This window comes from Aulonocara sp. 'chitande type north' Nkhata Bay, linkage group LG5 (assembly GCF_057382095.1).
Source record: "Aulonocara sp. 'chitande type north' Nkhata Bay isolate Kocher_YH1m ecotype deep benthic linkage group LG5, A_spYH_male_GT1.1, whole genome shotgun sequence".
In the NCBI taxonomy this organism is placed as follows: domain Eukaryota; kingdom Metazoa; phylum Chordata; class Actinopteri; order Cichliformes; family Cichlidae; genus Aulonocara; species Aulonocara sp. 'chitande type north' Nkhata Bay.
The window spans coordinates 8,109,273-8,231,168 of record NC_141348.1 but is presented as its reverse complement, the minus strand read 5'-3'; the positions used below and the strand labels follow the sequence as shown (position 1 = coordinate 8,231,168).

At 40.2% G+C, this 121,896-nt stretch overlaps 8 protein-coding genes, 1 non-coding gene and 1 pseudogene across 10 annotated transcripts; 8 read left to right on the top strand and 2 right to left on the bottom strand.

Moving 5' to 3' along the window:
• The first annotated feature begins 12,564 nt into the window (after positions 1–12,564).
• Positions 12,565–15,980, top strand: LOC147329812 (transcriptional repressor scratch 1-like). The gene is made up of 2 exons (XM_086294145.1): positions 12,565–13,091; positions 14,671–15,980. Exons 1-2 carry the CDS (start codon positions 12,920–12,922, stop codon positions 15,480–15,482), a joined length of 984 nt encoding a protein of 327 aa, XP_086150271.1. The 5' UTR covers positions 12,565–12,919; the 3' UTR covers positions 15,483–15,980.
• A 10,492-nt stretch (positions 15,981–26,472) lies between these two features.
• Positions 26,473–29,373, top strand: LOC147329811 (transcription factor 15-like). Its single transcript, XM_086294144.1, has 2 exons — positions 26,473–27,105; positions 27,870–29,373. Exons 1-2 carry the CDS (start codon positions 26,653–26,655, stop codon positions 27,933–27,935), a joined length of 519 nt encoding a protein of 172 aa, XP_086150270.1. The 5' UTR covers positions 26,473–26,652; the 3' UTR covers positions 27,936–29,373.
• Positions 29,374–40,045: 10,672 nt separating this feature from the next.
• On the top strand, positions 40,046–55,322 carry csnk2a4 (casein kinase 2, alpha 4 polypeptide). Of its 2 annotated transcripts, XM_086291149.1 has the most exons (14): positions 40,046–40,208; positions 46,885–47,180; positions 47,272–47,383; positions 47,464–47,565; positions 47,723–47,779; positions 48,485–48,535; positions 48,814–48,873; positions 49,132–49,215; positions 49,436–49,546; positions 49,881–49,982; positions 50,332–50,432; positions 52,227–52,375; positions 52,485–52,574; positions 54,962–55,322. In XM_086291149.1, exons 2-14 carry the CDS (start codon positions 47,080–47,082, stop codon positions 55,078–55,080), a joined length of 1,239 nt encoding a protein of 412 aa, XP_086147275.1. In that variant the 5' UTR covers positions 40,046–40,208; positions 46,885–47,079; the 3' UTR covers positions 55,081–55,322. The 2 variants fall into 2 exon arrangements, with proteins under 2 accessions (XP_086147275.1, XP_086147276.1); XM_086291150.1 differs by lacking the exon at positions 47,723–47,779 and having other exon boundaries at positions 40,048–40,208.
• LOC147329810 (small nucleolar RNA SNORA57) lies at positions 48,592–48,728 on the top strand. Its single transcript, XR_015129314.1, has one exon. It is a non-coding gene; the product is annotated as a small nucleolar RNA SNORA57 (small nucleolar RNA).
• A 2,412-nt stretch (positions 55,323–57,734) lies between the features above and the next one.
• Positions 57,735–64,275, bottom strand: slc2a10 (solute carrier family 2 member 10). The gene is made up of 6 exons (XM_086291148.1): positions 64,135–64,275; positions 62,780–62,935; positions 60,737–61,987; positions 60,469–60,591; positions 58,300–58,435; positions 57,735–58,219 (listed from the first exon to the last, which is right to left on the bottom strand). Exons 2-6 carry the CDS (start codon positions 62,820–62,822, stop codon positions 58,123–58,125), a joined length of 1,650 nt encoding a protein of 549 aa, XP_086147274.1. The 5' UTR covers positions 62,823–62,935; positions 64,135–64,275; the 3' UTR covers positions 57,735–58,122.
• LOC147329808 (U6 spliceosomal RNA) lies at positions 59,960–60,114 on the top strand (annotated as a pseudogene).
• Positions 64,276–66,285: 2,010 nt separating the features above from the next.
• tp53rk (TP53 regulating kinase) lies at positions 66,286–67,886 on the top strand. Its single transcript, XM_086294143.1, has 2 exons — positions 66,286–66,553; positions 67,254–67,886. The coding sequence occupies exons 1-2, from the start codon at positions 66,331–66,333 to the stop codon at positions 67,739–67,741; spliced, it is 711 nt and encodes a 236-aa protein (XP_086150269.1). The 5' UTR covers positions 66,286–66,330; the 3' UTR covers positions 67,742–67,886.
• Positions 67,887–68,809: 923 nt separating this feature from the next.
• On the top strand, positions 68,810–78,174 carry LOC147329805 (uncharacterized). Its single transcript, XM_086291145.1, has 7 exons — positions 68,810–68,894; positions 68,974–69,312; positions 70,204–70,536; positions 70,857–70,976; positions 71,536–71,880; positions 74,880–75,197; positions 76,912–78,174. Exons 1-7 carry the CDS (start codon positions 68,831–68,833, stop codon positions 77,244–77,246), a joined length of 1,854 nt encoding a protein of 617 aa, XP_086147271.1. The 5' UTR covers positions 68,810–68,830; the 3' UTR covers positions 77,247–78,174.
• A 1,877-nt stretch (positions 78,175–80,051) lies between these two features.
• serinc3 (serine incorporator 3) lies at positions 80,052–96,610 on the bottom strand. Its single transcript, XM_086291147.1, has 10 exons — positions 96,419–96,610; positions 91,723–91,884; positions 89,307–89,500; positions 87,035–87,114; positions 86,785–86,922; positions 86,434–86,603; positions 85,083–85,173; positions 84,648–84,864; positions 84,003–84,227; positions 80,052–81,306 (listed from the first exon to the last, which is right to left on the bottom strand). The coding sequence occupies exons 1-10, from the start codon at positions 96,455–96,457 to the stop codon at positions 81,171–81,173; spliced, it is 1,452 nt and encodes a 483-aa protein (XP_086147273.1). The 5' UTR covers positions 96,458–96,610; the 3' UTR covers positions 80,052–81,170.
• Positions 96,611–103,463: 6,853 nt separating this feature from the next.
• LOC147329803 (uncharacterized) lies at positions 103,464–106,019 on the top strand. Its single transcript, XM_086291144.1, has one exon. It carries the CDS (start codon positions 103,597–103,599, stop codon positions 104,983–104,985), a length of 1,389 nt encoding a protein of 462 aa, XP_086147270.1. The 5' UTR covers positions 103,464–103,596; the 3' UTR covers positions 104,986–106,019.
• Positions 106,020–121,896: the final 15,877 nt, after the last annotated feature.

The following is a 121,896-nucleotide window of genomic DNA, read 5'->3' as shown; positions in this document are numbered from 1 at the left end:
CTTTTCCCTTATTAGATGATTAAGATTGCAGAGAGACTGTGGAGAAATGCACCTTAAAGGAGCTAGCAGGGGCCCTTGCCCTCCAGTCAGGGGAGGTTTCCCCCTGTCTATGGGATATACGTGCCAGGGTCTGTTAGGACTGACCCCAACCTTGGAATCACATATTATTTTTGTTTTTTTGTCTTGTTTTGTTTTTTCTTTGTCCGATTCTGGACGATTGTGGTTGTTTATTATTTGGGTTGTTAAAGGGAGTTTACCAGTTGATAAATTAATTAAGTCTGGATATTTTATTTCGGATAAATGACTACTAGAGGAATTAAGGTTATATCTTTTAATGTGAATGGGCTCACGAATCCCATTAAACGAAGTCGAATCTTGAATAAAATGAAGAAAGATCGAGCGCAGATAGTATATTTACAAGAGACACACTTGAATAATAATGAACATGAAAAACTCAGGAGGATGGGTTTTACAAATATGTTCTCCTCAGCGTATGAATCAGGCCGCAGACGGGGCGTGGTAATCTTGATTTCCAGGGCACTGAACTTTGAAAAGTCATTTGAACTTAAAGATAAGGATGGGAGATTTATACTGGTACGGGGAACAGTTGATGGTAATCAGGTTACTCTAATGAATGTGTACGCCCCACCAGGAAGTGACCTAAGTTTTTTTAAGTACATTGTTAACATAATGGTGACAGAAACTCAAGGCCCTTTAATTTGCGGCGGTGATCTGAATATACGCCTACAACCGGACCTAGATAGCTCTAAAAGAAAGAAGTCGGGATCTAGTACATTATATAAAAGAATCTCAGCACTGTTCGATGAGGTGGGTTTAATTGATGTATGGAGAAATCGCTTTCCTACAAGGAGGGATTACTCTCATTTTTCAGCCCCACACTCACTTTACACGAGGATAGATTATTTTTTAATGTTTGGAAGAGATAGGGATAAAATCTTAACATGCGAGATGGGCTTGATAGATATAAGTGATCACGCACCGCTGTACCTAACGATTGATATGAATGTACACCCAAAAGTTTCAATTTGGAGATTGAATTCATCCCTGCTTAAAGATGTAGAATTTAGGAAAGTAATAAAGGCAGAGCTCAAAGATTACCTTGAAATTAATGATAATGGGGAGGTTTTACCCCCGATACTATGGGACGCATTAAAAGCTGTTATGAGGGGGAAGATTATAGCATTTGCCTCCTTCCAAAAAAAAGCAAGAGAGAAAAAAATGGAAGATTTACAAGCGATTCAAAAACAATTAGAAAGTGAGCACAAACATAAGCCTTCAGCGGGCACCTTGCAGAAACTAACAATGATTAGAAATGAAATAAATACGCAGAGTATACAGACGATAAAGAGAAAATTGTTATATTTGAAACAGAAACATTATGATGGAGGATCGCAATCAATGAAAATTTTAGCATGGAAACTTAAGAAGAAGATATACTGTAGAAGATATACTGTAACTAAAATCAAACACCCAGAGACGGGGAATATAATGACTCATCCTTGCAAGATACAAAACGCCTTTGAGTCATTTTATAAAACATTATATGCGGGAGTCCCAGGGGGGGCTGAACACGAAATGGACAACTTCCTGAACTCTTTATGCCTACCAAGCTTTAACGAGGAACAAAATAAAACGATGATAGCGGAGGTGACGGAAGCTGAACTTATGAATGCCATCAATAGGCTGAAATCAAATAAGTCACCAGGCTCCGATGGTTACACCGCGGAGTGGTATCGGGAATTCAAACAGGACTTGATCCCTACACTACTTACTACTTTTAACTGTGTGTTAAAAACAGCGCAAATTCCACCGAGTTGGAAGGAGGCAATTATTTCGGCTATTCCGAAAGAAGGGAAAGACAAAATGGAGTGTGGCTCATATAGACCTATTTCTGTCCTTAACATAGATTATAGATTGTTTACTTCGATAATGGCCAGGAGAATGGAAGAATTTTTACCTGACTTGATCAGCAATGATCAAACGGGGTTTATAAGACGACGACAGACTCAGGATAATATACGTAGAACTCTTCATGTAATACATCAGATACAGACATCTAAGAGTACAGCCATGCTTATGAGTATTGATGCAGAAAAAGCCTTTGATTCTGTAAATTGGGACTTTCTATATAAAGTCCTGGATAAATTCGGCTTACATAAGGGAATTGTTGATACGGTGAGGGCACTATACACTAACCCCACCGCAAGAATTAAAGTTAATGGTTCTCTCTCAAATAGCTTCGTTCTGCAGAGAGGAAATAAACAAGGCTGTGCTTGGTCCCCGCTCCTGTTTGCATTGTACTTAGAACCCTTGGCACAATCAATTAGACAAAATAAAGACATTAAGGGGATCACTATTGCAGGACAGGAACACAAGCTCGCTTGTTATGCGGATGACATATCGATCTATTTAGATCAGCCCACTAACTCCTTGCCTTCGCTGATGAATCTGTGTCAAAAATTTGGGAAACTCTCTGGATATAAAATTAATATGTCTAAAACTCAAATTCTCAGCTATAACTACAACCCCCCAGCTCACATGGTTGTTCAATATCCAATGAATTGGCAAGCACAATCATTGAAATATCTAGGAGTTGTTATTCCCAAGGATTTAACTAAACTATCTGAGGAGAATTTTGGTTCTCTACAAAGGAGAATAGTGGGTGATATTAGGCGATGGAACATGATCCCCTTTCTTTCTTTACACTCACGAGTTGAATCTATTAAAATGAACATCTTGCCAAGAATATTATATTTATTCCAAACACTACCAATATCTATTGATCCAAGTCGTTTCAATGAATGGGATAAAATAATATCGCGGTTTATATGGGGGGGGAAGCGGCCGAGGGTTTGTTTTAAAACTTTACAATTACATAAGAAGGTGGGAGGATGGGGGTTGCCATCACTAAAAAATTATTATCGGGCTGCTCAGTTGAAAACGGTGGTTAATTGGTGTGATACAAGCTACCAAGCACACTGGAAGACTATAGAGGAGAATATGTTTTCCTCCCCAATACAAGCTGTCCTGATGGACTCGAATATTCGAAAATATATTGACAAGATTCATAACCCCTGGGTGTCGTGCACACTTAATATATGGAGAAAAGTCGTGAAAGAATTCAAACTTGAACAGGATTTGGCTTTATTCAAATGGTATGCATATGATTCTGACTTTGCCCCGAATAAATTGGACTCACGTTTTAAAAGCTGGCCTGCTAAAGGGTTATCTACATATGATAGTTTGATAAAGGATGGGAACCTTATTAGTTTTGACACGCTGAAACAGAGACACAATCTAGAAAAACAGGATTTTTTTCGATACTTGCAAATAAGACACTATATAAAGACAACAATCGGTCAGATGTCAAATACTAACGTGGAATTGGTAACTTTATTTAGACAGGCGTACAGTGGGGATGTTGACACAAGACTCATTTTTTTTTGGTACAATTTTTTTATGAATAAGCTTCCACACTCAACTGTTTATGTGAAGATGTTATGGGAAAAGGAGGGAGGGATGTGTATTTCTAGGGAAGAATGGACTCAGATGTGGGAATGGCAATGGAGGAGTACTTCCTCCAAAAGCTGGAGGGAGTTCGGATGGAAAACTCTGATAAGGTTCTTTATCACTCCATGTCAAAAGGCTCACTATGATGGGAATCCTCCCGTGTGCTGGCGAAACTGTGGATACCAAGGAGCCCATCACACCCATATTATGTGGGACTGTCCTGTGCTACGGACTTACTGGAAAGACATTCATGGTATATTACAAGGCATTTTTAACTGTACATTCCCTCAGGATATGAAGACAATTTTTTTTGGCTGTATACCGCAGAACTGGTCCAAAAATGACATATGTCTGTTAAGAGCTTTATTGGTTGCAAGTAAGAAATGTATAACAAAGAAATGGTCCTCGCAAGACATACCGACTTTGTCATTATGGTGGGAAATTACGTTAGAGATATATAGGATGGAGGAAGTAACAGCTCATGTTAATGACAGGATGGCCTGGTTCCATCTGTGCTGGGATAAGTGGGTCCAATACGTTAATACCTATAAACCGAATTTTCTCTTTAAAGCTTGAAACCACCAATTTAGTTAATTGTTTACTCCCGACAGAGCTTTCTCCTTTTATTTTATATATATATAATTTTTTTTCCTTTTTTTTTTTCCTTTCTCTTTCTTTCTATCTGTCTTTCTTTCTTCTCGTTTTGTTTCGTTTTTCTCTTGTAAACTGTGTTAATTAATGCCTGTAATCATCTTTATGAGGTAATATTGTAGAAATAAAGAATATTAAAAAAAAAAATAGTTAAATGTTACTGTTGAGGGGCACAGACAGAACTTCACATGCACACACCCATTGAAACAAAATGTCTCAAGAAAAGGGCACTTGGAGCATCGATCAGGAAAAAAGCAGGTGCTCATTGAACTACCAAATAAACACATTGTACTGTCTTTCACTCCAGACATGTGGCAGCACTTCTGCTATCATTTTGTTCATATTTAACAAAATCAAAATGCAGACATGCACATTAATTTTTAACACAGCCAATCCCTCCACATGTTTGCACTCTGCTCATATTGCCTTCATAATAAATATCTTTTTGCTTTTTAAAGAACTTATTTTAACATTACACTCAACAACAAACAAACCCTCCCCAACAGAAACATTAACTTCAAGGCCAAATTGCATTATATTTCTTCACGTCAATATGCGGGTCCTAAGTAGGGGTGATGTGGGCCCCAAGTTTGAGACCCCTGGTCTAGATGTTATTTTGAAATTTATTATACATTTTAATTGCATTGCATTTTTTTAATGCTCAGAAAAAAAAGAAAGAAAAACGCCTGCTATGGAAAACTGAGGATTTCTGGTTTTGTGTAGTGTTTAAAATGTATTCACTTGAAAAAGTGCTGAGCAGTGCTGTCATTAATAACTTTCCCTAATAACCTTCCATTCTGAAAAAAGCAGTAAAGCAGAGTGAGTATGTGAGAAATGGGGAGTCATCTGAGTGGGGGTCACGGAAGCTGTAAATCTTTCTCTCTCAGTGTGATAAAGCACCTACAGCCTCCTGTCGCCTGGCCTTACTTGGCTCGGCTCAGCTCAGAGTGGATGATTGTAAGGTGACGGAATGTACTCCCCCACACACTTACCCTCCCCTAGTCCAGCTCAGTAACCCCTTAACCTCCCCTCCTCGCATACTCACCCTTCCCGTCATTATGAAGCCCTAGCAGATGGCCGGAAGACAAAGGGTGTGTGAGGGTGAGAGTACCCCACCTAGTGAGCCCATACACTGAATCTTGTCAAACAAAGAGCAGGCACCATGTTTCACTCCAACCCACCCCCAATGCTAAAACATGCACACACTTTTAACCACAAGCCTCTCAATTAAGACAAACATCGAGTGCTTGCACCTTCTCTTGTGATGCAGATGTGGTGATTTAACCTTAATTCCACATTTATAGGGCAAGAGCTCCTTTAATGCAAAGGCATTAGCCTAAATGGTTCCCGGTGTGTTTTATCAATTGAGAGATTCCATTTGGGAGCATGCGGCAGGTAATTCTCTGTCTCATAGTGCAATTGAACTGACCAATGCTGAAGGGCTATTTAAGGAAGAGCCATTTAGTGTAAGTGCTCTCCAGGCTACAAATGACACTTGTAGTAACAATGTCACCACCAATGACACCATCAGTTGATTGTGTATTTAACAGAATTGGCAGAACATGCAGAAATATGCAGCATTATTGCGAGGGCACTGATTCATTTAGACACCACACTCTCTGTCAGTACCAGGTACCAAGGACACCAAGGCATGGCCCGTGTGATGGTCAACTGGCTCATTTCACTGGGTGTGACTTTTTACTTTAGATGAGTACAGACACATTCTACTTATCTTCTCCACATGCCAAGACAATGCTCTTGACCTTCTCTCAATGGGCAACAGCTCCATCTGTATGCAGATAGATTTGGTATTATTAAGTTCTATCTCTGAAATGTCTGTCTTATGCACACTGAATTGAAGCATCTTGCTAATGTTTGTGCTATATAAAGGCCAGTCCGTTCTATTGCCAGGCATACTGTTATAGTCTGTTGGCCGACTGCAGGAAGCTACAGACAGCCCATCCAGAGGATCTGTTGACAGATGCAAAGGGTTCCAAACAATGAAAGTGTCCACTGTAGCCACTGTCTTTGCATATTCTGTTACTTGGTCTTTTATTGGGGTGGGTTTTGTGCTTTTTTCATTTCATGTGAACCCCCACTGTCACACTTGCCAATCAATCAGAATTTGACCCAAGAACAACTGAGCTGTTGGGTTTTTAGAGTACAGCACATTTAGTAATTGAATTGTGTCAGAAGCATTTCTTAAAAGCAGAATGAAGTGACTCAGTAACAAGATCAATACCAATCTCATGCAAGTTCAGAGATGAAGTCAGGATGTGGATCGCTTAGCTTTGCTTTCCTTTTCTTGAGTTTTGTTTTGATGTTTTGAGGCACACATCCAAAACTCTCAGAGGGAGAAGACAATGTCAGGCCCGAATGGTCCAACCGAGAGCCAGGACTTCACTAACTAGGCAGTTCAACAATGAATAAATGGACGAATGATGAATGAAAGCTCTGGAGCTCAGATAAAAACAAATGATAACAGAAAGGGAGAGAGAAGCCAGGTTGGAGAGACAGAAAGAAAACAAAGAGAGACAACATCAGTGAGCAGGCGACATGGTTTTTATAGTTATTATATTTCATCTAAGGACTTTGTTTGAAAGGGGTCATGAGAAGAACAAGAAGAGGTAGTGGTGCAGTAGTCTAGTGATGTGTTTGCCTGAAATCTTCAGCAACACACCTGCATGATGATCTGCAGGAGAAGCTACACAATCTTGGCTGATTAGCTTGTGTGTCGTCTGATGCAGACATGATGTCATAAAACACGTTATGAGTGGAAGCATGCCAAGAGAGTGAGATTCATGAGAATGTAAAAACAAAACAAAAGGTCAGGTTTCCAACTAATCATGCAATCCACTGGGGCCCTGTCTGAGCTTGAGACATCGTTTACTGTTTCTTTTTTCCACCTTTCCTTAAATGTAATTAACAAGAAGTCGGAATCATATAAAACACATCATATAAAGGCAAAAGAAAATCTTCTTCTCATTATGATTACATATATACATGAACGTGATCTTTTAAAAACATCTCTTATAGTAGCATCATGTATATCAGGCGCATCATCATATCTGTATTCACCATATTTCCCCGTTATCATGCTAGCTTTCCCATTTCACACAGCATCTGTAGCTCACGCTTGCCCTCTCCCTAGAGACTCTGATATCAGCCAGAGTAGAGGCCAGTGGCATATGTGATTGATGACCCAGAGAATCTAAAAGAGAGATGGACAGATTCCTTTTATCAGGTCTGAGATCTGACTAGATTAAAACGCAGTTCTACATCACCTCCTCCCCCTTTTTGGCATTCCCCTAGCATCCACAATCCCTTGTCAGTCACCTCACTTGATGACTGAAAGTTTGTCCCATCCCCTTCTCTGACCTCTCATCATGCCTCTCTGCTCAAAGGGAAGGGGTGTGCATATGGCAGATTGTGCAAGACTTTAAACAGTCACTTCTAATTGAGTTGAGGTCTGCAAGACAAGTCTCATAGGAGCATTCCTCACACCATTTGTACAAAGCCGCCTGGTTAAAGGGAAAAAAAGCATGAAATATGTTGAAACATGAATCACAAGCCAGCTTCTGCAACTCCCAATTTTTTCACAATCAACCTGTGAAAAAAATGTGCAGATTGAAGAAGGGAAAATCTTGTGTGCTGATTAAAAGAAAAGAGACAATCACCCTCATTCACGGGCATGCAGCTGCCTCATTGTCAGACGGCAGAGTGGGAGATTTTTGTAGAGGTGCTGAAAAGACGCCTCAGTGAAAAGGACCTGCGTTTGTTTTTCAGATGCCTTAATGACTATATGTGATTAACACAAATTATCTCACTTATCGCAGCTCAACAGGCTTTCATAGACAATCTCTGGGTGCATTCTCCACAGTGCTGCTTAACATGCATTTAATCAGACTCAGCAATGACCGGATCGCTCATTCTCAGTTTTAGATTATCATTTAAAAGAATACAGAATTATGGAGTCGCAGAATGTACACCTTAAAACATCAGAGAACATCTGTTCATGTGACCCACACAGCTAAAAATAGGTCCAACATAGACTGTAAAAAGAGACTGGACATTACCGTTTCCCATATTTTCCACTTTGTTGTTGATTCTTTTTTTAAATAGCTTGTAATTGTTCTGACTAATGAGACTGATGGTCCTCCAGTTTAAACCAGGAAAAAGAGAAAAAGGTTTAAAAAGCAGTGTACTTCCTGGAAAAATGTAATTTTTAGTGTGTTTTAGTAAAACTGAATGCTGAAACAAACAGCACCCAGCTGTCACACAAAGACGCTGTTATATAATTTGCACAGTCTTAGGTTTTGTTCTTCCATCTGGCAGACACAAGGTTGCAATCAAAAACATTACAAAAGGATAAATGCTATTTAACACGCCACAGTTAAATCCTCCTTTCGCGTAGCTTGATTTGACTCGGCATGGCCCTTAACATCAGCATTTTATATTAAAGAATCTCAAAATGCAGCAGCACAACTCTTGTCAGTCAAATAAATTAATAAATAAACAGAGAATATTCATACTTGTCATACTAACAAACCACCCTGCTCGATCACAGACTTGTCTCATCTTTTTACTCTTGACAGTCATATCATTACAGCAGTCATTATAACATTAAGATTATTGTAGCAGTGAAATATGCAATGATCTTTTTCATTTAGCTAGATGTATCGCTTTTCCATTGAAGGTGGCAAAGCTCACCATTGTCCGTCACTCGTGTGTTTTTAACAGTTTCTATACAACCCTGCAGTTCTTCAGCACAGAGGAGTGAGATGCACACACTTGTTGGTAGGGCACATTCATTTGTATCCTGGACTTTTCATTCAATTTGTTGGCAATAATATGAAAATATATAATATAAAATAATGTATTAGCACCACTGAGAGTCTGTTCTTTAGCCTGGACCACAGAGAATTTCTAAACATGCCATTATATGAGGTCCCAATTCCAAATCCTTTCCAATCAACATCTGTTAGTGAGTTTATAGATTTTGTTTTTAATCATCCAATCACACTGAACCTGCAGAGCCATCTGTGAGGTGAGCCAACCAGCTTACGTTTAAGCTGCTGCTGTCTCTCTGGACCAACCGCAATGTGACCCTGTGACCTCTGCAGGCACAGAGAGGTCAACAAGTCACAGACGACAGTCCGGAACTCACTGTGGGGGCCTTTTTTACCCTGATGAGGGTTGCATGGTTATAGAGTGCTTGTTGGTCTTCAGAGAAATGTAAAACTGCCCTAGAGAAAACAGAGGATGGAGATGAAAAAAATATGTTTTGTTCTGCAGCTGAAAGAAAAAGAAAACAGACGAACGCGCTCGGACAGGAGGTCAGTGAGTGCAAAATCTCTGTCAAACATGGGAAAATTTTTATCTGCTGAATGACTATGAAACTACATTAGATTAACTTCAAATGCTGTAATCTAATGTGGGGGTGAAGCACCATTTCTTTCCCTCTCTTCATATGTACTGGGGCATTATTGTGGAACGCTGGGACACATAAAGTGTCTATTGTGTTGTATATGGTATATATTGTAGTATATATATATATTATACCATGATGTAAACATTTGCACATGGTTCGAGCCAGCCTCAAGTGGACATTAGAGGAACTGATGTAGAGGACATAAGCCATAAATTACTCAGAGTGTAGCCCTGATAAATGGGGTTGCGCGAGGAACGGCATCCAAAATAAAATCTTTGCCAAATCAAGCATGTGGATCATAAAGATTGAGATTTTCATACCGTATCGGTTGGGGCCCACATTAGCAATGACCACCTTCAGTGCTGCTGACCAAAAGTCAGAAGAGTGGAGGTGAGAGCAGTGGCTTTAAATGTTGGGACTATGATGGGTTAAGGGAGAGAGCTGGCTGATATGGTGAAGAGAAGGAAGGTTTTTGTTGTGTGTGTGAGACACAAGAACAGAATGATCACAGCAAGAGTGAACAGGAAGATTTTCAAGATTTCAGTGAGAGCTGCTAGCATGTATGGTTTAAAGATGGTGGCACTGACACAAAGACATAAAGCGGAGCCGGAGGTGGTGGGGCTGAAGATGTTAAGGTGTTCCCTGGGAGTGACCAGGATGGACAAGATCAGAAATCGATACATATCAGAGGGACAGCTCAGATTGGGAGCATTAGAGACAAAATTAAGGTTGCGTTGCAGAAGCAAGATAAAGGACATTTTGGTCAAAAGTAGAATATGATGGAAGGCAACAGGGAGAATTCATGCATGTGGTGAAGGGGGCATGCAGAGGTGCAGGTGTGTGACCCTTAAAGGGAGCAGCTGAAAAAATAGTGCTTATAATGCTTAAGAGAAGATTTGACTTTAAACATATCTATCTATCTATCTATCTATCTATTTATCTATCTATCTATCTATCTATCTATCGATATAGATTAGGGCTGAACGATATATCGCATTTGCGATAATATCGCGACATGATCAAGTGCAATTTTCTAACCGCAAAGGCTGCGATTATACTCTGGACATGTCCAAATTCATGGGCTGCATCCTCCTGAGGCCGCATTTGTAGACCGATTACGTCACAGCGACGCGCCGAAGGCTGTCCAAATTACTACCATATCCCAGAATTCATAGCGCGGCCCAGCCAAACTCCAGTTTCCAACAATGGCGGCCGCTACTAAGTTTTAAAATTACTCATACTAATCTTTCAGGGTCACAAAATAAACTTTTAACATATTTTCAGGCGAGAAAGTAGTTGTGTAAACATCAAATATCTGCTCGGTTTATCAAGATATCCCATATTTGCAAAAGTGCTTCGACGTTTTCAGAGGCGTCTGCTACCCACCAGCTCGACAGCTAGCCGGGAGCTCGAGGGTTACTGATGCGGCCGAGAACGGCACAACTCCCGGCACATCATTTTCAGATCACCGCGGAGTTTCGCTCCTCGGGTTAAACGTGATATATAAGTCACTTAGACAACCTAAAAATGTTATTGTTGGGCTTTTTTCAGTGTTTTGTTTGTTCGTGAGTAAATCGGTTTGGCTGAGATTAAAGTTATTAGATTAGATAAAATAAAACTTTATTAATCCCCCGGGTGGGTTCCTCCTTGGTTTTCACACAGCTGACTAAACGTCAAACAGAAAACTTATTAAACAGAAGTATGAGACAGTCGAGAATTTACACCAGTGTCTGGTTATATTTTAGATAGCAAGAGGCAGACGGCCGAGTTTATTAAACTCCACCGAGACAGCGGTGACGCTAATCAGAACTAGCCTTCTGATTAGCTAATCAGAAGGCTAGACCGTCCAATTTCACGCCTTTAAATTTTAAAGGCGTGTTTGTGTGTGTGTTTATACAATTGCTATTATGTTTGCACTTTATGTGTAATGTTACTGACTGCAGAGATCAGTAAGATGTGTGTATTTTTTATTTATTAGTTTTATTTATTTAATATTATTTTTTAATTGAATGACTGTCTAGTAGTTCACAGATGTCGAAAAACTGAGTGTGGTAAAGCCACTGATTTTGTTTATGTATATTTCTGCAATCTGCACATTGTACTGACTTTCATTTTAATGTTTACACCAGGGTTCCTTGTCAGCACTTTATGCTCAGATGTTTGTAAGCTAAAAATAAACTATTGTGTATGTTCAAATATACTGTTGTGATTGAAGAAGTTAAATAACAATGTCAGTCATCAATTCATGCATCACCTCATGTCATCATAACAGAGGTCTGTCTTCCAGGAAAGAACAGTTTAAAATTAATGTAATATAGTATTGGCCATACTATATGATGTATTGCTTGTCTTTGTTTAATAATACAGAAGACAAAGACCTTAAAAAATAATCGCATATCGCATCGCAATCGCAATATTGGGGCAAAAAAATCGCAATTTGATTATTTTCCATAATCGTTCAGCCCTAATATAGATATAGATATAGATATCTATATATAGATATCTATATATAGATATCTATATATAGATATAGATAGATATATAAGAGCCATTTTGATGCTAGGAGCATGTCACTCCAGTTTGACATTTCAGTAACGAGCCGGATATGCGGATGCTGTTGTTGGTAGGTTGGGTGAAATATGTTTGAGGCAGTATGAATTGTGTTAGCTACTTCATTGAAAGACAATGGAGGACAAGATGTTGTGTGTAGTGTCACCCACGTGCTTCTGCATCACTATTGTCTGCCCTTCTTCAGACAGAGACAGAGGGGCGAAACGAGGGGGATGTGGGTGGGAAGACGAGGAGGTGGTGGTTGACTGCTGTGAGTGTGTATGTGCATGTGTGTGAGTGCGCTTGCAGGGAAAAGCACAGACGGCTCGTGGTAATTTGACGTGTGTCCCTTGGGATGTTTGATGGATTAATGCTAAGCAGCTCCCTCTTCCAAAGCACCACCTGATCTTTGGGGCTCGTGGGCCATGTATAAAAGACTGCAGAGTGCTGAGCTCAGCTAGTCCAGACATCTCTCTCTCTCTCTCTTTCTCTGTATGTGTGCCTCTGTCTCACCCTCACCACTTTCTGTCTTCCTCTCCATCCACTCTGTGCTATGCTCTGTCTTTGCTGCTCTTTTCTCTTTCTCTTTTGGCGTTGAATAATTTCCAAAAAGATTTTTTTCCAGCATCCTCAGCTGATTGGCCTTTCCAAGAAGGCCACCTGGAAGCGTAGTTTTTCTTATTTTTCCTGTTCAACTGCGTGTTTGCGTTTTATTCTAGGAGGTTTAGATCACTTTTTCATCAGGGGAAAATAAAAATGCCACGCTCCTTTTTGGTGAAACTGCCAAAGATTCACGATTTCTCCTCTTCCAACCACTACTATCATCATCAACATCAGCAGCAGGAGCAGCACTGGGATGACTCTTACACCGTGACACATGCCATCACTGAGTCATCCACCAACTTGGCCGTGCATCTGAGTGAAAACAGTGAGTAAATGTCTCTCTGAGTTGCGTTTTCTACTTTGCTGTGTAGGTTGTAGACTGATTTGTCTGCACAAAGTGTTTCACATGGTTTTCCTCACAAGGAGGAAGAGGCAAAAAATTATTCCTCAAACAAATAATAAACAGGGATTTATACACAAAGGGGCTACGTCGTGCTTCCTATATAATCACTTTTGGAAACCCCCAAAACCCTACAGCCAGTGCTCACCCACCTACTTCAAATGGCTCTGGACTTTTGTTTTCTAACTCGGCAGATGCTAAATAGTATTCAGGTCATGCTGGCTAAATCGGCTTAATACTCAGACCAGATCACACAGTAGCCTTTGGCTTTAATACTATTGTGTAAGTGAATGATGAGCCGTGCACGCGCGGAGACACTGATGCAGACATTTCTCAGGTCCAACAAGAAAATAAAGATAAAAACTCAGACGAAAGCAGATAGCCACGTGGGATTGTCGTGTCCTTAGATGGTGCCGTTGCCCTTGACTCTCCTCTTATCACCCCCCCCCCCCCACCTGCCCATTCATCTCTCCATCTCTCTCCATCTGATCCTGCAGGATGTTGGATAGCCAGAGGGAGTAGGATTGCAGCAACACAATCCATATGTGGAGCAGTGAGAGGTTATGGAACAGGGTTTTTAGAGGATGGGTATTGACTGGAAAATAGAGAGTGCTGCAGGTAATTCAATAAAGTGAAACTTGAGCTGTGCACTGGCAGAGGAGATTTTCACCTGTGGGATTTCTACAGAGGCTGGGTGTGAGAACAATATGTTGTGTGTTTAGATTTAAGAAATAAAAAAGTATTCTTTGAGTGGATTTACCCCCTCCCCCCTTTTCACCCACAACCAACATCACATGTCTTGTGTTAGAGTTGAATAATTTGTCCTCAGATTTAGGATGCCAGCTGTCTGCTTCCCTTTGTGTTCCATTTTGTGTGTGTTTGTGTGTGTTTGTGTGTGTGGCAATATACCACTGACTGCTGCTAAGATCAGAACCCCCACCAACCCCCACCATACCCACAAAACACTCTCCAACCCTCCCTTCCCTCTTTGCCAAATTGCAGACCCCCACCTGTCACTCAGTCTCCCCATTACCATACTCATGAACACTCTCACAAACATCACAGATGGGGAATGATCTGATTAAAACGATTTAGTGATTGAGGGGATTCACTGCATAGATGCTCTGTTTTGATCATCCCTCCCCACCCGTTCCTTCTTCCAAAACACATTTAGACAGATTGCTGCTGCTGCAGCTGCAGCACTCTGACAAGAAGGTCCAGGCTGGCTTGCACTATACGTGCCTGACTCTTGATTCAGAGTCAGCACATTGTGTTTTCATTTATTTAACTTTGTGATTGCTCTCAATGGAGCCACTGAGAATATCGACTGAATCAGAAAGGTGCATCACAGATTCATTAATATTTCAGTCTTAGAGCTTGCTAAAGCTGGCACTTACAAATAGTTTCCTGAATAGATTTCATATTGAGGTTGGGGTAAGAAGGCACTTTTCTTTTCCATGTAGTAATTCTAGAGTCTATATTAAATATGTATTTTCTTTCCCAGGGTACATCCAGGATTACATCATCCCGTCAGTGTTTAAGCGCACAAAGGAGTCAAGTCATGAGCAGACTGGGCTCACAGCAGGGCCCCTGTACTCCCCAGGGGGCAGCAGCGGGGAAGAGTTCTCTGACCACGACATGGAAGATCCGGACAGCCCCGTTTCTAGCACCACAGTTGAGTCGGACGGCAGTAGCCCTGAAACGGAGGCGTGCACAATCAGTGGCTTTCTCATCTCTGATGGTCGCTCGCGCCGGAGGCCTAAACAGAGATGTTCTCACATGGAAGGGAGCCATTTGGACAGCAGCGAGGGAAGCAGCTCAACAGATTGCAGCCCCGCCAAAGGGGAATCCAAAGGACGTCACGTGTGCAGCGAGTGTGGCAAGTCGTACGCCACATCCTCCAATCTGAGTAGGCACAAGCAGACTCACCGAAGTCTGGACAGCCAGCAGGCCAGGAAATGTCCTACCTGCCACAAAGTTTATGTGTCTATGCCGGCTCTGGCCATGCACATGCTGACCCATGACATGAAGCACGAGTGCAAGGTGTGTGGCAAAGCTTTCAGCCGGCCTTGGCTCCTGCAGGGTCACATGAGGTCTCACACTGGGGAGAAACCGTTTGCCTGCGCTCACTGTGGCAAAGCCTTTGCTGACCGCTCCAATCTGCGTGCCCACATGCAGACGCACTCAGCGTTCAAACACTACTCCTGCAAACGTTGTCGTAAAAGCTTCGCGCTCAAATCCTACCTGAACAAGCATTACGAGTCGGCCTGCTTCAAAGGGCAGTCAACAGAGGGTGACTGCAGCTCTGAGGACTGAAAGGAAAATCCTTTCTTCTTTATATGTTTTTTTTCTAGTTCAAATATCTAAGTCAGACGACGGCTCGCGACTTCTCAGACTTTTCAAATGCATGTATCAAAATCCTGCCTTTTGACATAAGCAATAACCTCACAGTAAATTCTTCAGGAAACATGTAGAAAATTTCATAAAAAATCTCAGTGTTGATTACAAATGCAAAATATTTTATATTCTTTTTATAAATTGCAATAATTTACACATCACTATCATTTGATATATCACCAAGCTCTTAATTTATCTCAGATGGCTTGGTTACTTGCATAATGTATTTGCATATTTATTAACTTATTTAACTATTTATTTGCCAATTTGAAGATTATTTATTTATTATGGGTTAATGTATTTGTCAATTTAACATGTTTAAGAAGCCAGGTGCTGGATTTGATGAGAACAAAAGCCAAAGTATACTCTGATATAGTATATTTGCCTGTCTGATCGATTTGGTGATGACAATAAAAACCAGTGAGTAACTTCCCTTTGCTCATGTCTGTGGGTATATGCAAATACAAAACATGTGTTATGGCGAATGGGATGAGCCGTGTGGAGAAATTAAATCCAAGCGCAGGCACTCATGGAGGTGTGAGGGAGAGTTACTGTAAAAATAAAACACAAGGTGAAAATGTGAAACAGAACTAAAGATAACCTGAACTGGGAAAAACTAAACTACTAAACATGAACATGGGTGAGCGGAGGAACATGAAGTTAGATAGCAGGGAGAACAAACAGATGAAACTGATTGACAGACAGACCAGCAACTAGCACGCGAGCAGACACGACTTAAATACACACAGAAGAACACAGGGAGATTACACACAGGTGGTGAACACAGCTGGAAGTAATTGACAAGATGAGACAGGGGAAGCAAACTGAATACACTCACATGAGACATGGACCTACACAATAAAACAGGAAACAAGAAGCACTTCACAAGGACGCTGACTTGACACTGAACTAAACCTACATTAAACACAAGAACACAACCTGAAAACAAAACCCTAAACCAGAATAAACTGAAACATAGATTATAATATTCAAAACAGGATAACTAAAGAATCAGAACATCGACCATTATACAGATAAATACCAAAATACAAGAAACCGACATGCTGTGTCAAATGACCCAGAACCGTGACAACATGTTCATTTGAACTCTGCAGGTCCAACATTGTGCCATCTAACAGTATACCTGCTTAAATGGCCTCACTTGTGTCAATAACTGTTACATCTACTCAGTTCAAATAGAGTGACAGTCAGGTCATAAAGTGCCAAAGAGTCTGTTGTCATATCAGTTAGTGAAGTAAGTTTACCCACAGGCTGGAGAACCTTGCAGTATGCAAGGTTCCAGGCACAGTACAGCAGTCAGTTCAATTCAATTCAATTTATACAGCACCCAATTTCAACAACAGTTGCCTCTGTGCACTTTATATTGCGTGGTAAAGACCCTACAATAATACAGAGTAAGATAACTCCCTAAGAGCAAGCACTTGGCATGAATGGGGAGGAAAAAACTCCCTTAGAGCCCAAGCCTATTGCTGAGTATTCAGGGTCACCTGATCTAGCCCTAACATAAAGTAAATAAAATAAAATGAAACACAAGCAAACTGGAAACAACTTCACACAGAGAAACAAAATGAAGCATGCTACTAAGAGTCAAACCCTACAAAAAGCTACAGCAAAGAGTATATTCTTTGTCAAAAAGGAAAGCTTTAAGCATAACTTAAGCAGAAGAGGGCCTGAAAGCTGAGGCTTTCTACCTTTAAAATACCCTAGTAAAACACAAGTAAGCCTGCAGTCTCAGAATGAAGTGCTCTATTGGGATGATATGGTACTATCACATCATTAAGATAAGATGGGGCCTGATTATTTAAGACCCTGTATGTGAGGAGAAGGATTTTAAATTAAATTCTGGATTTAACAGGAAGCCAATGAAGGGAAGTGAGTATGAGAGAAATCTGCTCTCTCTTTCTAGTCCCTCTGAGTACTCTTGTTGCAGCATTTTGGATCAACTGAAGGCCTTTCAGGTAATTCTTGGCACAGTGTTAATGGAGGCCAAGGTAATGCCATCCAAATTAAGTATAAAATTAAAAGTCATCCAGCTCTTTGTGTCTTTAAGACATTTCTACAGTTTAACTTATTGGTGTCTGACATCTGGCTTCACAGACAGATAAAGCTAGGTATCGGTTGTATAGCAGTGAAAAAAAAAGCATGCTATGCCTTCTGATATTAAGGGAAGCATGTATAATGTAAACAGAACTGGTCCTAGCACTGAACCCTGTGGAACTCCATAATTAATTTTAGTGTGTTAAGAAGACTCCCCATTTACATGAACAAATTGGAGTCTATTAGATAGATATGACTCAAACCACTGCTGCGCAGTACCTGCAATACCTGCAGCTGGATCAAGTGATGGCTTTTTTAAAAGTAATGTTTTAAAAATACTGCCACCTGTGGTAAGTAGCCCAGTAATAGAGATAGATTAATGATTAATTAAGTCTGATTAACTAATGATAGGACATCTTTGAGGAGACTTATAGGAATGGGGTCTAATGAACACGTTGAAGGCTCTTTCACTGAATTTAACTCTGAGACAAAGAGTTGAAAGAGATATCAGTGGTACAGAAAGTAGCTATATATTGATTGTTTGTGAGTATTTCTTTCTAATGGTTAAAAGTCATTACAGGTCAAAATTAAAGGAATGTTTTGTTCAACAGAGCCTCTACTCTTTGTCAGCCTTGCTACGGTGCTGAAAAGATCCCCCCCCCCCCCCCCCCCCGCCCCCCCAGAAAAAACAAATTAAAAGAAAAGAAAAGAAATAAATTTAGCTAAAATAAAAGCCATGTAAAACATAAATAAGCATGTTTAAGTGTAATAATAAATAATACTTACTCTTTACCTGGCACTGGTAAACAGATTTATTTGTTGACCATTAGAAATGGAACTGTAATCCTGACATTTATGTTTCCTAATTCTAATTCTAAACTTCCTGACAAACAGATCCAGTTATTTTTCATGTGGACCCTTTTGACACATTACATAAGGAATATCTCAGAGTTTCAGTTGAACTAAGAAGTGATTTTGCACTTTAAAAATTTGTTCATGTCACATTTTATAAAGAATACAGAAATAAGTAACAGAAATATGTCTTGTCTTCCAACCACTCGCATTTATTCTGCTGTCTCTGATCGACTCACACAGGTTGATAATTTCTTGGTCTGAACATCTGCTGCTGGTTTAGTCGGATCTTTGTGGCTTATGTCCTTAGATGATGTGATCCCTGAGAGACTGCATACATAAACCTAAAAAGAAAAGGACAATTTCAGAGTTGTTCTTCTTCTAATGACCAGCAGAGGGAGGAAAAACACATAAACACTACACAGCCACATGCTGGCCTCCACACTGATGGAAGTGTTAGGCCTGTATGGTTATCATGAGGATTAAGAGCTACATTCAGGAATGAACAATGTTTGTCAGAAGTGCCCATGATGATGTGTACTATTTACCCTTCCTTCATAGATCATACAGCAAAACACTGCAGTATGGTCACAGGATGTGCTCTGGGTCAGGTGTCGTGAGAACTGGGCTCTTGGTTTAGACGAGACAGAGCTGTCCTGGGGCCGCCAACTTCCCAAGGGAAATGCAAGTATGTATCTCAGTAGACCACAGACTCGAGATGGCTATTATGAGACCTGATGGCTACCATTTAAAACGCATATTCAAGTTATTTATGTATACATGTTTAAACACAGACCACATACCCATATAGACATCTATATCAACCGGTGAATTTATAAAGCAACAAAATTTCAAAATTCCAATTCCAAATTTAAAACTGAAAAAAAAAAGAAGAATTTTGCTCTATAATTTGTCATTTATAAGCCACGACCGGCAAAATAATGAATCTTACATGATGGCCACGGTAAAAACGCCCATGTGTGAAAAATATTTCCTTTCACACTGAAAGATTTCCCTTCTCGGCTTCATGACATTTTGAATGTTTGGATTTGGATGGCTTGCTGGCCTTATTTATATAGAAAGCAAAATGATTGACACAATGGAAAAACTCACTGCAAACAAATCTAGCAAAATAAAAATATTTCTCATTTAACTGTGAGTCATGGTGTACAGTGGTGAGCACTGTTTACTTGCAAAAAGAAAGCTCCTGGTTAAAACCCTGACCCCATTTGTGTATAGCTTGTCCCCCCACAGTTCAAAGATAAGCACTTTAGGTTAATTTGTGTGGTTTAAAAGTGGCTGATAAGAGCTAGATGAAGTGTACTGAGTGAAGTGTTGTGTGGTGAAAATCTAAAGCTTTTATATGGTCAGTAAGAAAAGTGCTCTATAAATGCAAGTACATTGCCCTGTAGTTTTGTTTTTTAGTCTCGGAACAAGACTATGTGCAGTACATGTTGGTAAACATAAGAATGCATTCCACTGCAGACAAAGGAGTAGAGCACCACTGCAGGTCAGAACTGCTTGCCAATCAACATGGAAGATATGACCACTGTGTCCTGAGCAGGTGACTGACCTCAAGGCCAAAACAGCTCTTTTTATAGCCCCCTTTGTCAGATCTGAAGCCATATCACTTACATCATGTACTGTAAGACAAGGTTTAATAGCCAACTTTTAGATCACTCTGGTGCGATAAACTCTGGTGACCCGTGCAAGCCTTTGCTCAGAGGTCCCAAGTGGCTTTGGAGGAAACCAGCTGGGCTGGAGCTCAGCATGGTATTGCAGCCAGCAGTGAGATTCTCCACAAGAATCACTGCGTGTGAGTCAAATTCCTGTATGGCAAGGGGTTGATTTGATGTTCTGCCTATTTAGGATCCTTGAGGGATCCCGTGGGAAATGATGACACTCCTAGTTCTTCTACTCTCAAGTTCAAGGAAAAACTACTTCTTTACGGTACTGGAACTCGGGACCAATTTCTAACAATGATGTCATCTTCAAAACAAGAGGTGAGCAAAATGCATCTGCTTATATTTGTTGAACTTTTACTGACTTCACCTCCACACCTGTCTTGCTTGCTTAAACTGTCATGAGGCATGTAAGATAATCAGAGAGAAAAGAGGGGAAATGTGAGTGTGAAAGTGGAGTCGTTGGAGGAGGATGGCCTGTGTCTTATCTGGAGGTCACACCAAAGGTCAAATGAAAGATAATCCTGTTGCTTCCATACTGGGAGAGAGGGTTTACAGTAGCCTTTGTTCGCATGAGAAGTGCTGACTATTTTATCCAAGGAGACAGCTGGATGATGAATGTATTACATAGTCACTGTCTGGATTAACTGATGGTTTCAACAGCTACATTAGTCAGTACTGTGGTGATAAAGAATACAGAATTCTTTAAGCTGTTAACATCCACATTCCCAGAGACCTGTTTGTTATTTGCAGGGGGTCAGTGTTATTATATAGCACACCAAAAACGGAGATCTCATAGCACTAGAAGAGAGTTGTTGCATTATTTGACTAAAAAGGTTTCTCCCTGTTTCTGACTGAACTGTAGACACTAGTAGTAAACCACAGAATTACCATAAGAGCAGAAGTAGTAGATCGTTCTTGTCTGCAGGATTGATCCCTTTTTAAACACTGTTTTGCTTTAAGTTCCAAATGTTACCAGTCAGGATCCAATTTGAGTTCTGCTGTAAGGAATTTTACATGTTGATCACCCAAATAGAAAATGGTGCTTGCCCAGGTGATGGTTTACAAAGCAGGGACCTTACAGTTCTGCCTAGATGCTCTGTGTGTTTGTAAGCCTGAAACTCTAAGCGAAACCACAACATCAGATCCAAGTGTTCAGAAATGAACTTTAGAATCTGTCAAAATGTACAGTGTTCATTTTTTTTAGGAGCGTGGCAATGATGTGAAGTCATTGCTTAGCCAAAACTTTATTTGTTCAATATGTCATCATTGAGTGTTGTAGATTTTGCTTGTGAACGAGCAGTTTATGCAAAAACTGGAAACTGAAAAGTGCATAAAGCAATCTGCAGCCAGTCTTAAATGGCAGCCATATTCTAAAAAGTCTAAAAATATTTAATTGCTTTTGCAACCTCGGTCTCCGTTTTAACACTCGTTTCAAATTTCAAATAGGAATTTAAAAACAGAGAAATCCTTTACATCAGTGGTTTGTATTGAGCGCTGGGTCTTTGGATGCAAGCAAAGTGACAGTACGGGAAGAACACTTAGTGTGGTGGAAAATCATATGTCTGTGAGCATGTTTGCCAAAAAATATTAAGGTTTCCTTTTCCATTTTGAACTCATAGCAGACAGTTCAAACTTTGTGGACTTGCAATTTATTTGAGGTTATTCTCAGGTTTAATTATCTGCATATATTTCAAAGTCAGCTATTTAAGGGAAATTTTGCACTTACATAATTATTCTGTACATACGACACAAAAGAAAATAAAGATAACAATTGAAATGTTAAGTTAAAGTACAATGATCAAAACTTGATATTTCTTTTGATTTATGACAAAATATTGATTTTAGTGTACTGCTACTCACATTGGTTCTATCATGTTAAAGATGAAATTTAGTTCAATATTGTGTGTTACAAGCAGCTGCTCTACGTTTTCACATCAAAAGAAGAAAAAAAAAAACCCAACACAATTTGGGCAGTTCTGATGATTGTTGATATGTGAGAGACAAGACAGACATTTGGTTTCTGTGCAAATGCAACATTATTAGAACAATGACTTCAGAAGATCACTGTTATTGCTTTGGAGCTCTTCCAGGTTCACAGTAGTTCTTTATAAAGACACTGGAGATGCTCTTTTCATGAACATTAAACTCCAGTAAAAGCTGTTGCTGCGGCTCCTCCATACTCTTAACCTTCTGCCACCCCTACCAGTCTCTGCTGTATTCCCTTTAATAAAGCACAAACACATGCATACAAAAGCACAAGCACACATAAATGTCCCTTTGCAGCAGGTTGCAGCTGGCTGAGCAGGCTCTTCTCCCTCCAGTGCAGCTGTTTCCGATGAGTCAAGGTATCTGACTGCAGTTTTTCCCAGCAGATTCCCTCACAGGAGACACCACAGCGTTAATGCCGACAGATCTTGTTCTCTCGTCACTCCACTTTATACACCAGGAGGTATAAAAGGGAATTTACTGCTTGGAAAACCTGAATTGCTTTTATTTTTATTTAAATGTGTAAACTATATTTAAAATGAAATAACACTTTCCTGTTGGTGTATATTTATGATGGGAACAGTCAAGGTATAATGCTTGCTTCCTTTGTTTGATAAAAACACAAGAAACTGACAAATAAGTGCTTAAGTATGTCTTTTTCATTCATCATGTCATACCATTTCAGAATGTTGACATCAATTCTTAAAGCATCACTGAATATTTCTTGTCTGGTATGGTGATGTTATTAATGTGGGAAAAAGCTCCATGACAGTAGAACTAAAGGAATCATAAGATATTTCTATTTAATTCCACTCTCTTAAAGTAGAGTGGAATTAAAGTGGTCAAAATACAACCTGAAGAACTGCAGAACGCTGTGATCGTGTGTAAAATGCAAATGAAAACAGAAATTTGATTTAAAGCTTAATTCAATTACACTTGACTCTGTTAGAGAAAACCCAGACCAAGTGTGATTTTCAGCTTTTATCATTTGTGTTTAGATCCACTTATTCACTCTACCTTTTTTTGCTCTGTTGCTGTTTGTACTGGGAAGATTTTTTGGTGGACATGTTTTGGATTTAGCAAGAGAGTTTTTTTTGCCTTCTCTAGCTAGCATGGAACAACAGTTTAAACTTGCTGCTAAACCAAGACTTTGAAAAAGGGCTAAAACCTTTCTGTAGACAAGTGCTAGCTGATGATGGGTTTATCAGCACAGACAAAAGCTTCATAATTAGGCTCTACATCCATATGCAGCAGGTTTTGTGTTGGAAATGCAGATGGAAGTGACATGTGTAACGTGCAGTATTTTTCCAAAAGTTGAACTATTTTCACCTGAAGGTGCTATGAGAATAGTAAAAAGGCTGTGTGCTGTGGGTGTTGAAAGCTGTCAATGCTGAGCTTCATAAGCTCTCTATTCTATACAAAATAAGTGCTGACAATGGAAAAACAGCTTATTCACACATACTTTTAGGGTAGGTAAGGTACCATGTGCAGGAATGTTCAGCAGGTGTCATTAATCAATAGACGGTAACACAACTGCAAAAATCAGACCTTCTGAGACTCTTCAGATTGCTTCTTAGGGCCTGCACAGTGATTTCCATGTAAAGAACACATGACTAACCCTAAACTATAAAAGCAACAACATGAATAGGTTATGATGCTTTTGGAGCAACTTGCATGAGTGCTTTCATCCAGTCCCCACTAGCTAAAAACTAGGTAGCAAACTAACTAAAGTTAGTTTTAAAACAGAGTCTACTAACAGCTCAAACAACCAGGTTCTAGCACAAAAACAACTCCATAAAAACTCAAAAGTTGTATCTACTGAAACCTGTCTGGACAAACAAAAATAGTAAATTGGGAAAGGTGGGGTGAGGACCATCAAGGTATTCAATTCATGATAGAACTTTTGTTTTCAGAGTGACATCCAGGTCGCTCACCCACTACCTAACTAACACACAGAACAGCAGAATGATGAATTCACTCTAATTAATGCCATTATTAAAAACTGAATATTAATAATCAGCCAGGAAAGCAGATCATTTATATAGATAATGTCACATCGGTCGGATTATCCTGTAATACCTGCATTACCTAAAAGAAGCTGTTACTAACTACACTTTTCGCATCTTTCCTGACACATATCCAACCTACTAGCTTTGCAACCTTAATCACCTCAACAGACATTTAATGGCATTCCTTTAAGTTGATGTAGGAGGTGAGGGGTTTGGGGGCAGGTGGGGTGAAGAATTTATGGTTCCAGACTGTGAAAGGAGAGAAAATGCAGTGGGGTCGTGTTGCCGGCTGGCAGAGCATGGTAAAACACTGTGGTGTCCCGCTTTATGAGTGGGACCAGGTTCCGTGTAGGTCGTGGTATTGTTGGTGCAGCTGAGCTGGGGGCCCCCGGGGGTCAGGACTTGCAGTGTCCAGGTTTGATGTCTTGGGGGATTGTGTTTGTAAAAACAGGCCCTTTGATGACACTCAGTCAACCCCTCCCTGCTTACTTAAATCCTAACAGCACCAGTCAATCTGGAAACCATTTGGGGAAAGGTTCAGGCTTGATCACCTCCAGCATCTGCTGAGTGTTTATTTACCCACAACACTTAACCCATTAGACAAACTTTAATAGGACAACTGTAGAGCCACTAATCACATTGGCGCTCTAAGGACATGAGCCAGCAATTGTGCTGACTGTGTTGTTTTTAAAATCTGAGAGAACACAGGTGATATGGATGCATGTTATACATCAGTTCTTATGAAGACAATGAGTTTCTGCCATTCTTGTAAAAATGTTTCAGTGGTTTCTTGCGCTGATCAGCTGATCAACAGTCAATCAAAATACATTAAAACACTTAAAAGTTGTCGTTATGTGAAAGCTTTGTTGTTTATTTCACATCCTCTTGTAATTGCTGGCCTCATGGGATTTCTACACCTAAACGAAATTAGACAAGCTGGAGCAACTTTGGCTGAAGAGACAAAGAACTTGAAAGGAAGTTCAAAATTTAAGAGGAAATTCCAAAGTGCTGAGCTGATGAGATGTTCGCTAGCTATATATAACTGCATTTACACCGTGTCACCAGTCACAGGTAATTTCAGACAGTTGTATTTCTAAAAGACAACCATTCTCATGGTGCCTTGGATGATAGTGGTGGAGAATACCTCTACAATGGTCCTCTAAAGTCTGTACAGACTGTTTACTGTCAACCATAAAACATAAATTCAGCTTCTTTATTTATATGAAGCAGCAATGTACTAACATTCAAATCCTTTGTTACAAGTTATAGATACATTTATTTAATTTGTCAATTAAATAAATGCATTTAAATGGTAAATTAAATGTTTCCGCCCCTGTATGATTGTAATAATGCAATATTATGACTGTTCAGCTGCTTAATTGTTGTTGCTCATTGAGTCTAATGATGAGAGAAGTCTGTTACTAGTGTATCCTCCCTTCATTTAACTTATAAAGCTCAAAGTTGTTCATTTTGTTTTATGGGCAATGTGGAAAGTGCAGTTTGTGCACTGCATTGATAGGTGTTTCAAACTGACATTGTGACTGCATTCGTTTTATCTGTTAATGATGCTATTGTGTTATTATTAATAACTTTCACTTAAATGTGACAAATATTGTGGACTTTATGTACGACACCTTTTTGGACTCTACTGCTACTAAAAAAGAACCTTTGTTTACAAGAAAACTGTTTAACTACCTGAGGTTTATAGAAACGACCATACAGTGAACATTATTTGAGGATCTCATATGTTCTAAAAATCATCAAAGAATCTTGAATATCATCAAAAATACTGAAAAAGCACAGCCCTGTCCTCATGTTTTTGAGTGGGGTGTATTTTCCCCCATTTAACCTTCAAATGGTTCGCAGATAATGATACATGTATTTATTTATTTAACTCGCAGACAGTGTCATGTCACATGACCTGTGTATAGCAGAAGGGAGACATTCAGAATGATACTTAAGGCTCAGGGCATTTGTGTAACCAGCTGTTTCATGTTGTGGCTTGCTGAGATATTGTTATATTGACTAATTTACATCTTTGCTCAGTGTTATTTCAAACAACGTACCATACGGTCTAAAACGACCCTAATCTCCAGTAGCAGACAGATAAAGACCAGATCAGATTTGTTTTTATTTTAACGATCGGCACAATCGAGATTTGTTATCTTCTTTTGTGCCTTTTTGCTCTACACTCTCCATGTGACGCGTCCATTTGTGTTACACATATCATCAAATGAACACCAGACTTTAAGAACGAACATTTGGGGAAATGGAAGTGTCTGCATCTGCTCCACCCCTCACGTAAAGCTGGCAGACTACTGTATACTGTATAAGAGCCCTGCCTGTCACGCTGACTATCACACAGGAGGAGGGTGTCAGAACGTATTGGGGAAGTCTGTTGGCTTGGAGCTACTGCAACTTTTACGCACGACTCTTGTCTCCATGCCGCTGTTTTCCACTTGAATATAAGGGATTGATTTCCCCGCCTGCCTTTGAGTAATGGCTTTCACTATGCTGAGACCCGTCTCCACGCACCCTTTCTCTTACCCCGCGGACCTAACCTTGATGTCGGACGACGAGGAAGGGAACCGCAGCGAGAGTGACGGCAGCACCGATCAGGGGTACGGGCGGGAGTCCGGTGGAGTTGTAGTCGGACAGCGGAACGTTGCCAACGCCAGAGAGAGACACCGGACCCAGAACGTCAACACAGCCTTCACGGCGCTGCGGACGCTCATCCCCACCGAGCCGGTGGACAGAAAACTCTCCAAAATCGAGACGCTGCGCCTGGCATCCAGCTATATTTCTCACCTGGCCAACGTGCTGGTGGTAGGAGACGGAAGAGAGGGCGAACAGCCGTGCCTGAGTGCTGTGTACAGAGAAGTGAAGGGGGGTGGGCAGGGCAAACAGCCCCGGACTATCTGCACATTCTGCCTCAGCAACCAGCGCAAAGGGGTAACATACTCAGAAGATTCTCAGCTCACCAGCATACACGACACTACATTTATTATGTTCTATACTTTCTGCCTCGACCGATGCGCACACGTATAGCTTATATTATTAAAACCAGTCTCACTAAATCCGCGTTCTGTGGAATACAGCTTCTATTCGGGGTGAAAATCTATTTACAATTCCTGCACCATTCCTGCAGCAGGACATAAGGAAGGATGCAATTATGGGCGTTGCTAATTCCAAAAGGTTCCAATATTTATGAGAAACATACACGATGGATACACACCGTGCTGGACTTTCTGATAAACAAACACTTCAGAAGACATGTGCACTTAGAACTTACGACGTGTCCGCTTTTATCGACAGATGAGGAAATACGAAAATGACAAATTCAGAAAAGAGCTTTGGTCAGATTGGTAAGCACAGCTTAAAAAATAGCTAGTAAAAAACCCCAGTATATTAATTGTTGAATATTGTTTTCAGGTAGTGTAGACCTGACAATGTGCTTTAATGAATTCTAATGAGTGATTTTTTTAAATTCTGTTATTTTGCAAATAATTTGAGAGATTAATTTAGAGACTTTAGTGTAAAGCATATAACGCATTTTTACACTGACAACCGTGTTTGTGAAAAATCTAATCATTTATAAGTGTCATATCACAACTGTGTAATTGCAACGATCCTGAGTGCAATGAGTTACTTTCCATGGGTGCGCAGAGATGATGACGGTACTGAAACTGAAGGTGATTATTCATCTTTGTTCACAGGTGAAGGACAGACGAGACTGTGTGAAAATGCATGGAAACAGTGTGAGACAGCTAAGTCGACGATGAAAGTGTCTAAACTGGAGCAGTGTGGGATTTTTTTTCTTCCTCCCAGCAGATATTCCTAGAGACTTGAAGCATCTCAGCACTACAGCAGTCCTCTTACTTTGTGAAGCTTTGTCTGGTTATTTAGTGAGACAGGAGGATTGCCAAGTGAACTACCTGTATGTCTCCAGCAGTTGCCAGAAATCCAGTACACAAATTGTTACTGTTTGGGGTATAGTGGATAAATAATCTGAAATTATAACATTGTGACATACAAAGTGAGCAGCACTAAGAAGGTTACTTACATACATACATTAGATGAACAGCTCTTACATGTTAGGGGAACAGAAATCCATACTAACCCTAGATCCATGATGGGGTTACACTTATGTACAGCACTTTGGATCACTCACCTAAAGTATGATTACTAATAGTTGGAAGCTATGAACCAAAACAAAACAAAAAATGGAGAATACTTTAAATCTGTAACATCCTAGAACTCTGTGTCCAAGAGTACTTTGTTTTGTACTTTAAACATTTTCAGTACAAGTACAATTCACTTTGCATACTCAGCATTTACAGTGACTCATATCAAATTGCACTTACAATGAAACTGTTGAGCCTTACCACACTGATGATAATAACCAGTGCTTTAACTATTGAGTAGAAAAAGATGCTGCTGATTCAAAGAGTAGTCCATCCAAAGTAGTCTTAAGTTCCTGGAAATATCATAAAGAACATAATAAAAATGTCAAGTAATCCATGAAAATGTTAGTATAATTGCACAGTTTTTAAATATAATTTGGGATAATTTAAAGATATATCAGAATACATGATTACATGTCATCTGTTATACCACTATTACCTGTCAAGCTAATTGACTGATTGATTATTGCACGGAGCAATAAAACATATCATCAGTGTTTTTTACTGGTTCCAATTTACAAATATGGGTTTTATCATGCACAAATGTTACTGATGTCATTCCTATTTGTGATTAAAAACAAAAGAAAACAAACAAACAAACAAAAACAATGGTTTGGTCTGGTCTAATGAACATTCACAAACACTTTGGTGCTGGTCCTCAAGATGTTTGTGTGAAGCTTTTCTCTCAAATAGATCTATGCACCTGAATAGTTTCTGGAGTGTCAGAGAAGATATCTGAGAGGCAATGATTTTATCTACATGTTTTTATCTACTTTGAGATTAAATTTATTTTTACATAGGCATGGCTCTCTTGCATTTTTCTGCCAACATAGCAATAAGCATGTGATGAGATCATTAAAGGTCCCCTTTGCATGGCCTGTTAAAGGTTTTTTTTTTATTGGTGATGCACAGAAACTGTTTTTGTGAGACAATATTTGCCATATTTTGAAATAGGTTGGTCTATAACAAAGCTGAACAAAGCTTACAATTTGTTTCCTGGGTAGGTTCACTCAATGTAAGTAAATAAACTGAGTTTAAGCAATAAATAAATAAACAATGTCAACATTTCTCTACTTGTTACAGACCTGTAGTGGTAACGTCTTTATAGTTTTGTTCATTCAGGCCCCCAGCCAATACAATAGAGCCCAAAGCAGAAAAAGGCTAACTGGTTATCATGCAAGAATCCATGATCAACTCATTTCATCAGAAGTGGTTTAATTGCATGTCACATTTACATTGTTGTCCTTTGTTTCTCTTTGGCAACTTTTTTTTTAATAAATAAAAATTGCATACAAACAGACCAGAAGAAGAAAAAAAAGCTTTTTAGATGCGCTCGTAGTGATAACCATGAAATTCCATTCAAGGCCCACCAAGGCAGTTCTTGATATTTCCATCAAGAAGTAATCACTTCTTGATGGAAATATCAAGAACTGCACAAGTTTATCCATGGACTAGAAGAAGAGACAAAGATTGAATTTTGGTGGTAGAGCTTCAAGTTTCTTCATAAACGTTTGTAGTCTCCTATGAGAAAAAAAGGCCTAATTTGTTTACATGACCTATGCTCCATTCACAGTTTTGCAAATTTGGAGGCAGGGTCTACACAAATAAAGAAATCTAAGGACTGATCTGTGCATAACTCCACTTTGGTAGTATATCATTTTAGTTGGGATTCACATGTGGTGTTTATCAGTCACGGCTAATATCACCTACCACCCTGTGTGCAGACAAACACAGCTGCTGCTGAATGTTAATGTTGTGGATTACATCAGAAGAGCAGCGCTCTGGCCACATGAAGAGGCTGATGGGAGTACACCTTTTTACAGGGTTGAAGGATAAATGCCTGCATATTGACTGGAAAAATCTGCATAGTATAACTGTGTAACCTCAGACAATGTCGTGAGAATAAAAGTGTCCACTGTGATGGATTATGGTACTCAATCTGCAAGTCTGCAAGCAGATTAGTTTGTATGTATGTTAAAAGATTAGATTGTTCTTTTTTTGTTTGGTAAATATTCTTACAGTTAGGTCCATAAATATTTAAACAGAGAGAACTTTTTTCTAATTGTTGTTCCCTACATCACCACAATGAATTTGAAATGAAAAAACTCAGATGGAGTTGAAATGCAGACCTGCAGCTTTTATTCAATGGGTTGAAAAAATTGCGTAAAAATGTGAGGAACCAAAGCAATCTGGAAACAATCCCTTAATTTCAGATGCTCAAAAGCAACAGGACAGATTGAATAACTGAAAATAAAATGTTCATTTCTAACACTTGTATGAAAACCCTTTGCTGGCAATGACAGCCTGAAGTCTTGAACTCATGTATGAACTCAGATGTTGGGCTTCCTCCTTTTTAATGCTTTAAGGCTGTTACTGCAGCGGCTTTCAGTTGCTGTCTGTTTGTGAGCCTTTGTGTCTGAAGTTTAGTCTTCAGCAAGTGAAATGCTCTGTTGGGCTAAGATCAGGTGACTTGGCCATTCAAGAATATTCCACTTCTTTGCTTTAATAAACTCCTGGGTTGATTTGGCTGTTTGTTTGGGTCATTGTCCATCTATATTATGAAACACCGTCATATGACACTGTCTTAGCAAATTCTTGAGGCTTATGAGTGGCTTGCAGTGAACTCTCTGTATTTACGTTTATGCAGTCTTTTCTTTACAGTACACTTGAATGTCGATACGCCTAACCCTCCTGGAGACTGTTGCTCACTTGGTTGGCTGTAGGGGTTTCTCATCACCGTGGAAACTGTTCTGTGATCATCTACCACTGTTCACCAGTGCTTTCTTTCTTTCTTTCTCAGGAAGTACCAAACTGCAGATTTTGCCACTCCTAATATTGTACCAATTTCTCAGATGTTTTTTTTTGCTGTTTTCACAACTTAAGGATGACTTGTTTCACCTGCATGGTGAGCTCCTTTGACCGCATGTTGTCTGTTCACAGCAAAACCTTCCAAATGCAAGCACCACAACTCAAACCAACTCCAAGCCTTTTAAATGCTTACCTGATAATGACATAACAAAGAAATTGCCCACACCTGTCCATGAAATAACTGTTTTGAGTCAAGCGTCCAATTACTTTTGCTCCCCTTAAAAAGAGGGAGCAAAACCCCTGGATGAAGGGTTTAGGAGCTGAAACTCCTAAACCCTTCATCCAGTTTGAATGTGGATACACATTATGTCCATTATATAACTATAACTGGAATATGTTTCAGTAAACAGGTACAAAAGCTAAACTTGTGTCAGTGTCCAGATATATATGGACCTAACTGTACTTGTGTTCTTGCTTAGAGCTACAGTAGAAGTTTAATAAACACAACAGTCTGTAAAAGAAGCATCTGACAGTGAAAAGGAAACAAATAGTCTGGCTCATTCCAAAAGTAATTTAAAGTCACCTCACTGTTAGATCCTTGTTGTTTTGTACAAAATCAGTATGTAAAAACAACAGTTTTGCTTTTGCAGTAGTTATATGATGAATCCTTCTAGGCTTTTGTGCCAAGCTAATATATCTTGTACAATTCGTACATCTTGATCGCCGCGGCTGTTCTATAATGATTGTGTTATATCAGTGCAGCCACAAAGAGTTCCTGTTTAATACGAGTCAGACTCGGGAACATTTTTAGAGCTTTTTAAAATGTCAGCTAGAATAACAATTAAGATTAGCTTAATAATAACCAAAAATGAAGATTGTAAGAATTTTTTAGGGTCTGAAACACATTTGTTGTGGTTTTTGTGTTGTTTGTTCTAGGTTCTAATTAAACAATAGTAAGATCTATACAAATCTATGTAGGCTTGTTTATTCCCATGATACTAAGGCCGAAACACTTTCAGCATAGAAAGACTGTGCTATACCAGAAATACCATTTACAGTATTTGGTTTGTTGCTAACTTATAGACTTGCAGTGTAGTGGATTTGGGATATTTGGAGAGTCTAAATTGCAATGCCATTTGCTTCTAATTACAAATCAAGGCTATATTTTTCAAATATAGCCTAAACTAAACGCTTTTTCACATTTTTAAGTTTTGAAAAATGAATTCCTAACAGTGCTGTGGTTTGTTTTGCTCCAACATTCCCTGAGTTCTTTATTTTGCGCTAAATAATCTAAAAACAATGTCTGTATGAGTAAACTGCAATTTGTCTCACAGTTGCATCTTGTGCAAGAATGCTAAATGTTGCCAGCAGATTGTTACTGTAGACAATTTTAACAATCCTAATCTGTGAAAACAGGAGATTTGTCTATAATCTGAATTTTTAACTAGTTTTCAAGTGGTTTTGTCTGGTTTATATTTCTGACCACATGCCCTTGGTCCCCTTATGACACCACATGTAGCATTCTTGCATGTAGACAGCATTTTTTTAAGTTTTCATTCCCACATATAGTAGTGCATATAGTAGAACTCAAAGTTAATCTTGATTTATTATATGACTAAACTGAATCCTCTAAGTCTCGAAGTGATGTTTGGAGGTACACCCCTCTGAAAGAAAGTTATTGCAGTCCTTGGGGGCAGCACAAATAACTGCACACTTGCATAAAGCATCCCAACCCTCCATTTCTCTCCACCAGTCAGTGCTAAAACCTAATTAGAAGCTGCTGTGTGAGCTTATCTGATAACTGTAGAGCTCTGTGGAGCTCGATAAATGGCTCCCAGCGGCCTTTGTTCCCCCTGACAGGAAGATGTCATAGAAGCACAGGAAGGGGAAAAAAAGCTCCAGTGCTCGACCTTACTGACACCCTCCCTGTGGGGCCCGAGGCCCTGGGTCACTGCCAGTTTTGACATCAGTCGGGGCCCAGATGGCCTGTTACACTCATCTGATGCTTATTTTAATTCCTGGATGGGCATGTCTCCAAAAAGACAGTGAAAATCAGTCAACAACTGTACAGTGAACTTACTGTAAACTGTCAGCTAGCATGATATTTATGGCACACACAATCAGTACTATATAACCAGTTACTTAATTGGTTTTGATAGCTGTGACAAATTTACTGACCCAAAACAAGCAACAATAACAGACTTGAATAGTTATGGTCACAGTTAAACAGAAAGGGAAACATTCACGTATATTTCTAAATGTATTTCTACACCTTACTAATAAATCAAGGAGTAAGGAAAGTGCTTACAAGTGCCCTGAAACAAGAAGCCAACTGACATGTCATATGTACCATCAGATGCAGGTCCTCTGTCACATCATTAGTTCTTAAAAATATGTGAACATATGCATGTCATCTTCCCCAGTATCCTATACCTGATGTCTATTTCACATCTATGACGGATAAATGCACCACAATGAAACTCAGAAACAGAACACAGAGCACAGATGAAGAAACAAGCAGAAACAACAACAGGAAGTCTGGTGATTTATGTTGGAATCACACCCCCACTTGGATCAAGGTTACCAGAGTCCAAACATCAGAACACAGAGCAGTGATGAAAATCCACATGTGACCAGAAACTCCCAGTGGCCACAACCAAGAGTGAAGACCAAACTGTAGTGAACACTGCTGAGTCACAAACATGCAGGTAGGTGACAACTAGTGATTTAGAGTCTAGACAGCACGTCCCAGGCAGCATGGTCAGCCCGGAAGAGGACCCATTAGCACCACAAGAGTCCAGGGACAGTGAACAGATCCAGAAAGCACACCAGCAGGAACAACCAGGGAACCAGGCACACCCCTGAAGCACAGAATGGCACCCACCCAAGCCCCATATTGTATTTACTTGGGTTGTCTTTGTCTAATATTAAAATGAGTTTGATGAAAACATTTCAGTCAGAGATATGTCACAGAATTAGGATTTTTCATTACTAAAACAAAAGCTGTAGAATTGTGACTGCGACCAACAGTAGTGTAAGCCTGCACACAAGAGCCTGTGCATTAGTCAGTTGATAACTTTTAGATACAGGACACATGATGGAAAGTATGAAGCAACCACCTCTGACTCGTGTGGTTTCTCATTAAAGTTAGTGATATCCCTGTACATGACTGTATAAAATTCCATCTGAACATAAATTATTCTGTCAGTCATCAGCAGCACTTTCCCCATCTTCAGCTCCATCTGGTAAGCATTAGTGGGAGATACCATGGGGCATATAGGAAGGGCTAAGATTGCGATACTGTTTCCCTCCACCACATTTAGCCCTAAACAGACCCTTATGGTGCTGTAGCTCAACTGTTTGACATTAGAGATACCTTCCGCCCCCTCACTAACCCTGAAGTTGGTTCCCTACCAGCCAGTCTGTCAGAGAAGATAACGACTGGACACGGACTGTGGGCCCTTTCAAGGGACAGCGGTCTTGGATCGGCTGCCTCTGATTTTGATGATTGTTTTCCATGGATGGGTGGAGTGGGAGAACAGGGAGCAACCTAATCCTTTGCAGCAGCCAAATAACAAGTGAATAGGCCAGACATAGCAATATACAGTGGGGCAAAAAAGTATTTAGTCAGCCACCGATTGTGCAAGTTCCCCCACTTAAAATGATGACAGAGGTCAGTAATTTGCACCAGAGGTACACTTCAACTGTGAGAGACAGAATGTGAAAAAAAAATCCATGAATTCACATGGTAGGATTTGTAAAGAATTTATTCGTAAATCAGGGTGGAAAATAAGTATTTGGTCACCTCAAACAAGGAAAATCTCTGGCTCTCACAGACCTGAAACGTCTTCTGTAAGAAGCTTTTCTGTCCCCCACTCGTTACCTGTATGAATGGCACCTGTTTGAACTCATCATCTGTATAAAAGACACCTGTCCACAGCCTCAAACAGTCAGACTCCAAACTCCGCCATGGCCAAGACCAAAGAGCTTTCGAAGGACACCAGGAAAAGTATTGTAGACCTGCACCAGACTGGGAAGAGTGAATCTACAATAGGCAAGCAGCTTGGTGTGAAAAAATCAACTGTGGGAGCAATCATCAGAAAATGGAAGACATACAAGACCACTGATAATCTCCCTCGATCTGGGGCTCCACGCAAGATCTCATCCCGTGGGGTCAAAATGATCATGAGAACGGTGAGCAAAGATCCCAGAACCACACGGGGGGACCTGGTGAATGACCTGCAGAGAGCTGGGACCAAAGTAACAAAGGTCACCATCAGTAACACACTACAACGACAGGGAATCAAATCCCGCAGTGCCAGACGTGTTCCGCTGCTGAAGCCAGTGCATGTCCAGGCCCGTCTGAAGTTTGCCAGAGAGCACATGGATGATACAGCAGAGGATTGGGAGAATGTCATGTGGTCAGATGAAACCAAAGTAGAACTTTTTGGTATAAACTCAACTCGTCGTGTTTGGAGGAAGAAGAATACTGAGTTGCATCCCAAGAACACCATACCTACTGTGAAGCATGGGGGTGGAAACATCATGCTATGGGGCTGTTTTTCTGCCAAGGGGACAGGACGACTGATCCGTGTTAAGGACAGAATGAATGGGGCCATGTATCGTGAGATTTTGAGCCAAAACCTCCTTCCATCAGTGAGAACTTTGAAGATGAAACGAGGCTGGGTCTTCCAACATGACAATGATCCAAAACACACCGCCCGGGCAACAAAGGAGTGGCTCCGTAAGAAGCATTTGAAAGTCCTGGAGTGGCCTAGCCAGTCTCCAGACCTCAACCCCATAGAAAATCTGTGGCGGGAGTTGAAAGTCCGTGTTGCTCGGCGACAGCCCCAAAACATCACTGCTCTCGAGAAGATCTGCATGGAGGAATGGGCCAAAATACCAGCTACTGTGTGTGCAAACCTGGTAAAGACCGATAGTAAACGTTTGACCTCTGTTATTGCCAACAAAGGTTATGTTACAAAGTATTGAGTTGTATTTTTGTTATTGACCAAATACTTATTTTCCACCCTTATTTACGAATAAATTCTTTACAAATCCTACCATGTGGATTCATGGATTTTTTTTTTCACATTCTGTCTCTCACAGTTGAAGTGTACCTCTGGTGCAAATTACTGACCTCTGTCGTCATTTTAGGTGGGGGAACTTGCACAATCGGTGGCTGACTAAATACTTTTTTGCCCCACTGTATCTGTGTGCCATAACATTAGACTATATGAACAGCTATACTAAGGTATCTTCTTATGCTCTAGTGTACTTATTAAAGATGTACTTTTATCATGTTAGTTTTAAAGAGCACAAAATAAAACATAGTTGGAACAAAAGCTACCGAATTTCTAGTTTTAGGGACTAGAATGTCTGAGCACTAATATGTTGCTTCATCTGATGCTGTGTTTCCACTGTCATCAAAATCCCTGAGATGATTAAGCAAATTGTCACAATTTATTATCCCGTGTTGGTATCCATTTGAATAGGCCTTTAGCTTTGCAGATAGTGAGCTTTTGTGAAATTACTCAATGCATTAATCAAGGCATAGGCAACATAAAATCCTCCAAAAAGGTAATAACACATAATCTACAGACCTAAAGAGCTTGGAAATCAAAAGGCATTCTGGGTTCTCGTCCCCATATTGTTGTTCATGTAAAACCAAAACAAAATCTGATGAAAACAGAGCTGTAAACAGATTTCACCTTATTCAGATATCTCTTGGGATTTTCTGTACTATGACGGTGCTTCACTTCTTACTGGGCTACATCGATATTGTAATTTATGCTGCAAACCTAACCTGTTCCAGATTAGAGATCAAAAGGTCTGAAATCTCAATCACTGGCCAATCAAATCTCTCGAAAATAATGTCACACTTCTGGAAGATGTCTCAGACCTCTGTGGGCAGAGGGCCACAGAGTTGAGAGTACATAGCATGAGTCACCCAGTTTGAGAGAGGAATAAAAGAGGCCATCTAAACAGTGAACGACGGTCATTGAACAGAGGTGTAATGTCTTTATGATACATTTAATTGGGAAGTGAGGGAAATCCATGATACACCAAAATTTGAGTGCTATATTAGTCTAAAAGAGTGTGTGGGTGTGTGTGTTTTATATGGGCAACGGTGTTGACACACTGTGCTCTCACAACGCACACTCTCTAGACTATTGTTTTCCTCCCAACATGCAAGTGGGAGGAAGTGGTGGAATGACCCAAGACATTAGTACAGACAATATCAGTCCAGCGGGGCAGGCCTCTGATTGCTCCGAGTTTGGCTGCTGCTCCTGGTGCTCTGTCTCAGCCTTAGGGCGGTGGTCCTTGATTTAGAGGTGAAAGGTGACTAATTTGTGGCCTGATTTCTCCCCTGTCAAAATAATGCAACAACATATCTGCACAGAAAGCTCTGAAGGAGGAAAGAGGCTGACTTCCGCAGTAACCTGATGCCTGTAATGGTCCCTAAAGATTTCATATGCTATTGTGTTTTCTCTTTTTTGGCTTTGTTTGATGACTCCTTTGCTTTTAAAAGAATCATGCTCCCTAAATATTTATATATCTAACCCTTACTAGATAAGTAAAACAGATTTTTCCTGGGTAAATAAATTCCCATTCTCTTTTGTGACATATAATCAAACTCTACTGTGCACTTCCCTTTGACCCTCTGTGTCACCACAGAGTAATTAAAGGTAGTGTGCTTGTGTAGATATTTTTAAGCGATAACTGTCCACTCGACACCGACAAATCCCCACACACAAAGCAACATATATTAAGTTGTGACATCACATAGGAAAATGTATCCTAGATGTAAGGAAGCATGCAAGTCTACATTTTAACTAGACATGAAGAATGAGCTTGGACCCAATAAATACAATTGTTCGCTGCTTGGAGCCTCCTGAATCTCGGAGATGGATGGGAGGAAGAATATACCTTGGAAAACTTTTGAACCAATTTCAACATCCACAGCAATTGTTTGGAGGATATCCTCAATCAGTTTCCCCAAAGAGCACAATGAATAGTCTCACTGACAGAAACCTACTGCCCCTAACAACCTCCATGACCTGCACGCTGTGCGCCATCAGAAATGAATATGTCATCTTCTACTCCAACTACCTCTCAGAGAACAAAGCAAAAATAGGCTCCTGCTGTTTTAAACATCTCACTTATCTGATAAGCAGGGTATTTGGGAATATAAACAAGTTACATTAACCAAATGTTCCTGTTAAATGTTTTTATACTATTTTTGATTAAAATTGCTGATGTGCGATATGATGACTGAATCCTATTTCCATTTTAGAATATTAAGAAGCTATTAAAGATCCTGATCATAAGGAAGTTTCAGAAATGCTAGATTGTATAATATAAAAGGGAGATTATATGAAAGTAAAGAACATGACTTTTTGATTTGGAAAATTTGAAAGTAAGTGCTTTTGACATGCTAAGACCGTGCAAGAGACAGAAGGATGCCATGCAAAAAACAAAACAAAAGTGTGCTGAGAGGGGATGCACAAGGTGAACCAGATTATACTGGATGAAAAGATGACTTCCAGCTCGAGACTTTGTCAGGAGACGATTTTTCCAACACAACAATGAAACTGAATACAACCATTTTAATGCACAAGGAACTGCAACAGAACCTCTCCTCCACCTCCAAACATGTATACACAGATTTGTAATAGTTTGTTGTGATCCAATACTAAGGTTTGAAAGATCAAAAATTAAGACAAACAAAAAAAATTTTAATGCTAGTTTGCGCACTTTGAGGTCTTTATTTTTAATAAAGTCGATCTAAAATGTTTTTAAAACATACAAAACAGACTAAATTCTCAGCACTCCAACTTCAAAATAATAGTTATTATTTATAATATAATATAATATTAGAATATTTAACATTTTAAAGGCACATATTTTAAAAATATATTTGAAGATATTTATTTTTTCAGTAAGAGATAAGAGAGCAAAAATTCTGTTTGCTTTAAAAATGTAAAATTTCGTGGTTAAAAACCACATGTGCATAAATCATTATTCAAAACACAATTATTTGAAAGTCGTTTTGGCCTAATTTATGAAATCATTGCAAAGACTGCAATAAACCAGTGAGCTCCAAAAAGAAGCCAACACTGTGTAAGAATCCTGATGCACAGCTGTGTGGTATACATTATATTATGTTTCCACTACTCCTTTCCACTAAGGAGACAGGCTGAAGAACAGCATGCATGTTTCTTAATGTTGGGGCGCCCCCTTTTAGACACAGCTAGCATAGTTTTGAAGTTTCCTCAAGGACCTCAAAGCATACCATATTATTCCAACAAGCTCTCTTCCGGCTTCATGCATTTACAGTCATGTGAAAAAGAGGTTTTAACAGCACTCTGTGCAGTTTTGTGAATGACTAAGTGCACACCATGATTCAGCTGCTTGTAGAAACACCTTTGATATTTAAGTATTCATTAGAAACAAGCCTCAGATAATTGGACCAAAGAAATTGACACACCTTTCAGCCAAGAAAACAATAAAAATATGCTTCTGTAAGTTCATTTTAGTTTAATGTTTCTTCTCCTTCTCGTATTTTCAGTTTTTATCTGTCACACTAACACCCAATACGCAAGCTTGAGCCTGAAGAGAGTTACTGACGATGGGATATTTTGTGGAACACGCTGACTCTTGGCTTGTTTCTTTAAGCCAAGAGGCAGCAAGCATTCCTTGTGAAATACAGGACAGTTAGAAAATATAAGGACAATAACGTCTTTCAGTCGTGTTTTCTTTGTGTACAAAAATATACTACCTTGGTTTAAAAATACAATCCAGAATATCTTAATAATTGTTTAACGAGTCTCCAGTACTACAGTCTATGGTTTTGCAACTTTCTACAAGTTTGTCCCTCGAGTGCCCCCGTAGAAAATGTCTGGGACGTAGGATGTAGGTGGTGGTCAGCCATATTGTCTCTGATACAGCAGAAATCATACACTGGCACGGGCGCACCGGTGAAGGAGGGAGGCGAGGACTCTTAGTTTGCAGAAGCCCTCATTATTTGGAAGCATTTCGGTCCTAGAACTGATCAAGGGGGTAAATACCAGCCAAATTTTGTGTTCACTGTTGATTTAGCAAAAACAGCTTTTCTGTTGGAATCTAATGTTAGCCATGATAAGGTTAGCAGGCTATTAGACAGGGCCTGCCCAGAGCCCATAAGTTAACGAAACCTCAATACACAGAAAGCAGTACCGGTCTTGGATTTAACGAACTAGATCAAGTGCTTGAACTATCGATAAACACAATATCCACCGCATTACATTTGACTTACCGAATGTCGAATTCAAACGAGTACGCAAATTATCTAATTGAAAGATAACATGACTCTAGTCCACGTTACCGTTATATCTAGTGTTGCGGTTTTCGGTGAAAGGTGGTATGCGAGCCTTGTGCAAAAGGTTAATTCAATTTGGCAATACTTAAATGTGCTAGAGGACTACTTAACTCCTCCATCTAGCTAAAGTTAGCGGGATTTCTATTGAACCCACGAGTTTATCACCGGTTCATCTGAAAAAAGGTCCCCGGTGCATGATTCTTCGTTGATTATAAGTGAGGGACGATTCATTTCTTAAAGTTAAGTTAAATTTAGGAATATATGCGGAAAGGTACATTCGGGATGTTTTTGTATTTACCCTATGTGGAAGACTGTGTCAATCACGTGTGAAAGAGAGAGCTAACGGTTTTTTTAATCCCCAATGGTGAGCAACCTATCAGTCAAAACGAAGGGTCATAAGCTGAAGTGATAACATCCAGTTGGCGTTATATACATTATGTTGCTTTTACTTGTTTGCCTGACATGCGTAAGACCTTGAGTGATATCCCATTATTATTATTATTATGGTTTCAACTCTAATGGAAAAGGTTTTCACAAGTTTAGCACTGTTTATGAGAATTTGTGACCATTGTTCCAGAAGTGCATTTGTGAGGTCAGACACTGATGTTGGACATGAAGTGCTGGTAAAGTTTGAGGCCAGTCAACTTCTTCTACACCAACTTAACTCATCCATGTCTTTATGGACTGTGTGCACTAGTGTGCAGTCATGTTGGAACAGGAATAGGCCATCTCCAAACTGTTCCCATAAAGTTGGGAGCATGAAATTTTTAAAAATGTCTTTTTATACTAAAGTGTTAACAGTTTCTTTCACTGGAACTAATGGACTCGTGAAAAACAACCCCACATCATAATTCCCCTCCAACGAATTTCACATTCGGCACAGTGCGGGACAATTCTGGCAACCACCAACCCTAGACTTGTCCATTGGATTGCCAAACAGGGAAGTGTGATTTGTCACTCCATGTCCAGCTTAATGCTTTACAGCGCTGTCTCCAATAATTTACATTGTGCTTGGTGATGTAAAGCTTGGGTGAAGCTGTTTGACCATAGAAACCCATCCCATGAAGTAGGGGTGGGCGGTATAAATGGTATATGGTAGAAACGATATGAATTTGGCCAATTGTAGAGATTTTGACTACACCGCTCTACCGCGATAGCGCATGTTGATGGTGTCATCAAGCTGCACCTGTTTTGGTCGAAAGCATTGCAGCGGCTGCAAGCAATATTATCTGCAAATTACAAAAGTCACTGCTGTTTAGTTTTCTGTCTTCGTTTATGTTGGAAGTAGGGCTGCCACAAACGATTATTTTGATAGTCGACTAGTCACCGATTATTTTTGCGATTAGTCGACTAATCAGATCATCATCCATTGGACGTACAGCGTACAGCTTATTGCACCAGAAGCATCTGGTCTTATATAACTATCATTAGCTTACAGCTTGAAGTGTTTGTGCTAACTAAAAATAAAGACAAGATGGTAGTTTATTAATTTTTAATGAAATTTGCAGATTGTTTCGGTGAAGTTTAATAAACTCCTTGCTATCTAAAATATAACAGGACACCGGAGTATATTCTCCAGCGTCTCACACTTCTGACAATCAGCTGTCTGCTTGACAGTTTTAGCTGTGCAAAAACTATAACTTTAATCTCAGCCAAACCGATTTACTCAGGAACAAATAAAATACTAAAGAAAGCCAAACAATAACATTTTTAAGTTATCTAAGTGACTTATATATATGTTTAACCTGACTAGCGAAAGACGGCGGTGGGTTTGAAAACGATTTGCCGGGAGTCCGGTGTTCTCACGGCTCTAGTTAGCCTTGCCCCCGCCTAGCTAACGAGCTAGTAGGTAACAGACGTCTCCGAAAACATCGGAGCGCTTTTGAAAATACGTGGTGTCTTGATAAACTGAGCAGATATTTGAAGTTTACACAGCTACATTCTCGCCTGAAAATATGTTAAACGTTTATTTTGTGACCCAGAAAGAATAATAAGAGTAAAGTTAAAACTAACTAGCTGCCACCATTGTTGACAACTGCGCTGGGCTGCGCTATGAATTCTGGGACACAGCTTCTTCTTCTTCGGGGTTTAACGGCAGCTGGCATCCTTGTACATGCAGTGCTGCCATCTTCTGTTTCAGTCCGTTATTACACTCTTAAATCCTACTACTCATTCCTGCGTCCTTTGTGATCTTACAAAGCTTCAAACGATGCGTCGACTATTAAATCAGTCGTCGACGATTTTAATAGTCGACATAATCGTGACTAGTCGACTAATCGTGGCAGCCCTAGTTGGAAGTGATAGCAGAGCTTCCCCCTCCCCCCCCCCCCCCACCCGAAACCTCCCTGTCAGAATATGCTATAGCATGTTTATGTGGAAACTAGCGAGTAGGGGTGGGTGGTATAAACGGTATACGGTAGAAACAATAGAAATTTGGCCAACGGTAGAGATTTTTACTATACCACTCTACCACAATAGCGCATGTTGATGGTGTCATCAAGCCGCACCTGTTTTGGTCGAAAGCATTGCAGCGGCTGCATACAACATCTGCAAATTATGCCGGGCAACAGAAATAGCAAAGAGATGAAGTAGGGCTGTTCGATATAACGATATATATCGGATGACGATATAAAAACGTCTATCGTTTCATTTTAGCTATTGTTTGTTTCGTGGTGTCGCAAAATAAACTGTTTACGGCAATATTTTTTCATTGTTTTGATGGTCACTGTAGTGGTTATATTAATTTCTTAAAATTCTCTCTTTCTCTTATATTTAATATAACCACACTACGGACAGACAAGCACCTGTTTTTATGCGTTGTGGTTAGCAACAACGACAGTAAAACCATCGCGTGTCCGCTTGCTTATGTTCCACATAAACCTTTCACAATAAAGCCCAAGATCCTGTTGAGACTTTTCAAAATAAACTGAATCACGTGAAAGAGCAGATTATTTACGGATGAGAAGCAAAAAAGAGCCGCCAGGTGCTAAAAAATAAACCTTAGACTCAAACGTTAGAACAGGCTTTTCCCCGCAGCACGCCGTGTAATAAATACTCACAAAGAAAACTGCGGCCTTTACAACTTACGTCTAAAAATGTATCGTTTCATGCATCGGTTAAAACACTTGACACATGACGTGCAGCTGGAAACACTTCCCGCAAGACGAGCTGCCCAAGATTCACAGAATTTACAGAAAATTTTACATTTTTGTGATTTATATCGTTATCTGGACGATAGAATTCTTATATCGGGATATGAGATTTTGGTCATATCGCGCAGCCCTAAGACGAAGCACTTTTGGAATATGGGGAAAGACAAAAACTGTGCTTCCTCCACTTCCATACCATTGATTTATTAATGCTGAATTCTCTCGCAGCTGCTCTATTCCCATGTTGTTGCAGTTTATTAATGACTAACCTTTTCTCAGTTGTTCTCCTGACTGAAGTTTGGTCCGTTTACAGCATCCTGCCATGCGATTGCATTTGTTACCTAACCACCAGAAACCCTCACGTTAACTTTTATCGAGTGGAAAAAAGTTAATGTTCATCTTTCAGCTTCACTGTGCTAATGTTATGCTAACATAGATGTTTTGCTAGCGATCACGTAGGAGATCATTATATAGCAGCTAGCCCAACTTCAGTAACCCTACGAACGTCACTGCTGTTTATTTTTCTGTCTTCTTTTATGTTGGAAGTGATAGCAGAGCTGTACGTTTGAATTTTTTCAGAAATCTCTCAGTCATAACATGGCATATCGTGTTTAGTTGGTAAATAGCGAGCTAACTTCCTGCTAACTTCTAACTTTAAATTTAATAAATTCTGTTTTCATGGATGCCTGGATGTTAAACTTAATTGTTACACCTGGTAGAGCAGAACGCTGATCATTTTATTACAGATGAAAGAATTTAGACAGTTTTTAACTCTCAGTGATGCCGCAGTGTTCCTTTTGACTTTGGGACCTGACGTGGATGGCGTTTTGGACCCAGATTAGTGCGCAGGGCTCCTGACTACGGCAGCGGTGCGCCTTCATAGCTTACCAAAGTCATACTAAAAAATTTTTGACAGATATCTGCGCGCTGTGTACCACATAATATCGGTTCGAGGTCAGTAAGCACAACCAGAAGTCATACATAAGGCACACTGTCGATTTTTGAGAAAATTAAAAGATGGTAAGTGTGCCTTATAGTGTGTAAAATACGTTATACAGGAGAAAAGAATATATCGCTATATAACGATACACAAAATTCGGTTCGGTTCGATACTTTGGTGTCACGGTTTTGATATTTTTTTTCGATACAAAAAAATGTTCATGCCTTTTTTAATTTGTCATTTATTAAAATTATAAATATATATTTTAACTCAAAAGTACAGTTTTTAAATTTAATGTTGCTGAAACAACAAAGTAATAAAAAAATTATCTGATCGAGAAATCACTCATCTTTGGAAAAGAGAGTTTATCACAGAGAAATGGCTCTTTCCAAAATAAAAGCTATACTATACGCTTCTTCTGGGCTATATTCTCAGCAGCATATTAAACATATCAGGTCCCCATAAGGAGAATCATGTGCTAACTTGGTGCATGGTGCAACTTCAGTGGTGTGGAACTGGTTTGGCTTTCGTCCGTCAGATACACACCAAAGCGCGTGCAACCGGACCGTCGTTATTACTGATCCGATCCAAAAATCTGTCAAAAAATGTTTTAGTACGACTTTGATAAGCTATGATATGCTATATATAAGCTGCACCGCTTGATGGATTGTCGGAGAATTACGGCTACCGTAGTCAGGAACCTCGTGGAGTGATACGTACTGTGGCTCAACATAATGTTACCGTATTGTGTGTGTATAACCTCTTTAAGTTTTGTGGATATTATACATGGTTATGCTCAGGATATGTTGGCCAATTTCCACTGTAAATGCCTTTTGGTTAAACTGTCAGCAAAGAATTTTCATTTGCACTGTTAAATTTTTATATAACTTTAATGCACATAAAAACAGCTGTGTGTTTAAGTGAAAATACATTGATGGATTTTTTTTTTTCTTTTTTGCACTAATGAAGTTGTGGAGTTGTAAAGTATTTTGTCTTGCGTCAATTATACTGTCAGTTATATTGTTATCGCAAATTTTCAAATATATATTGTGATAAATATTTTTGGCCATATTGCCCTGCCCTATTTGGGATTAATAGCCCTTTTCACCTAGTACCTATTCGACTGACTACTGGGTTTCTGTCATCTGAGAGTGAGACGCATGACGAAAGCGCTACTGACTTATGAACTCGTGGCTAAAAAAAAATAGTACCTCGCTTATTTGGAGGTACTTTGGATTTAATAAACACGACCTTTACCAAACACAGGTACTCTGCAAAACTTGCCGGACACTCGTGGCAACCACCAGAGGAAACACAACTAATCTCCACCATCATCTTCAATACAATCACAGAGAACTGTTTGAAGAGTTCCAGAAAGACAGGGCTAGCCAAACAAAGGTTGCTAATGTTAAGACAAAGAGCACCGCAGTCCAACAGCCGTCTCTGTATCAGAGTTTTTCAAGTGGAACTCCTTATGAGAAAACGTCGAAGCAGTACAAAGAAATAACAGAGGCCATTACACATTTTTTTTGGCTAAAGACATGATGCCTATAAATACAGTTAGCAGGGAGGGCTTCACCAGTTTGCCATTCCACAAATGTACGAAACATGCCGCAAGACCGTCATGTTTGAACTAAGCCAAGCTGAAAACTACGCAAGCACTACAGACCTATGGTCAAGTCATACAACGGAACCATATATGAGTTTCACAGTGCACTTCCTCACCGAAGACTTTGAACTGAAAACACGGTGTCTAGAGACTGTGTATTTTCTAGACATAACTACTTGGTGAGTGGTAAAATGATGAACAACTGCACTGAGATCATTTGCAGTATAATTTAAGTTATGTTTATTTAAAACTAATTATAGAGATCGGGAAGGATGTCTTTCAGAATTCAAGCCTCAGAAAATCTTTTATGGGGGCAATGTTTCAATGTTAAAGTGCACTTTGTTGTTACACTGCTAATACAGCAGCTTTCTTTAAATAAAACTGTTGCAGTAAAACGGAAATTATGTATTTATTTATTTTTTGCTATTTATTTTATCAGAAGTCATATCGTTATCGCAATACTGATCACAGTTATCGCACATCGCAGGTAATCCACCTGTTGATGTCATGTTCTCTCTTAGGGTTTGGCCAAAACCATTTGACTAATTAATCACTTCTGTTTGTGTTTACTAGCTCCTTTAACCTTGAACTGAAACAGGCTAGCGTATGTTATCTTAACCAGATACCTTAAACCAGGTTTCTTTGATCATTAATTTTCTGTTCCAATCATTTTTTGTCAGCTTTCCCACCTTGCCCCTGGTGGCCCCTCCCCCCATCCTCAGGCAAAACCCCCCCCAACCCCATTCCCTTGTGGGATCTACCCCCTCACCCCTACCTCCCTCCCCCACCCCCTCTTCCTCCCCCCCAGCCTCCATCCCTCTGGCTGTCATCCGCTGCAGTAAGATTTCCCCATCATATCCGCCAAGCTGTCGGACATGTCAGGACCCGTGCCAAGCCGGGCCCGAGTGTACACAGAGGTCAACACTCACCGGCCAAGGGAGTACTGGGACTATGAGTCCCATGTGGTTGAATGGGGGTAAATATTTTGACTTCTAGACAAATTTACACATGCTAGTTGAGAAATGTTCGTAACTGATATTTGGTTGCAAAATTACTGTATTTTACAGAAACCAGGATGATTTTCAGTTAGTGCGGAAGTTAGGACGTGGCAAGTACAGTGAAGTCTTTGAGGCAATCAACATCACCAATAACGAGAAGGTTGTGGTGAAGATACTCAAGGTAAAGCTGTACAAAGGCTTACTTTTATATCTCATGAAGTCATTATGCATCCTAACTCTTTTTCTTCGTTTATCCTTTAGCCTGTAAAGAAAAAGAAAATAAAGCGTGAAATTAAGATTCTGGAGAACCTGCGTGGAGGTCCTAACATAATCTCTCTAATTGATATAGTGAAAGACCCTGTAGTAAGTATCATAGTTATTAATGAAGAACATTTAAGGTCTTGTTCACAAGTACAGCAGAAATTATATTTTATTTGCGTTTTCTTTTTTCTGATTACATAATGTGTTATTCAGAAAAAAAGATGCATTAAATTTTGGGATGGTGTCATTGTACCAATAGCACATTGAACCTACCACTTGTGCCAGCTTATTGGTTACACTTGGGAAATTTGTGTCTGTAAGTACTTAAATAACCACGGCTAGATAGATACATGTAAGCAGTTTTATAGTAATAAAATGTAGTGAGGGCTCTGTCCAAGCAGTGGAGCAACACATTGTGTCTGAGCCATCATGGTCATTCAAGATTTAAACAAATACAGATTAAGATTTCTGATTTAGAATTTTAGAAGTCAAGAGCAGAAGTACCCTGTTTATGAAATATCTACCCTATTGTAACATGTGGTTTCTGAGTACCTATTTTATTTATTTTTGGACAAACCTTCTGCGACCAGTTAAAAAAAAATGTGTCCAAAAAGCAGAGGGTAGAAATCTCCAGAACTCATCTCCCTGGGTGAGAGTGGAGAATATCTTTCATGGTTATTTCTACTTAAATAGAAACTGATTTTAATAGAGCATCAAAGATTTAATAGTGAAAGTTGGTAGCTCTGATTCACACTGTGATTAGCATTATTTGTGGATATGGTTGTGCAGCCTATGGTGAGAGAGACCACAGTTTGATTAGACTTTTGATGTTTTATATTAAAACAAAATGTAAGGCTCACAGTGTGGCTGTCTGCTTGGCTTGTACAGAGATAGATTTAGTGCTTTTTCTTTGCTTCTTCTTCTTCTTCTTCTTCTTCTTCTTCTTCTTCTTCTTCAATTGTTTGGATTTTGTATGAAACTGCAAACGAAAAATAAAGTACACGAAATGTCTCTCTTGCAGTCCCGAACACCTGCCTTAGTCTTTGAACATGTTAACAACACAGACTTCAAGGTAGGAACACACTATGATTTTTATTCTGTCGCGCATTTTATTGTAATATATTTCACCCTCCTTTCTTGGCATACTCGTTGTTTTACCATACACGTGTGTGTATGTGATGGAGGAATAGGATAGTCCAGTGCTATGTCTTCGGTGCCAGAAAGTCAACAGTCTTCTGGTTCTATCCTCAATCACTGGCACAGTGCTCCTTCTGTGTGACACATGGGTGCTGTCATTTAGCTGTAGGACTTTACCATTAAAAGGCTAATGATTTTATTTTTGGTATTCAGCAACTATACCAGACCCTGACGGACTATGATATTCGATTCTACATGTATGAGATCCTCAAGGTGAGTCCTCCAGCTCACTCTATGATGTGTCAAACTCAGAACGTTGTGATACATGTTTAGATGAAGACCTTTCACAAGACACTAATTCCCTGGAAAATGTTCTTTGACTGTGTTTTTCTTTGGCTTTTTATACTTGAATTCATTTTGTTATCAGCATTTTCCTGAAGGGAGAATCAACTAATTATCTCTAGCTCTTTTGGAAATCTTGGGAAGAAAAACTTACAGTATTTAACAAAGTCCCTTTGGTATTGTTTGTAGGCTCTGGATTACTGCCATAGCATGGGAATAATGCATAGAGATGTGAAGCCACATAATGTGATGATAGATCATGAGCACCGTAAGGTGGGTGAGAGATAATGTTGCTTCTGCAATGTAACAACATGATAAAGTTCATTGTCATTGCTGTTGTGCTTTTCTGTTTGCCTCTCTGTGTGGATTCCTATTCTTCACAGTCCCTCTACTGCATTCACAGGTTGAAGCACAATATTTTAATTTCCACTTACTTTACTTGTACTTAGTACGTACCCTGGTTCTGAGTGCTAATCGCTTAATTTCTTTGTAGCTGCGTCTTATTGACTGGGGTCTGGCTGAGTTTTACCATCCAGGACAGGAGTACAATGTCAGAGTTGCATCTCGCTACTTTAAAGGACCCGAACTTTTGGTGGACTATCAGGTATGGCAGTGAGGTAGTAGCGTGTGCTTTAGCGTTTTTCTGGAGTGCAGTTGGAGGTCTTTGTACTGTGGATACTGAATTTTGAGTCTTTGTCAGTCACTGAATGAACCTGTTGTGTCCAAAATTACAGTCTTGTTCCTTTTGCTAGGCTGTATTTTAAGTCAAATCAGTTTAGTTTTATTTATATAGTGCCAAATCATATCAAGTCACCTCAAGGTGCTTTATATTGTAAGGTAAATAAATAGACTTTGTAACAGATTTCAGCGAGTAGTGTTTCAGTCATCTTCTCTCATCTTTCCTCATCATTGGCTCTTCCACTGTATTCTGTATTCAGATGTATGACTACAGCCTCGATATGTGGAGCTTGGGCTGTATGCTGGCATCCATGATCTTCAGAAAGGAACCTTTCTTTCATGGTCATGACAATTATGACCAGGTGAATAAATCTAAGCTATTATTGTGTTTCCCTGTACTTGTTAATTTTAAAGATGATGAGTTTTATAACGCACATAAAGTATACACAGAATATTTATTTTGGCTGTTGATGTTTTCTGTCCTTCAAACTAGTCAACTACTGTAGTTTCTTTTTCTTTTTTTTCTTTTTTTAAACGACTATTAAATTAATTCCCAGCAGGATTTATAGATATTACCGTGAGCTTTGTTTAATAGGGTTTTGATCTACTAAGTGTCTAGATGTTTTCTGTAAACAGCTGGGAAATAGATTTTATTATAGTGCATGTGTGTGATTGATGATTTCTAAATGACTGTTGCATGTTCTCCTGCAGTTGGTGAGAATAGCCAAGGTGCTGGGGACAGAAGACCTCTACGACTACATAGACAAATACAACATTGAGCTGGAACCTCGCTTCAATGACATTCTTGGCAGGTACTAGGTTCAGCTGAATTATTGTTAGCAAATACACCTGCGGTGGGGGGGGTGGTCATGTTGTCAGGTACATGGTTATTATCGTTAACGAAAACTAACGAAATAACGAAAACTAGAAGTAAAAAAACATTTTCGTTAACGGAAATAAAAATAAAAACAAAAAAGGAAAACTAACTAAAACTGTAATGAGTGTTCACAAAACTAACTAAAATTAACTGAAATTATAGCAAAAATGTGTTTAGTTTTCATTGATGTGTGTGTGTCATACAATAGTCAAGGGTGAAAATGAAGTTTAGTTTCCAGATTTTTTTCTTGCTGTCTAATTATGCCAGCAGGTGGCAGCACGTTAGTCGAGTCGTCTGTGTTGCCGCTCCGTCCACGCGCAGAATCATGTCAGGAAAAGTCGGGAGAAAGCGCCAGAGTCCAATTTGGGATTACTTTGAATATGACTGTGTTTTGGATAAAGCAAGTGTCTTGTAGTGGAAAGAGACAAATTATGAGGGACATTTCTAAAGGGAAAAAAATCCCACAAACCTTAAAATGCACTTGAAAAGCTCACACAAGAAGGCTAACCTAGCTTACCTTGAGAAGGTAAGGGAGCACACTCAACCCTCATCCCCAGAAACAGAAACTAACCCCAGGCAGGCAGCGTGATGCATCCCGAGACAACAGGACTGGGATATCTACATAACTGTGTGAGTCAATTGCCTTCACAAAGTTTATCAATTCACTTGAACCAAAATTACGAACACCCGGTGCTGCAAGAGTTAATAGTCTCATTGGGGCCAAGATATAAATTTTATAGTTGCCTGGTATCAGTGGTTGTTCATCTGCCTTTATTTATTTATTTATTTATTTATGTATTTATTTATTTATTTAAAGAACCCATAGGTGGGAATGTGAGTTGTCTGTCTCTGCGTGTTAGCCCTGCGACAGACAGGCGACCTGTCCAGGGTGCAGGGTATGGTAGCTGGAATAGCAACATACCCAAGAATAAGCAGAAGAGAATGACTGATATGATGAAACTGGGATTTTGTTACACTTAATTATTGCAAATACAACTAAAACTATAACAGAAACTAATCAAAACTAAACTGAAACTAAGGATTTTCAAAAAATAAAAACTAAACTAAACTAGCAAACAATTGGTAAAAACTAATTAAAACTGATATAAAATTGAAAATCTGAAGTCAAAACTAAATAAAAATAAAAACTAATGAAAATTGCAAAACTATTAAAACCCTGGTCAGGTAAATCTAAGATGGGTCAAATTGGAATTTCTTCATGGTTTGTGATATTCCAGTCAGAAACAAACACAACCAAACTCCACAAAGACTGAACTCATTTAAATATCCACAAGAGAACAGAGCAATACAAAGAATCAATGTGAATAAAATTGTATTTATGTTGCACATTTTAAGTTAAATATCACAGTTCAAAAGAAGAGTTTTAGCTCCTGGGTGACTGATGATCCACTGAGTATATCTTCTCCACTCCCATCTTATTACTCATTCATGTGTGTATACCCATTTTGGTGGCCACAAAATGTTACAGAAATTTGTAATGGGATAATCTAAAGCATGAGTGTCAAACTCTGGCCCGTGGGCCACTTTTCAGCAAAACTTGTTTGAGTCAATAAGAAAAGATTGATTCTTATATTTTTTTTCAATAAATATTAATGTTAGCCTGCGACTTTGTTCCAGTTTTGAATTTTGGCCCACTGTGATCTAAAGTGTTTACTGTTTTGTAAACGAATACAAACACAAGGCACTAATCCCCCCCACCCCAAAATAGGCATTCTCGTAAGCGGTGGGAGCGATTTGTCCATAGTGAGAACCAGCACCTGGTCAGCCCCGAGGCTCTGGATTTCCTAGACAAACTGCTGCGCTACGACCACCAGGCCAGACTCACTGCCCGCGAGGCCATGGATCACCCATACTTCTGTAAGTCCTCACCATCACCTCTGTGTCTATCTATGGTTATTTATTTTTTCTGCTAACAATAAAATGAAGGTTGCCATGACAAGAAGTAATTTATTTATTGTTTCTACAGTCCCTATTGGGAAAGATCAGTCTCGTGTGACCGGATCAGCCAACCTACCCAGTGGGAACCCTGCTGTTAGCACAGCAAACATGATAACTGGTGAGAACGCGCACTTATACTGATAGTATACCGGCCTACAATTTAAATCCCCATGCCTTTAAATCCATCCAAGTTTCTCTTTAAAAAAACAAAACTTATGGGTTTGTGCATCCTTGTGCTTTAGGTTTACATTTTCCTCAACTAATATGGCAGAGTTATTATGCATTAGCTTCATTAAGATGCATGTCAAAAATCTGGATGTCAGTTTACTGTCATGTAATGGGGCGGTCGTGGCTCAAAGAGTTGGCAGTTCGTCTTGTAACTGGAAGGTTGCCGGTTCGAGCCCCGGCTCGGACAGTCTCGGTCTGTCGTTGTGTCCTTGGGCGAGACACTTCACCTGCCGCCTACTGGTGTTGGCCAGAGGGGCCGATGGCGCGATATGGCAGCCTCGCTTCTGTCAGTCTGCCCCAGAGCAGCTGTGGCTACAACTGTAGCTGCCTCCACCAGTGTGTGAATGTGAGAGTGAATGAATAGTGGCATTGAAAAGCGCTTTGAGGGCCCCGAAAAGCGCTATATAAATGCAATCTATTATTATTATTATTATTATTATTATTATTATTATTAAAAAGGGAGGTGTGTACCTGGGACGGCCATATTAAGGATATCCACTGTTGTCCTAAAGTAAAAATTTACTTCAGATTCGTAATATTACTTCCTGGTTTACCTTTGGTCACACACAGTGTGATTGCATTAAATTATGGATTTATTTCTTCTTGTACAGAACCAGTAGTTCAAATCCTTGGAATTGATAAAGCTGCCTGCTTTGCTTACTGGTTTCACTTGCAGTTGGGCAGTTTGTGTGCTGGAGGAGGAAACTAGTAGTGCAGTCTACAGCATAGATATGGGCATCACTTTTATTTCTATTGCACAAAAGGATCAGAGTGCAGTGGTAAATTTTAAATTGTTTCCAGGAAAGAAACAACTACATTATCCCATTAACACAACTGTGACTCTTTGTAAGCAGCTGCACACGCAGCATGCTAGCCACAGCTAGTCAAGAACCCAAAGCTGAGTGAATGCTGACCCCAGCCCAGCAGCCAGACCCTGAACTTCAGCAAAGTGATGAGCAGTCAGGCTGCAGCTTCTGTATCATATGTCTAAAGTAGAATTACTGTGGGCTGGGTTTTAATCTTTGCTTTGTGCTGTTGGCTTTATGTTCACACATAAATACTAAGAGAAATATCATCTCTGTCTTATTAGGATAGGGATTTGTGTTGCTGTGTGGGACTGTAACCCATAGGTTTATATTATTAAAAGGTAATTGTGAGATAATACATTTCATGTTATTTTACAGAAAAAAACCCTTTCTCCTGGGAGTAAGAACTGTACTGCAGAACTGTTCTGTGTAATGTGTAATACATTACTTTTTTAAAATAATGACCCCAAAGCTGATACCTCCAACATGCAACACATTTGGCCACACAGCATTCAGTTAATTTGCACAAATGTCTTTGGCTACGTTCACACTGCAGGCGAAAGCGCATCAAATCCGACTTTTTTGACCCTATGCAACTCATATCCGATCATGGTGTGACAGTGTGAACGGCACAAATCCGATATTTTTAAATCCGACCTGGGTCACTGTCATATGTGGTACTCAATCCGATACATATCTGATGTTTTAGAAAGCGACTGCTGTTTGAACGGTCATGTCGCATTAAATCCGTCTTTTACGTCACTGACACAAGACAGACGCCGATTATCAGCGCCGGAGAAGACATCGTGAACGCTTCCTGGTCATCCAGTGTAGATGTCAGTGAAACTGTTTGGAAGACAACGTTGGAGAAACGTGAACATTTTATTTGTACTGTATAATCTGCAGATTCTGACAGAAATCTGCAGCTATCCTTTGAAGCACCGCTCCTCTAAAACAGCAGTAAGGATCATTATTAGGCCAAATGTAAATAACAAAATAGCTTTATAACTTAAAGCAAAATTGGGAAACGTAAAGTCCGAAACAAGTCTTCATATTAAGAGCCATCAGTCAAACATACTGTTTGCTCTGGGTCTAAACTGAGCGCGTTGTGCGTGACGTCTTCTTTTGCGCATGCGGGCGCTTTGAGCGTTCACACTAGAGCGCGTTTGCTGTTGCATTTTATTTGTAGTGTGAACACGCAGACAAAAAAAATCGGATTTGATCAAAAAATCGGAATTGAGCTTTAAGACCTGCAGTGTGAACGTAGCCTTTGATATGCAATGCGATGGTGGTGACTCTTCAAGCGGGTCAATGAGCACCCAATCAGAATCGATAATGGAATTGGTTAATTCTTATCGATTCCCATGCGAATTTTAAACTGTTGAAAAATTTCTGTCAGCTCTGAGGTAGAAATGCTAATATTCAGAGTGCTCGACTGTCCTGATGGTCTCATCTGGCTTCTCTCTCTCAGGTATCTCTGCCTTGCCAGCCTCTACTGCCCTGGGGCCTCTCACTGGCTCACCTGTCCTATCTGCTGCCACCAATGCCCTGAGCACCCCGGTGCCCGCTGCTGCTGGCGCCCCACAGTGACACCCTCACCCAGATTCACACTAAAAACACCCCCACCCCTCCCTGTGTTATCAATCTCCCACTTTCACCACCACCCAGTCAGGATGGGGGAGGGGTGTCTTAGCAGTTCTCTGCCAGCCGTCACCATATCCAACTTAACTCTGTGTGACTACGCTTCAGCAGCTGGAGGCAGCAGTTATCTTACAAAAAAGAGCTGTTTTCCCTCCTGTGAATGAGAGTGTTAACATGACATATGAAATGAATGTTGTTTATCTGGTATTTTTTTCATTTTGCCCCCAAGTATGTTTTGGGTGGTGAGACTAAGCAATGGTCATTCCTCCCCACTGTGTGTTTTAGTTTGGCGAGAGAAGGCACTGGTCAATAAGAATATCAGCAGAAGGTAAAGGGAGATGCTGGCTGTCAGGACCAAGAGGATATATATAGTTTACTACTGAGCAGCGTCAAACACACAACCTAATGAGAACACCCATCTGACCTCCCCAGGAGAGTTGAAACACCCTCCAGATCACAGTATTTTGGTGCTGTTCTGTACCCCAGGTGTATGTAAACACAATGACACTTCAACACTTTCTCTGCCCGAGTAGCTTTGTCTTGCCTTTCTTACCAAACAAGATCACTCGACTTCTTTTGCTATGTGACTCCCTGTCACGTCATCCTCCTTTATTTTGTTTTTTATTTTCTCTAATCCAAAACATTGTGGACTGCTGGATAAAAGTTCTCTACCATCAAGGTGTCTGTTCGACTCAAGTGTTGTTGTGCGATCTTTTAAGAAGCCAGGTAAGGGTCATTCAGGTTCTCAAAGAAATGGTTTCTCTAAATGTGCTGCTTTCCAGTTCCTTGAAATACTTCAAGATCTAACCAAAGTTTACTCAAGTTGTTTGGAAGAAGAGGCTGACCAATTGCTTTTTTTTCCTTCCCCTCCAGTGGGAAGCTAGTAGGAGTTGCTCACAGAGTGGACAGTGTGATATGTGTAGTGAATGAAATGAAAACATAGGACATTGTCATTTGCTGGTAGGGCTGTCACAATACCAACAAAATGAAGTACAGTGATGTATATCTTCTTTTTTTTCTTTTTCTTTTTTTGGAACACCTTTGTGCTTTAAAGCCACATGCGAGGATTTGTATTTGTGTAATCACGTCACAATCAGAGGAGGAACATTGTTGGCCCTCTATGTTCCTCTGCTGAACTTTTTATGGAGCTGAAGAACAAGATGAGGGGCTGTCATCAACTCTCTTCACGTGCCTCTCCACAAATGAAACGGAATTGAGACGCAAGTGCAACCAGAAATGAAAGCAAAATGGGATAGACTCCCATTTATTTGAAAAGGAGTGTGCTTAAATGAGGGAAATGCACCCCTTAAAATCCAGAGTAAGTAAAGTAAATTAAGATTAATGTTGCATTGCGTAGGGCAGGTATAATCCTTTCACTGAGACAGCCCTACCTGCTGGTGACTGTTAGAGAAAAGTTCACCTCTCATGTATAGTGAGTGACGTTTTTGAAGAGTCATGCAGTTTGTTGGCTTTCACCAACACGTTGAGGGAAGCAGTGGAGTATAATAGCATTTGAAAGATGGTTTCCCGTAATGTTTTAGTGCCAGAGTTTGGAAGTGCAAGTTTTAGATCCTGCTGTACATACGCCTTTTTTCCATTTCAAAACCTGAAAATGCAAATAAATCAAAACATGTATACATTGACCCGACAATGGAGCAGTTTAAATCCCTACATCACTGTATATATTTTTCTGTCCTTATGTAGAAGACTAGTATTTGAGAATATTTGTGTAAATAAACATGTGTTTTATTTATCAGGTAAATCTGTCTGATTCATGTCTGTCATGATTACACAGACTTGGGCTGCTACAAATGCAACATCTGGATGTCTTGCCACAAATGCTCTAAATTAAGAGTTTAAGAAAGATGCACTGATGCTAAATGAACACTGAAAATATAAATATGGAAAAGAAATATTTGTGTATCCCAAAGTGCAACTTCAGTTTTGAAAGGTGTTGCCATCTCGAGTTCAGTGTGTACAACTCTGTCCTACAGCAACAATGACTAGGATGCCGTTTCTACTAGTGGTTAAAATCTACTACCTCTCTGTGCAAAAACAAATCTTTGTGTCCAGTTGAAGTGGATGCTTTTCTTCAGATGTTGCACAATATCAAGAATTTGAAGCCTGTTCACATGGATGGAACACAGTTGTTTTTCCTGCCATTAATTTTCCTTTTTCCATTAAAAAAGTCTACCATAAGGATGGGTCCGCTTATAGGCCCAGTTGTGATAGAATATAACCCCCCCCTCCACACACACACACACACACACACGCTTCTGTTGTAGATGGTGGGAAAACAGTTATTTTGGTGTAGTATGAAAGATTTATTCAGTAGGACAAGCTGTAAAATCTATGAAAACAAAAGCCCAAAAAAATTTGCCGTCCTCCACATTTTCCGAAGACTTAACATCTTAAAGTTGATATTTTGAGGTAAACAAGCAAACCTTTTGTTTGACAGTCCCCTCTCATCCCCACTATCCCCTGCATCTGGATAATGTAGTGGTAAGTCTAGACACCTTTGGAGTGAGAGTCGCAAGTTCGTTTTCCCCACCTGGTATCCAGTAAGGGTCCTGGCTAGACACCCCCCCCCCCCCCCCCCCCCCCCAATGCTAAAGCCAAGTCCTGGAATGGCGCGGCTATGTCTACAGCCTGTCTGCAGCTCGGACACAAGCATTTCACTACATGTTGTACTCTGTATGAATGTGTATGTGACAAAGGTTGTTTGTTTGTTTGTTTTAAAGCAAGAGCTGGAAAGATGTTGACCTGTTAAGTTCTCTTAACAAAGAAATCCAATAAGCCCACAGTGGTAAAGAAAAAAACAAGCTCATGTCACCCAGTTAAACTCAAAGACATGTTACAAAGTCCTATATCATTCATGTTCAACCCTCATGAACTTAGGCACACGCTAACTGTCGATTTTTATTTTGACTAAAGATTTCAGGTCAGCTGTTTGAGGTGATGTCTTCCTAAACAGTTCATTATCTTTTTGGTTCACCCCGATGTGCAAACCTGACAGTGCACTCTCTGGTATTGTGAGGAGGTATTTCTGCTGCTGATGAAGCCACAGCACTCCAGATGGTGGTAAAACCTGCAAAACAACAGTGGAGGCCTCACATTGCATCACTCGGGACTCTGTATTTGATCAGGTGAATAGACTGCAGATCATACCTGTTTAAACGCAGCTCCTTGTCTATTTCCTCCAGAGTCTTCCCTTTTGTCTCTGGTAGCATGAAGTAGAAGAACACTGCAGCTGCCACAGCAGTCAGCCCATACACAAGAAACATCCCTGACAGGCCAATCATATCTGCAGAATTAAAACACATTTCTTTTTGCTACCATGTTCAAAAACATATTTACACTGTGGGTCTTGATATGTTTTTACTTTGTGTGTTGGGTTCTAGGTCAATGACATACAATTAGGGCCATACGTTTTGAATAATGAAAATAAATAAAGAAAAACAAATTTGCTTCTGTAAATCACAACAGTGGATTTTAAATCAAACAAGTAATCTTAACTGTTAAACTTTGAGCTTTTAAAAAAAATCTGCATTTATAGATTTTATATTTTGCATTTTTTGGTTATTCATTATCAAAAAAATATTAAACTATTTTGTGCAACGCATTTAACTTCAAACTGGAGAGCTTTTATTTTGGTATACCATTAACTTCATGTAAATTGTCCTTCTGCACAGGAGATCCAGCTCATTACATTTCATGCTGAACTTTTAGGGTCAAGGTTGGGTTCATTTAAAAGTCAACATTATAGCTATCGTACTTTTAAAAAAAGGAGAAACAAAAAGTATAATTCTCCATATTTCACACTTTCAGACTTGTTTCCATTCAGTTATAAACAAGTCACTCTGAATTTTCACATAATTAACAGTTAACAAGCTTTCAAGCAGCTTTCAACTTTTATATGCCAGCATGACACCGATCACAAATTCCCATCTCAAGAAGCACAAATAATTGTAGTATTTGAGTATTATCCACAGCCAGAAGCAAAGCTGATAAAAACTGGAGGTGGGAATGAGAGAGTAACTTGCTTTAAATACTACCCATGATAACAGTGGTATCTTGATGCATGCTCAATCATCCAGGTAAGTAAATCCCAAAAAGGTTGATTCTGTTCATCTGGACGTAGCGTTTTCAGTGGGAGAGACGTTTTGTCACTCATCCAAGTGACTTCTTCAGTCTTCTGACTGCAGGTTTTGCCATTCTTATAAACAGTACCTTTGCACAATGACTGAAACCAGCACTACTAATGAACAATGGGCTGTGAGGTCAGTTCCTTGATCATTAATGATGTAAGAACATCACATCAAGAAGGCCCTGAGTAAACGTGGTTATCCTTGCTGGACATTTGTTAAACCTGGGAAGGCACCTAAAGAAAGCGCCAACCGATCCAGGAAAGAAGGACAACCACTGCCTCCTGTGTCAGGAGTATTGGAACAGTTGAGATGCATTTTTTCTAAACACTGCGTCTCTGTGGCTTTTAAGCTAAGGACCATGGTCTTAGACTTGGAGATGCTAATTCTCATCCCAAGCCACTTCACATACAAGTTATAAACAGAACTGTTAACAAAGGACAGCCCTGGCAGAGTCCAACTCCCACCAGTAATGAGTCTGACTTAGCAAGTCGAGCCATTTGTCAGGGTGGGATCACCACTGGTAGCTTAATGTTAGCAGTTAATGTTAATGTTAGCGTGTTGCTTTTTCAGGCATTTAATGTGTTTGCAACAGTGGATCCTTGTCTTTTTGTACATTATATATGAGGTCATATGTATATTCACCACATAATACAATGTAATTACACTTTATTGTATCCAGTACTTTTATTTTAGGGTACGCACTAAATTGGATACAATACAGAGAAGTTTAGCATAAAATGTTAACGTTTCTCCAACGTTGTCTTCCCAGCAGTTTCACCGGATGGCCAGGATGCGCAAGGATGACACGCAAATTCGTGAAGCGTTCCACATTTTTGTGGGTGGCTGTAGCGCAGGAGGTAGAGCCGATCATCTACTGATTGGAAGGCTGGTGGTTCAATCCCTGGCCCTACTCTGCAAATATCCTTGTGCAAGATACTAACCCCAAGTTGCTCTCTGATGCATCAATCAGAGGCTGGGTGAATGTGGCATGTAGTTTAGAGCGCTTTGACTGAGCAGTCCATTTATCATGCATCATGAAATCAATAGATGTAATGAACTTTTTTTTTGGAAGCATTTTATTATTATAATTATTATGATTTTTTTATTCATTTATTTTTTTTCTGGTAAACTAAAGGTAAACATCTAGCTACTTTAAAACCTATAGTGCTATTGAAACTCCAAGACTCACCAATAACATTCAAAAAGGTGAAGGTGACCAGCAGATTTGCAGCCCAGTTGAAGCAGTTTGTGAATGCGAATGCTCTTCCTTTAACAGCAGCTGGAAATATTTCACTCAGGAGGAGCCATGTCACTGATCCAAAAAAAAAACAACAAAAAACGTTATGATAACCCACAGGTAAAAATTGTAATGGAGGTAAAGCTATGCTTGACAAATACACAGAAATTATTTAAGCTTTAAATCTATAAAGTAAATAATATTGAATAAATTTACACACTTGGTCCAAATCCAACAGAGTATGCACTGACAGTACCCATCATACACAGGAGGATGATCCAGTTGATCACTTTGCCGTGGACTTTAGTAAAAGTTTGTGGAGTGGGTTCCAAAGAAATGTGGCCGATTTTATCTTGTGTGGTGTTTTTAAAAAGAAAGTGGTTTCCAGCCAGAGACGTATCAAAAACAGAGTAATTGCCAATAGGTGAGTGACGTGCCCGTGTTTCGTTAACGTCAATGTTTTGAGCATTACAAGGTCTCATAGCGGTCACCTGCGAATGTCCACTGAAGAGTCCGATGGTTATTAGGCACAGAGCCATGACAGAGCAGCCTCCGATGAGCAGAGGCCTTCTGCCCACTCTGTCTGAAAACGCCATGGATATCAGAGTAGCAATCACTTTGACCAACCCCAACCCAACTGATGCCAACACTGCTGAGGAGTCACTCTGAAATCCCACTGTGTGGAAGATGGTGGAGGCATAAAACAGTACGTTTGGCTGGCCTGTGAACTGCTGAAAGAGAACTAATCCCAGCCCGATGACAGTCCGAGTCCTCATATTGTCCTGGCGCTTGAACAAGTAGAAAGTGCTGCGTTGAACCTTCTTATTTCTCTTGCTAGACTGCACTTTTGAGTCATCTGCTTCTTGGGCTTCAGTGCTGTCATTTTGAAAGCACTGACTCTGGTTGAAAGAATCCTTACTACTGGAAGGGAGTAAGCAGATGGACATGAGCTGTACCAGTGTTGGTACCACAGCTAGACCAAACATCCACTTCCACCCTCTTTTATAGCCAGACAGGATATAGTTAATGGCATAAGCTGACAGGATGCCCACAGTAATCCCAGCCTCATACAGTGTTACCAGGAAACCTCTGCGGTCTGGACTTACTACCTCAGACACAAAGAGGCAGCAGGACATGGAGGATACAGACATGGCAAAGCCTATTGTGATCCTTCCTATGACCAGTGCTAAGAATGAGTTGATGAGCAGAACCAGGCTGGCTGTCAGGATCATGACATTGCTGATGAGGATGGAGTTCCTGGAGCCATGACGGTCAATTAAGCAGCCGCCAATGATCGAGGCCAGCAAGGCTCCTATCAGCAAGGAGCTGACCAGCACCTCCTGCTGAATGCATGACAGCCTGAAATCAACCTTGAGCTGCAGTAAAGCACCCGATATGATGCCCAGCTCATAACCAAAGACAAGTCCGCCCAGAGTAGACACCACACTGGCCAATGGCGTGATAGGACAACCTGTGAGGAAAGAAAAATTAAGATGGTTAATTTTTAAAGTATAAAAGAAAATGTACTGCCTCCCAAATAATCTCAGTTGTAAGGAATTACACAGAAGAAAACTACTGAACGGTTATAAGATTTGAATCCATTCATTTTATGTTATTTGTGGTAAACTGAATTGGAAACATTCTTTTTCTTTGTGTTTGTTGGGTTAGCGTCTAGAAATAAAGATGGAACTTGAAACAGCTTGGTTTGATGCATACTTAGATGATGTTATTTGGACAAAACCTTAAATCCTTCAGATGTCAGGAGTTAGTTTACAACTTACTAAACTCCTGACATCATCAGCAAGTGGTACTACAACTTCATCTTGCTGATCACGTTAGAACAACAGGTGCATTTTAGCTTTAGAAAGTACCCTAATAAATGAGCCACATTGGTCACTGTGATCAGCCTGTGGTTCTCTGATGTTCAGAATCTATTGATTGAAATGCAAATGAGGCAGAAAAAGATGAAGATGTAAGCTGCTGGAGTTCAGTCTTCCCTTGATAGTCATTTAATTTTCACCTTTGCACCTTTGAGTAATTAAAGATGTTGTGCTGTTCAATAACCATGTTCTGAATGTAGATTCAGGGCTTCAGTGTGAAATGTGAGCTATCAGCAGCTAGAACAATCAAGCAAGCATTTGCACTGGCGGATCACATTAGTCAACACTAATGCATTTCACACAATATTTACACCAATTTACTTTATGTCACAGTAAAAATCAGCATTTGATTGTGGTAAACTGATTTACATAAAATTACTTACTCATTGCTTCTGTCTTGTTATGTGCACATTTAAGCCAGACCATGCAGCTCTAAATCCATCTTTCAGAAGACATTCACTGTAGAGTATATGGGAAACAATAAAAAGATCATCTCCATTTCGTGTACTGTCCTCCTGCTCTGGCACCAACAGGAAGCCCTGCTGACAGAAAATCAAAGGAAGCCCATCAGAGCCTGTAGCAGCACCGCTGCCATGACAACACTTTTGTTGATTACAATGATTTCATTAGGGAGTCCATGCAAAGAAGGTATAAAAAGAATGAAATAAAACATGTCTGTGTAGAAAGCAGTTAGCTCGTCAAAGTATAATTCTGCTAGACATCCTGTCACCTGACAGTGACAAGGCAGTGGAGAATTTGATGTGTCGCTCTGAAATATCAAGAGGGAGAGGAACACCACTACTGTAGTTAAAAAGCACTTGTGTCTCTGCTTACTGACTCTGGAAGACATTAATTATCACCGACAAGCTTCAGTATTCATTAGCTGGAACACTGAACTGTCACCGAAACATCCAGACTTTCCTGACTGGTGGATGAGTCATTCAACAGTTCATTCACTGATCAATAACTTGGACAGTGCTCATAACTAACATACAAAAGACAACGATTCAACTTAACGCTTTAATTGACGTATGTTGGCAGAGTCGTCTGTCTTTTTGTGCTAGTGTCAGTCCAGGGTGTATAAGAGCCTTCTATGAGAATAACCTGACTAGTTTAACAGAGTAACTTTTCATCACTTTTCTTAAAACAATTAATTTTTTTGACAAACTTTTTTGTGTAAAAGGTGGATTAATTTAATCTTTCAATTTATTAAATATTTAAATATTTAAAATCTGCAAGTAGAATGATTTCACAAGTTTCTTTACAAAATTTGCTGTGCTTTTTCGATAGTAAATACGTTATACAACTATTATATTTGTTTCCGACTATTATTGCAAAAATAATGATAATAATAATGATGATGATAATAATAGCAATCCACCTGGAATTAAATACGATGTTTAGAAATCTGTAGCACGGCTGGGGTTCACACTTAAAACCATGACAGTAAAAAGTAAAACATTTCCTGTTTAAAACACTTCAATAACATTTTTACTTATAGTTACGTAAATGCCACCATATTTACGTAAAATTCAAAATTCCGTAAAAATTCCTCTTCACAACTCTCTTGCAGCCTATTTTAACGCTCCAGCTTCTTCTGTTGTGGAGAAATGTAGCTCCATTATTCATCCCTCCCACTGTATTTCAGCAAGCACAGTGGGCACGCACGCACACACACACACAGGGCAATCCGCTGTGAATTTATATATTTTTGGGTAGGACAGAGAAATGGACTCACCTCTGGCAGCAGGAAACAATACACAAAAATGCCCCTGGAAAACCTCTGGCCCTCCAGGAAGTTGGGGCTACGTGGCAGCAGTGTCGGATTGCAAAGAAGAATTTCTTGGCCAAGTTTTGACGCCAGAGGTCGTCAGCTATGGAAGTTCCCCGGGAAGGTAATCCAGGCAGAGGATCTGCAAGCACCGCCCACAGCCGGCCAGAGCAGAGAGGAGGACCAGTCCGCTCGCTTTGTCACACACACACACACACACACACACACACACACACACACACACACACACACACACACACACACACACACACAATAATGACGGAAAAAAACCCAAACCACATTTAACGTGTCTGTGAAAGTGACGTGCTGAGTTATAGTTAACTATTTATTTTATAAGTAGCATAAAGAGCTGAAGAGTTAAAAAAAAATACTCGTACTGCATTTTGCGCGTATTATTAACTGTGATATAATTACTGGTGATGATAGTGATATGTCAGTGCAGTAAACATAATATAGTATCACATAATCTGCAGTGCTGACACTGGAGGTTTCTAGAATAATTAAAGCTGTAGAATATATTCTTACATTTTAAAAAGAGATATGTAAGAAATCTATATACTGTATACACTGTAGGCTTGCCTTAATTAATTACACTATATTGTAGCTGAACAGAAATACTGTTTAACAACCTCTGTTTGTGTGTGCCTGCTATTTGTTCTGGTTTGGTAAACTGGAAATGGTGAAATTCTGCTCTTACTTCATATAATCGATTTAATTTTCAATGAAAATGTTGCGCTGATGGTACCTTAGAAATATGTGTTTAATATGGAATTCATACTGGTATCTGTATCTGAAGTTCAATAGCAGGACCACACCCCACAAATCCCCCTTCCAGTGGTGTGTCTATCAACGCCGACTTCCTGCCACACAAAAGTTTATCATTGTTTTCATGCCCCTCTCCTCCTCTCCTCCTATTTGCCATCCCCTTTTAAATTTATCAAGATCTGGCAGGCCAGGAAGGTGCCATTTGTCTTCAGCCTGCCAATGGATTATTTTTTTGGACAGAATGTACTGTAGAATTATTTTTTTAATGGTTTTGTAGGAGTCTTCCAAAGTATATATAAAGAAGACAATTTGATCTCAAATTTCTAGAAATGAGCTTCACCACCCTCCATGTTGAAACTACTGTGATGTTGAAACTACTGTGGGCAGCTATTTTTTTTTTGTCTAAACAAATTTTAAAACCTGTTTTAAGTTTAAAAAATTTTTTGTTTTCCTTTGAAAATTCTATCAATGTCTTTTCTTTTTCATAATCCTCTCAGAAATAGATTCAGGGATCTTTGAGTTACTTAAAGAAAAAGAAAAGAAAAGTGATATAGCAAAGCCACAGGATTTACAAATTCTACTTTATCCTTAATTTGCTGAACAGTTTTTCATCCTGACCCCATCTTGTATTTTGTCAGTAATGGCAAATAACTCGGAGTGGTTATCAGGTGCCAGGAGTAAAGCTGTTAAATAAAATCATCCTCACCAAACATGACTGCGACAAAGCAATAAAAACAAAAAACCCCACACCCGCTCAGAACTGGGATTGAAGGGTTTAGGTAAGCAGCAGAATGGCCGACGGCTGTAACAGGTTGTATCAATGCAAGCTACACTTAAAATGTTAATACTATTATTACTGCTGGGTCTTGACATTATAAAGTGCCTTTAGGCGACTGTTGTTATGATTTGACACTATATAAATGAATCGAATTGAATGAATACACTAACTGGCCACTTTATTAGGTACACCGTGTTGTACCGCCTTTCCCCTCAGAACTGCCTTAGTTTTCAAAGGCATTGTTTTTGCAAGGTGGTGAAAACATTCTTTGGGGAGTTTGGTCCATGTTGACATGCTGCCATCACACAGCTCCTGCAGATTTGTCAGCTCCATGATTTGAATCACATTCAAAAGGTGGTCTATTGCATTAATAGTAACAATGAAGGCCTCTTTATGTACAGTGAACCCGAGTCATGTTCAAGAAGCCGGTTTTAGATGGCGTGAACTTTGTGAGTCATAGGTTATTTGTGTATATTTTGTGTATTATTTGTGTGTACGTGCTCTACATCGAAAACGTTTCTCTGTATTTATGTGTAGGTATTTTTGTGGTCGCTAGGTGGCAGACGTAAAAAAAGAGCACGGAGGAGGAGGAAGTAAACATGGCGCGGGAGAGCAACATGGCGGTCCCTGAGTTCCTCAGGCAAGCAGAGTTGTTGAAGCAAGGGGCAGAAGCCCGGGTGTACCGGGCCGAGTTTCTGGGAACGCCAACAATAGTGAAGGAAAGGTTCCCTAAACGCTACAGACACCCAGCCTTAGACGAAAAGCTGACACACCGCAGGACCGTGCAGGAGGTCCGCGCCATATTACGGTGTCGGAGAGCAGGCAAGTCCTCCGCTGGTGGAGGTGATCCAATTAGCACCACCCTAAGGTGGTTTAAGAATATTTGTAGCCAACTAACCCACTGGATAGACTGTTGGCTTTGCTGGTCGTGAGTCAATGATTACGCCAGATTGACTTTTCAGCTAAATTGCGTTTATTATCTGAACAACAGACGATATTCAGTCTGCAGAGACGTACACAGCAGCGGTTCTATCTTGTTGGAAGCTTCAGATCTGTGAATATTTATACTTGCACGATGATTTAGTTTTCTGGTTTGTGACCAAATGATTAAGCAGCCAACAACAAAGTGGAATGTGTTTATTCCTTTGCTCGTTTCATTCAAATGCAAGAAAGTGATCCCTACATAACTCATAGTTGGTATATGTTGTGTACAAACCCCTTCTTCTCCACAAGGGGGCACAATAGATGAGCAAATGCTTCCACAGATGTTTAGTCACAGCTTCTGCATAAAGTCAGCTTCATGAAAAATTACAAATTCAACCCTTCTCACATTTTATCTCTTATGTTTTGTTGTGCATTCTCAACTTCTGTGTTATCTATTCAACATGGATCTGAACATTTTCTCTAAAATCTGCTCCGCCCACACTGAAACATCTTTTAGCCACACACAAACCTTAATCGATAATTGAATGGTATTGTAGTCACACAAAGTTTGTAAAATCAGACTTTTTCTTCTTCACAGGAATATCTGCCCCTGTAGTCTACTTTGTGGACTATACCTGCCACTGTATCTTCCTGGAGGACATTGTGGGTTCCTCAACTGTGCGTGACTATATTGCATCTGCTCAACAGTCTGACTCCTGCAAGGAGCTGAAGTTGCAGAGGCTGGCCGAGCGCGTGGGGCAGGTCCTGGCTAAAATGCACGATGAAGATGTCATCCACGGAGACCTGACCACCTCCAACATGCTGCTGAGACCCAGCCCAGAGGGAGGAGAATCCGACCTGGTCCTCATAGATTTTGGTCTGAGTTACATCTCTGCTCTGCCCGAGGATAAGGGTGTGGACTTGTATGTGCTGGAGAAAGCCTTCCTCAGTACCCACCCCAACACAGAGGAACTGTTTGAGAAGCTGCTGAAAAGCTACACAGCGTCATCCAAGAAGTCATCAGCTGTCATTAAAAAGCTTGACGAGGTTCGGTTGAGGGGAAGGAAGAGGTCAATGGTGGGGTGAAGATACTCCCCATGTGTGTACAGGGGCAGACTTGTGGAATTTCATAACGCTGAAATTAAGACACTGTTGTGCACAGTCTGTAAATTAACATTATGCAAAAATTGTAATTGAATATAACAATATTTCTAATAAATGGGGCCTCAGATCTTGCAGTTTATGTGGTGATTTATATAAAAGCACCTAAGGTACTGCTCAGTATCCTCAAGGTTTGAGGGTCAGGCTCCCAGGTAGAGGACCCAAGCTTGAAGGATAGACTGCCCGTAGGGGCGAAAGGGAATTGAGACATACATAGATAGATATGTGTGTATATATATCAAGTAGTTTGTGTTCCATGAAAAATGGAACCGGTAAACTGAATTTATGAACACACACACAAGTGGATCAATTTAGTATTAAGAACTTTATAAAACTACTGCATTCCTTTTGACATGAGCACTGATAAGCTGAAGCAGTCATGCAGGATTTTAAAGACGGCAGAAATGAGTGTTTCCTCAATCACGGAGAAGGTTACTTGTAGAGAACAGTCAGCTATTCAAGTGTCAGTTTTAATTATATAGCAGCAAATTCCAACAACGGTTGCCTCAAGGAGCTTTATATTGTAAGGTAAAGACCTTACAGCAATACAGTGAACATGTTGGATGCAGAACAAACTTTGGAATAGAAATTACCAGAAATTTTCACGAGTACCAATTTGTAATGGTTAGACCAAACCAGAACTTACTGGTGACGACATACGTACAGGGTTTTGGGTTTAAATTTCATGGTTGGCTGGAGCCTTTGTGGATAGTGTTTGCAGATTCTCCTTGTGCCTCTTTGGTTTTCTTCTGCAGTTAAAATTCTGAGTCTGAATGGCACTAGAAGTCAGGTAGGCAGGTCAAAGTCCAAGAGGAGGTGCACTATGACTGATAAGCAGACACTTAAGGTGAATGTTTAGCCACCACAACCATGCTTAATAACACAGGATTTGTAACGCACCACGTGATCTTCAGTTAGCTGTGTTTGAATTGTGCGAACACACCCAAGTAAAAACGAATGTGTCACATGTTGCTTTCATTTTTAATTTACAGTGACGGTAACATCTGAGACCCCATGGATCAGCAGCGTATTACAAACATGACGATTAAACTCATGGTTCTTGCCTTGTACTGTAAAGGTGAGTGTTTGTCAGTGTTCCGGCTTGTAAATGACAGCTCTGTCCTTTTCGTTCTCAAAGTCTACATGACTCCTTCCAGGTTCCTTGGCTGAGATCACCAGAGAGCTCAGTGTCTTAGTGGGCAATGAGGTAACGCTCAGCTGCATGTTCGACACACCGCATAAGCTAGTGGAGTGGAGTGCTCTTAGTATTGAATGGAACATGGTGGACAAACACGCAAAGAAGAGCATGGTGTACACGCTGGAAGATGGAAGAGCTCATGTGTACAAAGAAGGCTCTGTGGTGAATGAAACGTGCCTGCGTCAGAGTGATGCGTCGCTGCAGCTTCATAATGTCACTGTAGGAGATGAAGGACTGTACACCTGCAGAGTCATCAACCCTCTGATCTACACAGAGTCCACTGCTCTGAAAGTGCTCGGTACGCCTGAGAGTTATATGGGCCAAGAAAGCCACAGTGTTTATCTAGCTTAATAATACAAAAAAGGAGGAACTTTAACGTGAAGTTGCAGGTAATTTAAAAATTGACATTTCAGATGTCAGCGAGCTTCACCAAACAGACAAGCTGCAGGTTATTTTTTGTTTAAGACATCACGCTGTATGAAATTTATGCATGCATGAATTTATTCTCAAAGTTTAAACAAGGTGACCCTGTGGAACAGGCTGAACTATAAAAAGGTAGTATTCTCATAAGATTTACAGTAATATATATATATATATATGTGTGTGTGCACAAACAGTTGCCTGCAAACCTAAATGAACTGTCTCAAAGTTGTAAAAATTCCAGCGTGCAGCTTATCAGCAGCACGGTATGGAGATCTGCCAGTTGTGTTTGCTGCTGGAAGATCCCACTAGTGCTCTACAGAGCTTCCATGTTAAGCTTTGATAAATGAAAATAACAAACTTGGGCTGTACTGAATCCTGTACAGTGGTCATTCGTTACATAAGCGATGGATGGGTGCAGCTAAAGGTGGTTTTGCATCTTGGCTTAGTTTTTGTTAAATAAATAATGGCGTAACATGCCATGTTAATCTGTGATTGTCTTTACTGGATATTTTTATTATGCCTATAAAACCTTAGCATTGAACGAGGGTGTACTTTCTTTTTAAGAAAATTACCCAACTGCTCACTTGATTAATAATAAATGTGTTACTGAGGACTTTATGGTCTTCATAGCTTCAAGACCAAGATGCACAAAACAATTAGTGACATTATATCCATTTTTGTGCAAATTGTCGAATTCAAGCACAATCATTTTAAATAATTTTAATGATAACAATGTAATATCTGTTTCTGAACCGTACACCTTCAGCTCTGCCTTCAGTGTTGCTCCCAGAAAAGGCAACAGTGAGAGAAGGACAGGAGAAAACCATACAGTGTGATGTAACAGGTTTCTACCCAGAGAAAGTGGCTGTGACGTGGCTGATCCAAAATGGCACCCAGACCATCCATGCAGGGTTGGGCCAACTGTCCCGTGTATGCAATGAGCTGGCTGTACACAATCCAGATGGCACCTACAGCATTCGTAGTGGCATCACGCTGCACTCCTCAGTTCTAAGGGGTGGAGAAATACATGTCATCTGCCAAGTTGAGCACCAGACCTACAATGGTCTGTACAACCGATCTGTAACACTGGCTGTTCAAGGTGGGATTTTATTCATTTATTCTTTGGATCGCTTGATTTCATAGATACATAGTGGTATACTGTAGCGCAGGTAATCAGAAGATTGATAGTTTGATCCCTGGCTGCTCCAGTCTGCATGGCAAAGTATCCTTGGACAAGAACCAAAAGTTGCTCATTGGCGTATGAGTGCGTGTGAATGTTAGACAGGAAGCACAAAAAAGCAAAGTACAAAGCAAAAGCGCCTGTAGTTCACTTGAGTTTTCCAGTAGAGAAGAAAAGCACCATATAAGAACCATTCCATTTAATATTTACTATGTTACTTTCATGTGCTTTTCCTTCAGCTCCATCAGAGCCGCTTCACAGTACAGCCACTGTGATAGCTGTTACAAGTGCAATAACTTTGCTACTGGTCACCTGTGTTACTGGAGGATCTTTATATCTCTACAGATATTTTTACAAAGGTATGTATCAACACAAGCACATTTCTTTTGTTAAATTTTGATAATTTGCTTTGCTTGGTCTTATTTGAATGCGATAATGTCAGATGTTCACATTAAAGATGTCTACAGATTTAACAAATTTGGCAACTATGTGTAAATTAAGGGAAAAACTACAGCTTAAGTTGTAAGCCTAATCTTAAAAGTAGAGAGGGTGTTCTTTCCCAAATCCAAACTGGAAGCTGGTTTCACAGAAGAGAGGCCTGAAAGCCTCCTGTTCTACCCCTCCCATTCTACTTTCAAATACTTTAGGAACCACAAGTAAGCCCGCAGTCTGAAAGTGAATTACTTTGTTGGGGTGATACGATACTATGAAGCCTTTAAGATAAAACAGAGCCTGATTATTCAAGACCTTCTATCTGATGAGAAGGATTTTAAATTCAATTCTGTATTTAGGGAGCCTTTTTTATCCCTTTATTACCATCCCTTTAAAGTTTTACCTAGATATCATAAAGTTTGTTTGATTTTGAAAAAGTTTGATTTCATTAAAATGAAAAGAAAATGCTGCTATTTCTCTTCACAGTTCCATTTTATGTTTCGGAAATCAGTCAGCCCAACATCATATACGCTCAGGTACCCACAGAACTGAAGTGCACCATTCAGGGAGCCACAAGGTGGGAGCTCAAAGTGAAATGGTTTAAACAAAGAACCAGTCCAGACTCAGTGATTCAGTCAGAGTCAGGTTCTTCAGATTCCCTGCTGGAGACTGAGGATCTCAGCGAACGGGCTAGTCTGCAGTCAGATGGCAAAAATCACACATCTCTCCTGCCTGTATTTCTGACTGTTACTGAAGACCAAACCAAATACCAGTGTGTAGTGTGGTGCAAGGACAGGAGCTTCAGAAGGGAGACCACAGTCAAGGTTAAAGGTGAGTAGTTTTGGCTTTGGGAGCAGATTATCAGACAGGGCACTCTGAGAATTCAGCTCAGTGGGGAAATCCTCAGCCCGGTTTCATAAGAAAACATGTTCATGTGCACACAAACTGTTACGTTTTATGTGAGTGTGAGCATGGATTTGTAATTAAAGTTCTTTTAATAGGGAGGATATTTCATGACAGAAGCATGATGTTTCAGAGAAACACAAAGTATCACACTGAGAAAAGAAAGCTATTCTTCCCAAACCACAATCTTTTTCTAATTATAAGTTTTTAATCCCTAACCTCAAACAAGCTGTTTGAAAATCTGTGATGTGTATGACTTGAAATTGTCGTACACAGCACAGTGGCAAAAGTTTTTAACTCCGCCCCCAATTCCTCTTATCACTAAAATGCAACCTTTAAAAGTGGGAAATATTCAATATGTGCAAATGGACATGAACTGGTACAGAAAAAAAACTATAAAATTTGTTTCCAGGAACAAATAACAATAGATTAAAGATTAAATATTACAACTATTTCGAGAAATGTCATGAGACTGTGATGGAATCCCATAATGCCATGCATCCTAACTAAAAGTTTAACTGGAGAAACACGTGACCCAATCCACGTGTACCAGTAAGTGCAGTAGGCATATTTAATCCTATTTATAGAAAAGAAGTAATGATTGTGTTGAAATTCTATTTATCTATATTACATTATATAATTAAGTTCTGTACCATAATTTATATACATATAGTATATATAGCTATATACCAGACTAGGAGGCACAGTGGCTTGGTTCAAATGCACTGGCTGTGGCCTCTGTAGAGTTTGCATGTTCTCTATACATGTGCTGGGTTTTCTCCAGGTTCTCTGGCTTCTTCCCACAGTCCCACATGTCCCCAAAGACATGCAGTTATTGGGGTTAGTTGGTGAATCTAAACTGCCCATAGGCGTGAATGTGAGTATAAATGTTTGTCTGTCTCTCTGTGTTAGCCAGAGACAAATGAAATGAAATAGGAAGTTTGCCAGATTTTGGGAAAATAAACACATGATCCTATTTTAAGTGGTGTCTACATATAAGGCGACATAATCGCACCAAACATCTTTGATTCATATATCCGATGACATCATTCCAAAAGTCCTCATCTTTGGCTTTTACTTCCCATGAGGTTAATGAAAGATTCAACGATAAAATTTATGCTAGATCTTCTTGTCACAACCCCAAAGGGGATTTGTAAGAAAGCACTAAATGTTTGTGTTACTGGAAACTTCTGGTTTTTTTTGTTTTGTTGTATTTAAATTAAACAATCTCATTTGGGGCTGCATGTCTTGCCAATCCTGAAAAAAACTACTTTCATTGTTATTTAACGACAATCATTTACAGTTTGGTCCAGATATATTAGAACACTAACACAAGTTTTGTTTTTTTACCTGTTTACTGTAGTTTGACAATGGACATTGAACATTATGTGTATCTCCAAAGGTTGATTCTGTTCATCTGGACGTAGCGTTTTGTGGGAGAAACGTTAAGATTAAGGAACTGACCTCCCAGCCCATTGTTCCTTCAGTGGGCTGGTTTCAGTCATTATGCAAATGTACTGTTTATAAGATTGGAAACCTGCAGTCAGCTGAGACTGAAGAAGTCACCTGGATGAGTGATGAAACGTTTCTCCCACAAAATGCTACGTCCAGATGAACAGAATCAACTTTTGGAGATTTACTTTCCTGGATGATTGAGCATGCATCAAAACAAAAGTAATTGGACAGTTCACTCAAAGTGCTACTTCACAGGCAGGTGTGGGCAATTCCTTTGTTATGTCATTATCAATTAAGTAGATAAAAGGCCAGGAGTTGATTTAAGGTTTGGTGCTTGCATTTGGAAGATTTTGCTGTGAACAGAAAACAGGTGGCCAGCTCCATGCCGTTGAAAAGAAGCCATCCTGAAGCTGAGAAAACAGAAAAAACCCACTCCTAATATTGGTACAATAAATTGAGTGGCAAAATCTACAGTTTGGTACATCCTGAGAAAGAAAGAAGCACTTGTGAACAGTGGTGGATGATTGCAGAATTATTTCCATGGCGATGAGAAACCCCTTCACAATAGCAATTAAGTAAACAACACTCTCCAGGGGGGAAGCATACCACATCATCTGTAAAACACAGCAGAGGCAGTGTGCATGGCTGTTAGTGGCACTGGGACACTAGTGTTTACTGATGATGTGACAGAGGATAGAAGCAGCCGAATGAATTCTGAGGTGTTCAGGGACATACTGTCTGCTTAAATCCAGCTAAATGGAGTCAAATTGATTGGGCAGTGTTTCATAATATGGATTTACAATGACCCAAACAAACAGCCAAATCAACTCAGGAGTTTATTAAAGCAAAGAAGTGGAATATTCTTGAATGGCCAAGTCACCTGATCTTAGCCCAACAGAGCATTTCACTTGCTGAAGACTAAACTTCAGACACAAAGGCTCACAAACAGACAGCAACTGAAAGCCGCTGCAGTAACAGCCTGGCAGAGCACTAAAAAGGAGGAAGCCCAACATCTGAGTTCATACATGAGTTCAAGACTTCAGGCTGTCATTGCCAGCAAAGGGTTTTCATACAAGTGTTAGAAATGAACATTTTATTTTCAGTTATTCAATCTGTCCTGTTGCTTTTGAGCATCTGTAATTAAGGGATTGTGTTAAGATTGCTTTGGTTCCTCACATTTTATTTTTATCTTTTTGTTCAACCCACTGAATTAAAGCTGCAGGTCTGCACTTTAACTCCATCTGAGTGGTTTCATTTCAAATCCGTTGCAGTAATGTACAGAACCACAATTAGAAAAAAGTTGTCCGTGTCCAAATATTTATGGACCTAACTGTATTTGTGGTATGACACAATCTTAGCTTTTTCTACCATTAGCATGTTTGACTACATAATTTAATTATAAAATTATGCCTGTTGACTGACTTCATTTTCTTCTCATGTACTCTCCTCCCACCACACACACATACTTCCAGTGGAACCATCTTTTCTTAAGATCTCCAGCATTCCTCAGATCCCAAAGGTGGAGAGGCTGCTGGTTCTCTGCTGTCGCGTGGAGAACTTTTACCCCCAGGACATCGACCTGGAATGGTACAGGAATGATGGGGAGAAGGTCCACCTCGTCACTCACTTTGGCCCCTTCTCTGACCAGAGCCGCCTCTACAATGTGTGGAGTAAGATCGAGCTCATCATGGCCATAGAGGATGAGAGGGCCATGTACACTTGCCGTGTTTACCACTCCAGCTTCCAAGCTCCGGGGTACAAGGATGTCTTTTACCACATCAACACTCAAGGTAGCAGCTTCAAATGTTTTAGATTAGATGAGATTAGATGAAACTTTATTAATCCCTCGGGTGGGTTCCTCCAGGAAATTCAGTTTCAGGGACAAAGGAGTTTTTAAGTCTGTTGGTTCTTGACTTTGGGAGAAGCAACCTGTCGCTGAACAGGCTCCTCTGGTTATTTATGACCGTGTGCAGAGGATGCCCAGCATTGTCCGTAATGTCCAGCAGTTTCTTTAATGTCCTTTTCTCTGCCACTGTCACCAGAGTGTCCAGCTTCATGCCGACCACAGAGCTAGCCTTCCTGATCAGTTTCTCCAGCCTGGATGAGTCCTTCTTTACTGTGCTGCTCCCCCAGCACACCACAGCATAGAAAAGTACTCCAGCAAACACCAGCTGGTAAAACATCCTCAGGAGCTTCCTGGAGATGTTAAAAGACCTCAGCCTCTCTGATTAGATTAGCTGGTTAAGAAAATGTCCTGGTGATGATGTAGTATGCAAAGGTCTTGAGACACCCCCTCATTTCTTTATATCTTGCTAGGAAATGGGACCTAGATGCAGTGACTTATGAAACATGCAGACATAAATGGAAATATGTCTACAGTAAAAATACCACCATGCATAGCTCCCGATAGTTTTCCATGGTCATAATTCTATCAATTTTGACAACATCCCAAACACCACTAGTAGCCCCAAACACGACAGTCTCCACAATGTTTACAAATTTATTTCTCAAGGACATGATACTAATCCTATAGATAGTTTTAAGGCCTCCCACTTTTTCTTTTGTCCTCTTTCGTGTTTTGTAGTTTCCTCAAAGTTTTTAAGGACACGCTGAACCTTTCTGCTAAGATATGACAGCTAATGGAAATTTTTGTTGGTGTAAAAAGACTATAACTGTGTTATAGATTCAAAATTGAACTATAGAAATTGGAATAAATCAGGTGTGTGTGTCACAGGCTGAAAACGGTGCCTAAAGATACAATTTGTAATTGGTTTGTTGCTAAGTTTTCTGTTATATGTTCACACAGCACTGGTCAGAGATCAGTCTGAAAATGGTCAGAGGCATATAAGAGGTCCCTTTCTGGCATTAAATTGATTGCAATTTATGGTAAATCACAACCTGACCTTCAGAGTCAAAGGTAGCAGAGACCATGATGCTCTGGGAAGATAGACTAGTCAGTGTTAAAAAGGACTACTTTTCTATCAGCTATGATGACAGGTTTATGTTTCTTTTTGATGTGTTAAAAGAAACTGGAGTCAAATTCCCAAATGTCAGAAAATAAAACAAAGTGACTAAACTAGCTTTAGCTACTGATGATCTGTGAAACTGTACACTCATTGGCTAACAACTTGTCCTCCTCATCACATCTGGGGTTTTACAACCAGGATGGTGATGACAGAAGCTTTAAAATGGTACTTTAGAAAGTAGCGGGTCATGGTATCTTTTTTGTTGTCTATGCCTCACTATCCTAAATCTACTTACTATCCTAAATTTCAACCACATCTTATAGTTTTTTGGGTTTTTTTGTTACCAGTAGGATACTTTAGACTTGTAATTAGCAATTTAATTATTTAAAATTTTACTTTGAATTACTACTTTATTTCCATTCCACAGTTTGCATTTTCTTTCTCATTGAAAATTATACAAACAAGAGTTATTCAAAATGATCCTTCAATATCAATATATCCATAATGCTTTACTACATGTGTTGCTTTGTTCAAACAGGAACCCCCCCTGATGTGATGTTCATCAACCACGAACCTCAGTGTCCTAAAGTGAATGAAGAGTGTACTTTGCACCTGCACATAAAAGACTTTTGTCCTGAGGAGGTGTTGGTGACATGGACTAAAGATGGAGACAAGGTTGTCTCTGGTGTCTTTAATACTCCCCCCAGCCTGAACGTCAACGGCCTGTACTCCATGTTCAGTTTCCTCAAACTCAATCCCACCAAGAATTACCAAGGCTGCACATTCAAATGCCAGGTGGTTCATAGTGCTCAGAAGGAGCCTGAGGAAAGGCTCTTCATATTTCCAAAACTCTGCCTGACAGACAGCTGTTGATGTCTAAACCTACTTTGGACCATTTCACATCTGGGGAGTAAATAATTTTAGTTTTAATTCTGCAGTTCTGCTGACTACAAAACTGTAAAACAGAAAACAAAAAAAATTGAAATGCTTTAGTTTGATATCTGCAAATTTTATCCTGCCTGAATATCACTTTAGGTTAAACAGGCTGGGTTATCCACATTTAAGACTGCTATAAACCTTTTCTGACAATCTTAAAGACCACGTGATGCCCTCTGGATAATACAATAGCCATTTCATTATTATTTTTTGTTTTTATCACACACAATATTGTATTTCATATAGTTAACAGTGTCAGTTAACTATTAAGCCATTAAACTAACTCTTCTAAGGTGATGCTAGGCGCTCTACCTTCTAAGCTACCTGCAGAGTTAGTGCAGTCAGTGCACACGCTGCTTTGAATTTACTCTAAGTTTTGAGTAACCTTGGTTTCATTGCTATATGTTCCTATATGTATTCTAATTGCTGCATATTTTTTTGTTCTATTTTTTTGTGCAGAACATTTTTATTTGTATAGCAAACTGTAGTTTGTAGTTGCAAACAATTTCAAGTTTTGTTACAAAGATTGTTGAGAGAGGGACAATTGTTTTGTTGTTGTTTTCTATTAACAGAATTAAATGTTGAAACACAAGTAAGTGTGTTCTAATTCCTTAAAAATTATTATTTTAATTTCAATTTATAATTTGTGTATTCCAGTTACAGTGTCACAATGTCATTTTAATTAAGTGAAAATTTACATGATGTGATAAAGCAGGGGTAATCAATTACAAACCCAACAGGTCCGGTTACTAAGATTTCTTTCACAACAAGGTCCAGATCTCAAGTCTTTTTCATCCCATGGATTAGGGTTAAATCGAAACCATATATTTCCCTTTCATTATAGTAATATTTAAGTTTTTGTTCAAATTAGGACACATGAGTAACAGAGTGAACCTCAGGCCTTACTTGCAAATAATAAAAATATTCTTTTTCAATTTTAAAATTTCTATTTTCTGAATCAACTTTTTTCACCTTCAGTTGTCTGCTCCTCTCTATTTTGTGTCTGCAGTAAGCTAGGGTTTGATTGGCTTACCTAACTACGTAAACAGTAGGCGATTACTGTAGGGACTGGTTTACCTGCGACCATTGTTTTATGGTGTACTGATAAAACAGTGCTCTGGGTTTATGCATTACGGGCAAATTTTTTCTGTCACTGATTATTGGTCTGGACAGAACGAGCACTTCGTCTGGATCTGGACCAAGCTCTGCCATTTGGTGATATATGTGATAAAGCAACCCAACATTAAAAAAAAAGATTTTTTCTTTTTTAAAGGCGAAAATGTAGTAATGCTTTATTGAAGCAGTTTTATGTCATTATTATACTGCTGGCAAAGTAAAGCTAGTATTTTGCTGATTTCTTTTGTTTCGAGGTTCATAGCCATTTGATTTTATAAATTATTGGTTCAAAACAATTCTACTAAATCTACCAGGTTGGCTTTGTCAGTTTTATTTACCTTCTACCGTGAAATAACAGTACAAATAGAAGGCAACATTGCAGACATCAAGGGCAGCTAAAAGTCCCTGGGAATCCCACAGGCAAATGGCAACCACGAAGAAGCTGCTAGGAAAGTTGCAACCACGAAGTACCTGCAGAGGGTCAGGCAAGTCCTGAGGAGTCAGCTGAACGGTAAGAACAAGATCCGGGTTATCAACACCTACGCCCTGCCCGTGATCAGGTAAGGTAAAGCAGGGAAATGCCCTGTAACTTACTTTAAAACGAAATATGTTCCCTAAAACGGTGGACAGAGCTACAGACCCATGACACCCTGTGCAGTTAATAAAAGGACAGGTAATGTTCGTCGCTCACACAGTACACTCATTTGTTTCAGTTCATCAGTTGCCACAAGACAGCTTACCAACATGTACACAATAACCTAATACTCCTGTGTCCTAGACGTCACAAGAAGGTAACTATACTTTAGTTACTATAGATGAAAAGATATCTTCTTGCTGGATGCAGAAATGTTAAATTATTATTATTTTTATATAGATGCTACTCTGAAAGTGCTGCTGAGCCTGGATTTGCCTGTTTTATTAGACAGATGGTCAGAGCTGGTGTCCCCTCTCCATCATCGTGTCCATCATTGCTAATAAAAGGAGTTATTTACAACCTCTTCACATGCCATCTTCTCCATATCACCAAGGTATGAGGAAACTCATCTGTCACAATGATAAATCTCTGAAGCTTGTTTATTTGCTGGATGTCTTTCTGCACAACTGTAGCTGATCTCAGAGTGGTGAAAGAAGAGGCAGTGGCCTTGCTCTGTTAAATCAGTGCCAATCTGCCACTGATTTAAGGTTAAGGTTACTTTACTTATACCTGTAGGTAAATTTACTTTACAGAAGAATGATAGCATTTGACATCCCTTCAGATGAAACGTAGGACTGTCGGGTGCTGCTTGTGCACACGCCCCGTCAATTTAACGTATCATCCAAATGGTTAAAAAAAGATTAAGCCATAGTTGTTATGAAAAGTGTCCATAGAGATTAAAACAGTTATCTGTACTTATTTGTACCAGGTTTTAAATGTTTATTTCTCAGAAAGATTAGTATTTTACTGGTATTGCACTGGTGTATCAAACTGATTTGAAGGAATTACTGCTCTCTGGCACACTGCAAAGCAGTAAGTTAACACTTAATAATTGAGCTTCCTGTATTGGTGCTGCTTATATTCATGGGTCTCACCAATATAAGATGAGACACTTGTAACAATCAAACGTGAAACAAAAGCACACAGAAAGCTCCAGATGTGCCTTTATTCATTTACAGCACATTGCTGAGAGTTATAACAAAGGTTCAAAGTACACAGCTTTGCCAAAAAAATTAAAAAACAGTGGTCCTTGGAAAATATTAACATTTAAACACAAAAAAGTGTGGAACCAATTATAACTTGATGACTTTCAGAATGCTTTTTTTCCTGTCTGTGGCATAGATGAGCACACTGAATCTCTGAGTCAAAGCAAAGCAAATGATTATATAGTAGGTCAGTATAATCACAAACTGCAGATGCATTACAGAGAATTCATAACTTATTAACCACACTGGGTAAATCTGGAACACAAGGCAAATGCTCAGATTTTTTATTCTCAAACATCTGTAATTATTCAGTTATGGAGTCCTTTTCTTAAAAATTTAAATCTTTTTAAAATTACAGAAACACATTCTTACAACAATAATCAAAATAAATACTAAAGATATTCTAGGCTATTCAGAGGTGTGCCTGTATCTCTTTGTTCTAAGGATATTTTTAAACCACCTGACATCTTCAGGTCTGATGGACCTGCAGGTCCGTTTACATTTGGCAGGAACTTGAGCTGATTTTGGTCATATTGCAGTTATGTCTGCGACATTCATGTACATACTCCCTAGTTATCTGATATTCTAACATTTTTCAGACATATAAGGCATATGAAGGTTGAACAGCCAACTACATCCTCTTCGTAGTGAACGCAGTTCACCCCAGCTCCACAGTAAGTCGTAGGTGTAACTCCATGATGTTGAGAATTTTTTTTTTCAACTAAGCATTCACCATAAATTGGTGTTACAGCAAAAAAAAGGAGGAAGAAGATAAAGAAAAATCTAGCTGACTTAAATCCAAAAGGTTTGCTCTAACCAGAAAATTGCCCAAGTACAAAAATACAACAATATATTGCTATTGTTAGTGATGTGACTGGTGTGAAATCACTACAGAAAAAATCTTTATCTGAAGCAACTGTTAGGGCACTTTGGAAGCATACACAATCAACTCACTCAGAATCCATCTAAAAGTGTAAAACCTGAGTCCATCTTGACAGTAGCATTATTGACAAATTTAATGTAAAAACAGACAAAAAATAAGAGCACGCTGTGGAGACTGGCTGATCAGCTGAAATCTCGGTTGGTGAAGACCATGGGGGCCACCAGTGTCCATGTGTACAAAGCCAAACAAACCCAGCTGGAGGTGATTTTCACCCATACTGCTGGCCACTTGCTTGTTATGGTGTAGTCTGTATTAGGGCTGTCAGAACAAAAAAATGCAATAAGTATATTTATAAAAAACTGAGAAAGCTACTTTAAGAAGGAAATTCCTTAACTTGTTCAAGCAGAAATCACAAAATCTCTGCACCTCAGAAAAATAAGGTCAGCATATCAATTATACAGTAGGAAATGCCTTTGCTTGGCCTATATGGTGCCATTAAACCCCTAATGAAACATTGTGGGACCATTTACAGTTTTAACAATGAGTTATGAATTTCCTAATATAAATAAAAGCACAATGGACTGACAGCTGCACAGAAAACTAGATCATAATCAAAAAAAGAGTTCAAAACAAAAGATGAAACATATTTTTCAGTAGCGATGATTATACTGATCTTGTAATGACCGTAAACAGGGAGCTAAAATTAATAAAAAAATGGATGGACATAAATAAATTATCATTAAATATAAATAAAACTAAAGCAATGTTTTTTGGTAATTTAAAATATAATGTAGAATTACCAATTATCATTGAAGGTGTACCAATTGATAATGTGAGTGAAAACAAATTTTTGGGAGTCGTAATTGATAATAAAATTTCATGGAAACCCCACGTCAGACACATAAAAACCAAAATTTCCAGAAGCCTCGCAGTTTTGAACAAAGTGAAACAATTCCTTGATGCACTTCATACTCTGTACTGTACCCTGGTTCTTCCATATCTTATCTTCCATAACTAATCCATTAGTCACAGTACAGAAACGAGCACTGCGTATTATTCACAAGGCTGGTTATCTAGATCATACTCACAAATTCTTTCTTCAGGCAAAGTTACTTAAATTCCAGGATCTGGTTAATTACAATACATCCATAATTTTGTATAAAGCTTTTACTAAACTTTTACCGGCAAATTTACAAACTAGATTTGAAATTCGAGAAAAGGTTTATAATGTGAGAGGCTTTGGAGAATTCAAATTACCCAGAACTCGAACAACCCGTAAAGGTTTTTGTGTGTCTGTATGTGGTGTGAAAATCTGGAACAGTCTGAGTTTACAATTGAAACAATGCAAAAATATTCATAGATTTAAATTTCTCTACAAACAGTTGGTCTGGTCACAGTATACTCAATGATGCTTTTAGTGTGCTCTGTAATGTCTGTCCTCTTACCATTGCTGGTATGGATTCCAAAAAAAAAAAAAAAAAGTGTGCGTATGTATGTACATATATGTACTTGTGTGTGTAGATATATATGTATGTATATGTATGTGTGTTTGTTACTTGTAGTTATTACTGCCTGTTACCTGTGGTAATGCAATTTATAATTTATATATTCTGTATTCAGTTATGAAGGCTCTAATTGTTGTTTGCGAGCTGCCGTTTAGATGCTTGTATGTGCCCGGAGCTGTTGATGGGTCTGTATGCAATGATGGGCGTAGCTGCGGGAAGTTTGTTTTTTTGTTGATGAGTGAGTATAGGGGTGGGATTTAATAAGTTTTCTTCGTCCCACTCCTTTTTCAGGCAATTTTTGTTTTTTGTTTTGTGCATTTTATGTTCAATATAGGTATTTGTTGTGCCTGAAAATGAACAAATAAATGAAATGAAATGAAATGAATATGCAAATTCAGTAGACCATTGTTGTCCTCATTCTTCTTGGTACTACTTGACCGAATAATACCAGCCGCAGACACCAATAAAGGGCAATTCTGGATATTTAAACCATTTTCTGGGTTATGTTAGTGCCAGACTGTGACTCTCATGGTCAACCATAACATTTGTGTCATATCACGTCTCCCTCTGACACAAAAATAATTGGATGTGTTTTGGTTTATAACCTATTTTGAATGCATTGCTTCATATAGCATTTATCCCTTCTGTTGTTTAGTTTCTGTCAGTCTGGTTCATGCATCTGAATGGATACAATTGCATGAAACAGTGTTTGCCACACTTAAATGTTTCACATCATCAAACAAATGTAAATATTTGACAATAATATGCAGTTTTTTCAATAAAGGTTTTAAAATAAAGATCCAAGGAAATTCAGGAGAACTGAGAATCAAAGTAATTGACATATTTCAGTGTGGAAAAGGTTATGAAGCCATTTTTAAGGCTGTGGGACTCCAGTGAACCACAGTGAAGCTTCCCAGGAGTGGCTGTCTGTTTAAAATTACCCCAAGGATGCAGCGACAACTCATCCAAGAGCTCACAAAAGACCCCCAGAATGCTTTTGTGAGCTCTTGAAGAAAAAATTGAAAAGAAGAAGAATGCTTGGACACTGCTAGCACACAAACGCAATGCAGAGGATGAAGCATCACCAAATATGTTTCCAAAACAGCTTCCTTCCAAAACCCTCCAATGTGGCTGAATTACAACAGTTCAGCAAAGATGTACAGGCCAAAATTCTTCCCCAGCGCTGTAAAAGACTCATTTCCAGTTATTGCAAACACTTGATTGCAGTTGTTGCTGCTAATGGTCCCAACCAGTTATCAGGTTTAGGGGGCAATTACTTTTTCACACAGGGCCATCATTTTAATTTGTCTGATGCTCTGAAACATTTAAGTCTGACAAACATACCAAAAAATAGCAAATCAGGAAGGGGGCAAACACTTTTTCACACACTGTATAAAAAGGAAATGAAATAAACTACCATTCACATATATATATTGTAGGATTATTGACCACCCAAACACTTCAAACTACACTTTAGGTGTTGTGCTAAAAGAGAAGGGAGCCACTGACCTGTACCAGTTAGTGAGGGTCATCATGATGTAAAGTGAGGCCAAGAAAAGCATGAAATGAAAAAAGGAGTAGCTGTACTGGACCATGTCCCGCTCATTGTCCTCCACCCGTCTGGGCCCTGTCGACTCCTCTGACAGTTCTGTGCTGCCCCCCTCAGCGAGGATGACTGAATCTTTGGATGCCATAGTTAGCTTGTTAACCTGGCTGTTGCTGGATGAACGAATGCTGGAATCAAAACAGAGATGAATGAACTGACCAAAAAGAAAGAAAAGCAAGTATTAGGATCACAGTATGAAAAAACAACGGACACAAACACAGTTCACATTAACAAGGAAGGCTTAGAAATGGTCAACCCTTCACCAGGTGAGGAACCATAACTAGTAATTACAGCAGTACTCTACACCAATAACAGCACAGTGTTGAAATTTTTAAGCCAAAGACTAGAAAAGTCTTTGGCTTATGATGGAGGAAACTGGCTACAGAGATCAAAATCATTTTTTGCATCAGTCTGTAAGCATGTTTTTTTTAATGCTCATTAACACTGCAGTCTACAGTAAAAAGAGGTCAAACAGACGGGTTCTTATATAGCGCTTTTCTACTCTAACAAAGCACTCAAAGCGCTTTACACAACATTTACAATGTTACCTGGAATACAGGATGCACAAGATAAATATAATGAGGCCCACAACGCTCTGAGCATCCCACCACTGCAGGTATGGAGATGTAAAGGCAGGTTTTTCTGTCCCAGTGATTGTGGTAATCATTGCCATGGTGGCTGTCTGGTTCTCGGTCTCTGTAGGGCCCGGGGTCGGGGCTGCGATCTGCTGGAAGATACTCAACAGGCTGGGGTTGCATTCCCGGTCTGAGATCAGCAAAACAAACAATAACAATATTAATTAAAAAATACTTTAAAAAACAATTTGAACAAAATAACCCAAAGCTTTTCTAAAAAGCAATAAATCTTAAGGTTATGAGACAAAAAGATCTTTTATTTGAAATGAATGGAGAAGAACATAAATATATGCAGATAAAGGAGTGTTTGAGTCTATTGAAATTCCCAGACAATATAAACAGTCTCACCAGGCTCATTGGTCATGGCAGACCAGGTTAGAAACATAGTGTACAAGGTGATGAAAGAAGACTGTAGTAGACCTGAATGAGGTTGAGACTCCTGCAAATACACAGATAAGGTTTATCAGTGCCAAGTATTTACTTCCCACAGGTTTGAACTGAAACTGTACATATGTATTATAGAAAAAGAAGTCATAATCCTGTGTTTACTGTTTAAGCACTCCAAACACAAAAATTAACCTTTGTTTATTATTTAGAAAATATCTAGATGGTTAAAAAAGGCCAGCAACAGTGGGAATGTTTGTGGGTAGCTTGGGAAAACCATCCATCCATCCATCTTCATCCGCTTTATCCGGGGCCGGGTCGCGGGGGCAGCAGCCTAAGCTTGGGCAAACCTGTTCTGCTAAACTCTAACATGAAAGGTTTTTTTCCTGATAACTTTTTACTGTCTGTACTTTCTACTTCTTACATTTTCAAAACAGGCTTGTTACTTTTGGTTTAACGCATTTGAAGGAAGCTATCATTTCACATCACTGGCCTTAACACATCAATTTTAAGCCTAAACAGTAAAAAATGAAAGGTAATCATGTTCGTGATTAATCACCAGGGGATATCGCATAAAAGAGAACAAAGAGGCGCAGTCGTGTGCCATAGTGGGCAGTTTAAGTGGGTTGTGTTTTCTTTTTTTTGAGCAGCAGGTCAGCTGATCACAGTACATTGAGTGAATTGTGCTTTTTGTCACCATCTGTAAAACTGATTTTAGGGTTCCCTGCCCGCTGAATCTCACATTAACCCCTGACTGTACTCATGTTTCTGTTTTGAGGCAAAGAAAATACAGCTATTTTTTCATTTTCCTTCTTTTTCGAGTTTTTCTTGTTCTAATTGATTAATTCAACCTGAGTACATTTATTAGAATTAAAATTTAGACTTAAATAATGTTTTTATTCCCATCTGATATTATTTTATTATTGCATTAACACGGTTCAGTTAGTTTTGCACAAAAATAGCTGGTAGAAATGTTATCAATAGAGCTATGTTTACTTTTCAATATTATCTCCTATAGCAAAACTAAACCAAGCTGCTACAAAACACAGTCATAATGTTTTGAAATAACAGAATTATGAGAGAGATATCCAACCATTTTCAGGTTTATTCTGTCTTTCCGTTTTACACTGTCAAACTCAGCAAAGGGGCCTTAGCATCAATTCCATGTAGATGCTACTATAGATGCTCATCATGACATGATGCTAGTAGCACAAACATTTGCAAACACAAAGCAGAATCTTCAGTGCTTAGAATAGTGTGTCTTGTTTTTGTTTTCTGTTTATCTGTGCATCGCAGACATGCCGTGTATTCACACCTGGACTTTTGGCAGGACTGAGACAACAGAGGCAACTATGCAGAGCAACATGTTGAAGCTGATGAAGAATTTGTTGATGAAGCATTCATTGGGTTTCGTGTAGAAGACAAAGAACAGCACAACAGCTGTTAATGACAGGATGTAGTTCAGGATCGTGACAGCCAGTAGAGCTAAAAATACAAGGTAGAAACAGTTCAAAGCTGAAACCAAAAAACTGATTTGAAAGTAGATTTGTGAAATCTGTGTGTGCTACATGTACGCTTTTAAAAAAAAATTTTCAGAGTAAGTGCTCGCTTATGTAACAGTATTTAGAAGATGAATACAGCATGTAACTGGGCCAGAGTCACTGACCTGCATACCAGCCTCTGGAGTTGCCATTCTCCATCTTGTCAACCCAGGACTCATTCCAGGAGTGGGCAAAGTCCACCAGCAGCACCAGTTGAATCAGAATGAAAAAGAAGGCTCCACCAGAGCCTATGACAAACCATACTGCGACAACACAAATACACAAGTAATTGAACTACTCGTCTTTCATACAAACTAACAAATCTGTGTGTAAAAGAGATCTGAGTTATCAAGGATTTTAAATACAAATTCTTACTGTAGGTGAAAGGCTCTTCAGGGATGTAAAAGGCACCAACTGTAATTGCCACCAAGGCAGCAAACTTAAAGAACCAAAATCTGAAACAAATTGTTACTGTCATAAGTCTCAGGAAAACTGTCTCAATCAAATATCTCATCTGCTTTCACAGTGGCTTGCAAAAGTATTCGGCCCCCTGAATTTTCCCACATTTTGTCACATTACAGCCACAAACATGAATCAATTTTATTGGAATTCCACGTGAAAGACCAACACAAAGTGGTGCACACGTGAGAAGAGGAACGAAAATCATACATGATTCCAAACATTTTTTACACATAACTGCAAAGTGGGGTGTGCGTAATTATTCAGCCCCCTTTGGTCTGAGTGCAGTCAGTTGCCCATAGACGTTGCCTGATGAGTGCTAATGACTAAATAGAGTGCACCTGTGTGTAATCTAATGTCAGTACAAATACAGCTGTTCTGTGACGGCCTCAGAGGTTGTCTAAGAGCAACAACACCATGAAGTCCAAAGAACACACCAGACAGGTCAGGGATAAAGTTACTGAGAAATTTAAAGCAGGCTTAGACTACAAAAAGATTTCCCAAGCCTTGAACATCCCACGGAGCACTGTTCAAGCCATCATTCAGAAATGGAAGGAGTATGGCACAACTGTAAACCTACCAAGACAAGGCCGTCCACCTAAACTCTCAGGCCGAACAAGGAGAGCGCTGATCAGAAATGCAGCCAAGAGGCCCATGGTGACTCTGGACGAGCTGCAGAGATCTACAGCTCAGGTGGGGGAATCTGTCCACAGGACAACTATTAGTCGTGCACTGCACAATGTTGGCCTTTATGGAAGAGTGGCAAGAAGAAAGCCATTGTCAGAAAAACATAAGAAGTCCCGTTTGCAGTTTGCCACAAGCCATGTGGGGGACACAGCAAACATGTGGAAGAAGGTGCTCTGGTCAGATGAGACCAAAATGGAACTTAGTGGCTAAAATGCAAAACGCTGCACATCACTCTGAACACACCATCCCCACTGTCAGATATGGTGGTGGCAGCATCACACTCTGGGGGTGCTTCTCTTCAGCAGGGACAGGGAAGCTGGTCAGAGTTGATGGGAAGATGGATGGAGCCAAATACAGGGCAACCTTGGAAGAAAACCTCTTGGAGTCTGCAAAAGACTTGAGACTGGGGCGGAGGTTCCCCTTCCAGCATCAACAACCCTAAACATAAAGCGAGGGCAACAATGGAGTGGTTTAAAACAAAACATATCCATGTGTTAGACTGGCCCAGTCAAAGTCCAGATCTAAATCCAATTGAGAATCTGTGGCAAGATCTGAAAACTGCTGTTCACAAACGCTGTCCATCTAATCTGACTGAGCTGGAGCTGTTTTGCAAAGAAGAATGGGCAAGAGTTTCAGTCTGTAGATGTGCAAAGTTGGTAGAGACAGACCCTAAAAGACTGGCAGCTAGACCTGCAGCAAAAGGTGGTTCTACAAAGTATTGACTCAGGAGGCTGAATAATTATGCACACCCCACTTTTCAGTTATTTATTTGTAAAACATGTTTGGAATCATGTATGATTTTCGTTCCACTTCTCACGTGTGCACCACTTTGTGTTGGTCTTTCACGTGGAATTCCAATAAAATTGATTCATGTTTGTGGCTGTAATGTGACAAAATGTGGAAAAGTTCAAGGGGCTGAATACTTTTGCAAGCCACTGTATATCCAGAGTCCAATCAGTTACCCTGAAAGGTCCAAACACACTTTGATTTTGATATGAATGTGCATCACACATGTATTTATTTAATACTTATTTAGTGACTTTATTAGAATTTATTACTATTACTTTTTTTTATGTTATGCTGACCTTACACTTAAACTTGAAAGACACACTGCTGGTGAGACCAAAATAAAACCAAATAAGACCTTTACAGCCAAATACGATAATGGACATTATATATGTGCTAGAATGACATTGGACAGCTATGATAAATATTTATTGTTGCATTTTTAAAACTTTGTAAACTAAAAAACAAAGGTCTTCTGCTAAAACACATCTTGTATAATTTACATTTTACAACCTCACAGTGTTAAAGAGCCAAGGTGGACTAGAGTGCAAACACAGTGAAGGCCTGGAAATGCGATATTTAAATGCAAATGATCTATGGCTGCTTTGTTTATGTACCTGCTATGGTTTAAAAAAGTCTAAAACTGAACCTTAGGATTGGTAGGACTGTGCTGGTAAAAATATTTACATCTTGCTAGCTTTACTGCAGTACTTACCCATTGTGGATAGCAGCACGTGGATCTCTGCTGTTCTTTATGTTTATCATGAGAACGGAGAACCCCAAGAACCACATACTCATTCCAAAGCATACACGGTAAACTGCTTGGTACCCCACAAACATCTCACACTTGACATCCGCCTGTAGACCACGGACAGACGAACCTGCCCCATCCTCACAAAAGCCTGGGATCTACAGAAAATCAGAGAAAGACCCTTGTTTTCTGTACATCCAGACGAGATTTTTATATGCATATGAGGCTTTTAAGAGAGTGTAAAGAAGAGCCACCTTTGAAATACGTTTCTAGTTAGACACAATGTTTTCTAAGATTTTTAATACTAAATACAATAACCTGAATTTTATCAGAATTTAGTAGAAGAAAATTACAGGTCAAATGTATGTCATGTTTTCTAATAATACTGCCTCAAGCACGTATAAAAAAGTATTGGTCCTAGCACAGAACCCTGTGGAACTCCATTACTAACTTTGTTATGTGAAGAAGGCACCCTGTTTACTTGAACAAACTGTAATCTATTAGATATACATGGTTCAAAGCAGTTCAGTGTATTTCCTTCAAATCCAACAGTGTGGTCCATGCTGTCTCGTATAATCTTATAGTCAACAATACTGATTTAGCAGGACAGGTACAAAGAGTCCACTGTCTGAGGCCATAAGAAGTACGGGTACACCACCTGAACTTTTCTTAGCTGATTATGATTTCAAAATTTCTAAAGTACGTTTTGCAGATTCTGATTTGTTAAGAAGTATAACTAATGAAAACAACAAGAACCTTTTTCTAATCTGAGCTTTATATCATTTCCACTTTCCTTCTAATGATCTCTCCTCACTGAAATGACATGCTGATGGCACGGTGAAAGTAATTATTAAAGTTAGTTCAAAGAGATCAATTAGAGAGAAGCCATCTAAATAAATATCACCAGTTGCTGTACTTAGCTCCTGTAGGAAGGATGTTACTGTTTTTTTTTCACCAATGATTCAAATTTTATTTGTTCTCGCAACCAGAGCTAAACTCAACAGGAAGCTTTATTGCCGTAATTCAGGGAACAAAGTTCAAAAATTGAGACTAGGTAGAAACTAGGAACAAACTAAGCACTAGGAAAGAAACATAGCTCGAAGGGAACAAATGACAACAACATGACAAAGAACAGAGAGACAATATATACGCAGCAGGGAATTTTGTGTTTTGATATATATTTGATATATCCTCATGATATTGTTGTTACTAGTTCAGCATAAGTCAAGATTGCATGTGAACAATCAGATTGTTATGATGTCAAAGCTTTGTGACTTGGAGAAAAACCTGCTGATGTCTACTCCGAGTTAGGGCTATGGTGTTAGGGTTGTGATGATCGAGCTTCTTTTACAGTCAGAAGTAAATAAAGAAAAGTCTCTAGTCCAGTCTCAGGTCTTTAGCAGCAATAATGTAATAGGTTTTCTACAAGATTTTATCTGTCTCTGACATTGATAAGGAGAAAATTTGGCTCTTTCATCTTTATGAAATTGCTTTAGTACACTGAGGTTTGTAGACATCTGTTTACGCACAGCACTCTTGATGGAGATGGTTTGAGGCCTGGACTTGTGCTGACATGCGGTTTGGCTTTCATCAAAATTATCATCATCTCCACTTTAATCCTAACTTTTTACTAGCAGTAAATAAGGTGTAAAGTACTATTATTATTATAGTTATTATTATTATTGACTATTTATTTTCCAAAACACCATAAGCTAAAAAAATGCTCAGAATTAAATAGAAATAAAAAATGCAATTAAAGAAAGTAAATACTGTGTGGAGCCTGCGGCTTAATTTGACCCAACACGGGAAACCTCACCCGGACACGGAAAGGAGTGACAGATTGATATTTAATTTAATTGCTTCGGTTTATACATATTCAAGTTTTCCTTATCTTAAATGATTTTACCTTTCATTAAAATAGCTTCTGTTATTGCTGGACGTCATCACTTATCACATATTCTAATTTCTTGGTACTATTTCTTGGGAGCTATGAATCTGGATTGGACTGTGTTATCTGGGGCTGACATGTCATCTGCTCCTTGACTTCCACTTGTTTTCTTCTTTTTCTTTTTTCATATGAACTTTGATTACAAACTTTACTTGAATCACAGTTAATGTCTCAGAGGAAACAACATTGTTATGTCAGCATCACTTTTTATTTCTCCATTTTTAAACAATTGTCAACGATTGTTTTAAACGAGAAACAAATTGTGCTGATGCACGTGTTATAAATCTCATGGTGGCTTTGCATGAATGCTCATTTTTTGCATCAGTTATGCACCAGTTTCAACCATTATAATTTCATTTTAACTTTAAATAATAGACATTTACATTCACAATAAAGTTTATATCTTATGGTATTTTTATGGTCAACTCCTACCCTTTTGAGCTGCCGATCCACACCCGGTGACAGCATGATGCAGGCAACGATGGTGCCTATCAGCATTATAAAGGCATAGATGATCCTGGTCACCGTGGAGTTTCTGATGCTCGGACAGCAGCTACACATCAGGCACGTAGCACTGCTGCACAGGCACGGCACCTGGAGGATCAATAAAAAAATCACACTTGAAGCAAAAGTGGAACATCCAGGGATATGTGTAAGGAAAGATGTAAGCGATCAATGTGAGAACACAACATATACATGTTCTTAATCAAACATTTACCGCATAATATAAAGATGCACTTTACTAAACCTTTGGATTTTTGTTTTTTAAATTCCAGTACTGACAACAAGCACACACAACACATTTTAGTAACTTAGAAAAATATTTCAATCATTTATTTTAGATTTTCAACTATTCAACTGCCAGTATAGACTGATCTTGATGTTTGTACTGTTATGCTGTACACAGTCTACTGTAACGTCTCATTGAGTAACACTGAATGACTCAGCACAGCACTGGCAATTAGAGACAATGACATTCAGAGAAAAACTACTTTGCACTGAGAGCACTCTGTATTTTGACCACTGTGCCATCTGATATGTTGTGTCATAAAGTGACTACTTTATTGCCATCAGGCTTGAGGACATATGAAGCAGATTGGCTTGTGTGGTTCTGAGACTTTAAACAAATTATCCCTCGTTAAGTTTTTTTTCTGCAGGTTAAAAAGTTGTCACAAGTTTGCTTATTACTGGACATTTCCTTCACTCTTATTGTGAAAATTACTTAGTTAATCCTAATGAGTTTGCAGCAGTCCTTCCCATGTCCTGTTTTCCCCTGCCTGAATATAATTAACGATGAAAGCTTTTATTGGCAGCTGCTGTCATGGAGAAACTTGTATGTATCTCTTTTCTGGAACTGCAAATAAAGCAGAAGCACTGAGTGTTTCCAGCTGTTGCAAACTGACAGAGTAAAGTATTCTGCAGTAAACTGGACTAACTGACACATGGAACCTGAGGCCTCATTGTCTCATTTTTTCTGTAAGTTAAATGTGTGATTTCTAAGATAATGAGTAAATCAATATTCTTAGTTTGCTAGGCAAGACGAGGAGTGAGCTGTCGGGGGAAAGCTGGTGTTTGGTAACTAATACATACTGTTACGTTTCGGTGTTGTCAGTGTTTTGTTTTTTGCGTGACTGTCATGTATTTCCTGCTTTACTTTGAAAGTCTGTGTTATCTTAGTGTGTTCAGATTACGTTTCCTTGTCTCGTCAGGTCTAATTTGCCCCAGCTGTGTTTCCCTCCTGTGGTCCATTCCCTGATTGCTCCTTCTATGTATTTAAGCCTTGTGTTTCAGTATGTCATGGTCGCGATCTCCCCTGTGTTGTAAATAAATAGTTTGTTGTAAATAGTTTGTTGTAAATAGTTGTGAATGGGTTTGTCAATGCTTTCGTTATGGGATATTTTCGTTTTGGGATTTTGGTGGAGAGCCTTCGTGGTTTTATTTTCCTTATTTCTGCACCCCGGTTGCCTAGGCCGGGGTGTAACAATACATAAATGAATTTGCTTGCACATGAGTGAGCTTGAATGTTAATTAAAAGTACTATAGTTCAAACACTACCTTGGCTTCTCTGACTGTACTGAACAGAAGGATATTAAGACTTCTAGCTGGTACTTAAAGATGAGCCACTTAAACCTGTTTATATGAGAAACAGATAAAAGTCATTGGGCCTGCCTAGTCACTAACTAATGTTACAGTTACTGTTCATTTAATATGAACATAATATTATAAGAACAACAGGCTGGGCTCTTCTTCTTATGATTATCAAATATTTGCAAACGGTAACATGTTTCTGTCTCTCTCCACACATGTATGGATAGTAACACAAATTTTAAAAATATTGGCAAGCACCAGTGGTACCCCGCAGCCTCCTGGTAGATGCACCTATAGTATTGATTTGAAAGTCCTCGGTGACTTCCTTCTTAAGTTATCGCATTCACAAACTTGAGTGTCTATGCTGCCCGCCTGCCTGGCAATATCTGAAGCTGTTATAGCTGCAAAGGGTGGGCCGACATCTTCATATATCAAATCTATTTCAAGATATAAATTTATTGAAAAATGTCTATTGACCCACTTCCAGCATGTTTTTCCACACTTTGGAATCTGAAGTTAGGTCTCAAAAAATATTAAAGACAAAAGCCTGAAGTTTTAAATACCCCTTCCTACCATGACATTGAATCAGAACCTGCAATGTTGAACAGACACATGAAAAATGTTTGAGTACTGGCTAGTTAAAATATGACAAAAAGGAATTCAAGCAGTCCTGTAAAGCCCCTTATTTAAGCAGAGGCTAATAAAAAAACATTTCTGAATGGTATATTGTTGTATGTTGTATTTATTGTGGTCAAAGTTAAAGTAAACTTTATTGTCATCTGTGCTATATACAGTATATAGAGAGACGAGACAACGAGGCTCCAGTTCCATTCAGTGCAAAAGACAAACAATAAATATAAGAAGAGTAAGAAACAAATATACACTTTAAGATTAAGGTAAAAGGTATACACAAATAGAATACTTGTTAGCATAAAATTCTTAATCACAAATGAAATGAAATGAAAGAAAATGCTACTTCAATCAACTTTCATGCTGGATGGAACAAATATGACAAGTTGTACCACAATAGCATATCAGTAGGGATCAGGCAACCAGCATGCTGACTGCCAGAATAGATGCTGCAAATATATATTATATTATATGTATATATGTATTTATTTAATTTCTTTTTTGATGCACAATTAACGCACAGAGGAATTCACGCACAGTATGTGACTTTGGCCACTTTCGTAGTTCAGGATGTCTGCAAGTGACGCAGCAGTAACAATATGTATGGTGAGCAGAAAGTGATAAAGAAAAGAGACTTTTGAATGGCAAGTTCAAAAAGCTTTGTCAAATGGTCCCCTTGACAAGACCAGTTTTTTTATTTGTATTAAGATACATAATTTGTAGAAAGATAAAATGGAGGAAGCAAATGTGGTTTACTCACTGGAAACTACTGGACCACAGTTACCTTGTGGTAAAGGCACATTCATTTGGACCACAGTGGGAACATGCTTTAAATGTTGTGAGGACAGAGGAGACGCACTTTGCCAACATGTGCGCCAATAACTTTATGCAAGTGGTCTATTCTACCTCTTGAATTAAAGACACTGCATGCCCTCTATGGGCATGCAGTGTCTTTAAGGCTTTCCTGGAGAATATTCATTATACATTCAATATACATTAACAGTTAGAGCTACAGAATCATGTGTGATGTTGTATCAAACTATAGTATGGTAATATGTGTACCTAAATGTATCAAAATTTCAGTATTCACTTTCATTTAATGAGCTATCAGTTGCAGTAAAACCCCCAGGAAAGACTGTTAAAACTGGGGCAGCTATTTAAGAAAGGCAGCATGTGGTGTTTGTGGTCAGACCCAGCAGGCCTGTGGGCAGGAATTTGTCACAGCGACTCCTCCTCTAATATATACTTTAGCTACATTGATTCTACAGCTTTGAAAATATGCCACGAGAATATTTGTTTAGCGTTATGTAAAATATATATTGCTACTCCAAAGTTTCTAAGTCTAGTTTGGCTAGACTTAGAATGTGCCCACAGGCCTGCCCACATGACACATGATTGTGGGAAGCAGTAATATAATGCAAGTAGTACATGCTAACCTTTATATGTATATGTATGTTAGTGTCTTTACTTAGAAATATAACTGGACTAAACTGATAAAGTTTTGGTGTAGTAAAAACAAAACAAACAATCACAGCCTGACATTGTCAGACAGCATATGTATTAATTTACAGTAAACCACTGCCTGGACTCTTATATACACTAATACCAGACGTGGAGTCAAGTGATAACGATACTTGGTAGATAGTCAACAAGTATGCCAGCCAGACAAGGTCAGCTTAGTTCTTCTGCAGACTGGCCTTGACAATGTCTGCCAGAAAACCTACAGCCTGAAAATGGTTGGCCATGCCTCATCATGATCTCAACCATAAATAAACCCAGACAGAAAACATACTGTTAATACCGTTTTTTCTAGTTTTACTTGTGTCTGTCTTTTTGTATAAATGAAGTTGTTAAATTGACAGATAATACAGCTCTGTGAAAAACTGAATGCTTTATTACAAGATATATTTGTGGTATTTGCTCTAGTCCTAATTGCGTATCCATGTAGTGCTATTCCTCTCTTGCCTTATATAAAAAGATACTGTTTTCATTCTCTACGTTTCATCTACTGACATTTCTAAATACGACGCATGTTGTGTTCTTATTATAATGTAACAAAGCGCAAACTAATCCAGTTAATCACATGCCAGCAGATGACCAAGTGCGTTGGGATTAACTATCTGTTGTGCCGTATATTTGAACTGCTCCTCACGCGGCAGCTACTTCAGGGGGATTCTCAGATTTCTGCAGATAAAATCTAAATCCAGCGTAGCTGAAACGTTACCGAAACCATAACTGTTTTAACAAACCTGGGCGAGATCACAGAACACAACGGGAATTAATATAGCAGCTAACTGAGTGTGTCCATGTTCTTTAGCACTAGCCTACTACCTGTCTAAGCTTCAGGTTGTTACGACACCTTACATTTCTCATCACTTTAAATCAAGGTGCTTGTAAAAACCTCACTTACCCAGCTTGCAAAAGAAAATGTCCCCAGAGCAGCTCCCATGGTTGCCGGGTTTCTGAACAGAAGCGCACAGTCTGTGTTCTTCTTCCCGTTACTTCGCTTCCGTTCTTTGCTGGTGTTTTCACTGTCGAAAGAAAATAAAGCTTCTCTGTCAGGCGGTCAGGACAGAACGACAGCGCCTCGAACTACTTCAGAGCTTTGGCTGGCTGAAGTAACGCTGGGTGACGTCATGACGTTGTTGACCTGTTGCCATTTGTACAGGCTTTGGTGACGGTATGTGGACATACTAATACGTAATTAGGTTTTCTAATTGTCATTAACGGTTTATATGTTATAAAGTATTTTAACAATATTAGAACAATGATAAAGTTATTATTAGTTAGTGGTAAAGTCTACTAGTGTTAGTGGTTTACTGTTTATTGTTTCTTCAGTCATAAGTCATACATACTCAATTTCATTTACACATAAAAGAAGCGCTTTCTATATTAATTTATTTAGGATTTGAAAAGCCTGTGTCCTTTTTACAGGTCTTTCATTCTTTCATTTCAGCCCTTCTCTTGTATGTTGTATCACAATCTCTGGCTCGCTTCCATAATGAGTAACCTGTGGAAAAATCAGCTCATATTCACCATTTTCAGTGACACTGATGTGGTTGGCAAAGGTAATGTCATAAAATGTTTTTCAGGTGACATTGCTAACAGTTGTATCACTGTGTTACCCAAGTAGTGAAATCTGTTTTCTTTGTAGTACTCAAAGAAAAAAAAAATCTGCAAACCCTATTCCAAAAAGTTTCAGCAGTTGCAATTTATCCCTATGCACTTCGGATGTTATCAGTCTACACAATGGGCGTTATGAGCAGAAATCACCCCCATAGATATGAGCCAGTAGGGGCCTTCTCCACCTGCTAGTTTGTTAATATTAATATTAATAATTCAGATGGAGGGTCACTAACAGGTGGATGGGAAGATTCCAGATTCCATACAGTGATACTAGAGGCCAATGTAATGCAATTCAGTTTCAATTTAAGACTTCTTTATATGGTATCAAAAATTGTTAAAATCCATCCAAAACAACAGTGATGACAACACTCCTGGCTTGAGCGGTCAGCAACAGACGACTTCCCCCATCACCCACTTCACACCAACACCCACCAACAAAGCTATGCCTATCAACCACATTCCGGCAACTAATCAGTACTGTTGCCTGCATCAGTACTGTAATAATTACATATTGGACACCATAACTCAAGACGTACACATCACATCACAGACAACCAGTTAGACAACATAACATGCTCAAAAAGTCCACCGAAGTCGTTTTTTCTTTTCTTCTCTTCTTCTGTCCACACATGGTCAGTCAGTCATAGGCCAGAGGTTACCAGCACATAGCCTAAATATAGTCAGTCTGTGATGTATCTCTCTTAGTGTTAAAGTCAAATCAACGTAAGTTATGTCACGCTGTGTCAAAATTGTCATCATCATGGGTCAAAGGTCTCCTGAAGACGGCATATCTTTGTGACGGGTCTGCACACACGGCTGGTTGGGGTCTTAATCCAGACCTGACATACAAGCTCCTTTTTCTCTGGCACAGCTCCTGTGACTCTGCCAATAATCCAGGAACCACGAGTTGCAGAGTCATTAACTATGAGGACCACATCTCCAGGAATAAAGTTGCATTTAATCCTTCCCCATTTCTGGCGCTGTTGAAGTTGTGGCAAGTATTCTTTAATCCATCTTTTCCAAAACAGGTGAGATATATATTAGACCTGTGTTACAGGAAAAATGATTCTATGTTTCTTTACCTTCTTTTAAATGTACAAAGATGCCTTTTGTCTGCCCTTTGCCTATGGTTAGATTAGTTTAGAATTATCTTTTTAGACTTTCTCAGCAAAGACATACTGTTTTGGGACATATTGTTTTAGATTGTTTTATCTCTCACAGCCTTCTCCCAGCTCTCTGCTGACGAGACTAGTGCCACATATGGAGTTGTTTATTTTATTTGTTTTGTATTTTCTTATCCTGTTCTCACTGTCTTTCCTATAAAAATTACCAAGCCACTGTGCATGGGGTGAGTTGTTCTTAGCAGCTCACCCGTGTACACGTTTGATAAAGAAAGTAACTTTGTCTCATTGTGTCTTTATTTCTCCTGGGTCTTTTACAGAGTTTTCCCCCAACATTTCTTGGTCCTTCGAGCCGGATCGCCTCCATCGTGTCCCATCTCCGTGACCAGTCCACGTTGCTCGCCTGTCGACAGCTCACATACTAGGTGTGTGATAAAAGACCAAGAGCGTTAAATTCGAGTCTTGGCCAACGTTCTTAGAAAGCGACCCACGGTGGTGGGGCCCGATCGAGGTGGACCAGACCCGGCGACACTGACCAGGTAGATACAGACACACTGACACAATCTTGCGTAAAAGCGCATTTTGAATTCAGGGAATTTAAAATAGCGGAAGTAGCTCGTCGACTGGTAGCTTTGGAAGCTCGTCGACTGGTAGCGTAGCTCGTCGACTGGTAGCTCTGGGAGCTCGTCGACTGGTAGCTTTGGAGCTCTGGGTAGCTCCCCCAGCTGGGTCTAGACTGGGTCTAGGGAGTAAGTAGCTCTGGGAGCTCCCCTTATTATAAGGGTTCCGGTCGCGCGCGTCGAAGCTGTGAATGTGAATGTGTGTGTGTGTATTGTTTTAATTAATGGAGCAAGCTGAATTTTCACGGTCCAATAAGAGACTGAGCTGCTCCTACTGTGTTTTTCTTTTACTGCTATTCACTGACGTGCTGGTGAGTTGAGAGAACGGTCGAGTTCCGTCTCGTAAAGTTCACACCGCTTTTGGAAATAGTCCGAAAGTAGAAGGGCGTGTGAGCAACCACTCTCGTCTCTAATACCAGCGAAGGTGATAGCAGCTGTATTGTGTATATATTACTTAAACAAAAATAAGTAAATACATAAATAAGATGGGTAATCAAGCAAGTGAAATTAAAACTCACTCCTGCTGACGAGCAGTGGTGAGAAAAGAAAAGTCCAGACGCCGGACAAAAACAGTGTCTGTAAACTGAGAGATTTAAGAAAACAAAATATAAACAGTCAGAAGAACAGAACTCAACTGCCAGTTTAGTAAAACCAGAAGACGAGACACTGTGCAGTTCCCACAATCCTTTTAGTAAACCATCACTCACTCCTGCAGCCGCATCTGCAGCAACACCCATATCAGGAAGAACTTAATAATCCCTTATTAAGTGAAAACTAGAGATCAAAGTAGTTTGTAGTTTAAAAGGGTTGAAAACAGACCCCACTGAGTAGATATAAATATAAAAAGTACGAAATAAAGATGAAGGGAAAGTTACAGTAGAAATTATCTTTAGAGTACTTGAAATTAATAATAGCAAGGATAACAACCTGTAAAGTGATATTAACAATGAAACACAGTTGACATGATGACCATGCCCAGCATGTATAAAATGAATATAAAGCAAATAATTCACACGAAAATATTTTAATAAGGTATATTAAGGCTGTGTCATTGTTCAGCCAAGGACAGTGTGTGAAAAGGTAACTGTCTCCACCCTGGGAAAAGGATGATTCTGCAGGTCATCTGAAGCCCTTGATGGATACAAAATAAAATATAAATAATATATTATAATAGAACTGCCTGGTCCGCCATGCAACAGAGAGAACAAATGTGACCGCAGATTGGATGAATTCTAAATTATCTGTTTGCCGAATAAGATGATCTAACTAACAAATTGGCTCAGGAGTAGTATAGTGGTACACACTGATAAAATATTATAATATGCTATTGCTGTTATATAAGACAAAGGGTATAATATGAACAATGACATAATATTAATATGAAGAGGCACCTTAATCGGTTATGATGTGAGGTGGATAATTGTTAAGCAGTAGTCTGCATCAAGCTTAAGGTTTGCTGAAACTCAGTGTAATGACATGTGAGATGAAGACAATACGGAGAATAACTAAACTAATGAAGTGCATAGAGGCACTTGACCAGCTTGAAACTTATCATCCTAGAATGACACATTGCTGAGATATAGAGCACACCTATCATAACAACCAATAAGCAAAACCCTGTAGACAACAGCTAAAACTACAGGATTGAGAAGCTGAATTAAATATGTAGACACTGCTAAGCTGATGAGCATGTTCCACATTTTCTTTTCTTTTTATTTATTTGTTTTAGAGCAGAAGCTGCTGTAACACACCCAAAGAAAGACTCTAGGTCTGACCAACCGTCTCAGTCATGGGCAAAAAGATGTCAGTCAATAAAATTCTAAAAGATAATTTGACGAAAAATATATCAAGAGATAAAAGATAAAACAGTCCAGTGTCCCACTTAAGAATTGTATAAAAACACACAGTCCCAAGGCCAGAGACAGCTATGACACACGGCCAAGTTGCACTCCACATGTTGCCTTTAACAGGGTTAGAAGTTGTACTTGGAGACCCACCACCCTGCAAGCATATAGTCAGTGGTCACTCAAGCCTCTGCAACCCAGCTGCCTTTAGGCTGTGGCATATAATAGGCCCTGGACTGCACAGAGAGACAAAACGACACACTTAATATAAAATTCATAGCGCAAAACCAATCCATCCCAATCATATCTGATTTCATCACATTACATATCTGCACAGAGAGACAAAACAGCAGTGGTTGTAGTATGGGCTATAAGTAGACCAGTGTATCAGTGCAATCAAGTACACCTGCCTCTAATTAGTCCAACCTCATTCCAGCCATTGGCTCACCAAAAATGTGACACACACAAAACCACTCCCAACCCAGTGAAACTTCACACAATAATATGGAGCTGAATTAACACAGGCACATTAGTCTAGTATGTTACAAGCTGCATGCTATTAAAAGCCAACATATGCAGACTTCTGCCTTGTTCGGGTGGCAGCATTTTTTTTTTTTTTTTTTCCTTTTTCTTTTGTGTCCTGACACGTTTATGTTTTTTGTTTTTGTTTGATTATTTTGTTGGTTTTGGAAACGAATTTAAACGAACTTGTGACAATACTTGAGAATCACAGTGACACATAGTGATTAGGCATATGATTGAAAAATGCCTAGGTTTAGAGCTGTGAGCTATGAGCTGTGAGCAATGCAAAGTTAAATATATATATTTGTATAAATGGGAAACAACCCTAACTTGAAAGTTTGAAATGTGTGAGATCCATGCATTGTTTGAAGAACTAGAAATTATCTAAAACTGCCTTAAGTGAAAATGTAGAGTTGCATCTATTCTCCCAAACAAAAAAAACAAAAAACAAAAAAAGGGAGAAGCATTCTGTAACTTAAAAATAAGGCTGACTGTTGACAACAGACTAAAACACTAATTCGCAGGTGGCTATCAGGAACAGAGAGGCGAGCAAAGTCACAAACACCAAGGCCGCAGACAGCCACGCAGAAACAGCAGATAACATAGAGACAACGCCTGCTAGAACCGTGGAGAGGAAGGTCACTTCACACGAGATTGTTGCGCATGTGAAATACACAAAGATAAACAAATAACCATTTATATAGACAGCCAGTATGTTTTCTCTGCTGTGCATCATTTTGCAAAAAATCTGGAAAACCAGAGGAATGATTACACCAACTGGCAAACCAGCATGCCAACCTCTTACAACGCCTACTGACTCTTTCATTACTACAGGCAACAATTTTGCTGACAGAGCAGCAAAATAGGCGGCACAACAGGCAAACATCACATTGATGGCAGTAAACACACATCAGATTCCACTGGATGTGTTGAAAAATGAACAAAAAGCAGCAAGCACAGCAGAGCAGGCAAAATGGCTAAAACACGGTGCAGTTCTGACAAACGACTTAATGATATGTTATGGCAAGCCAGTGTTGCCAAAATTCCTCCACAAAATGGCGGCATTAGTGACTCATGGCTGTACGCATTTGTCAACGGGGGGACTGACCAGTATTGTCAACTCTCATTTCTACACTGTAAATTCTACACAATACTCTCATTTCTACACTGTAAATTCTACACTGTAAATTTTGAAACCTCAGCAAAACAATTTGTCAGAACATGCATGACGTGTCAAAAATATAATGCTCAGGGTAACCTGCGACCACAAAGAGGCCGTTTTCCAACTCCGCCTCATCCTTTTCACACAATTCATATGGATTTTATTGAACTAAGCGAATGTCAAGGGTCAAAATACGCCCTAGTGGTTATAGACGTGTTCTCAAAGTGGCCGGAAATCTATCCAGTGAAAAAGGCAGATGCAATTTCAGTAGCAAAGTGCCTGTGCAATCACTTCATACCCACATATGGCATCCCAGCTTTGATACGGTCAGACAACGGCACTCATTTTGTAAATGATGTCATCACTAAGGTCTCTGAAGCACTCGGTTTCAGCATAAAACACCACTGTGCTTATCACCCTCAGAGCACAGGCCTTGTAGAGAGAACTAACGGCACTATAAAACAAAGGCTCAGGAAATGCATGGCAGAAACAGGAAGGCCGTGGCCTGAATGTTTGGGTTTAGTGAAAATGTGGATGCGCTTAACGCAAGGCTCCCATAAACTAACTCCATTTGAAATCATTCATGGCAGGCCGTTTCCACTGCCTAGTACCAGTCAACCAATAGACAAAGCAATCAGAGAAAACACATTAGCAGAATGGATGTCTAAGCTGTTAGAAAACAAAGAGATCATTGTACATAATCAACAACCTGATGATGTTTCTCCAGTGTCTTGCAGACTAAAGCCCGGTGACTGGGTTCTGATCAAGGTGCTCCAAAGGAAAAACTGGAGCACACCCAGGTGGGAGGGGCCATACCAAGTCCTCCTCACTACACCGACCGCTTGCAAAATTGCGGAACGACCATCCTGGATCCATCAGAGTCACTGCAGGCGAGTCAGTGAAGCCATCTAAGCACAGCTGACGGCAGGCTTGCCCGCTTGTTGTGATCTCGCCCGGTGGAGGGGTCAGCTTTCCTGGCCGGGGGGTCTACTCGCGACAGGAGGGTGTGTTCCGTCGTCATGACGTGATGGCTCTTATCAACTGCAGCGGCCCTGACCATGGCCGGGCTCCTCACCTTTGCTTCCGTGAGGGACAACAAGTCACGCTATGTGGAGAAAAGGCAGACACTGTATGACAAAGGAAAGTACACCAAGTTTCCCCATGGCTACGCCACTAACTTCTGGTGGCAGTTTATGAACACTACAGCTCATTTGAATAACAAAACTGACTGCTATGCATGTACCCATATGCCCCTATCCTCACAGACGTCTGGCCTGTGGCCGTACAGCATACCTGAAGATCGCAGTTGGTGTCTGTTGGGCCTGGCAACACATCCAGGCTACGGTACTCTTTGGTCCAAAGCCAACTACAGCATCCCAGCAAAAGCAACCTGGAGGTCATCATCACTCACAAATGTGAACTGTTCCAGACAGACCTACCTACTGACCTGGCCCCAAGTCTCAGACCCACTGCCTGATGTAATTCTACTGAACAAACTGAATGCATCACAACTGCCAGTATGTGTGATGAACAATGGCTCGCGGGCAGTGGGGGAGCTGCCTACTCACCTATGTAAGTCCATATACACTTTCTGCCCACCAAGGAACGAGAGGAAGTGTATGGCCTGTTCAATCAACGCCACCTGTGCCAGTAACACGACGCTGATGGGCCTAAGCTGTCGCTCCGACTACAGCTACCGAATGCCACTACAAACAAAGACTCAGTACCAGACAGGATGTGCACGGACGGCACCCAGCAGCAGAGGAACCAGAGTTTTGGCTGACTGGTACTTCCTATGTGGCAACAAGGCTTATCTGTCACTCCCTGAAGGTTGGGGAGGTCTGTGCGCCCTGGTGGAATTATCAGATCACGTTTTCTTCATGCAAAGTGTTGCACATCATCCAAGCAGCCGGCAGAGACGTGAAGTGGACATCGCCTCCCCCAATTCTTTCGGCATTACTGTGGACACTGGAGTGCCGGGAGAGTTTCGCATCTGGGGAGGTGGAGTGAAATTCTTACAGAGCTTGATCCCCGGCATTGGAGTTGCCGAGGTGCGGGATCATGTGGAAATCAACCGATATGCTCTGCTACGACACATCAACTTGACTAAGACCCTGGGAACTGCCTTAGCAGGTGAACAGCAGGCCATCAGAACGATGGTGCTGCAGAACAGACTGACACTAGACCTGCTAACAGCATCACAAGGAGGAGTTTGCAAGCTGATCGGGGAAACATGTTGCACTTTTATCCCTGATGGATACGAAACTGGAGGAGACATTTATGAAGCTTTGCAGAATTTGACCGCTCTGCAAAAATATGTCACTGACCACACACCTGGAGCAGCTACAGCACAAGGCTGGCTTGACTGGCTGTTCAGCGGTTCATGGCTGGCTGCTGTAGCAAAGCCATTTTTTCTTCTAGGTCTCATCATGATAGCACTGCTCATATTAGTGTTGTGTGTGTTGCCATGCCTAAGAGTAATGATTTCAAAGATGATAACAACTACAATGACTGCTTATGTTGCCGTGCCTCAAGAAGAACAACATCCCGTTGCAATTCTGTTAGAGGAGAACTTGTACTAGCTGCTAATAAATGACGTGGTGATTAAAAATGACTTGTCAAGTGATCATGCACTGATTAAAACATTAGTAGGTTATGCAAGTTTTCATGCTTTTATTTTTTTTTGAAGTCTTGACTTTTAAACATAAAGTTTTTCATTTTTATAACGTTTTCATACTCTTATTTTTTTGAAGTCTTCAGTTTTAAATATGAAGTTTTCATTATTTTACATATAAAGTTTTCAATTTAAGGTTTGCATCATTTTAATATAAGGTTTTCATCCTTGTATTTTTTGAAGTTTTCATTTTACATATTAGGTTTTCATCATTTTTAAATATAAAGTTTTCATTTTACTTTTCATCCTTTTATTTTTTGTAAGTTTTCGTTTTAAAATATAAGGTTTTTATCCTTTATTTTTTGTAGTTTTATTATTTTTTCTTGTTTATTCCACTTGTTATTTCATTTACTATGATTTTCATTTACTATGTTTTTCTTTTTATTATTTTCTTTTGTTTTATTCTTTAGACCAAATGACTGCCATTTCTGCTATGCTGACATTTTGAAGATTTTGGAAGTTAAAAAATTGCCTAAGATACTTAATAAATAACCTTCATAGACAATTGTTGTATACATTTAAAATAAGTTAAACAGGAGGGAATGTTACAGGAAAAATGATTCTATGTTTCTTTACCTTCTTTTAAATGTACAAAGATGCCTTTTGTCTGCCCTTTGCCTATGGTTAGATTAGTTTAGAATTATCTTTTTAGACTTTCTCAGCAAAGACATACTGTTTTGGGACATATTGTTTTAGATTGTTTTATCTCTCACAGCCTTCTCCCAGCTCTCTGCTGACGAGACTAGTGCCACATATGGAGTTGTTTATTTTATTTGTTTTGTATTTTCTTATCCTGTTCTCACTGTCTTTCCTATAAAAATTACCAAGCCACTGTGCATGGGGTGAGTTGTTCTTAGCAGCTCACCCGTGTACACGTTTGATAAAGAAAGTAACTTTGTCTCATTGTGTCTTTATTTCTCCTGGGTCTTTTACAGAGTTTTCCCCCAACAACCTGTCTCCATCGTTAAGAGATTACCTTTCTGGAACAGACGGGTAACACGGGTTGGATTTGAGAAGGAGGAGGTGGTTTGGTGTTAAGGATTCCAAATCATTTGGATCAGTGGATTCCAGTGTAATGGGTCTACTGTTGAGGATGGACTACACTTCACAAAGAGCAGTTTGGAGTCCTTCTTCGTCCAAATGCTGTGTCTGCAGGGTGAAATTAAGAATCTTTCTGACAGAACGACTCAACCACTCCCATGCTCCGCCATGATGCGATCCAGTTGGAGGACTAAAGAGCCATTTCACTCCCTTCAAAGACAGCGTATCAGAGATCTTTTCCTGATTTTCTTCCATAGCTTGTGTCAGGTCGCGCTCTGCTTCCACAAAGTTGGTCAAATCTGCTTTTGGGCAAGCCACCCATCTGCTGCTGGCCTGCAACTCCATGAAACGTTCTACCTTCGACATAATGTTTCTAATCAAAGTACCAGCACCAGGAATCCAGTATTTCTGATGCAGCTTCGAGAGTATGTGGTTCCTTCCACCATGACCTCTTTATGAATATGCTGTAGAATGAGATTAGAAATGTGAAGATCTTTAGCGATTATGACAGGGTGCTTTGAATTTTTTTTCCATTGCCCTACTGAGACATCTACCAACCTGCAGCACATAGTCCTCCAAAACAGGATTCAACTCATATATGTGAATGCTTTGTTTCACACTCTCTCCCCTTTGGAGGCAGGAAATTTCTTCTGCATATATTTTCCTCTGACAGAACTTGATTATTATTATTCAGTGTCATGTAGAAAAGTCTCTATCTTCATACGTCTGAAAGCAAGGTCTGCCGAGTTATGCGTTGTGTTCACATACCTCCATTGGGAGGCCCTAGAAGCCTTCAGGATCTCTGACACTCACTTCGCCACAAAAACACAGAATCAGGAAGTCTCGTTATTTATATATTTCAACACTGCGGTGCTCTCTGTCCAAAACACTGAGTTTAGGAGAAGTAGTCTTAGCTCCCTCCTCCCTTCTAGCCATATGAACTGCTGCTACCACTTCCACATTCCATGCTCGGGGATTATGACTGGTTTTAAAGGTGCCAACCGGGACTTTCCCCTTTATGAAGGAACTGAGTATCTGCGAACGACTGTTGTGCAGCAGCAGTGAGGTAACAGCGCCATACCTCTTCCCACTCGCATCTGCAAACTGGTGCAACTGAGCAGTGGTGGTCTCTCATAAATCAGGAATTCTTAAACATCACCTGATGCTGATGTTGTCTAACAGGCGTAATTCTTCCATCCAGCTTTTCCACTCTTGAGCAACTGCTGATTGAAGGATCTTGAAGGATCCTTTTGGCTGTGCAGATGACAGGAGCAAGGAACCCCAGAGGGTCATAAAAGGAGCTTACTGTGGACAGGATCCCTCTCAGGGTCAATGGTCTGTTTGGGATGGACATGCAGAACTTAAACACATCTGACTGTAGGCACCACCACACTCCCAATGCTGGCTCAACAGGTGGTTACAACCCAGGTCTCGGTCCTTAACCTTCTTTGCTCTCTCCTCCTCAGCTATCACTGCCAGAACGCTGTGGCTATTATCCACTTTGTTAAGTGAAAGCCGCCCTTGGCGCAGATGTCTCTGAAATCTGAGTTAAGAGAGATGGCTTCCTCTTCAGAGCCTATTGAAGCAAGGCAGTCGTCCACATAAAAACTATGGAATGATGTGAATCACCTGATGGCTAAAGTATGCTTTGTTGTCCTCTGTGCATTTCCGCAGGGCATAGTTAGCATAGTTTGGAGAGGACATTGCCCCAAACAAATGAACACACATCCTGTACTCTTGCATGATCTGATTTAAGCCACCACCAGACCACTAGAAAAATCTCAGTAGGGCAGTATATTCACATGCACATGCACCTGGTAAAACATAGCTTCAGTGTCAGACATCAAAACAACAGCCTCTTTCCTGAACCTTGTCAGCACGCCAATCAAATCATTTGTTAAGTCAGGACTACTCAGGAGCTGCGCGTTAAGAGAAAAACCCTGGAATGATGCTAGACTGTCAAACAACCCGCATCTTCCCCTTGGTAGGACAATACTCTAGTGCCCATCACTCAAGGCCGCTGCCTGAAGAGCCTTTCCATCTTCTGATTTAATCAGTGACCATGAGTGAACTTTATTCAATAAGCAGATGCAATCACATGTCCATTCCTAAAGTGCTCATACAGAAGAGTCTTTGCCTTTACATATCCAGCACCATCAGGCGTATGTTGACAGCTTTTAACAAGTTCATTGGGCTGCCCCTTGGTGTACTGTGCAAGATAATGCAGGCAGTCGCCAGCATCGCCAGTCTTTGCTTCTATGACCTGTTCAAATAAACACATAAAATCCTAAAAATGTAAAGGATCGCCATCAAAGGTTTGAATCTCTCTTTTGGGCAGTGAAGAGAGACTTTGATGATGGGCCGACATACAAGTTAATTCATTTTATTTTTCCATAATGGACAGCAGGTTTTCATTGGCTACAGGATTAGCAGCTTGTTGCCGAGACAAAGGTTGGATTGGTCTAAAAGTGTCAGAAGGTCCCATAAGAGTGGGTGCAGGTCTTTCTCTTTTCATACTCCGTTGTGTTGTTTTTACTTGAAGCTCTGCATTCCCAGTGACTGTCTGTGGTAAGCGTCTGTGGAACAAAAGTCTCTGCATCCGCATTAAGGATTTCGACGCTGTTTCTTTTTGTTTTAAAATATGATTCCATTCCAATGGATTTCCGTGAAGCAACGCTCCGCACAGTGGATCCAGTTCTCAGCACATTCACTTTTTCAACAGTTGCAGCTATATCTGCTTCAAACTGCTCATATCTGCTTGAAGTTGTTCTTTCTTTCTCCTCAATTGCTCCTCCTATTCTTCAAGAGAGTGTTTTTCTTTGAGCATATGTTGACGTGCGAGCAAGGCAGTCATCTGCCCTGAGATGTGCAGATGAAGTGGATGATACACTTGAGTTGGACCTACTGCCTTGATTTGACACACTATCAGATGGCAACAAAGTGCTCAAAGTGCTTTGAGTGCTCAATCATCAGTTTATGGATCAAACTTAGCATCCATCACCAGCATACAACCTTCCTCTCTCTATTTATCCAAGTCAATTTCATGTTCACACATTTAACCATTGTTAATAATTCATGCAAATCTACTTCCCACTAAACAGCTTTATCTAATGTGTCTATATCTCTCTGGATAGCTGCATCATGCTTGAAGAACCCTGAACACTTGGCTGTTCACAGACTGCTCAGTGAACTGGCAAGTTGTTACTTTCTCTGTTATCTTGAGGATTGGTTTGGATTGTTTATTGTCCAATAGGAGAACAGCTAATATTTCTATCTTTCAAATTCCTAATGAGATTTTCACTCAGTATCCAAACATGTTTAGAATTGTTAAGTTTTGTTTTGATGTGTCAAATGTAGATTAAATAAAGGATACTATAAGTCCCATAAGTAGAAATAGTAAGGGTGGCTTTAAACAACACTTTTCTTAAAGACGAACTGCAAAGTCTCATAAGTTTTATACTTCTGAGTGTATTGTAATTTATTTTGAGACAATTCTGCTTATAAAAGCGCTGTAAAGTGGTGTTGTGGTAAAAAAAACCCCATTGATGGCTAATTACACTGTAATTTATATAATAATAGTTTTACATCCGATATATAAATTAAACCTGCTACTGTAAATTGTTCTTATAAAATAGATACTTTAGATTGTTCGTTTTCAATTTTATCCATTTTCACCTAATCACATGAAGTTTAGATTGGTGAATCCATGTTCTAAGCTATTGTTATAAATGGTAGATTTTGTTGCGAAATCAATCAATGTAGAGCAGTGTCACAAACCACGGAGGCCCCAGAAAAGTGCAATCAAACGTTGAGTTTATTAACAGCCCGGAGAAAACATCAGCATATGTCTTCTGACCAAAATACATGTTGTGGATACTTATAAAGCAGTGGGGTACACGCCCCCCCATGGCGTCAATGACAGATTAAAATAGGCTCCAGACATTAGTCACAGTTAATCGTACATCTTTAATACCTATAAGCAGACATAGAACTTCTCTTTTCTATAACACCTTCCATACAAGGTAATACGCTTCAAGCCCTCAGGGACTCTGAGGCTAATTATTGACTCTGATCATCTGTTACCAAGTAGAATAAAATATAGTAAGACACCAAATGAGTTAAGGCCTCAGGCCGGACACATTCCTAGATTATATGTATTATATGTACTGTAAGCATGCATTGCAGTTATCCTTCTATGTTCTAGTTTCCCTCAACATGTATCACCTGGACAGTCACGCCAGTGAAGCTTAAGACCCTTAATGAACCGAACATCAACTCAAAATAAGCACAGATATGCAATGTGTATAAAATATTTACTTGTAATAAAAGTTAACATAATGGAAGGATCCTCAAATGGACATCTTCAATAAACAACTGTAATGCAATATCAATACTGTGAGAATTATTATTAGATGAAATAATGCTGTAAAGAATGTTATTAATGCAATTATAATGATGCAGATTATATGGCAGCAATAAAAGAATTTCTGTATCTCCACAATTTATAACAACAGGTGGTGAATTGTAAATCTAGAATTGAATGTTTCCTTTTAAAGCTTTCCCATATGTACCTGTGCTGTCTGAGAGAAGATGCATCTCTCAAAAATGTATCCTAAAAAGTTTAGAGCACAGATCTATAAAAATCTAAATCTTTATTAAAATCTTTTGTGAGCACTCGTGTGTACACCTGTGTGCACACCTGTGTGGACATGCGCACTTGTATTCAAAAGGTTTCTCAATGTAACGATCTGCTAGAGGGTGTGGGGAGCCATAGTCCCGTCCCCCAGGGCATGAAGCAGGTATGGAGGAGATCCAGGCCCCAGACATCCAGAGGCCCCCCAGAGCGCGAGAGCCCAAGGAGGATCAACGGAGGGGCAACTGTAGGGATGGGTACCGGTGTCCGGTGCCATCATGGCACCGGTTCTGACATAAACGGTAGTAACCAGACCGAAAAGCAGCGCACATTTCGGTGCTTTATTTCGGTGCTTTATTTCGGTGCTTTTTTTCCTGAGCTGTGATACACTTTAGATTCTAGCCAATCATTTTACGTTTCCGAGGATAGTAGGCGGGTCCAGGTACGTACGTTCTTTTAGAGCAGAGCTACAGATTAAAAATGCCCAAGGCAAAGCGGTCAAAGTCTGGCTGTACTTCACAGCAAAAGATGCAAACTCAGCAGCCTGCAACAAGTGCTTTAAGCTGATACTGTGATACTGTCAAAGGAGGTAACTCCTCAAATCCGATGAAACACCTGGCGACACATAGCGTTTTTTTTAAAGCCGAGAAATGCGCCGTATTTGATAGCTTGCTGCGAGACCTCACACCGAGCACATCTACTGCGGGTGGGTTGCCTGTTATCGGACCCGGAGTTAGCAACATCCCCCAAAAACCCGAAGAGGAGAGTCCTGGCCCCTAGCCCTGCCAGTGTAGCAGAAATGATGACGGATGATGATGCAGCAGCAGCCGTTCTTCTCTGAGTGAGTAGCTTAATGTTGTTCGTGTGTAATTTACGTTGAGTAGGCTAACCACGTTATTACATTAATGCACGTAAGGTGAACTAGCAAACATCATCCTAGCTACATGCAGCTGTCTTCTTGTTTGATGGCAGATGCTCCCTTCACCCTGACCAAAAAGGCTAAAATGACCAAAGAAAAAGTGGAAAACAGTTAAACATGAGAGGTTTTTGGACAAAGTTTATGTTTTTTCCATTGTTTAAGCACTGCTTCCAGCCAAGAGTGATACCATATATGCCCCATAGCTGCAGAAAAGGCTAACATTGTTATCTTTTTACAAAAAAACAGCTGAACATGAGAGGTTTTTGGACAAAGTTTGTGTTCTCCATTCTTTAAGCACCGGTTTGAGCACCGTTTAAGCACCGGCACCGTTTCAAAAGTACTGGTTTGGCACCGGTATCGGATAAAACCTAAACGATACCCATCCCTAGGCAACTGTGCCATCCTTCCGAAAAGCTTTGTTTCCAGTAAATTGCATGCTCAAACAATGTTTTGTCTCACTCCTATTTCTTCTTTTTGCATGTTGAAGCTCGACTTGGAACCTTGTTAAGATTCAACCATGCAAAATATGATTTTTGATCAGAATTCAATTCAATTCAATTTTATTTATATAGCGCCAAATCACAACAAAAGTCGCCTCAAGGCGCTTCATAGATACAGAGAAAAACCCAACAATCATATGACCCCCTATGAGCAGCACTTTGGCGACAGTGGGAAGGAAAAACTCCCTTTTAACAGGAAGAAACCTCTGGCAGAACCAGGCTCAGGGAGGGGCGGGGCCATCTGCTGCGACCGGTTGGGGTGAGAGAAGGAAGACAGGATAAAGACATGCTGTGGAAGAGAGACAGAGGTTAATAACAGATATGATTCAATGCAGAGAGGTCTATTAATACATAGTGAGTGAGAAAGGTGACTGGAAAGGAAAAACTCAATGCATCATGGGAATCCCCTGGCAGCCTATGTCTATTGCAGCATAACTAAGGGAGGATTCAGGGTCACCTGGTCCAGCCCTAACTATATGCTTTAGCAAAAAGGAAAATTTGAAGCCTGATCTTAAAAGTAGAGATAGTGTCTGTCTCCTGAATCCAAACTGGAAGCTGGTTCCACAGAAGAGGGGCCTGAAAACTGAAGGCTCTCCCTCCCATTCTACTTTTAAATACTCTAGGAACAACAAGTAGGCCTGCAGAGCGAGAGCGAAGTGCTCTAATAGGGTGATATGGTACTACAAGGTCATTAAGATCAGATGGGGCCTGATTATTTAAGACCTTGTATGTGAGGAGCAGGATTTTGAATTCAATTCTGGATTTAACAGGAAGCCAATGAAGGGAAGCCAAAACAGGAGAAATATGCTCTCTCATTCTAGTCTCTGTCAGGACTCTTGCTGCAGCATTTTGGATTAGCTGAAGGCTTTTCAGGGAGTTTTTTGGACATCCTGATAATAATGAATTACAGTCGTCCAGCCTGGAAGTAATAAATGCATGAACTAGTTTTTCAGCGTCACTCTGAGACAGGATAGTTCTAATTTTAGAGATGTTGCGCAAATGGAAGAACGCAGTCTTACATATTTGTTTAATATGTGCGTTGAAGGACATGTCCTGGTGACCCTTCAAGCACGCTGTTGTTCAACCTCTCCTTAAAAAGCCTAATCTAGATCCATCCCTACTCTCTAACTCCCTTTTCTGTCCAAAGTACTGGAACGAGCCGCCCTCACGCAGCTCCAGCTATTTCTTGACAACAACAATCTCTATGAGAAGTTCCAGTCTGGTTTTAGAGCTCGGCATAGCACAGAAACCGCCCTACTGAGAGTTTTTAATGATTTGCTTTTAACTGTTGACTCTTGTGCTGCTGTCTTAGTAACCTTGGACCTGACAGCAGCCTTCGACACTGTAGATCACAACATACTGCTAGCCCGCCTTCAACATTGTGTCGGTTTAAAGGGCACCGTCTTAAAGTTTTTCCAGTCCTATTTGAATAATAGGAGTTTTTCTGTTCACCTTGGTGAACTGTCATCTCCCAGAGCTCCTTTAACCTGTGGCGTACCTCAGGGGTCCATACTAGGCCCCCTGTTGTTTATTCTGTACTTGCTCCCTCTGGGCGATGTGCTCCGTAAACATAATGTGTCCTTCCACATCTTTGCCGATGATATTCAGATCTACCTCCCTCTGAGGTTGAACTGCAATGTTTCTTTGCAGCCGCTACTCTCCTGCTTGTCTGACATTAAGACTTGGATGACTCTTAACTTCTTACACCTTAATGAAAGCAAAACTGAAGTCATTGTGTTTGGGCTTCCTAAAGATCCCAACTTCTCTCTTGACTTTTTGGGACCCCTAACCTCCGATTGCACTTCTTCCATTAAGAGTCTTGGAGTTATTTTTGACAATGCTTTTAAACTTGATAAACAAATCAGCTCTGGATCTTTTTATCATTTACGGATTTTAGCCAAAGTCAAGTCTTACCTTTGCAGGAACGATCTAGAAAGAGTGGTCCATGCTTTTATTACTTCACGGCTGGACTACTGTAATTCCCTCTATGCTGGCCTAGATCGTTCCTGTCTACATCGCCTTCAACTGGTGCAGAACGCTGCCGCTCGCCTGTTGACCGGTTCAAAAAAAAGAGACCACATCACTCCGGTTCTCTGCTCTCTCCACTGGCTCCCAGTTGCTTTTAGGATTGATTTTAAAATCTTACTGCTGGCTTTTAAGGTTTTAAATGGCACTGCACCTTCTTACCTGTCAGAACTCCTTAGTACTTATCGCCCCAGGAGATCTTTGAGGTCAGCCGATCTGATGCTTTTAGATGTTCCCAGGTATAAATTAAAGACAAAGGGAGAGAGGGCGTTTGCTGTGGCTGCACCCAGACTGTGGAACAGTTTACCTCCTTACGTCAGATTCTCCAAAAGCCTAGAAACTTTTAAAACTGCTCTTAAAACTCACCTCTTTTCATTGGCTTTTAGAAAGGTTAAATTTATTTGTTTATTTATTTTTTATTTGATCAGCGAGGTGTTTTACGAAATTGTGTTCTATTGTATTTTTATCTGTATTTACTGTACAGCACTTTGGTCAGCCTTGGTTGTTTTTAAATGTGCTCTATAAATAAACTTGACTTGACTTGACTTGACTGGTCAAAAATGACTCCAAGGTTCCTCACAGTGTTACTGGAGGCCAAGGTAATGCCATCCAGAGTAGGAATCTGGTTAGATACCATATTTCTAAGATTTTCAGGGCCGAGTACAATAATCTCAGTTTTATCTGAATTAAGAAGCAGAAAGTTAGCGGCCATCGAGGTCTTTATGTCTTTAAGACATTCCTGCAGTTTAACTAATTGGTGTGTGTTATCTGGCTTCATGGACAGATAGAGCTGGGTGTCATCAGCATAGCAGTGAAAATGGATGCTATGTCTTCTAATGATGCTGCCTAAGGGAAGCATGTATAATGTAAACAGAATTGGTCCTAGCACTGAACCCTGTGGAACTCCATAATTAACCTCAGTGTGTGAAGAGGACTCTCCATTTACATGCACAAATTGGAGTCTATTAGATAGATATGATGCAAACCACTGTAGCACAGTACCTGTAATACCTACAGCATGTTCTAATCGCTCTAATAGGATATTATGGTCGACAGTATCGAACGCTGCACTAAGGTCTAGCAGGACAAGCACAGAGATGAGTCCACTGTCAGAGCCCATAAGAAGATCATTTGTAACCTTCACTAAAGCTGTTTCTGTGCTGTGATGAGCTCTGAAACCTGACTGAAACTCTTCAAATAAGCCATTCCTCTGCAGATGATCTGTTAGCTGTTTGACAACTACTCTTTCAAGGATGCTTGATATGAAAGGAAGGTTGGAGATTGGCCTATAATTAGCTAAGACTGCTGGGTCTAGAGATGCTTTTTGAGTAAAGGTTTAACTACAGCCAGCTTGAAGGCCTGTGGTACATAGCTGATTATTAGAGACAGGTTGATCATATTTAAGATCGAAGCATTAATTAATGGCAGGACTTCTTTGAGCAGTTTTGTAGGAATGGGGTCTAAAAGACACGTTGATGGTTTGGAGGAAGTAATTATTGAAGTTAACTCAGAAAGATCAATCGGAGAAAAAGAGTCTAACTTAACATCAATGGTACTAAGAGTAGCTGTAGATAATATTACATCTGTGGGATGATTACTGGTAATTTTTCCTCTAATGATAAAAATTTTATTTGTGAAGAAGTTCATGAAGTCATTACTAGTTAACGTTAAAGGGATGGTTGGCTCAAAAGAGCTCTGACTGTTTGTCAGCCTGGCTACAGTGCTGAAGAGAAACCTGGGGTTGTTCTTATTTTCTTCAACCAGTGATGAATAGTAAGATGTTCTGGCTTTGCGGAGGGCTTTCTTATAAAGCAGCAAACTATTTCTCCAGGCTAAATGATGATCCTCTAAATTTGTGACACGCCATTTCCTCTCCAGATTACGAGTCATCTGCTTTAGGCTACGTGTTTGAGAATTATACCACGGAGTCAGGTACTTCTGATTAGAGACCTTAGTTTTCACAGGAGCTACAGTATCCAGAGTCGTACGTAGTGAGGAGGTGAAATTAAAAACTGTACTACTACTAATAAAAATGAATTCACAGAGACTATAATGACAATAAATTAAATTTTTATTATATTTATAACTGAATATAATATAACAAGAAGTAATGATTAAAAAAAAACGAAGACATTTTAAACTTGTTAAACATACAAGAATAAAAAATTCACAATAATTCATTAAAATTTAATCTGATGGCAGTTGCTTGTTACCACAGAGACAGCAACAGTTAATGATATTATACAAAACCATGCCCCACATATCCTGATTTGATTATTAGCTCATTAGCTATACAATTACAGTGAATTTATTCATTTATGTAATCTAACTAAAAAGTCAGACTAGATCATAGCAGAACCAGCTGCCCTCTCTCACAAAGAGTCAGGACTTCACTTTGGTCTATTTAACTTTCTGTTAAACAGACCATATGTGAAAGTTAGAAGTAGAGATGATTAACACTAATACAAGCTCATCAATGTGTCGTCTTTACTGTTTTAAGTGTACATCAAACAAATTCATATTCAAATGTATTGAGTATGTGTCAGGGCTCGTGTGCGGAGGTGAGGAAGGGATGACCCACATGCAGGACTCGTGGTGCAGAACGAGGTTTATTGAATATGTAGACAACAGATGATAGGATGGATGGCTGGCTGGCTGGACTTAGCGGACTGGTAGACTGGCTGGCTAACTGACTGACTGGACGGAACACACGACAGAAACAACATCATCAATGACCCGACACTGAATGGGTAGAACAGAGGGCTTAAATACACAGACTGGTGATAATGATGATAATGAGGGACCGGTGAGTACACAGCTGAACATAATGAACTAATGATAATGGGAAGAGGATTGAACATAATACACACAGACCAAGGCTAACACAATAAAACAGGAAGTGGAACAGGCAGTAGATAAACAGTGAGTGTGAACTGAAAACACTGGGTCACCGACCCAGGAACCCTGACAGGATCCCCTCCTTCAAAGGCTGGCACCCGACGGCCAAACGAAAAAGAACCAGAACAGGGCGGAGGGGGCCCAGGACGGAGGGACGGAGGCCACACAGAGACAGTTCGGGTGGGCGGCCACGTGGCCCGAGGCGAGACTGTTCCGGTGGACCGACCGTGCGGAAGGCAACGGCGGTGACGTGGACACAGTTCGGGAGGCCGGCAGTGCGGAAGGCAACGGTGGCCAGTCAGGCGAAGGCGGTCCGGAGGCCGGCCGTGCGGAAGGCAACGGCGGTGACGTGGACACAGTTCGGGAGGCCGGCAGTGCGGAAGGCAACGGCGGCCACCCAGGCGAAGGCGGTCCGGAGGCCGGCCGTGCGGAAGGCAACGGCGGCCACTCAGGCGAAGGCGGTCCGGGGGCCGGCCGCGCGGAAGGCAGCGGCGGCTCTCCAGTTTTAGGCGTGCTGGCCATGGCCCGGTGGGCACAGGACCAGACGAGGCAGGATCAGGCGAAGCACAGGCCGGAGCTGCAGCAGGCGAAATAAAAGCCAAAGTCGAGGCCGGGCCAGACGAGGACGAAGGCTCCGAGGCCGGGCCAGACGAGGCAGAGGCAGGGTCCGAGGCCGGGCCAGGCGAGGCAGAAGCAGAGCTAGGTGACAGCGAGGCATGAGGCTGGTGCGGTTCCCCTGAACCCCCAGTTGACGAAGAAGGTTGCCGGACGGGCTCCTCGGGCCCTCCAGCCGACGAGGCATGAGGCTGGTGCGGTTCTCCTGAACCCCCAGCTGACGAGGAAGGTGGCCGGACGGGCTCCTCGGGCCCTCCAGCTGACGAGGCATGAGGCTGGTGCGGTTCTCCTGAACCCCCAGCTGACGAGGAAGGTTGCCGGACGGGCCAGCGGGTGCGGAAACCCCTGGCTGAGGAGCGGCCGGGCCAGCGGGTGCGGAAACCCCTGGCTGAGGAGCGGCCGGGCCAGCGGGTGCGGAAACCCCTGGCTGAGGAGCGGCCGGGCCAGCGGGTGCGGAAACCCCTGGCTGGGCAGCAGGGTAGCTCACAGCAGGCTCTGGGTACTGAACAGGTTGGTGGACGGGCGACTGGACTACTGGTGACTGGACAGGAGGCGACTGGGCTACAGGTGACTGGACAGGAGGAGACTAAGCTACGGGTGACTGGACAGGAGACTGAGCTACGGGTGACTGGACAGGAGACTGAGCTACGGGTGACTGGACAGGAGCGGACTGGAGAGCAGGTGAGTGAACTGACGGGGCTGGAAGCTGAACAGCAGGTGAGGCTGACGACGGAGCTGAGGTTGGTGTGGCTAATGGCTGGGCTACAGACTGAGCTAATGAGGGAGATAAAGCTACAGCCTGAGCTAGTAAGGCCGGTGCCTGAGCAGGGGACACTTCAGCCAGCCTAACCAGGGATAAAGCTAGTGCGTGAAAGGCTGGGTCAGGAGGTGGATGAAGTGGTGGACTGATTAGCTCTTCCGTGCCTCCAGAGCGTGAGGGCACTGGCTGGAGAGCCTCAGCTGAGTCTCTAGGGGGGTCAGGCTGGATCCTGGCCGTCCTCAGCCTAGGTGCTGGGACAGGCACGGGAGGTGGCTGGACACCAGTCACCCCCACTCGAGAAACCGAAGCGGGTGTGGCGGTAGACTGGGTCGCAGCTGCCCTCCTCCTGGGAGCTGGCACTGGCGTGGGGGTAGACTGACTGACGGGAGTGGAGATAATGACTGGGTGTGTGATGTTAGCAGGTTTATTGGGGATTGTTCTGGTTTTCCTGCCACCACTATTTACAGTCTTTGGGAGAGCAGAGCAGAACAAATCTTCCCAGTCCACAGAATCTTCCAGGAGGGAAACATCCCACGAATCAGAGATGGGGTTATTGTGCGTTTTGAGTGAATAATCAGATGGTGAGTGCGAAAAACAGTCACTGGAGCTCACCATCGGGAGTGGCTGAAAGTGGTCTGTTTTATGGCGGCGTGTGCGCCGATTTCTCCGGGAGGAGGAAGCGGGTGGGGTACACGTCCGAGCCTCTGGCACGGGAGCCTCTGTTGAGCCGAGGTGGAAGACGGAGCCGCTGTGCCGTGGCGAGGTTGAAGGTCCGGTGAATGAGGCAGGTGATGTGTGAGCGTGGAGCGGAGTGGCGAGAGAGGGAGCGGCCGAAGCGCGGCGTGAAACGTCCACTCTCCGCGGCAGATGCTCCGGTGCAGGTGAGGCAGCAGGTGGGGGAACGCGGCGTCTCCGAGGCCCGCCCAGAGCCAAGCGAGTGCCCTCGAAGACGTGCTCTCGCTCCGCGAAGAGCCGCTGTCTCTCCTTGAGTTTTTCAGCCCACAAGGAGAGCGCTACCTCCTGCCGCTCGTAGAGGTCCGAGTCCGCTGGGTCAAAAGCGTGTCTTCTTGGCACGGGTCGGGTCATTCTGTCAGGGCTCGTGTGCGGAGGCGAGGAAGGGATGACCCACATGCAGGACTCGTGGTGCAGAACGAGGTTTATTGAATATGTAGACAACAGATGATAGGATGGATGGCTGGCTGGACTTAGCGGACTGGTAGACTGGCTGGCTGGCTGACTGACTGACTGGACGGAACACACGACAGAAACAACATCATCAATGACCCGACACTGAGAAGTAGAACAGAGGGCTTAAATACACAGACTGGTGATAATGATGATAATGAGGGACCGGTGAGTACACAGCTGAACATAATGAACTAATGATAATGGGAAGAGGATTGAACATAATACACACAGACCAAGGCTAACACAATAAAACAGGAAGTGGAACAGGCAGTAGATAAACAGTGAGTGTGAACTGAAAACACTGGGTCACCGACCCAGGAACCCTGACAGTATGCTTTATACATAACCATACATTTTCTTACACCCTTATCCAAATCTGGATCGCAAGGGTTGAACCCATCTGAGCTGATTTCTTTTTAGAAATGACAAATAGTCTGAATCTGGAAGAATTTTAAGTTCCAAAAAGATACCAAAAATGTGAAGCAGCAATATAACGAGGTCACAAGTGGACCATTTCTAATTTTCCAAAATATTTGCATGACAAATTTATTTGCTATCAGAATAAGAATACTTTATTAATCCCTAGGGAAATTATGTGGGTTACAGTTGCTTCAGTACAGTAACATTAAGAAAAAGAGAAACAAAAACAAAAACAAATTACCAAATAATAAATATCCAGGGTTGACAGATATAATTATAAATAAATATCAAGAAAAATAGACAGCAACATTACCAAGTAGAAAGGAGCGTGTGCAAAAAGATGTAGCTATTGCCGTGTTTACAGTGCATTAGATGGAGGAGTTGTACAGGGAGATGGCCACAGGGAGGAATGATTTCCTGTGTCGTTCAGTGGTGCTTTATGGTAATCGTAGTCTCTCACTGAACGTGTTCCTGTGGCATGTGGTCTCTGGCTGCAGCTGTATCATGTTGTTGCTACCTCTAACTTCTCCTACACATCCATCAGGCTGGTTTCTGTTTTTGTTACCAGACTCTGCTTACAGAATTAGAAATGATGTCCCAGGAAAAATCTGCCAGATGGTAATATTTATCTGTTGTAATAACATTCGTTTGTTTGGATCCTTCTCAAACACCAAAAGAACATAAAGTACACATTCAGAAAGAGGAATTTTTGTCTATTGGTTTCTTTCCACATCATAATATTCAGTTTCAGATTCAGAGTGGGGAGATCCATTCAAATATATGCTTGAGATGGGAGAATCATGATGATTTGTAACCTCAAAGGAAAAAGATCCTCCATACTACAGTGATTTATTGCCATAAAGCAGACAATATATTACTTCCTACAGAGATGTGTTTTACAAAATATTCTGGTGGGAAAGGAAGTTGTGCATGTTGTTTTTGCAGAATCAAGAAGCAGTTCACAATTCTTGTTTCAACTTTAGTCAAATATCTCAAGGCACTTGTGTCTTCTGTGTACACTTCAGTCCACCAGGAAAATGTTATACTGGGAAAATATAAATCCTCATTGTGTTATGTTCCTGTTTATAAAACAGTCCTGGTGTGATAGCAGCCAAAGCTCAAGTGGTTAGTCTAACAAGCATGGTACGTACATACTGGCTGCTATGCGAGTATGGGTCACAGATCTGATAAGTCATTTAGTGAAATTCTTATACGAAAGCCAGACCCATGTTCCTTGCCCTTAACTTCCTATGTTATTGTGCTGCTTAAGATAGGAAGTTAGACCCCATTAACGTCGCAGTTCCAGAGAATACTTAACAATAGATGACATCAGCAGATGTAATGCTTACTGTCAGACCTTGTTAATTCATTTCTTCGCAACTTGTTTTTCTTTTGTTTTGTTTTTCTTTTTGTTCCTTAGACTCTCTTACGATAAGCTATAAATGTGTGTTTTTTATTCTACTGAGCTTTTGCATTGAAAACCATGCAAATGTTATACAGGCAAGGAATGTGCTGTTACTATGAAATTACGTGACCGAGCTGTTATAGGCTACATACAGTGGGGCAAAAAAGTATTTAGTCAGCCACCGATTGTGCAAGTTCCCCCACTTAAAATGATGACAGAGGTCAGTAATTTGCACCAGAGGTACACTTCAACTGTGAGAGACAGAATGTGAAAAAAAAAATCCATGAATTCACATGGTAGGATTTGTAAAGAATTTATTCGTAAATTAGGGTGGAAAATAAGTATTTGGTCACCTCAAACAAGGAAAATCTCTGGCTCTCACAGACCTGAAACGTCTTCTGTAAGAAGCTTTTCT

What these genes read in the sequence shown, in the direction of transcription:
- LOC147329811 (XM_086294144.1), top strand. Translation starts at nt 26,653, where the DNA reads ATGGCTTTCACTATGCTGAGACCCGTCTCCACGCACCCTTTCTCTTAC. An exon ending in TCAGCAACCAGCGCAAAGGG is followed by an intron (nt 27,106 to 27,869) that starts GTAACATACTCA and finishes CTTTGTTCACAG; the next exon opens with GTGAAGGACAGACGAGACTG.
- LOC147329812 (XM_086294145.1), top strand. Translation starts at nt 12,920, where the DNA reads ATGCCACGCTCCTTTTTGGTGAAACTGCCAAAGATTCACGATTTCTCC. An exon ending in CGTGCATCTGAGTGAAAACA is followed by an intron (nt 13,092 to 14,670) that starts GTGAGTAAATGT and finishes TTTCTTTCCCAG; the next exon opens with GGTACATCCAGGATTACATC.
- LOC147329805 (XM_086291145.1), top strand. Translation starts at nt 68,831, where the DNA reads ATGGATCAGCAGCGTATTACAAACATGACGATTAAACTCATGGTTCTT. An exon ending in TCTTGCCTTGTACTGTAAAG is followed by an intron (nt 68,895 to 68,973) that starts GTGAGTGTTTGT and finishes GACTCCTTCCAG; the next exon opens with GTTCCTTGGCTGAGATCACC. An exon ending in TTACCACATCAACACTCAAG is followed by an intron (nt 75,198 to 76,911) that starts GTAGCAGCTTCA and finishes TTGTTCAAACAG; the next exon opens with GAACCCCCCCTGATGTGATG.
- serinc3 (XM_086291147.1), bottom strand. Translation starts at nt 96,457, where the DNA reads ATGGGAGCTGCTCTGGGGACATTTTCTTTTGCAAGCTGG. An exon ending in CGTGCTGCTATCCACAATGG is followed by an intron (nt 87,115 to 89,306) that starts GTAAGTACTGCA and finishes AATTTGTTTCAG; the next exon opens with ATTTTGGTTCTTTAAGTTTG. An exon ending in ACCCTCACTAACTGGTACAG is followed by an intron (nt 81,307 to 84,002) that starts GTCAGTGGCTCC and finishes TTGTTCTGACAG; the next exon opens with CCCTAATACAGACTACACCA.
- tp53rk (XM_086294143.1), top strand. Translation starts at nt 66,331, where the DNA reads ATGGCGCGGGAGAGCAACATGGCGGTCCCTGAGTTCCTCAGGCAAGCA. An exon ending in ATTACGGTGTCGGAGAGCAG is followed by an intron (nt 66,554 to 67,253) that starts GCAAGTCCTCCG and finishes TCTTCTTCACAG; the next exon opens with GAATATCTGCCCCTGTAGTC.
- LOC147329803 (XM_086291144.1), top strand. Translation starts at nt 103,597, where the DNA reads ATGAACACTACAGCTCATTTGAATAACAAAACTGACTGCTATGCATGT.
- slc2a10 (XM_086291148.1), bottom strand. Translation starts at nt 62,822, where the DNA reads ATGGTCTGGCTTAAATGTGCACATAACAAGACAGAAGCAATGA. An exon ending in TAACAAGACAGAAGCAATGA is followed by an intron (nt 61,988 to 62,779) that starts GTAAGTAATTTT and finishes CTTTCCTCACAG; the next exon opens with GTTGTCCTATCACGCCATTG. An exon ending in AAGGAGCTGCGTTTAAACAG is followed by an intron (nt 58,220 to 58,299) that starts GTATGATCTGCA and finishes GTTGTTTTGCAG; the next exon opens with GTTTTACCACCATCTGGAGT.
- csnk2a4 (XM_086291149.1), top strand. Translation starts at nt 47,080, where the DNA reads ATGTCAGGACCCGTGCCAAGCCGGGCCCGAGTGTACACAGAGGTCAAC. An exon ending in TCCCATGTGGTTGAATGGGG is followed by an intron (nt 47,181 to 47,271) that starts GTAAATATTTTG and finishes TGTATTTTACAG; the next exon opens with AAACCAGGATGATTTTCAGT. An exon ending in TTGTGGTGAAGATACTCAAG is followed by an intron (nt 47,384 to 47,463) that starts GTAAAGCTGTAC and finishes TTTATCCTTTAG; the next exon opens with CCTGTAAAGAAAAAGAAAAT.